We start from the raw sequence: 130,797 nt of genomic DNA on the forward strand, positions 1-130,797 counted from the left end.
GAGCAGAGCAGCAACCGAAACTGCATTCCATAAATGTTTTCAAGATAGTAACTAGGTGACCGAAGTTTCTGCTGCACGAAATTCTTAACTGCAGAGCGTGATTGATGACTCTTGGATTTGGATGTGTACCATTGGAGATTACGAATTATGATACACCCAGTGGGAGAGGGGGGGACCTGGTTCAAGGGTGACAATGTGTTTCAGAGTTGGTTAGCTGTAAGGATTCCGGCAGTTACCCCCATTTAAATCATGAGTCTCGAGCCAGACTTCCAAAACTTCAAAAGGATTTATTGGGAGTTAACATGTCCGGCACTGCCTGGGTGTAGCCAACTCTGAGATACATAATTCATTGTCACCCTTAATCCTGGTTTCCCCCCCACCCTCTGGGGTGTGTCGTAATTCATATTCTCCAATGGGACACATCCGTAGCCAAGAGTCATCAAACATGCTCTCCAGTTATAATTTTGCCCGGCAGAAACTTCAGTCACCTAGTTACTATCTTTGAAAACATTTATGGAATGCAGTTTCGGTTGCAAGCTATCGTACTGCTCCCCTATCCCTTTCTGTTGGCAACTCTAAAAGACCATAGAATTATTTTATGAGTTCACACTTATATCCTTACACTATATGGTAAATTAGATGAACAAGTCCTTTTTAAAAAAAAATCCGGATATTTCAAAAGAGCATGAGATGAGCCGTTCCTAATATGAAGGGAGGCTTTACTGTGTTATCCTATTCATCAATATCAGCACTATTCATCAATTTCCAATGCACCTGGAAGGATTTAAATTGCTTAAGAAACCCACAAAAAGGCAGGAAGATACATCAGTGTGTTTTTTGTCCTATTTTGTCCAACATTTGTACAATAAACTCTTGATTTAATGAACTTCCATGTAGTAGATGTTGGAGGCAGCAAAGAAAAACCCCTTCGCCATTTGATACGTCCCATTCACATTTAGGTCTAATGCAGTGTTTTTCCACTTTAAGATTAGGACCTCTACTTCCAGAATTCCCCCGGCAGCAGTGGTAGGATTCAATTTTTTTTAATACGGGTTCTGTGGGCGTGGCTTGACTTGGTGGGCGTGGCTTGGTAGGCATGGCAGGGGAAGGTTACTGTAAAATCTCCATTCCCTCCTCACCCCACTAACCTGCTTTCCAGCTCCGTTCTCCTGTGCAGGGCAACCAAAGAAGATCCAGCCAATCAGCTGGGACTCAGGAGGTGGAGAATAGAGGGGGGCGGGGCCAGTCAGAGGTGGGATTTGCCAGTTCTCCCAACTACTCAAAATGTCCGCTACCGGTTCTCCAGAACTGATCAGAACCTGCTGAATACCACCTCTGCCTGGCAGCCCTGCTGGGTGAGGAATTCTGGGAGTTGAAGTCCACACATCTTCAAAGGGGCACGTTTGAAGAACACTGATTGTCTCTATTTATCTTCCAAAAGATGCCTAAAATAAGCAGTTAAAACTCTACAAAGGCTTCCATACAAAGTTTCTTTATTGGATCACAAGGCATCCACAGTTATGTCGAGATTCATCTAATGTCCAAATCTTTGCATCGTTGACTTCATAGTGTGAAAAGATAGTTATCTTCATCCCATAACGATGGACCAAAAGGTGAGACACCAGCACGATGCTGGGGTCCAAGCAAGAATAATGGAAACTCCCCCAACCCAACCAAGGGTCAACTCAATGACCAATCAGGATTACAGATGTGACCACATGACATGAACTACATTTCCCATGATGCAATAACTACATTTCCCATGAGGCATTACCTTAAGGGGAACAGTTCCCAATTCCCAATTAACTATATACTGTCTGGACAGCACACTGATCTAATGGAATCTTCAAAACTTTAAGTTATTTGCAAATCAATTTGTTTGAATGAACCATAAAAACCCAAATGTATTCCGCATCTGAATTCACATCCCCTTTTCAAGCTCTTAGTCTCTAGATAGGAAGTGACCTTCAAGAGCTCCATTCCAGCTGAAAAAAACTTCCAATTTTTAACTTCCAAGAGGCCGAAGAGCTGAGGCTAGTGACTTGTTGCTGTGGGCATGAAATCATATTCTTCACCCAGAGGAAAACTTGCCAACACTTTTGTGTTATTTCTTGTGGTTAACAGATAATCAGAGTTGGAAGGGACCTTGTAGGTCATCTATTCCAACCCCCCTGCTCAAACAGGAGACCCTACACGTGTGTGTGTGTGTGTGTGTGTGTGTGTGTGTGTGTGTCTCCAACCTTGGCAACTTTAAGACTTGTGGACTTCAATTCCCAGAATTCCTCAGTCAGCTTTTTTCCCCCCTGTCACTAAATAAACTGTTGTAAATTGAGGACTACTGTAGTAGATTTCCACGAGTGGCATGCACCTCCCTCAAGTACTTAACCAGACCCAAACATGGCCCACAACCTGTGAAGGGATCTAAACCAGGGGTCTCCAACCTTGGCAACTTTAATGTGGACTTCAACTCCCAGAATTCCTCAGCCAGCTTTGAAGTTCACAGGTCTTAAAGTTGCCAAGGTTGGAGACCCCTGATCTCCCTCTCTCCCTCTCTCCCTCTCTCTCTCTCTCTCTCTCTCTCTCTCTCTCTCCCTATCTAATCTCATTGCCTGCCTGTCTCTGTTTCTATCTCTGTCTGTCTGCCCCTCTATCATCCATCCATCCACCTACCTACCTATCTTCTATCTATATCTATAAATCCCACATAAATTAACAGATCTTGCATTTCTACTGCATACCTCTTCTTTCCCTTCCCCAATAAGCATACAAAATAGAGAATTCCAAGCCCTATTTTAGAACACATTTTTATTTTTACAATCGTTCGACTTCTGCCCATTGTTTATATCGCGAAGTAATTTTTTTATGAATTCGGAAACGGGGGTGGGAAGGGACATTTGCACCCATTCCCAAATGGGTCGGACGTTTCCAGGTTCACCTACCGCTGAATCTCCCCGCTCAGCGTTGAAGGCGAAGCAATGCATTCGCCCGAAACTAAACTAAAGAGGGCAGTTCGCCAAAGCGAAGCGTCCGTCCCCCTCCCGGTTCACACGCAGCTCTACAATCAAAGCCTCAGGGAAGCATGTTAGCTCGTACCTGAACCCCTTCGTTAGGTTTCGCATCTCTCGGGAGGATTTCGGAGCCGGAAAGCGGACTGGATTCCAATGCAGCCGCCGGGAAATCTTGGGAGACCCCGGCAGAGCAGATCGTCTTCTAAATCCGATGTAATCGCGGATTTTCCTCTTGCGTTGGAGTCGAAGAAGCTGCTTCCCGAAGCCGCGATCCGATGCATGCCTAACGCGTGCACGATCACCAGCAAAGCCGCCTTAAATCCAGCAGGATCTTTCGCGACCAGCTTTGCGCTGCAGGGGGCTGCGATCCACCGGCGCCTTGACTCGCCAGTCAGCCCCGCCGGGCGCTTTGACAAGCGCATCCTTTCCAACGGCGGCGTTGCCGGGCCCGCCCTCTAGCGGCCGGCGAAGGTCGCTCGCGCGCGGGCTTCGCCTCCCCCTCTTCAGGTTTCTGCGCGGCGTTTGGCGCGCGTGCGCAGAAGCGGGCCTGCCGCTGTTTCCAGCTGCAAACAGCTGGTGTGGGACCGGCGCGCGCTGATGGGCGGCTGCAGCAGGAGGCAGCCTTGCACTTGCCGCTCTCGTGCTTGCGCGACGAAGCCGTGAGTGGCCGGAGAAAAGGATGCAGGCGCCCGAGCCTATGCCGAGCTACGAGCAGTTGGTGCGGCGTAGTTACCGGAGCTTAGTCGGGGCGCTGCGGAGCTGCACAGATTGTGGCTGGGAATTGTCCCGCCGGACGTGGGCCGAGAACGCCCGGCTGGCCTGGACGGAGGCGCTGCTTTTTCTCCTTTGCGCCGCCGGTTGGACTCTAGCGCGCCGCGCAGCTTCTCGCTACCTCTTTCGGGTCAGTGGAATCCAGATCGAGGAAATCAGGAGGGGATTTTCATGCGGGAGGTGGGTGGGAGATCTGGAAAGCTCGCTGCGTTATATTGCCTCGTTGTGGGGGTGGGGGGAGAGGACACTGCAAGGGAGCCAAGATGACCCATGCTTGGAATTGCCCGGGAATTATTTATTGAATTGCTTTGGGGAAAGAAAAGGGTGTTTCCCCATTTTGGGTGGGTGGGGGGATGAAATCCGGTACTGCACCGTGTTAAGGGAGCTCTTCTGGGAAGGTGGATTATCTACTGGGAGCCAAAAAGTGTGTGTGTGGGGGGGCGTATGTGGTGTGCACGCGTGTGTGTGTTGCATGCGTGCAAAGAGACCGTGTAGGAAGGGTATTACTGGTCCTTTGCGTTGTTTTGCTCGGAGTGGAGGAAATTGGCCTTGCCGGTCGTGCATGACTGTGAAGACGGGTCGAAATGAGGTAGGAAGGGGGGGGGGGAAATCAAAATCGGCCGTGTCATTGCGTTTCAAGATGGGAAGTGGGGGGGGGGGGGAGAGAGAAGCCGAAAACTGCGGAGTAGCGCAACGAAGCTACTGACTAGGCTTTGGCGAGGAAGAAATGGGCCATTAGATCACATTGGTTTGGGGTTTTTCCCCCCAGAATTGTGGGAAGGTGGGGAGGCCTTGGCCCGAAATCCAATTTTTGCGCGGCCTGAGAAGAAATAAATGAACATTAAGCGACCTATGTGCGTATAATAAGCGGGAAGAATGCCTTTGCGCATATGGAGTGGGCCCAGCTGGTCATCGCGTTGTGTTGGTTGTGTTGGGAAGTGGGAGAGGGCAGAGAAAGATTCAGAGGCCTTTTGTCTGTGTGTGTGTGTGTGTGTGTGTGTGTGTGTGTGCCATGGTCTTCTAGAAGAGGCTTGGATGCTAGTACGTTTGAAGTGCTGTATTCTTCATTCAAAAACCCTAAGGTTTGGCCCATTTAGCAATCAGGATTGAAATAAGCCATTTTTCTCTCAGCCCCAATAAGTTCAAATGAGTTGGGAGGGATCATTTATAGCCGTGTTTTCAACCTTGGCAACTTTTAAGATGTGCGGACTTCAACTCCCAAAATTCCCCATCCAGCATGAGGAAACAACTATTATAATCAAAATATTTTCCTTCATCAATTTTAATCCAGATTTCCCTCAGTATACCCTTTTTAAAAATTAAAAATAATAACGGTGAATTGGGAAATAGCAAAACTGATTTAAAATGCCCTTGGGAAACTCCTAGTTGTGCAGAACTGAAATCTGAAAATGGTGATCTACAGAAATCAGAGAGTTTTGCTCAGGCCTGTTACGATTTTTAACAAGGCCAGCAGTATTTTAAGGTACCAGGCTAGAAACCAGGAGACATTTTTTGGTAAGGTGATCTGATCCTTCTTTGCAGAAGACCTACCTCCTGGATGAGATGTGCTGCATCAGACGACCTGGATATTCAGGTAGTCCTCACCTAGTGACTAGGATGATGATAAAAAAGAAACTTTGCAACCGTCCTTGTGTTCACAACCTTCACAAGTCTGTAAAAGCAAAGAAAAGCTGAAGTAAGATTGTAAACAGTTGGGGCTTCACTTTCAGATTGCTTTGTTTAACGACCAAGTTGAGGGTCCGTTGTGGTCACCAAACAAGGACAGCCTCTATCCCAGTTCAGATTTACTTGATCATGAAGCCATGGTTTCATGCTTGATTCCCTAGGTGGACGTATAGTAAATAGATACAGATATATAAATTTATTTATTTCCTGCCTTTTATTATTTTTATAAATAAGGTGACAAACCTATCCAACATACCTTTCTCCTCCAATTTCCCAACAACAACCCTGTGAGGTGAGTTGGGCTGAGAGAGAGAGGGGGACTGGCTCAAGGACACCCATCATAGGTTGTCATAGCCAAGGCGGGACTTGAACTTATGGTCTCTTGCTTTCTAGCCTGGTGCCATAACCACTAGACCTTCAGCCTACAATCCCATTTCTAGTCCCCATAATTCTAAATGGACTAATTAAACTAGTAATGAAAAGCAGCTATCCCAGCAGTCAGAGGCACCTAATTGACTTTAGTTGAATTTAAAAGACTAATCTGGATTGGATTTGTTAGGACAGGAGATTATTAAGAAATCCCAAGAGCAGGGGTCCCCAAACTTGGCAACTTTAAGACTTGTGGACTTCAACTCCCAGAATTGTCCAGCTAAAGTTGCCAAGTTTGGAGACCTCTGCCCAAAAGTATACTGTACATTGGTGGTAATGGTGGTCCCATTGTTTCCAGTTCCCCTGTATATATATATATATATATGTCTACCCATACACATACATAACACATATATGCACATTCTTATTCATTCTCTCTCCCCCCCCCCCAAATTGTTGATTCACGATTTCTGATTCCCTTGAATAACAATTTCTCCATTGGAAAAGGTGGTACAAGGCCCTGGATTCTTTGCCTTCCCAAAACATAGCTAGAGTACGTGATGCGTTCCTGCTGAGCATAAAGGCTGCTATGATGAAAGGCAGAATTGTGGCGAATTGGAGGAGTAGTAGAGGGAAGCAACAGGTGCTGGAGAAAGAGAAAATGCAGAGGAAGCGTCGTCCTAGTCAAACTCCCCCATCCTTCTATGCCACCTAGCTGGGACTCAGGCAGAGAATAAAACTGGTTTCTTCAGGCAATTCAAGCAGTTCAGTTTACAGGATACTTAAAAGTTGTTGTTGTCTCGGCTCAGTCAGCCCCCTCACTTTTCCAGCTTCCTCCAGCACAAATCTTACCCGGCTGCAGGCTTCTTTGTGACGGCCATCACTGACCGCCGCTCCACCACCTTGGGAAAAAGGGGTTTTTCCAGCCGGGGAGGGGGTCTGCGACACCCCCAAACCCCTGTCCGGATCCCCTCTCTCTTCGGCTGCCTCTACAGGGCAGCCATATCCCCCAGACCCATTTGGATCGGGGGCACCTTGGCAGCAAGCGCAGCAGGAATCGCGAGCTGTCGCGAATTCCTGCTGCCGCCGAAGCCATGCAACCGGAAGGCAAAACTGGTTTCTTAAGAAGGAAAGGTGTGGGGAGCAGAGACTGTAGAAGTATAGAGTTTCTTACATGCCCACAACTAAGTCTGGAATGTTTACTGAGCGCTTTGGTGGAAAAACTAGCCTCTAATTCAGGGGTGGGCAAACTACGGCCCGCGGGCCACATCCGGCCCGTTGGTCTTTTTAATCCGACCCGCCCAAGATTGGTACAGAATTAAGGTTTGATGTGAATGATTGAATGATTGCATTCATTTGATTTTGACTTGTAATGACAGGCATTTCGACACCAGGTGGCGGCCCGTCAAAATTTTAAAAGTCAATGAGGCCCCCGAGCCAAAAAGTTTGCCCACCCCTGCTCTAATTGCTGCTGTCAGATGTTGACCATCTTGGGTAGATCCTCCAGTCTGAACCTGCAAGGAAGTTCTTGGGTTGGATTGGACAGCTGGGGCTCCTGGCCTCTGTTTTGGTTTCAGCCTCTGTCCTGAATGATTCAAGGGACTAGGGAGAATGAACTTCTCTGCAGCTTTAAAAAAAAAACCCCAGTATTTGCTTTCTGTTCCTCAAAAGTCACCTAGCCACCACTGCAAGAGAGGTCCGAGTACTTTCTGGCTTGGTTTGTTCAGGATCAAATTTGAAGAATGACCAGTCACCATGGGTAAAATCAGGAAGCTGGAATTTTAGGGTTCCTCCTGGTTTCTTTTTTGGGATTGTTTTAAACCCCTTTGACCATGTACTGATCCTTCCTCTGCTTTCGGTGTCCAGGACATTGAGTTCAATCCTCTTGAGTCCCACTTAAAATTGAAACATACTACAAGGAGTAGTAGTGTGTAGAATGATAAGAGATTCTCAACCACCCAGGTCCACGGTTGTCCCAAAGGTGCTTTTTCAAGAGGCCTCAGGACTTTCTGGTTTTTCTTTGAAAATGTTTCGCTTCTCATCCAAGAAGTTTCTTCAGCTTCTTCAGAAGAAGCTTCTTGGATGAGAAGCGAAACGTCTTCAAAGAAAAACCAGAAAGTCCTGTTGCCTCTTGGAAAAAGCACTTTTGGGACAAGAAATTCAAAGGTTATGCCTTTACAATTTTAGGGGTGGGTCCCTGCTAGCATATATTGTAACTTAATGTTGACCCAGGATGCTTTTTAATGTCTAATACAGTGATGGCTAACCTTTTCAGCTTGGTGTGTCGAAAATCGGGAAAAAGTGTAGCCTTCCTCGGGTCGTGTGTCACTTCAAGAAATATCAATAATTTGGTTTATGACGGACTGGGCTGGGGTGATCACACAGGGCTGTGAAACTCGTCTCCCTGGTCTCAGGGCTGCAGGTGCAGGATGTGGGGATCGGAAGGCCACCTTACAGGGCTGTGAACCTCATGGATCTCCTTTCCTCCTGTAGCGTTCCTGAGGTAATGAAACTGACAAACCTCAGTTTATGGCGGTTAAAACTGGTTCTCTGCTGCAAAGATCTTGCGGCAGCGGTGACACCACGCCTCCACGCAACAAGCAGGGAGCAGGGATTGGAGCAGAGCACAGGCAGCCTCTAAATGTGCAGGTTTTCCCCACACCAACAGGCGTGTCAGTCAAAGTGCCTCGGCGTGTCACGAGTGACATGCGTGTCATAGGTTAGCCATCACTGGTCTAATATGTTCCCAGGCCTGGATTTAATATGTCCTGTGAAGCCCCTGTTGTGTTTTTATTAAGATAGTCCAGCAACTGTTTTGTTTCTTGCTGTTAACTGGTTTGGATGTTGTAAGCTGCTTGGAGACTTTTAGGGCGGGTGGCTGTAATACATTTTAATTATAATAATAGTAATAGGTGCCCTGGGTCCTCTCCCAAAACAATCAGAGCATCACTTGAACACCATCAACATTGACCAAGTGGCTATATTTGGAACAGTTTCCATCCAATCTCATTGCACACATGCTGTACCTTGACAATAAAGGTAATAATAATCCTGCAATACTACTTTTCACATCATCAAACAATTACTGCCTATCCCAGGTCCTTGGGAAGGACTCGATAAGTAGATAAAAATTGCCAAATCCAGTCTAAACATCTGGCTTACTAAGTGTGATGAACCATAATAATAACATAAAACCAAATGTAGGGTCTCTTTGACTGATTATGACAGTAGGTTCTCAGATTGATAAAGACTTGGGAACTCCTTCAGGTAAACAGCCAGCAGGAAGGTCTCCTGTTATCAGTGAAGAGACTTAAAACTGGATCATGGGATTAGAAAGAAAATTAGAAAATCTCCACCCTAAAATACATGGCCTATATGGTTTTTAAAGGAGAAATAGTCTAGCAGCTTGAATTCTTCTAACTCTCTCTCTTTTCCCCCCCAATGCATCCTGTGCAAGAAAACAGGTTTGAGAAAGAATCACTTTCACTTTTAAATGTCTGTAAAGATCCTGACACTAATTATTAGTGAGAACACAGGTAGATTTTTCTTAACCTAGTTAAGGGAGAAAACTGGAAACATTAGCTTTTACTGTTTGACGCTGCAGACCCCAGAGTGGAGGAAATCTTACTCAGTGACTTATTATTCACTTATTATTCACTTCTAGCCAGCAAGGGGAATTCTGGGAATTGAAGTCCACATATCTGTACGTTCATAATGTTGACAAACTGGTCTAACATTACTGCATATTGCTGCCTTTCAGGTGTGTTGAGCTACCAATCCTGTCATTCTCAAGCACTATAGAGAATTGTGGGTTTTTCTGGATAACTTCAAATCAGAAATATTATTCTGGCTAGCCTGTTCCACTTACTATTAGGCTCAAAAATTTGGGTGACATTGGAAGCAGAACCCAAATTCAGTCCAGCCTAGCAGGGAAGCTTTTGCCATGAGCGATTGGTTAAAATGTCTGATGTAATGGAAGAATAGATTTTTGAAAGCTCCTTGCTTTTGGAAGGAATAAAGCAGATGAAAGTACTTCATTATATTGGTTTAAAAAAATAATATATACATTTTTTAAAAAAGGCATTTCACTAATCGTTTCCCAATGCTGGCTGGTGAATTCTGGAAACTGAAGTCCACATATCTTAAAATCCCCAAGTTTGAAAAACACCAATATATAAAATTGTACCTGTGAGGGGTCCTTCTTGTTCTCTGAGGTTGGTTGTTTTTTGCAGATATTTCCTTACTAAAATGGGTGACATCCCATCAGTAGTATGTTATCTAGTTTGAGTAATGAAAACATCTGCAAGAAAACCATCAAGTTCAAAGAGCATCAAGGACCCCACATTTCATCCCTGAACTACTAATATTCCTCATTAATTATACCTGTATATCTTGAGAAAATAATACGGGAGAACAACTGTTGGAATGGTTCAAAAGACTTTACTTGGTCAATTTGAATCCAGTTTCCCTAAATATACATTTAAACATTAAAAACGAAAAAGCAAATAGCAATGTTTATTCAAAATACTCTCACAAAACAGGTTAAGCCACCAGGCTAGGAAACAGGAGGCAATATGTTCTAGTCCTGCCTTAACTGCAAAGCCAGCTGAGTAATTTTTGAGCCAGCTGCTCTCATTCAACCCTAAAAAGAAGGCAATGGCAAAACACTTCCAAAAAAACCCCAAGAATATCACAGAGGCCTGTTCAGGCAGTCCCCCAGAGTCAAAAAAACTGATTTGAAGACACGCACACACAAATAGGGAGGTACTAATACCACTCTACAAAGCCTTGGTAAGACCACACCTAGAGTACTGCATCCAGTTTTGTTCACCAGATTACAAAAAAGATGTTGAGACTCTAGAAAAAGTACAGAGAAGAGCAACCAGGATGATGAGGGGACTGGAGACTAAAACATATGAAGAACGGTTACAGGAAATGGGCATGGCTAGTCTAGTGAAGAGAAGGACCAGGGGAGACATGATAGCAGTCTTCCAATATTGGAGGGGCTGCCACAGAGAGGAGGGGGTCAAGCTATTTTGTAAAGCATCTGAAGGCCAGACAAGGAGTAATGGATGGAAACTGAACAAGGAGAGATTTAACCTGGAAATAAGGAGAAACTTTCTGACAGTGAGAACAATCAACCCATGGAACAGAAGTTGCCTTCGGAAGTTGTGGGAGTGCCATCACTTGAGACTTTCAAGAAGAGATTGGACTTTCATCTGTCAGAAATGGTGTAGGTTCTTCTGCTTGGGCGGGGGGTTGGACTAGATGACCTACAAGGTCCCTTCCAACTCTGATTATCTGTTAAATACAAATCTAATGTCATATATTTTTGACAATTGCTGGAAAGCAAACCAAGACGCTGTCAGGAAGATGATCGGTGAATTATCTGGTCCTACCCTACAGAACCCAATTCAAAATCACAGAGTTGGAAGGGATCTTGGAAGTCTTGTAGTCCAACCTCCTGCTCAAGCAGGCAACCCATTTCAGACAAAAGTTTGAACAATCCCTTCTTTAAAAGCTCCAATATTAGAGCACTGACAACTCCTGGAGGCAAGTCGTTCCACTAGTTAATTGTTCTCACTGTCAGGAAATTCCCTAGTTGCAGGTTGCTTCTCTCCTTGAGTAGTTTCCATCCATTGCTTCATGTCCTGCTTTCAGGTGCTTTGGAAAATAGGTTCACCCTCTCTTCTTTGTGGCAGCCCCTGAGATATTGGAACACTGCTGTCATACCATAAATTCAGAATACAGATTAACAGAGTTGGAAGGGACCTTGTAGGTCATCTAGTCCAACACCCTGCCCAAGCAGGAGACTCTATACCAGGCTTGTCCAACCCGCAGCCCACGGGCCGCATGCGGCCCAGGTCGCCTCGTAATGCGGCCCAACGCCCACCCCAACCTTCATAAAAGATCCAGCGAGGAGGAGGAGGAGAGGCAGGCGCGAGGCGGGCGAGGTGAGCAACAGAAAAGGCGGGCAGCCGCAGCCCAAAAGTCCCACCCCGCTACCTCCTGCTGTTGCCGCCGCCACCGCTGCTACTTCTGCCCCGCCGCTGCTGCTTCTGCCCCCCCGCCGCCGCTGCTTCTGCCCCCGCCGCCACCGCTGCTGCATTTGCAGGAGGAGAGGTAGGCGCGAGGCGGGCGAGGCGAGCAACAGAAAAGGCGGGCAGCCGCAGCCCAAAAGTCCCGCCCCGCCACCTCCTGCTGTTGCCGCCGCCACCGCTGCTGCTTCTGCCCCCACTGCCGCCGCTGCTGCTTCTGCCACCGCCACCGCCACTGCTGCTTCTGCCCCCCGCCGCCGCCGCTGCTGCTTCTGCCGCTGCCGCCGCCACTGCTGCTTCAGCCCCCCGCCGCCGCCGCCGCTGCTGCTTTTGCTGCCGCCGCTGCTGCTTTTGCCGCCGCCGCTGCTGCTTCTGCCCCGCCGCCGCTGCCACCGCTGCTACTTCTGCCCCCGCCACCGCCACCGCTGCTGCATTTGCAGGAGAAGATGTAGGCGCGAGGCGGGCGAGCTTTCTTCCCCCCACCCTGCAAAATTTGGCCGGAAAATTATAAAATAAAAATAAATAATTTTAATAAATAATAAATAATAAATAATAAATAATAATTTTATTTTATTTTGTTATTTTTTTAATTTAATTTAATTAATTTAATTTAATTAATTTAATTTAATTTAATTTAATTTAATTTAATTTAATTTAATTTAATTTAATTTAATTTAATTTAATTATTTAATTTAATTAATTATTTTATTTAATTATGTGCGGCCCAAACCAAATTTTCATCTTCTAGTGTGGCCCAGGGAAGGTGAAAGGTTGGACAACCCTGCTCTACACCATTTCTGACAGTTGTCAGTCAAATTCAGATGTATTTGATCACCAAGCCAGAGTTTCACAAATTTATTTGCAAATGAAAAATCCAGATTTTTTTTTACTTTGCAAACAAATATTGCTCCTGTTAAAGACTATTCATTATTATCAGGCACAAGAATGTGGGCTGCATTATTGGAACGGGAACCAAAATTCCATCCAGACTAGTTTACAAGATTTGAAGCCTTTAAAGAAATTATTTATGTGGTTAAAAAAATGAGAACTTTGACAATATTGGCTAATAGACAAAGGAAGAATGAAATATCATATTCAAAGAAACCACCCAAGTAGATTGAAACGGAAAGCTTTCCATGGAGAATTTGGACCTGCAAAATTTCCAGGGTCACAACTCTGCTATATGGCCTTGAGAGAAAGCTGAAATCCTCAGAGGTCTCTTTCAGTATAATAAGATTACTGATGCTTGAAATAAAGGCTTTGGTATAGTATAGAGAGGAGCTGGCACTGTAGCTTTTCCTTCTGAATTATTGCTTAAGCTCCTCTGATGTTATAGAAGATGTTTCGTCAGCCTCTTCAAAACTTCTGCCTCCTTCCTTCCTCGACTTATGACCGCAATAGAGCCCCAAATTTCTGTTGCTAACTGAGGCATTTGTTACGTGAATTTTGCCCCATTTTACGACCTTCCTTGCCACCGTCATTAAACGAATCACTCCAGTTGATACGTTAGCAACCTGTTTGTTAAGTGAATCTGGTTTCCCCATTAACTTTGCTTGTTAGAAGATCACAAAAGGGATCACATGATCCTGGGACGCAGCAATGGTCATAAATATGAAACGATTGCCAAGCATCTGAATTTTGATCACGTGATTATGGGGATGCTAGAAAGATCGTAACTGAAAAACGGTCGTAAGTTACTTTTTCTAGTTCCATTGTAACTTTGAGTGGTCATTAAATGAACTATTGTAAATCTAGGACTAGACCGATATTGGTGGGAAAGTGCAGGTAGTCCTCAACTTACATCCACAACTGGGACCAGAATTTCAGTTGCTAAGCGAGGTAGTTGTCAAATCAGCAATGCCTGATTTTACCACCTTTTTGCCCTCCTTGTTAAGTGAATTACTGCAGTTGTTAAGTGAATCTTGTGGTCATTAAGCAAATGACCTATTGAATTTGCTTGTCAGAAGCTCACTAAGAATGTCACAAATGATTATCACATGACCCAGTGGTGGGATTCAAAATTTTTTACTACCGGTTCTGTGGCATGGCTTGATGGACATGGTGTTGCTTGGTGGGCGTGGCAGGGGAAGGATACTGTAAAATTCCCATTCCCTGCCCACCCCACTAACCTGCTTTCCAGCTCCGTTCTCCTGTGCAGGGCAACCAAAGAAGACCCAGCCAATCAGCTGGGACTCAATGGGCGGCAGAGAATAGATGGGGGCGGGGCCAGTCAGAGTTGGTATTTGCCAGTTCTCCGAACTACTCAAAATGTCCGCCACCGGTTCTCCAGAACTGGTCAGAACCTGCTGAATACCACCTCTGACATGACCCCAGGACACAGCAACATATGCTGGTTTGCCAAGCATGCCAGTTTTAATCATGTAATTGTGAGGATGCTGTGATGGTTGTGAGTCATTTTTTCCCCAGTGCAGTGTAACTTCAAAAAGTGTCTAAATGAATGGTTGCATTTCAAGGATTACCTGTGTTAGTCAGAGATGGAGGGAGAAAGGGTAAATGGGCATAAAATCAAATTCATGTGAAAGACACCAATATTTTCATGATTTTTTTTTAAATAAAGGGACAGCTACTGGACGAAATAATTTGAATTGCAATTGCACAACTGTAATAGAAACCTATGTGGTAGGACAGTTAGAGAAAATTGGTTTACATTACCAACCAAATATCTTTATTTTGTAAAAACAAGATGGAACAGTATCTTTCTATACAATCTAGATTTAATACTATTTTAAGGGATTGAGGGAGCTCAGTGCTAATGCTGTGAATTTTTTTAAAGCTTAAATTCTAAAACTCAAGCTTTAAAAACTTGAACTATAATTGCTTGGTATAATTTCTCTCACAAGGGGGGGGGTGGTGTTTTTTTTTATTTTAAAGAGTTAAAGTGGAAGGAAAGATACCGTCTAGGTTGAAGAAATAAAAGTTTGGACTTGCTTATTCCAACTGAGGAATTTTGGTCCATTAAATAAGAACAGAATTCTTAAACTAGATAGACACTTGTTAAATAGTCATTCAGATTTGTAATATATATTATATAGGCTAATTCTGAATTTTGATTCATATTGAATATTGATCTTAATAATGGGTTTGAAATTGGAAATTGCTTCCACACTTTTATCCAATTTTATATAATTTATAATTCACTTTAATGTTTTTTTCTGCACTTCCTCTTGATAGTGTTTTTAAACATCTAAAATGCTTTTTTTTTAAATCTAGGCCTGCCTTCTCAAATGGAGTTCCTTTTGTTTGATGTATTTATACTTTCTTCATTACAAACCTCTGCGCAGTCCAAAGGTGGTTTTATACCACATCCTTTCCAGTTTTCTTACAGGTGAAATGAGAGTTTACAGGACTTATTTTCTATGTGCAATGTTTTCATATAATGCCTTTTTTTTTTCATTTTAAAAACCAAATCAGGTTTATCACAACCATGATGGAGCTGGATTTGAAAGCTGACTAAGGCCTTAAAAATGATGATTTTAAATAGATGTTTGGAAGAGGAATTTTAAGAGAAGTAATTCTGTATTTCACCCCAATAAGTAAGAAGATACCAGGCTGTATCTTCTCACTTATTTTAATCTATATATGTAAAAGTGAAATACCACTCACGCATCATCACTAAATCTCCAGAACCATAAAGCCTACAAACTTGAAATTTGGCAGGTATGTTCCTCTTGGCTTCTAGGTGTTCACTAAGAAAGGATTTTTCAAAATGACCATCAGAGCATTAGTATTAAATATATTACTATTAACATGCTCTGATGCTAAGGAGTTCTACTCACCCTCCTCACCTGAAAAGAAATCAGTTCCAAATGCAAAACATAAGCAGAGGAGAGGAGTTTCAGTTTTAGTTTCACAGCAGCAAGCAGCTTTAGTACAGAACAGTTGAGCTAAGCCGTGCCCAGCCTCCTTGCTGTCTCCTTGCTCATATAGCAAATACTGTTTCAGTTTCCAAACATCCCTCAACTCTGTCACACACTGACAGGAAGCTAGCCAGATGAATACCGATGGATGCTGGTAGGCACAGGCAGAATTTTTCCCCCTTATTTTCCTCCTAAAAAAACTAAGACCGACCACATAGTTTCGTAGTGAAGCACAGGTATCGAGCTAGTTTATAAATATGGCAAGCAACACATTTTTTATTTTAAAAAATCTATACTGGTGTTAAAAGATACTACACTTCTGACCTCATGTTTTACGTGCAGCTGTGCCTAAGGACTAGAAACTTATCCTATTGTAAAAACAAAAGTGTAATATATTTTTTTCTTATTCCAAAAAAATCCCTTTTTGGAGAAGTGCAGATTTCTGACTTTATTATTATTTTTTGTCTCTGTGGCTGGTTTTGTGAAGGTCACCTTCCCAGTTTCTGTGCAAAGTGATAAAAGGATGCTGAGGCAGTAAGGTGAGGGGTTGGGTGGCTTACACTTCGCTTCCTTGCACTTTGTTTCCCTCCATCTTCTTAGTGGTGAAAAAACAAGCGTGCAGGTGTGGTAGGAGGAGAGCTGGGTTAGGCTATGGGAGCAAAACGCCAGGAGTCTAGGAACACCTTTTCCAAGGAGCAAATACCCAGCAGGACCGTGCTCAGTAATTTGCTAATTGCTGTTTTTGTTTCTAGTAACTAATAGATCTTAGGCACTGAGTAAGCTAGACATGATTTTTTTCTCTCTAACTCAGAGGAAGGAGCTGATATCTCTCACTTTAACAAGGGGGTGTTTGCAACAACAGTGCGAGCCCCACGGTTAACCCTTTTCCTGTGGCCATTTCAATTTGCTTTCTGCCTGCATAGCTTGCAAGAAATGGTGTCAGTAAGGAAAGCCAAACTGCATTTCAGAAATGACTTCTTTGTAAAAAACTAAGCAAGGCTAAAGCTTTGAGAAGCTTATGAGTCAGTAGGAAGAGAAATCACTTGACCTACCATTGGCCTGACCGGCTGGCCCTTGAATAATGACTGATGCAGAGAGTGGAGGCTTTAAAAGGCCCAGATCACTCATTGCTCCTTAAAGGAGGGGTTGCATGCAAACATTTATATTATCTGTGCAAAGGATCCCACCCCCCAAAAAAATCTTGAATGAATGTTCCATTCATTGGTGCAGAAGGCGTTCAGAAGAAAATAAAATCTGCCCTCTGAAGAAAATACATTCCATAAAAATTGGGCAATTCCAGTAAGGGGAAGAGGAGGCACACGTGCAAGTTTGCATGCCAGCGTGTGTATTTTAAAGATGTTGTTGTAGGGAAGAGCTCTTCCTCTCCAAGAGTATCGGATGTTGATGCCCTAAATCTCCAGGGTTGAGAGTGTTGGGTATCAGCCATAACTGTGAAAGTCTAGGTTAAACAAGTTGTGGTGTATCTTAATGGGGCTATCAAAGAGGGGAAAGTAGTCCACATTCGGAGATTATCAGGTTCTCTTTTTTTTGAGGAACGGCCTGTCTCCCATAACATTTGTCCATCTTGATTCAGTTCTGCTGGGTTGGTTGGTATTCTGCATTCCTTCAATTAAACAATATCTTTTTTTTTCAAGTACATTTTTTATTATTTTTAATTGTTACAGACAACTCATAGTGTGAACATTGTGGTCCCAGAGTGTTTTACATTTTTTAAAAAATATGGCAATAATATGACATTAATATTGTTGACTTTCTTATATAATTTTGTATTAATACATTTTATCAATCTTAATTTTAATTCTTCAATATTCCCATATACTCTTTTGTGTCAATCTCTACATTCTTAACATCCTTTCTTTTATTGTAAATTCTGTATTACTCATCATATCTGCAATATTTAATGATTTGTATAATTCATAGTCATTCATTAATCCATGTTTAATTTATATTTTCTATTATTTATCCCTTTATAATTCTTAATTTTTGTCACCATTGTTCTTTAAGCAAAACCCCTTCCCAGTCCCATTTATACTAAAGCAAACCATATTCAAACATTTAACCTATTAATTAAACAATGTCATCTTATTGGGACTCTGGAAGCAAATTTTCTTTTTTCTTTTTAATACATTTTAAAGTTTTCAAATTTTAAAAACATAAAATAAAACTTTATACATTATTGTCAACATCAAGACATCTTTTGCATCTCCTCACATTTTTCAGTATATGTATTTACTTATTCCTTTACCATTGCATCTTACTCTTGCTATAAATCAATCTTTTATCATTACATATCAATCTTCTCCATGGTATATTTACTTATTTACATATTCCCTCATTCTTTTCCTAATTGCCATTTTATTGTCTTTTTATTTATTTTCTTTCTTTTTTCTTTTTTGTAAATTTTATTTGAGTTTTCACAAAAAGAAAATAAACACAATTAAAACATCTTTTTTGAAAGCAGCATAATCCTGGGTACATTTCTTCGTGCAGACACAATTTCAGGTTCATGCTCATTTTTATATTCTATTTCATATCTTATTACAATTTTACATTTTCTACATAGCTTCTCCCCTCTTTTAATTTCCTCAATTTCATTGTATTTATTTCATCTCAATTCAAATCATTATATTTATATTTTCGTCTGTCCTGTTTCAATTATCTATTATCTTTTCTCATTAAACAAAATTTCTCCTGTAGTTACTGATTGGAGTATGACGCCTTTATATTCTTCGCCTAAAGTTATAACACTCAATATAATACATAGCTTCCATTCAGATTCTGTTTGGTACATTCTTAAACTACACACAGTATTCTTAAAAATTTTTTTTTATAAATGTATATAGTTAAAACAACATTCCATTCCAATTCAATTCTATCATTAATATTAATATTCATTAAAGTCTTAAGATTTTTCACGTTACTTTTCAATTAAATATCATACTTCTATGGGAACAATTATAAACTTTCCATAATCAATTCCCCCCTCTTCACTTATATTTTATAAAACATTAACTAATTAAAGTGTTCCCATTCCTTCCTAATTCAATTTTCTCATTTATTTTATTTCATTTACTTTATTCACAAACATTTCACTAAGTTACACTAACCATTCTATCCCTCATTCTAATCATATGTTGTTTCCAATTTTCTAAAGTTATTTCTATTTCAAATATAACAACACAATCTCATGTACCTTTACAGAATCCCCCTTTCAATTAAATTTTCACCCATTGTCTCTAAATAGGACCTGTTTCTTTATATCTTGCTCCGGACCTTTGTAACTTCTTTTCCTTTCCTTCTTCCCTCTCTTCTTCTCCCTCCCCTTTTTACCCCTTTGTCTCTCTATCTCTGCTTCCCTCTTCTGTATTCCCCTTTTCTGTTGCTTTCCAGTATTATACTTATTTTTCGAATTATTTTTCTTTTCTTTGGTTGTTTTTTTAAGTCTTAGATTCTCCATCCTCTTTCCCCCCTTTCCTTTTTCTTCCCCACATAGGGTTACTTGTTCATTAAAGATGGCTTCTTCTTTGTCCCAGTCTTCTTGTTTTGCAGTCTTTTCTTGTTGTTTCTCATAGTTCCAAATCTCCATTTCTAAGAATTGAAAAACGAAGCCAAAGGAACCCTTCCCTTCTTGCGCATCTTCTTTGTACTTTTTAAGTTCCATTTTCAATTCATCCAAAAGTAATGCCATTGTAGAAATTTTTAAACAACCACCCAATTGATTTTAGTCATTCAAATATAATAGCCAAAAATCCAAAAGTCACCAAGTAATCCAAATACACACAAACTGTTTCTTTTTGCTCTTCCTTTTTTTCCCCACTTTCTCTTCCTGGGGTTATTATTTAGTTGCAAAGTTTCAGTTAAAATGTATCTTTTAGAAGTCTTATTGAAATTTTACTTTAGATTCTTTTAAAGTCCAGGCAGTCTCCTCCCTCTTCCAGATCCTGCCCTTATTCTTTTTCTCTCCCTTCCTGCTTATAGAAAAAAAAGTTTTTAATGTCCAGAAATCTTTATTGTCCCTTTGGCATTTAGTTATATTTTCAGCTTAATTGCCTATTGGTGCCAAAGCGGATTTTTCCAATTTCTTATTCTTAATTGTCAATATAAGGAAGGAGAGAGAAGAAGAAAAAAGTCAAACCTTTCCCTTTTCACTTTCTTTCGCTGCTTCCGATTCTTCTTTGGGAGCGATGTTATTTCTTGTAGAATTTAAAAATTCCAGGGTACCTTAGTTATTGCTTTTTCAACTTAGCCCGGTCAGCCAAAACTTTCACTTCTTATCTTCCTCCTGCACATTCTTTTCCGGTTGAGTACTTCTTTGAGGTGGCCATTTCTGACCACCGCTCCTACCGCCTTCAGGAAAGGTAGTTTGACCAGCTGAGGAGAGATGCGGCTCTCCTCGACCCTGCTGGCAGTCTCCCCCTTCTTCACCACCTCTACGGGGTGGCTTAGCCCCGAAACCAGCTGGCTCGGGGCGCTCCAGCGGCGAGCCCAGGCAGAAACCGCGCACAATCGCGGATTCCTGTCTGTCTATTGTCTTTTTATTTCTAAACCACTCATACCAGGCATCCAGGCCCTATAATAAATTGAATCTTCTCTGTCTTTTATTTTCATCGTTAGCCTGTCCATCTCTATACAATCTATTACTTTTTTTTATAACCATGCCTTCCGGTGGAACCCTTTTTTTCCTTCCAGAGTTGGAAGCACATTTTCTCCCTGGCAGTGTTTGCCTTCTGGAATGAGGTTTTTCCCTCTCCCAGGCAAGATCTGGATGTGGTTCAGAAAGACCACAAAGGCCTGGCTTTTCACCCAGGCCTTTGCCCCTGGGAGAGTGGGACCCCTTGCTTCGTTCTACCTGGTCTGTCACCCTTGCCATCTTTCATTTGTTTTATTGCAGTTTCTTCATTTGTAGTTGCTGGGAGTCAAGCAGTCAAGATTATTAAATTATCATCATCATCATCTTTTCTTTCTGATCAAATTCTTGCCTACATCTCCTGTTTTTTTATGGACTTGGAGCCAAGAACCATCATCGTGTGCTTTTTTTTTCTCTTTCGGGGTACCATTTCCATCCTGCGACACTATAATTGCTTTTTGATCTTCCTTATTTTTAAAATACAGAATTATTGACCTTTGTCAGCAGCACTTAAGAAGGCTAGGCTACCCAGGATAGACAGAATCAGAGGTAGCCAAGCCCAAACCCTTATCAAAAAGAGAGTGATCAGCAGAAGCCACCGCCAATAATATAAAAAAATTGACAAGCCCAGAACTTCTGTACAGTTTTTTATTTGTTTTGTTTTTGTTTTGTTATAATATATTAAATTACATCATCATTGTTGTTGTTGTTGTTGTTGTTGTTGTTGTAGATTTGTATAGCTCTCCCATCTCACATATAGCACAGCAATAGCATTTAGACTTACATACCACTCCATAGTGCTTTACAGCACTCTCTGGGCAATTTACAATATCAGCCTATTGCCCCCAACAATCTGGGTCCTCATTTTACGGACCTCGGAAGAATGGAAGTCTGAGTCAACCTTGAACCAGTCAGGGTCAAACTCCTGGCTGTAGACAGAGTTTGCCTGCAATATTGCTTTCTAACCACTGCGCCACCACAGCTCCTATGTGACTCTGAATGGCTTAAACAGTTAAAAAGATAAAATAATGCAACACAATTACCCCCCAAATTAACCACAAGAATCACTAGGAAAACATTAAAACAATTTAAAAATATATTAAAACCATTTAAAAAAGAACATACTCCGCAATCTCACTAAAAGTACAGCTATGCCTTGAATTGGTTTCTTGTTAATTTATGTGTTTTGCTATATCATTTTTATTAAAAGGAAAAAAAGCTACCAATATGGATTTGATAAACAAAACCATACAAAATATAACATTATGAGCAATTAAAAAGTGATAAATAAGTAACTAGACTAAAAACACTAAAATGAGAATTTTTCAAATTAACGAATATGTAGGGTAGTTTAAAACAAAACAAAACAGAGGAATTGAGCACAACTTGGAAACGAGGGTTTTTCATTTTTGTCAAAAAATGTTTTGCAAAGGAAGTCCCTATTTACCAGCTGCTTGTAGCTTGTTAAAGAATCCATGATTACTTGGAACACAGTTTCATGTGTGAGGGGTCCTTGGTGCTCCCTGCGCTTGGTTGTTTTCTGACAGATGTTTCATTATCCAAACTAGATAAAACGAAATATCCTCAAGAAAACAAGCAAGCTCAGAGAGCACCAATGATCCCTCATTTCAGCCCTGAGCCATAAATATTCTCTTTGTTGGTTTCATGTACCATTCATTCATTCATTCATTCATTCATTCTCTTGGGCACATTTTGTTATCCAAACTTTTCTTCCCTCTGGTTCCACCCCACCAGTGTGGCCCAAGAACCTGGTCCCACTTCCTATATTGGGTACTTAAAATACTCCAGCAAGCAGTATTGGAAGGCTGTAGCTTTTTCCAGCTGTGGATCTCCAGACAGGCGCAGAGCAGGTAGACTTCATCTGAATATGGGGGTTCCTTTTAGCTGTTGTCACTAACAGCCCTGGGTAGAGCTTCTCCTCCATAATTTTGAATGAAAGCCATCTAAAGTAGTGATGATCCTGATGCACAGAGCTTTCTCTTTGCAAAGTTGTGTGGTCCTTTGTTGTTCCCAAATTGACAGAAGGGGTGAAAAGTTTTCTATCTGCACAATAAAAAATAAAAAATCTTAGAATTTCTGCTTCAAGGGTAGAGAACCTACTCAACTTCGTGGATGTAGCTAATGGACAGTGAAAAGCCTTTTTTTTTCCTTTTCAGATATGTCCTTAAAGCTCATATTTTGCCCAAGATAATCTAAAAGTTGCAGTCTTCTTGTACTAGAGCAGGGGTGTCAAACTCAAGGCCTGGGGGTCAGATCTGGCCTGCGGGGTACATAGATCTGGACCGTGGAGACGCCCTGGAAACAGCGAAGGACCAGCCACGATGCTTCTGCCAGCGAAAACAGGCTCCCGAGCTCCAATTTTGGCTGCCACGGCCTCCTACAATCCTCTGCCCGTGAAAACGGAGCTCGGGAGCTCCGTTTTCATTGGCAGAGGGTTGCATGAGGCCTTGGCAGCTGAAAACGGAGCTTGGGAGCCTGTTTTCACAGGCAGAGCTCTTGGGCCACCACAGGCACACCTGACACAAGTGATGTCGAGCTGGCCACGCTACCCTGGCCTTGCCCACCTCAGCCCCCCGAGGTCAAACACAACCCTGATGCAGCCCTCAATGAAATCGGGTTTGACACCCCTGTACTAGAGGTTGGTTCTTAAGTGACTGCAGGAATGGGGCCCTGTAGTTTGCTCAGGTAATCCTTGACTTAAAACCATTCATTTAGCAATTGTTCGACGTTTACAATAGCACTGAAAAAAACGACTTGCAACTGCTCACACTTACAACCATTGTAGCAACCCCATGGTCATGAGATCAAAATTGGGGTGCTTGACCACTGGTAAGTATTTATGATGATTGCAGTGTCCCAGGGCCACGAAATCGCCACCTGCCATCTTCCCAGCTGGTTTCTGACAAAGTCAATGGGAGAAGCCAGATTCACTTTAACAACCATGTGATTCACTTACCAACTAGAGTGATTTGCTTAACAACCTTGGCACAAAAGGTCATAAAATCAGCCATGACTCACTTAGCAACTGCCTTGATTTAGCGACGGAAATTCTGGTCCTAATTGGGATCATAAGTTGAGAACTACCTGTATAGAAAAGGTTTGCCAGTGGCACCTGGGACATTTTCCCCAAATCCCAGATTAACCACCGACCCTGGGATCTCCTGGTAGTCTTTCATCCAAATATTAACCAAATCTAACTCTACTTTAATCAACCTGGGGCTGCCACCCGATATAACATTGGACTCCAAGAATGTCAATGTCAGTTTGTCTTCCCCTTCCTTCTTGAAGTGACAATTTACAACATCTTGGACAAGTTTTGTACCTCCTCTTTTCCATTGCAGTGTCTCTAACTGAGGCAGAAAATGGCTTGCTGGATATTTTGGGAAGTTCAAATGGGCAAGACTCTGAAAACGGGAAAGGAAGTTGAGAGGCGTAGATTGTTTTACATGTCAAATTAGTAATGAATGTGCAGAGGTTTCTAGTCCACAAGATTGCTAAGCTAAAAAGTGAATCTCCATTTTGAGATTGATTATGGGGGATTTGTTGAGCAAAACCTCTTTGTTTCCTCTGCAATTATACAGACATGTTTCACTTTGGCCATCCCCCAGGATATTTCCTAGCTTAGCCCAGAACTCTAGATCTCTTGGTGGTGTCCCATCCAAATGTTGACCAAGGTTGGTACTCCATCTGCTGGTAAAGTGGGGTATTCTCCATTCTCTGACCAGTCATACAACTATGTTTCTGAGAGTGAGAAAAGAGTGAGCAAAGACAAAAGACTTGAGTGCAATTAGGTGTAACATCCAACACTTCCTTGATTTGCCTCTGAAATGCAGAAAACAAGACCTCAGCATGGGTGGGGAAGCCATCTTGCTGCAATGGATGTCATTATTTCTCTCTCTACACATACACACATACGCCTACATGGTGCAACTTCCTCAGAAATCTCACTCCCTTTAAATATAGGGTAGAGTTTCTTAAACTGGAATGACAGCAGTGGGTCTCCTTGAATGCTAGCCCATACCCGTTGCCATAGCAGCAGCATAGGAAGACCTCTGTTGCTGTGGCAACCCAGACTACAGTGGGAGAGGCAAGTTTTGATGGCTTCTTTTTTGCAAGCAAGTGCAGAAATTTAAGGGTTGATAACATTCTTCTGAACTGGAAACACCCTTTCTCTGCCATTTTAAGAATGCTAACTACAAATTTAAGCCGCCTATGTTCGGAATCTGTCAGTTATGTTGAAGGGAATGATAAGAAATACAAAAAATAAAATTTCAATAGCATTAAACATGAATTTAAAATAAAAATTCAACAAAGTCCCTTCCTTCCTTCCTTCCTTCCTTCCTTCCTTCCTTCCTTCCTTCCTTCCTTCCTTCCTCCTTCCTTCCTTCCTTCCTTCCTTCTTCAGAAAGCTGAAGAGACCTCTTGCCAAAATAAGCAAGATAGTTTGGTACCAAAAATGCAGTGAACAATTAGTTTGTCTGTTAAATTTATAGCCCTTCTTTTTTCAGCAGCTCAGGATGTCAGTTTACTTGCTCAAAATTGCCCAACTCATGGTAGATGAATTTCCTTATCCGAGTAGAAAATTTTCTCTCAAGTTGGATAAATGGATGGAGACATTTTGAAAAAAAAAAAGTGCAAATATTGGTAGAAAAGTAATGGGCTCTCGAGCAAAGTTACTGTTGTGTTAAAAGAGCAAATGTCACAAGAGTGCATTTCTGCTTGTGTCATTATATAGATGTGAGAATTGGGTGTTAGGAGTTTAGTACATGTAGTCCTGACTTATGAGCCTGGAATTAAAGTTGTATGTTTTGGTGATTGTTAAACATGTCACCCTGTGATGGTGCCTGATTTTACGACCTTTGCGTTAAGAGAATGCCAGGGTCATTAAGCAAATGCATTGTCCACAATGGGCAGGTATTTTTAAAAAACAAAAAAATCAACCGTGGCATGACAGTGGGATGCTGCAAACAGCCGTAAATGCGAGCTGGTTGCTAAGCACTGAAAATATAATCACATGACCACAGGTGATGGGGATATTGGCAGCCATCAGAACTTCAAAATCGGGTCCGTAAGTCCAGTGATGACATTCAAAAATTTTTACAACCGATTCTGTGGGTGTGGCAGGGGAAGGATATTGCAAAATCCCCATTCCCTCCCCACCCCACTCACATGCTTTCCAGCTCCATTCTCCTGTGCAGGGCAACCAAAGAAGACCCAGCCGATCAGCTGGGACTCAATGGGAGGCGGAGAACAGGTGGCGGTGGGCCCAGTCAGAGGTGGGATTTGCCAGTTCTCCGAACTACTCAAAATTTCTGCTACCGGTTCTCCAGAACTGGTCAGAACCTGCTGAATACCACCTCTGATTAAGTCCCTTTTGGGGGGGTCCATTGCAACTGCCAAGGGCCACTAAGCGACTGGTCATTAAGCGAGAAATGCCCATGAGGTAAAACTCCGTGGAAAGCTCGTGGTTAAACAGGAAGCGAGAGGATGAAGAAAGAATGGACTTTGAATGAATGTGGATGGTGCAAGAGGGAATGGAGAGGTGGTTTACCTCATAAAGAGAGACTGAATAAGAATAGATGGACAAAGGGCATACATGTACAGTAGCCCTTGTCCTATGACTACAATCAAGCCCAAATTTTCTGTTGCTGAGCAAGGCAGTTGCTAAGTGAGTTGTGCCTCCTCTTATGACTTTTTAACCGCAGTTGTTAAGCAGTTCACTGCAGTTGTTAAGTGAATATGGTGCTGTCCTTAAGTGAATATGGCTTCCCACATTGACTGTGCTTTTCAGAAGCCGGCCAGGAAGGTTACAGATGGTGACCACAGAATCCTGGGACATTGCAACTGTCATCAATACATGCCAGTTGCCAAGCCTCCTAATTTTGATCACATGACCATGGGCATGCGGTAATGGTTGTAAGGGGAAAATAGTCATCAGTCACTTTTTTTCAGTGCCATTGTTATTCCAGCGGTCACTGAACGAATGTTTGTAAGTTGAAGACTACCTTTATTAAAAAAGGACTGGGAAGGTGGGATTGAGATGAGTTGGAAAAAAATACCTCAGGAAAAGAGAGGTGGGAAATTTAAAAACAATACACAGAATATAAAGTGGGGATGGCGCATTGTGTATAGAGAGGTCCACCAACTTTTCAACTCAGTGATTTCACCTTCAGATGAACTTCAGGTTATTCATCGACCCACGAACATTTATGTATAAGAAAATAATGTAATGAACACTACTTTAGTGACAAGTACTACAAATAATAATAAATAATAATGGCTGTAAAAATAAGGAAGATTTAAAATATGAAAAATGTAAATTTAACACTTTCTTAATTGAATGTGGATATCATTAATGAAAGGATACATAAAAATAGTATCAAGGCACTGATAGGTGGTTGAAGATTAGTACATTTTAGTTGTAAGTCTCCATGCTTTTCCAGGCTCATTCTGCTCCTATCGATTAGCAGCCATTTATCAATTTATTGGTGTTTCTCACCCCTTGGCAACTTTCCGTTTGGTGGACTTCATCTCCCATAATTCTTCAGCCAGCATGGCTAATTGGAGAAGTTGAAGTCCACCCTTCTTAAAAGTTAAGAAATATGGCTTTGGATAGGCCCATCAACCTTTGGAGGTCAATATTGACCCCCTTGGAGAACCCTGGTCTGAATTTACATGATGGAAACAAGGATAATTTGGCAGAAGAGAAAGATGTTGAGAGGTTTAATTAATATTTTTGGTATAGACTAGTTTCACTGCATTTCTTCCTCTTTTTTTCTTGCCTGTCAAGTCCTTCAACTTATTGTTTGCCTTCTTTTCTACTATTTACATAATGTTACTTACCCTAAAGGCGAACATAGTAGGTGTGTGTGTGTGTATATATAAAAATATATCTTAATAGAGGGTTTGGGACACACTGTTGCTTAGGAAAAACTTTCTGATAAGCTCTCAATTACATGTAATTTCCTAATTAAAATCAGGTGGTATATTTTGTGTGTCATTGAAGGGGACACATGAGGCAGAACCAGACATCGGGGCAATGCGCAAATATATTTCTTTATTGTAAATGCCACCCATTGAGATTGTAAGTGAATCCTGTTCGTCTCCCTGTCCTAATTTCTGCCCTCTAATGGGGTGGGAATTTTGAAGGATCCCATTTTAAATTTTATATTGGTCTAGCCTCTTTATGTAACTGATGAATTGAGCTCCAGCTCATGAAGGCCGATGCCTTTATTTTAATACATTTTACTGAATTTTTTACAGAAAATATAAAAACTAACAACACAAACTAATAGCAATAGCACCTAGAGTTATGTACCAACCCATAGTGCTTTAGAGCACTCTCTAAGCCAGGGTTGGCTAACATTTTTGGAGCGCCCAAAGTGTGTGCGCACACATCCCCAAAATGCAATACATGCATATGCACCCCACCCCCGCTGCTCCCCGCACATGCATATTCATCCCCATGCATGTGTGCATGTGGCAGCATATGCGTGTGTGTCCTCTCTGCATGCGCCCTGCCCCCCTTGCATGCACCCCCCACATGTCCCCACCCCCACATGTGTGACAGAGACCCGAAGACCAGCTGGCTGGTGGGACATGTACACATGTGCATGCAGAGCTGAGCTGGACCAACAGCTCACGTGCCCACAGAGAGGGCTCTGCGTGCCACCTCTGGCACACACATGCTATAGGTTCGCCATCACGGCTTTAAGCAGTTTTACAGAGTCAGCCTATTGCCCCCCTCCAACAATCTGGGTCCTCATTTTACCAACTTTGGAAGGGATGGAAGGCTGAGTTTACCTCAAGTCAGTCAGGATTGAATTCCTGACAGCGGGCAGAGTTCACCTGCAGTACTGCATTCTAACCACTGTGCTACCACAGCTCTTCAAATATATATGGTAATATAATAAAGAGCGAAAGAAGCACAGTGTGATGAAACACAAAAAACAGGTAAAGCCCCTTTTATTCCTTCATTATTTGCTTCCAAGCTCCAAATATCCTTGACTGGAGACAAAAAACTCCCACACGAGCAGTTACAAGGAGGAGAAAATGCAGTTTAAACTAAAAATGCCTATAAATTATACAGAGTAAAAAACAACACAAACCAGGCAAGATAAGGGCTTGAAGATGTCCACAGATATCAGAACACACACACTGGAAAGGACGCCAAACTCAGAGAGGAACAATAAACTAGAGATATTTCTACGCTTTGGTTCCAGCACTCGCCCTTACACATGTCCGTCCTCTTATCCAGTTGTCACAGCTGCAGCCCATGAAGAGGATCAAGGCCCTCTCCTCTCCAGTAGACCACGTCTCTCCCTTATCCTCTCCTCCCTGTGTGCCCTAGGATGGAGAGGGGATGGGCCTGGGTCCTCCTCTGACTGCCCAGCCAGCCTCTGCCCTTCCCCAGCCTCCTCCACAACCTCTGCAGCCACACTTCCACTCCCTGTCGGCTGTTCCTCCTCTCTCTCAGAGTCAGTGTCCATCAGGGGCATGACACACAGAAAAGGAAGAAAAGATAAATAGTGCAGAAAGAGAGAATGGAAAAAAACCAGAAAAAATAAGCTTCCGATTTCTGCAGCAAATATAAGTACTTTTAAAGTATTAATTCTTATTTCATGGTTAAAGGTAGTTCTCGACTTATGGCCACAGTTGAGCCCAAAATCTCCGTTGCTAAGCAAGGCAGTTGTTAAATGAGCTTTGCCCCATTTTACAACCTTTTTGACATAGTTAAGGGAATCACTTCTTAAATCAGGGGTGTCAAACCGGTGGATTGTGGGCTGGGATGCATCACGCGCAGGCCACACCCACCCCAGCTCCGCGAATGGGAAAAACATTGCGAAACATCATGTGACACAGCAAGTTTGACACCTGTGGGTTAAATGAATCATGCGGTCGTTAAATGATTCTGGCTTCCCCCATTGATTTTGCTACTGGGAAGGCGGCAGGGAAAATTACAAATGGTAATCACATGACCCTGGGACAGTGCAACTGTAATAAGTTCATGCCAGTTGCTAAGTGCCCAAATTGTGATCACTTGACCCCAGGGATGCTACAATAGTTACGTGTGAAAAACAACCAAGTCACTTCTTTCTGTGCCATTGTAACTTCAAATGGTTTTAAGTAGCTATAATTGCAGAGCTATAATTGTACTATCAGTGATCTGTTGGACAGTATTACTTGGTCTATTGTGTGGATGCTTGTGTGTTTTCGGGGGTGGGGAACCTTGTGTGTGTGCGTGTTGGGTCTGGTCTCTGGTTGTTATGTGAATTTCGTTGTATGTGTATACAGAGTATATTTGTGCAATGACGATAAATTTATTATACACAAAAACGACAACAGCAAACGAGATGATTATGCTGGGTTTCGTATCACTAGTCGAACACTTCCCAAGCATTTAGGACTGCGTGATGTATCGGCAGATTACACGAGTAGATCCCGGTAAGGTGGCCTTCTGCAGCTGACCAATGGTGATTTTGTCAGTGCCAGTTGTTTTTTAAGTGCTTGCCTAGGTTTTTAGGCACAGCACCCAGCACCCACCGAGTACCACTGGAACTACCTGCACTGGTTTATGCCAGAGTCTCTGCAGTTCGATTCTCAAGTCCTGATATCTGGTGATTTTTTCAAGTGGTTTCTCGTTGATTCTGCGGTCACCAGGGTATGGCAATGTTGACGATCCACACTTTTTTCTTCTCCATAATTGTGATATCCGGGGTATTGTGTTCCAAAACATTGTCAGTCTGTATTCAGAAATCCCACAGTAGCTTTGCATGCATAACAACACAATAATAATAACAATAACAACAACAATAATACTAATAACTACTACTACTACTACTATTTAGAGGACTACCTTTACAAAAAAGAGAGATCCAGCATCTTCCAATTTTTTCCCTTAATCATCAAAATCATGAGTGCATTTTTCCCCATTTCATGCAAAAAGTCTATAAGGGTTTCTAGTCAACCGTAAACATAGATATCATTTTTTCTCTCATCAGAGAAGCTTGGAAAAGGGGAAGATGGAAAAGTGTAGGGAAAAGTAGAAATGAAAAAGAGAAGCGTTGGCTTACAACTGCTTTTGGTGCAGTAGAATGAGCTAGTAATATAAAGCCTCAACTTTCTACTTTTTATACAATAATATATACTAGCCATTTCTGTTAACAATCTTATCAGCAAAATCAAAGTTTCATTTTTTTTTTCCACCTCAAGTATAAAGTCCAAAAGCGGTTTCCAGGTAGCAGCAACATTAATGGTGTTCTTTTCTTTAATCAAAGCACTCGATTCAGCACTGTTTAGCTACATTCTAAATGTAGCAGGGGAGCAATTCTGGTTCAGATCCATGGCAGCCTGTAGACGTACCAGCAAAACCTGAATGAACTGAGCTAAGAATTGCCATGAACTCAGCCGTGTCCAGGTTGTGGTCATCCCTGTGATTAGCAGCTGGGATCTTAATATAGCCTTGCAAAGAGGGAGCCAGGCTGGGAAGTCACTGAGCTGCTTTTTTAAAATTTCCTGCTCCTCAGGTTTCACTCTCAGCTATCAGTCCCGTAAACAATTTTGTTTCAGGAGATGAGTTTACAAGAAGGGAGGACCAGCTTTATTTATTTTATTTATTTTGATTTGTCAATCGCTTACAAGATAATAGATATAAGTATATACATAGTTATGAATACATGAAATGAGTACATATAAGAAAAATGAAAGAAACAATAGGACAGGGACGGTAGGCACGTTGATGTGCTTATGCACGCCCCCTACAGACCTCTTAGGAAAGGGGTGAGGTCAATAGTAGACAGTCTAAGGTTAAAGTTTTTGGGGTTTGGGGAAGAAACCACAGAGTCAGGTAGAGTATTCCAGACATTGACCACTCTGTTGCTGAAGTCGTATTTCCTGCAATCAAGTTTGGTGCGGTTAACCTTGAGTTTGTATCTATTGTTTGCTCTTGTGTTGTTATAGCTGAAGTAGTTATTGACAGGTAGGACATTGCAATGTATGATTTTATATACCATACTTAGATCAGACCGAAGACGGCATAATTCAAGATTTTCTAGGTCTAGAATTTCAAGTCTGGTGGCATAGGGTATTCTACAACGAGTACAGGAGTAGAGGACTCTTGTGAAATATTTCTGGACTTTCTCAACTGTGTTAATATGTGTTAATGTGTTACGTAATGTGGGTTCCAGACTGATGAGCTGTATTCGAGTATTGGTCTAGCAAATGTTTTGTATGCTCTAGTTCAGGGTCCTCAACCACCGGGCGCGGACCGGTACCGGTCCGTGGAGCACTCTGTACCGGGCCGCAAAGAAAAATAAAATAAAAAAATGGCGGCTTTCTTCGCCTTCGGTGAATCCTGCTGGGATCAGGGATCAAGGACACAAATGAAAGAAGGGAGGGAGGAAGCAACCGAAGCCTGTCCTGCTCTCTGGCTCAGCAGCTTCGGTTTCCTCCCGCCTCGTTCCTCTCTCAGTCACTCTCTGCTGATCCACCAGCCCAGGAAGAAACTGCTTCAAAGAAGCCGGGGGTGGTGGTGGCTTTTCCTGTTGCCGCAGCTCCTCCGAGCGCCCGTTTACCCCCACCCGCCCGCCCGCGCGCAGCGTTCAATTCAGTGCCCGTTCTGCCTGCCTGCCTGCCTGCCTTCTTCGTTTCGGAGCAGCTTCGGCTGAGAATAATAACTATTCGCCTCTTTTTATCAGCCGAAGCTGCTCCGAAACGAAGAAGGCAGGCAGGCAGGCAGGCAGGCAGAACGCAGCACTGTGGATTGAGCGCGGGCGGGGGGGGTGGGCACTCGGAGGAGCTGCGGCGCAGAAAAAGCCACCCCGGCTTCTTTGAAGCAGTTTCTTCCTGGGCTGGTGGAGCAGCGAGAGAGCGACTGAGAGAGAGGAACGAGGCAGACACCTGAGGGAGGGAGGAGACACCTGAGGGATGGGGCTGAGGAGGCAGGGCCGGCGCTCCCTGAACTTGGTGGTTTGCTGGCAGACGTTTTATTACCCGACTAGGTAACAACATTAGATGTTACCTAGTCAGGTAATGAAACGTCTGCAAGCAAACCACCAAACTCGATTGTCTCCCCCCTTGAAAAAGTGTTTCTGCGTGAAACTGGTCCCTGGTACAAAAAGGTTGGGGACCACTGCTCTAGTTAGTAGTGTGGTATTACCAGAGAAAAAGCTATGTAGGATTAGGTTATTAGGTATAGGATATTGGAATGAACTGGAAGGAGGGCAAAGTGGAGATCGAAATAAACCCCCAAATGTTTATCATCCTTAGGCTGGCAAAAATAATGTGATCGTTCATCTAGTAGACTGGGATAATGTGCATTGGAAAAAGCAGTGACATACGATACAAAAAAAGAGTCCAGTAGTTCCTATTAAGCCCTGGATTCTGTAAACAGGATTGGAACTACAGGTAGTCCTCGACTTACAACAGTTCACTTAGTGACCATTTGAAGTTACAAAATTACAAGCACCAAAAAAAGTAATTTAGGACCCTTTTTCACACTAATGACCCTTGCAGCATCTCCAGGGTCACGTGATCAAAATTTGGATGCTTGACCACTGATTCAGATTTATGACGGCTGCAGGGTCTTGGGGTCATGTGATCATCTTTTGTGACCTGAAGCAAAGTCAATGGGGAAACCAGTTACTAATTTAACAATTGCACTGATTCACTTAACACATGCAGCAAGAAAAGTCGTAAAATGGGACAAGCTCATTTAAGAAATGTTTCACTAAGCAACAGAAACTTTGAATTTTGGCCGTAATTTGAGGACTGCCTGTATATGATTAATCAACTCAACATTGCTCCTGGATCTTAAATCTATCCTATTTATTATTTGTATTGAAAGGGACAACAAAGTGAAGAAAAAGGAGAAATTGGGGTGGAAGTGTCCACAAGACAAGCAAATCCCACCCTAACCTTAAACACACCAGTTGTATTATAACCAGCCTAACACAATTCATTTAAAGCTTTTCTCATGTCAAACTCAACTCCTAGAGTAAGAGGTTTCTTTAAAGCTATGGGTATCCTTTCTAATTTTGATGAGAGCGAATGTGTTTTATTATTAAGGTTGGCAGTTTTTACTTCCTGGGGCAAACAAAGTTGACCCAAATCTTTTGAGATTGCCAGATTTTGTGTGATTTCAGCAGTTTGTCATGGCCTCTCTTCTACAATAGTCCATAATGCAGGTAGTCCTCAATTTACGACCACAACTGAGCCCAGTATATCTATTGGTATGTGAGACAGTTGCTAAGTGAGTTTTGCCCTATTTTGCGACCTATCTTGCCACAGTTGTTAGGTGAATCACTGCAGTTGTTAAGTTAGTAACATGGTTGTTAAGTGAATCTGGCTTCCCCATTGATTTCGTTTGTCAGAAGGTCGCAAACGGTGATAGGTTAAGAGAGATAAGATAACCTTTATTGTCATTTTTTACTGTGGGCATACTGGCACACATTAAAAATGAAATTCTGTTGCCTGCTGTCAAAAGAAAGTATATATCTACCCATGCACATACATAACACACATATACACACATATACACATTCTCTCTCTTGCCCCCTCCCTCCTCCTTCCCCCTGCCTCTCTCTTTCCCTCTCCCTCCGTCTCTCTCTCTCTCTCTCTCTGCCTGTGTTGGACACACACTCACACACACACAAACACACAAAAACACTGTCCATTTTGAATACGTAGCAGAAAGAGGAAGCTTGAAATTTCACAAGGTTGATACTATATGGAACAAAAACCATGACTGAATCTAGATATTCCGCTTCGGGTACCACGAAGCCTCCTCCCAGAAGGTAACAAGGAAAACAGGTCACGAAGAGGATGTGTAGGATCCCAGACAATACTGCGGACCCTGCTCAAGCATCGCTTATATCCTACGTCCTGGATAGAAGGGAGTGAACTGCCAGTAATCTTTTCTGCCGTCCTCACCACTCTCTGCACCGCCTTCCTGTCCGAGGCAGTAATGCTTCCAAATGTAATGCGATATGCAGTAATGCTCTTCCGGACTGTAATGCAATATGACAGGATGCTCTCGATCATCCCTCTATAGAAAGTGGTAAGGACTGGGGGAGGAAGATGTACTTTTCTCATGTGACAAAAAATGCAGGCGCTGCTGTGTCCACTTCACCAGGGTCTTGCTGTTGAGCGATCAAGCCAGCCTACTTGTTCGCTGCACAGCCAGAAACTTGATGTTATTAACCACCTGCACAGGTGAATCATTAATACACAGAGATGTGTGGCTGTGCCTTCCTTTTCTAGAATTGACCACAATCTCTTTCATTTTTTTTCAACCTTTCAAAACAAGACTGTTTTTATTACACTGGTTCACCAAACCCTCTATCTCCTTGCAGTAAGAACCCTCATTGTCATCCTGAATAAGGCCCACTATTGTTCTCCCATGAGCTGTTCAGAGCATCCAGTAGTGGGAGGTGCTTCAGTCTCTGCATGTGTAGGCTGGGCTTAAATTGTGGAACGCTCCTCCTCCTCCTCCACGGGACTCCTCCTCAGCGTTCCCCAGTTTTTGCTCAGCCTCGTGAGAGATAGGCAGTGCTTGTGATTCTTCCTTGACCGAAACAGGAAAAATTCTTTCGTGGCCAGCAGGTTTGACAGTTAATCAGTTTGTCTCTAGCCTTCTATCCCAAATTGATCTCGCAGCCAGACAGGTCTGATTCGGGGAAGCGCCGATTCGTGCCCCCAAAAACGGCGGGAGGCTTCGGCGCTGCTCCGCGCCACCTCTCCACAGCCGATTTCTCTACCCCTGCCAGTTTGATTGCCACAGCGTTTCTCTTGTTTATTCTGTCAGTGGCGTGAGCTCTGCGCTCCAAACCGAGTCGTAGCGCCTTTCCCCCTCTCCGAACGCCGTTTGAAGTGGAGAACTTAAGCTTGTGATAACCCACTTTTCCCCACAGCTTAGTTTAACAGAAAGAACCACCGGCGGCTATTCGTTTACAGGGCGGGAAGTTGCCGCTTGAGGAGCGCACCAAAAGTTTAACGGCCAGAGGCTATTTTGTGCTGTCAAAACCTCGTGGCTGCACGCCGGTTTTTTCATTCTCGAGCTGTGTGAGGTAGTTCTGCTTGGAGCAGCAGGTTCCCTTCAAGATTCTGGGAACTATTATACCCTCGTCTTGGCTTGTTTGCATTCGAGGCTATTTATTAGGTTTTAAATCGTTGGCTTAACCCTCACAGCCCAATTATCTCAGCGGCACAACAGCGAGCACCCAGGCCTGTGTCCGCCTGTGCAGAGAAGCTGTTGAAGGCCCCTACACTTATCATCCTGGGCCTTAGGCGTTCGCAATTTGGCTGTTTTGGATCTACATTATATTGTGTTACTTAATTAACATTCCTATACTTATTACTACATACATACATACATACATACATACATACATACATACATACATACATACATATATATACCGTGTTTCTCATATAATAAGGCCGGTCTTTTTTTTTTTGAGCCCGAAAAATGGCTAGGCCGTCTTTTCGGGGTGACTTAATTCCCCCTTGCATCTTCGGGTGGGTGGGCGGGATAGCTTGGATGTTGACCTCGGCGTTGGTGGGGCACTTCGTATCGGGGTCAACGCAGGCAGCACCATATCCGGTGTGCAACAAAAGTACTTCCTAACAGCAAGCCCCCACCATTCCCCCATTTTGCATGTTTTAATATAGGCCTTAATTTGGGGGAGGGGCTTAATTTCATTTCATGCCTATAAAACATGCTGGGACTTCCTATTGGGGAGGCCGTATTGTTGGAGAAACAGGGTATATATATATATATATATATATATATATATATATATATATATATATATATATATATATATATATATATATATTCTAAGTTTTCGGTACTTACATGTATGGCATTCAGCTTAGTTCGGGTATTTTCCCACGTCATTGTAGTTGTGCTTTTAAAGTTGTAGCAACGTTTCGGCAGAATCTCATCTGCCATCATCAGGCTTCTGTGTAGTGTTCATCTGTGAGTCAGACTTTTACAGTGGTTTCAGATTTAAATTTGGGGCAGCCTATTGCTGTGCCAGAATGGTTTTTCTTCATCCTGATTGGTTGGGAGTCTTGGTCTGTGTTTATTGGTCTTGGAGTTTGCTGTGTTCTGCTTGATTGGTGTTTCTAATATCTTCTGTCTGTTTTTTGGCTCTTTTTGTATCTTGATTGGCTGGCAACATTGTGTTACTTTATTGGAGGCCTTTAGTGCAGCTTGGCTCCGGGTAAATGGACGGCTATCATTAGTTAGGAAGCTAGGTTTCATCTGGGTGCCTGGTTGGGGTGTGTTTGAGCTGGAGGTATCAGGGGGGATCTGTTTGTGCCCAGGTGTTTGCCTGGCTTGTGGTGTGGAGATTTTTTTGTTTGTGAGTACAGGCTTCCAAATGATTGACAGTCTGGTGGAATCATCTCTTCTATTCATGCTTTCTGGTCTTTTTTCAATCTCTATGGCTTCTCTGATGATTCTGTGGCTGGGGTTTTCTATAGTGGCTAGGGTTTTGGTGCCATTGAAGTTGATGCTATGACCTGTGGCTTCCATGTGTTGGACTAGTGAGGAAGTGTGTTCCAGCTTTTTGACTGCATTTCTGTGTTCATCCAGGCGGGTACTTATTCTTCTATTGGTCTGTCCAATGTATGTGGCCGGGCATGATGCACAGGGGACTTCGTATATGCCTTGGTTTTCCAGGTCAATTTTGTCTTTGGGGTTTCTAAGGATGGCTGCTATTTTTCTGTCTGTTTTGAAGGCAGTCTTGATGTGATGTTTGTGTAGTATCTTACTAATTTTGTCTGTAGTACCTCTTACGTAGGGCAGGACAGCTGTTCCATAGGTCTGTTCATCTTCTGGGTCTCTATTATGTCTCAGTGTGTTTTTGTGGATCAAGCCGGTGATTTTGCTTTTGTGGAAGCCGTTGGCTGTCAGTACTTTAGTCAGGGTGCATAGTTCAGTCTTAATGTGTGTCTTGTCTGCCAGGCGTTTGGTTCTAGTAATTAGTGTTTTAGCCACGGAGTTTATCTGTGCTGGGTGGTGGTGGGATTGGGCGTTGAGGTAGCGGTTGGTGTGTGTTTTCTTCTGGTATATGGTGTGTCCTAGTGTGCCATCTGTTTTTTTTGTAGATTAGTACATCTAGGAATGGTAGTTGTTTGTTTGTTTCCGTTTCCATGGTGAACTTGATTTTGGGGTGTATGCTGTTTAGGTGTGTTAGGAAATTGTTTAGGTTTTCTTTTCCATGGGGCCAAATCACAAATGTGTCATCAATGTATCTTAACCATAGTTTGGGTTTGTGGATGGCATTGGCCAGGGCTCTGGATTCGAATTCTTCCATGAACAGGTTTGCAATGACGGGTGACAGTGGTGATCCCATAGGGGCTCCTTCAATTTGTTTGTATCTTTGTCCTTTGTATATGAAATATGTGTTGGTTAAGCAGTGTTCTGTTAGTTCCATGAGGTGTTTAGCTTTTATATATATATAGATAACAAGATATATGTAATAATAAGAGGGAGGTTTAGAAGTTGAATGGCGGTAGTATCAGATACGTTTAAAACAATATGAACAATGAAAATGAAATATAATAACTATGAGTAATATTATGTTTATTTGTACTAAAATGTATGATACCCTGGTATCACACACTGTTCACGCATTGATATATATATAAGCAATATAAAATAAAAAACTTGATTAAAAAAAATTCTGATGCTTGACAGCCGGCATGTATTTTTGATAGTTGCAAGTGTTGGAAGAAATATCCTTCTGGGTTCAGTTCCAAGTGGGGAAAAAGACAGTGGATTCATGGGAGTTGCGTGGAAAGAAGGTTTAATGGTGGACAGGATCACATGCCTTGGAGCTCCTGAGGGAAAAGGACAAAGATGCTAAGAGTCCCTTGGTTTTATACTCTCTTTTTGGCCCCGCCTTAGTGTTTCCTTTTCCTGTGTATGAAATGTATCCCATTGGCTGTCAGACTCCCAGGGGCGGGGTCTTACCTAACTTTGTAGGCTTTGTCTGGATTGCATGGCTTCACCTGAGTGCTGGCTGATGCAATCTTCCCAGGCCAGGTGGTGAGATGGGTAGAGGCCTTTGTTATGTGGAATACTCTGGCCCAGGCCTTAATGGCCTGCCCATTAACAAAGGTGTGGGGGGGTGAGCTTCTGCTTCTGAGGTGAGTTTCTGCTTCTGAGTTTCTACTTCTCTTTTTAGGGGAAATATTCTGCCTTTTTTAGTATATCCTAAAATATTTCATTTTCCTAGGAGAGGGGTGGGTGCTAACTTTCTACACAAGTGTCCTGAGGTCATGTGATCACCTTTTGTGACCTTCTGACAAGCAAAACCAATGGGAAGAGCCAGATTCACTTAACAACCATGTTACTAATTTAACAACTGCAGGGATTCATTTAACAATTGTGGCAAGAAAAGTAAAAGGCGGGGGGACTCACTTAACAACTGTCTCATGTAGCAATAGATATTTTGGGCTCAATTGTGGTTGTAAATTGAGGACTACCTGCACTATGGACTATTGTAGAAGAGAGGCCATGACAAACTGCTGAAATCACACAAAACCTGGCAATCTCAAAAGATTTGGGTCCATTTTGTTTTCCCCCAGGGTGTAAAAAAAAAACTTCCCAACCTTAATAATAAAACACATAGCAACTGCCTTGTTTAGCAATATAAATTTTTCAGCTCAGTTGTGGTTCTGAGTCGAGGATTACCTGTATCCACAGGTGAGAGCCCGTGGAAACCCCCCCAGCTGTAAATGAAGAGTGGAAAATCAGAGATCAACTGGTCCCACTGATCTTTTTCTCTCTTTTAGCCTGTCGCTGAGTGGTGTCAATTACCTCCCAAGGATGCTGCTAAGATGCCTGAAAGTGCTTGGAAACTGTCTTTCTACATCATCTCCTGGTTGTACGGCACTTACTTGCTCTTCTTTGCTGGATACCCCTTTTTCCATGATCCACCTTCTGTCTTTTATGGTATGCTAAGCATTGTGGCCATATTGAGTGGGTGGGGGTAGGTGGGAAAGCGTTGAGAGTAGCCATGTCCAACCTTGGCAACTTTAAAATCTTGTGGACTTCAACTCCCAGAATTCCCCAGCCAGCTTGGCTGGCTGGGGAATTCTGGGAGTTGAAGTCCACAGTTCCAAGATTGGACACCCCTGATTTGGGGAATGTTTGATCAGTAGTGGGATTCAAAAACTTTTACTACTGATTCTGTGGGCGTGGCTTGGTGGGCATAGCAGGGGAAGGATACTGTAAAATCCCCATTCCCTCCCCACCCCACTAACCTGCTTTCCAGCTCCGTTCTCCTGTGCAAGGCAGAGAATAGATGGGGGCTAGTCAGAGGTGGGATTTGCCGGTTCTCCAAACTACTCAAAATTTCCGCTACCGGTTCTCCAGAACTGGTCAGAACCTGCTGGATACCACCTCTGTGTTTGATGTTGGGTCATTTACATTTGGTAAGAGAGTCTAATGCTGCCTCTGCAGTTTGAAAGGAGTCCTCATGTCATGTAACCCAGGAATCTGGAAGGAGACCTGCCATGTCGCCTCAAAACCTTGTTTGTTTTCATGCTTCCGGCCTTAGTTGTGGGAAAGAAGAGCATCCTTAGAAACAAGTTTCTCCCATTGAGGAGAGCCCTTTCATTTGGAGGCTCGGCAGCAAGTTTTTGTGGCAGAAACAAAATTATTAAGAGGATTGCAATTTATTCTTTGGGGTTAAACATTTATAAAGCGAAGTTTTGCCTAGACAGGGTGCCTGATTTCTTAAAAAAAAAAAAAGTCTTTTATTAACTGTAAACTACTAAAGGTTTTCAGAGATAAAAATTAGATAAAATGCATGGATCTCTTTTACAAAAGCATTTTTTTCAGGTTGGCAGTGCTGTTCTTTTACTTAAGAGTAGATAAGGAGAGTTAATAGCAGTCAGGGTTTTTATGTGAGTCACCTTCCAGAAGTGTTAGATTTCCAGTGAAATGAGGTTGCTTAGTTGAGGAGGATGGGCATTGTAGTGCAGGTTGGTAGTGGCTTGTTAGTCTGAAAGGAATGAAACCAACAGTCCTTTGTTCAGGAAAACACTTTATTTAGTGTAGAGACATTTGATAAGCAAATTAATAAAACAGACATTTCTGAGGATATCTCAATACTTATGCTGTATGTTTCATGCTGTAATAAATTTGTGGACATCAGTTTTAAAAGCTGATACCTCCCTAAGCTTATTATCACAAGCTTCTTTGCGTAATGAATTAAAATAACTATTTATTATAACAGTAAAGAAAGCTTTGCCTAAAGTTATAAAAAAAAGTAATCTAATTTAACACATTTCCTGTGTGAATAAGAGATCTGTTGTTGTCTGAAATATTTTTTTAATCATTAAAAAAAAGCAAGCTGTTCGTGCTGCGGGTTTATGTTTTTAGAAATTGACTTCATCGGGTGATTTATTTTTTTCTCCCCAGAATTCAAAATATGACCCAATTCCTGTAATTTGCATCTTTCCTGACACTTCATCTCAATTGCAGACCTCTTGACCACAATGCTGCATTCAACTTTTGTGCATTAGCTGTTCTAACAGTTCAAAAGCTTCCACCCGTAGTCCTCGACTTACGACCGTAATGGAGCCTGATCATCATAGTCGTGACAGTTGTGAAACGGGTCAGTCAGTGGACCGTGACTGACTTGGTTGTGCTACCCTTTTTGTGGTGGTCATTAAATAGATGCGGTCCTTAAGTGAATCAGTAGTTCGCTATTTACACGGTTTTGCCGAAAATCAAAAGCAAGTGCTGGCTTTTAGCAAAACCGTCATAAAACACAGTCACATGACTGTGGGATATTGCATATGGATGTAAATGCAGCCCTGTTGCTCAGCACCCAAAGTGTGTGGCCATGTGACTCCAGAAAGGGACAACAATTAGAACTTGAAATCCAGCTCATAAGTAGCCCCAAGGTAGGTCCATCCTCAATTACAGTTTTTTTAATTACTGTAGCTAAATAATATAAAATACAAAAGCAAGTAGTAGGAGATAAAATGGAGGGAAACCGTCCCTGTCCTATTGTTTCTTTTATTTTTCTTATATGTATCCATGTATTCATAACTATGTTTTTACTTATACCTATTATCTTGTAAGCAATTGACAAACCAAATAAAATAAATAAAACAAATAGGAGGGGAAGGTGTTGACTTCTGACTCCCTGTGTTGCAGTAGAATAAAAAGCAATTATCATCGAGCCTCAATTTTTTTACTTTTCCATAATAGTATAATAGCAATAGAACTTAGACTTATATACCGCTTTACAGTGCTTTACAGCCATCTCTAAGTGGTTTAGAGAGTCATCATATTGCCCCCAACAATCTGGGTCCACATTTGACCGACCTCAGAAGGATGGAAGGTTGAGTCAACCTTGAGATTCAAACTGCCAAATTGCAGTCAGCCGGCAGTCAGAAAGTAGCCTGCTGTACTGCACTCTAACCACTCATAAATCAGCCATTTCTATAACAACAAATCAGTCTAATCAGTAAAACCCCAAATCAAAGTTTCATTTTTTTTCCACCTCAAGCACAAACTTCAGAAGCTGTTTCCAAGTAGAAACAACAGTACATATCTATCTATATCCATCTATCTATCATCTATCTCATCTATCCTATCCTATCCTATCCTATCTATCGTCTGTCTATCTATCTATCTATCTATCTATCTATCTATCTATCTATCTATCTATCTATCTATCTATCTATCTATCTATCTATCTATCTATCTATCTCATGGTGGGAATCATGTCCTTCCATTTTTGTGCATTTAGTCTTGCTGCCAACAACATATATAACATTAAAGTTCAAATTATTTTCCCCAAGTCTTTTTTTTTTCATTAAGCCCAAAAGGAAAAAAATCTGGTTTTATCCTTCTTTTCCCTTTAAGAATTTGCTGCATTAGAACAGGAACCCTACTCCAATATTTCTTTGCTTTATCACATAAAAGATAAACAGTCCCTTCTTTACATTTGCATTTCCAACATTCATTTGAAATACCTTTATGCATTCTGGATAACTGGTCTGGGTTTAAATACCAGCGATACACCGTCTTACAGAAATTTTCTTTTAAAATTACAGTTTAATGCGAATTTTAACTAACTTCATCCTATCTTCGAATGGTCACTAAGCAATCGGTCATAAATCGAGGAGTACCTATACCTACTTTTGCAAACTAGTGCTTGGTCCTGATCAAAGCAATTGTCTGAACAGGGGACTTTGCTGCGTAACAGTAGCCTATCGCAGGGGTCTCCAACCTTGGCAACTTTAAGCCTGGCAGACTTCAACTCCCAGAATTCCCCAGCCAGCTTTGTTGAATTCTGGGAGTTGAAGTCCACCAAGCTTAAAGTTGCCAAGGTTGGAGACCCCTGCCCTTATAGGGCCTAGTCATGGCCAACAAGCCAAGCCAGCTCAGTTCCTTGGTCTGTTGTCATGTCATTCTAAGCATTTTGGATGCTGCATATCCACACTGTCCCAACTATTTATAAAGTCCACATTACTATTACTATTAATCTTCTCATCACTCCTTATCACCCATCCCCTCCCACTTGTGACTGTACGGCTGTAACTTTGTCGCTTGTATCCGTACGATCTATATTGACTGTTTCCTAGTATGATTGGATTGCTTATTGTACTCTATGACTATCATTAAGTATTATACCTTATGAGTCTTGACGAATGTTATCTTTTATATACACTGAGACCATTTGCACCAAGACAAATTCCTTGTGTGTCCAATCACACTTGGCCAATAAAAGATTTCTATTAACTATTCTATATCCAAGTATGTTGTGTTGAGCTCACCGTCTCTTCTTTTTCTGCCTGGCTTTCCAGATTGGGAAAGGGGAATGGAGGTGCCACTGGATATCGTCCTCGCCTACCTACTACAGGGCAGTTTTTATGCCCATTCTATCTATGCCACCCTCTACATGGATGCCTGGCGCAAGGATTCGGTCGTCATGCTCATTCATCACGTGGTCACCCTCACTCTCATCGTCTTCTCCTATGTTTTCAGGTAATTCTCAAGGCTTCGTCCGGTCGCACCATTGGCTGCTCTGCTCCACCGGACTGTCCTGATTGGCTGAGCTTCTGTGACCTCGCAGTGATGTTCACAGTATAGGTAGTCCTCCATTTACGACCATAATTGAGCCCCCAATGTTTCCAAAATATGAGCCATTTGCCAAGTGTCCAGATTTTAATCACGTGACCATGGGGATGCTGCAACGTTCCTAATTGTGAGAAATGGTCATAAGTCACTTTTTCCAGTGCAGGAAGTCCTCGACTTATAACAGTTCAGTGACCGTTTCAAAGTTACAACGGCACTAAAAAAATGTGACATGACTTTTTTTCACACTTACGACCATTGCAGCATCCCCGTGGTTACAAATTCAAATGTTTGGCAACTGACTCCTTTATATGATGGTTGCAATGTCCTGGGAACATGTGATCCCCTTTTGTGACCGTCTGACAAGCAAAGTCAACGGGGAAGCCAGATTCACTTAACAAGCAGGTTACTAACTTACCAACTGCAGTGATTCACTTAACAACCATGGCAAGAAAAGTCATAAAACGGGGCAAAACCCACTTAACATATGTCTCACTTAATAAAGCTTGGGCTCAATTTGTGGGCATAAGTCAAGGACTACCTATAGCAGTGGTGGCTAACCTTTTTCGGCTCCTGTGTTGATAATTGCACACATGCTTGCGTGTGCTCGCATGCCAGCACCCAGAAGGCAATGCGTGCTGGGTCCCCCCCACACCCCCTGCACATGCGCATGACCCCCCCCACCGCACGTCTGCATGCGTGTGTGATTCCCCCCTTGTGCGCCATGCATCTGCGCATGTGTCCACAATTCCCCCTCGCACACCGCACATCTGCACGTGATTTCCCCCTCATGCTTTTTTGCGCATACACGCAAGACTCCTCCTCGCACGCCATTCATCTGTGCGTATGTGCGTATCTCCGCACACACCCCTCCACCTCCTGAGCATGCACGCCAAGTACCCAACAATCAGCTGTTGGATGGCGGCACGCGCACACATGCACAGTGGGGCTCTTCCAGGCGACCTCTCACGTGCTGGGCAAAATGTCTCTGCGTGCCACTTCCAGCATGTGTGGCATAGGTTTGCCAACATGGACCTCTATAGTGTTGTAATTTTGAATTATCACTAAACAAATGGTTGTATGTCGAGGACTGTGTGTATAGGGCAGATATTCACGTAAGTTTGCAGTTCTGAGGAGATCAGAATTGCCCGTGTGTGACAGCAGCATCATTTCTATATAGGGCATTCTCTCATTTTGTAAAAAGAATAGGTAATCCTCAATTCACGACATTAATTGAGCCTGCAATTACAGTTGTAAGTTGTCCTCGTCTTTAAGCAGGTTACCACGTGACACCCAATTTTGCAACCTTTTGTTTCGTCGGTCATTAAGTGAAGACCATGGTCATTAAACGAAGACCATGGTCGTTAAACAAACCCATTGCACTCAGTGGACTTTTTTTTTTGCAGGAAACCAAAAAGTATACACGGCCAGTTGTAAATCGAGGACTACCTGTATTCTTATGCAAATCTACTCACCGATGCCAATTCTAGCGTGCAGCAAGACTCTGTATTGTTCTGTTGAAAACCTGCTGTCAATTAAGATGCAGTGACATGATTTTTACCTGGATCGTTGGAGTGAGGAAAATACTGTGGAATAGAATAACAGAGTTGGAAAGGGACCTTGTGGATGGCAGTCCCATCTCTTCTTGAAAGCCTCGAGTGATGAAGCTCCCACAACTTCCGAGGGCAACTTCTGTTCCATGGGTTGATTGTTCTCACTGTCAGAAAATTTCTCCTTATTTCTAGGTTGAATCTCTCCTTGATCAGGCCTCTCATATCTGCGGCCTGCTGAATTGAAAAGCTGGGAGCATAATAACGGCGCTCTTCTTTTCCTCGCAGATACCACAACATAGGGATTCTTGTGCTCTTCCTTCATGACTTCAGTGACATCCAGTTGGAGTTTACCAAACTCAATGTTTACTTCAAGTACCGGGGTGGCATTTACCACCGTTTAAACGACACCATTTCTAATGCCGGCTGCGTCTCCTTCAGCATTAGTTGGTGAGTGTGGTTCCCTCAGACCTCATTTGAGGGTGGTCCTCAGATCTAATGGGACCCCAGCCTACAAAAGGAACTGGAGAAGAATATTATGAATTATTGTAGGTAGTCCTTGATTTACGACCACAATTGAGCCCAATATTGCTATTGCTAGGCAAGGGGATTCCTAAGTGACTTTTGTCCCATTTTTACCTCCTTTCTTGCCACCGTTGTTAAGTGAATCACTGCAGTTGTTAAGTTAGTAATGTAGTTGTTAAATTAATCTGGCTTCCCCATTGACTTTGCCTGTCAAAAGGTTGCAAAAGCTGATCACATGACCCTGCAACCATCATTAATATATGCTACTTGCCAAGCATCCGAAAATTTGGTGGTGGTGTAACTATGAACAGTCACTAAGTGAATGGTTGTAAGTTAAGGACTACCTGTATTTGGCTCTTGCTCCACTTGAATCTTCTGTGGAACATCGTGGCCCCGTCTTCTGCCTTTTTCAGATAGACTGCTCTTAAGCAGAAAGCTTTCTGGTAATTTTAATTAGCAACCAACCCTCTCAGCCATGTGTGCTGAGGTTTCTCCCCACCCTGGTCTAAATTTGCTTCTGCAGCTTTACTGTCCTTTTCCAGGTTCTGGTTCCGTTTGTACTGGTTCCCCTTGAAGGTGCTTTACACGACCTGCCACACCAGCCTCCAGTCTGTCCCCAATATCCCATTTTATTTCTTCTTCAACGTGCTGCTGTTTATCCTCACGCTGATGAACATCTATTGGTTCCTGGTAAGTAAAGGGCTCCTGTCAGAGGCTAGTCCGGCTTTTACCAACTCTGCACCAACCAGTGTGAAGTACAGATAACAGATAACCAAAGTTGGAAGGGACCTTGTAGGTCATCTAGTCGAACCCCCCGCCCAAGAGGAGACTCTATACCCAGTGGTGGCTAACCTTTTTGAACTCCTATGCCAAAAATTGTGCGCACGCTCATGCGTGCATGCTCGCATGCCAGTACCCTGAAGGCAATGTGCACCCCCTGTGCATATGCGCGCAATCCCCCCGCACCCCGCCGCTGCCTCCCTCTTAACTGCACTGGGCCTCACAGTTGATTTTCAGCTGGTTTAAGGCCTTTTTTGGCCTCCCAGAGGCTTGAAAAAACCCTCTGCAGGCCAAATAGGCCCGTTTCGTCACTTCCGGTATTAATAGGAAGTGATGAAATGGGCCTATTCGTCCTGCAGAGGCTTTTTTCAAGCCTCTGGGAGGCCGAAAAAGGCCTCAAACCAGCCGAAAATCAGCTGTGAGGCACGCACATGCGCAGTGAAGTAAGCTTGCCTGCGGCTCACGTGCCAGTACAAATGGTTCTGCGTGCCACATGTGGCATGCGTGCCATAGGTTTGCCATCACGGTCCTACATAATTTCTGACAGATGGGACTTCAATCTCTTCTTGAAAGTCTCAAGTGATGGCGCTCCCACAACTTCCGAAGGCAACTTCTGTTCCATGGGTTGATTGTTCTGTCAGAAAGTTTCTCCTTATTTCCAGGTTGAATCTCTTCTTATTCAGTTTCCATCCATTGTTCCTTGTCTGGCCTTCAGGTGTCTTGGAAAACAGCTTGACACCCCCCCTCCTCTCTATGGCAGCCCCTCAAATATTGGAAGACTGCTATCATGTCTCCCCTGGTTCTCCTCTTCACTAAAATAGCCAGGCCCAGTTCCTGTAACCGTTCTTCATATGCTTTAGTCTCCAGTCCCCTAATCATCCTGGTTGCTCTTCTGTGCACTTTTTCTAGAGTCTCAACATCTTTTTTATCGTGTGAACAAAACTGGATGCAGTACTCTAGGTGTGGTCTTACTAAGGCTTTATAGAGTAGTATTAGTACTTCCCTTGATCTTGACTCTGTTAATACAATTTAGGATTGCATTAGCTTTTTTGGCGGCTGCTGCACACTGCTGGCTCATATTTAGCTGGTTGTCCATAAGACTCCAAGATCCCTCTCACAGTTACTTCTATTGACCCTGGTTTCACCCAGGTAGTCCTTGACTTATCACCATTCATTCAATGACCATTCAAAGTCAAAATGGTATTTTAAAAAAAGTGACTTTAAAGCCATTTCTCATACTTATGACTGTTGCAGCAGCATCCCCACAATTATGTGATCAGACTTTGGCACCCGGGATGCTGAGTTTGTCATTTGTAACCTTCCTAGGTAGCTTCTGACAAGCAAAGTCAATGCTGGAATGATTCACTTAACAACTACGGCGATTCACTTAACAACCATGGCTCAATTGTGGTCATAAATCGAGGACTATCTGTAGTGGTGAAGGTGCCGGATTAGGATTGGGGAGACTCAGGTTTGAGCTCCTGAGGGAATTGTGGCCTGTCCTCCCCTCAGCCCAGCCTACTTCAAAGGGGTTGTTGTAGGAAAAAATAAAAGGGAACGCTATATAAACTACTTTGATCCCCCAAATAAAGGAGGGGATATGTGTGGTTTTATATATCACCCCTTTCTAAAGATTCTGAGTTATTTACAAACAAAAACAATAAAGTACAATAACATTCACAAACATAGATTGCAAAGCCTTCTGCATTGATAAATACAGCTCAGCAAAGTAGAATCCCAAAGAAAATGTCACTGCTAAACAGGCACAAATTCCGCCCAACAAAACCACTTCATTCATTGTGTGGAAGGTTAATAGCAAAGGAATCAGGTGCATCTTTAGGAACCAACTGTTGATCCAGGACTTTGGGGCCACTATTGAGAATACCTGCTATAAAGTCTATATTCCTTACACCCTCTTGGGGCTGCGATCCTACACATCTTCTGAACTCCAACAATAATACAAAACGTATTTATTACCCAACTCTCCATGATTCAGGGTGGTTCACAGGAACGAACAAAGAAATTACAAGATAAAATTAACAAGAAATAGATACATGTTGGCAAACACAACCATTTCCCTCCCTCCCTCCTCTACAGCCTGGGTGAAGGACCAATGGTTTCTTGGCTTTTCTGAATGACAGCAGTGCGAGCCACTAGATTTTGGTGGGAATCTCTTTCCAGAGGGTAGGCCACAGAGACGCCATGCTTCCAGGGTCCTGAGAGAGAGCCTGTGGTTGTGCATATGTGGGTGTAGTTATAGACCTAGTAAATATAATTGTGCTCTTCATGGCCCTTTTACAGGTAGTCCTTCACCTACGACCACAATCGAGCCCAACATTTCGGTTGTTAAGTGAGACAGTTAACTGAGTTCTGCCCCATTGTGCGACCTTCCTTGCCACCGTTGTTAAGTGAATCACTGCAGTTGTTAAGTTAATAACCCGGTGGTTAAGTGCATCTGGCTTCCCCTTTGACTTTCCTCCTCAGGAGGTGGCAAAAGGTGATCACACCTTTTACTGCAGTGATCATAAATATGAACCCGTTGCGGAGCATCTGAAGTTTGTTCGTGCGACGATGGGGATGTTGCCAGGGTCATCGGTGTGAAAAACGGGCACAAGCCCCTTTTTTCAGTGCTGTTGTAAATTTAACGGTCGCTAAATGAATGGCAGTGAGTTGAGCACTAGCTGTAGCCAGTTGTTAACTGAATTGTTTTACACTCACATGGTTTTGCATAGAACTAAAGGGTGGCTCAGTGGCTAAGACGCTGAGCTTGTCGATCAGAAAGATTGGCAGTTCGGCAGTTCGAATCCCTAGCGCCGCGTAACGGAGTGAGCTCCCGTTACTTGTCCCAGCTTCTGCCAACCTAGCAGTTCCAAAGCATGTTAGAAAATGCAAGTAGAAAAATAGGGACCACTTTGGTGGGAAGGCAACAGTGTTCTGTGCGCCTTTGGCGTTTAGTCATGCCAGCCACATGACGACGGAGACGTCTTTGGACAGCGCTGGCTCTTCGACTTTGTAATGGAGATGAGCCGCGTCCCCTAGAGCTGGAAACTACTAGCACGTATGTGCGAGGGGAACCTTTACCTTTACTTTACTGTTCCCACAGGAAGTAACCCGAGATGTGTGTCTTTGATCGAATTTTCTCCCGCAGCAGACTGATTCTAACTGCCCAGATCACACATCAGCCTCGTGAAGTAGGCTAGGCTAAGAGAGACTCTTAAATCATCCCATACCATTGAATGTAAACCTGAATCTGAGAATGGATATATCCCCATGTGCTAAATGGCAGGTTGATGAAGGAGGTAAGAGGCCAAAAAAGCACGATGGGAAAATCTGTGATCCAGCAAAGCTGATTGGGTTTCCCCCCTCTTCTCCTCTCGGCAGTACATCGTTGTTTTTGTGGCCAAGATTTTGCTGGGACACGTGCAGGAAGTGAAGGATGTACGGGAATATGATATTGATGCTGCTTCTAAGAAGACAGACAAGGAGCTTCATCTCCACAACTCTTGGAAGGAAGGGTAAGTAAGTCCAGAAGCGACGGATGTTGTGGCCTGTCAGCTGCAGGCCCCTCTGGCAGCCAAATCAGATGAGGAGGCAGAGCGAGAGTCGGGGCCAGCATCAAGGCAGTCTGAGAGCTCTGAGGGGGAAGTGGGAATCGAGCTGTCAGAGATAGAGATGAAGGCGGATGCCTGGGCTGTCCGTCAGCCCCCAGATGGAGAATCAACACTCTCCAGGTCCAGATGTGGCTGATGAGGAATAGGAGGAACAGCTGTGTCCATGCCTGACACACAAATGCGCAGAAGGGAGAGGAGAGGAGAGCAGCAGAACTCTATGGGCTGGTCCTCAGGATGGAAGAGCTACCGCTGCTAGCTAAGACCCGCCTTAGCTCTGGGGGGGGGGGGAAAAGGCAGGGGGCAGAGACGAATAGGTGTAGCAGACAGCTATTCGTTTCCCTGTTGGTCAGCCACTGATAGTCCAAACTTCTGAATCCTTTCTGGAACTATATTGGAATTCTTTCTTGGAATCTGTGGCGCTGAGTTGGGTGCGCCTTTGGGGTGTGTGTGTGTGTGTGTGTATCTCCGCTACTGGAAAAAGAGCAGGTGCACCTTCCAGGACTTTCATTACGAGTGTGGTTAGTAAGAGAGACTCCTGTTGTGTTGCGACCATTTCAAATTATGGTGGCACTGAAAAAAGTGACTTACGACCAGTCCTTGCACTTATGACCATCGGTATTCCAGCGGTCACATGATCAAAATCCAGGCACTTGGCATATATTTATGACATTTATAGCATCCCAGAGTCATGTGATCACTATTTACAACTTTCCCAGGAGGCTTCCAACCAACAGCTAGTGGGGGAAGTCAAATTGGTTTAATGACCATGGCAAAAAAAGGTTGTAAAATCAGGCAAGGCTCACCTAACAACCGCATTGCTTAGTGACTGACGTTTTGGTTCCAACGGTGGCCGTAAGTCAAGGACTACTCATATTAGAGGCGATTCCAGGGCCACGCCCACAGATGACTCGGGGCATGGCACAAAGGCAACACAGTCAAATAAGCAAGAAGAGTCCCTTTAATATCTCCAACTTTGCCCCCAATGTCCATGTTGCCTTCGGCTGGAGAAAAAATTCTCCCAAGAACAGTCTTTAAGTGGAGGAAATTCAGTCCGAAAACAAAGTACATACAAACTGTAAATAAAAATCCATACAAACCACACTGTAGTAATTAACTTGACAGGGCAGGATAAGGAATTGAAAGGCCAGCAAAACACACACAATTGGGAAGATGCCAGGAACCCAGATAAGCCTCCACAATACCAGAAAACTCACAATTTGCTTCCAACATCTTTGCTTCCCTTTTTAAACACTGTATTCCCAGCTGCAGCTAATGAAGGGAATCAGGGCCCTTTCCTCCCCCGTAAGCCACGCAACTCATGTTGCTCCCTTCTCCGTTCCTCCCTGCGTGCCCTAGGATGAAGAGGGGGTGGGCCTGGATCTTCCTCCGAATTTCCTCTGCATTGCTTTACCTCTCCCCTGCTCGGCCCAGTCGGACTTTGCCCTTCCCCAGTTTCTTCCACAGCCAACAGAGCCACACTCCCAGTCAGCTGTTCAACCTCCCTCTCCGAATCAGATTCTGACAGGGGCATGACACCTACTCATCTGCATGGCCATGCCCGAGGCAATGGTCAGAAGGCACAACCGAATAGCAAAAGCTGATTTTTTCCCCCCACTAGTTGTCGTTTGTTTCTCCTCCGTAGAAATCACCTGAAGAATGGCATCGTGAAGGACAAACGGTTATAGAGGCGCTCGCAGGACCACGCTTGCACAGAGCCAAATTCTGGAGAAACCCGCAAGGAACCCTTCATTCAAACTCCAGCCTGTTCAGGGGTGAACTGAAGAAAATAAGAACTGCCACCCTATCCCGCCCAGGGTTGAGAACTAAGTTCTAATCGGGGAGCGATTTATAAATTTTCTTTTTCTTAAAAAAAACAACAACAACCCTGGAGTTGGATTTCAAGCTGGATTTCCATTAGCAGCGATGGAAACTAGAAGTAGGAAGGAGGCCCATGACGCTTCGTTTAGCCCAGTCAGGTTGGAGCAGGGCATTCACACACACACACAAACATACACACACACACACACACAAAAGCTGCTTCCATCCTCTGGTGCATCAGTGGCGCCTAGTAGGAAAAGTTTCCCACCAGGGCGGAGAGATGAGGAACTTGTCAAGTTTTCTGTGGCTTCTGCGCAGCAGGGCCTTCTCAGTGATGGCCCCAAGAAGGCGAAACTTTTCCCCTTGGTTCAGGACTCCTGATTGGTTGAAGAGAAAATAAGAAGGTGGGGGGGAGCGGAAATCCCTTCAGGATCTCCAGCTGGCAAAACCAATGGTAGAAGAAGCACATGTGCGAATCGATGAATTTTCAGCCTTGCAAGTTGGGGTTGGAAAGGAGTATCCCACAATGCCTTGCGGCACTTTTTACCCCCTTCCCTTCCCTTTTCTAAATCATGTTTGTTTTTCCCCCCCCTGCCCTTTGTTCCGGTTGGGAGAGGAAAAAAAGGGCGGCGGTAGTGTTTTGTCTTAACTGCGTGTATTGGAGAAGTTGTATATAAAATAAGGCTTGGATTCACAAGATGGTGGTGTTTTCTGAATGGTCTTTGAAAACAGGTTTTCGTTTATATAGAAATATTTACACGATGGGATGCACCGATCCATATTCGGGTTTCATTTCACAACTCCCAGACTCCTTATCGATCCCTGTCGTTATTTTCCAGGCAGTGGTACCTCCCTGTCAGAGGCAGTCTACCTCTCTCAAAATTGAGGCATAATTTTGGATTAGGAGAGAACAAGAAACCGCAAGCAAGCCGACCTGGTACCTGACTGCTGGGTGATTTTTTTTTTTTCCTTGATGCCATTTAAAGGGTTTTGATTGGGTTGTATTTTTACCATGCTGGCTGAGGGATTCTGGGAGTTGAAGTCCACTCATTTTAAACTTGCCAAGATGAAGAAACGGGAATAGGCATGATGGTGATAGTGTCACAAAACTCGGGGTGGCTACAATCATATGTTTGAACTTCTATTCCCCCACCCTCTTTTTTTTTTTGTACCCAAACCATAATATGACAGGGTTTCAGTTGCATGATTGTGGATATTTTCTCGTAATTTTTGGCACTTTTCTCCCCGGACATCCCAGTCTTAAATAGAATCTTCTTTTTTAAGAATGAGCTACCATATCTGGAAAGTTCAGAGCGGTGTTTCTCAACCTTGGCAACTTTAAGATGTGTGGACTTCAACTCCCAGAATTCCATGCTGGCTGTTGGATTCTGTTCTGATCCAAGCCTCGTTCAAATCAAATCAAATCAAATGCAAAACAGATAAAAGCAAAACCTCTTTAATGCATCTCTGTAAATTCTGTTAATTCACAGCAAAGCGCTATTAAAACTAATTGTCCCAGATAACAGCAAGCCCTGTCAAGGTTCTGCAAGGCTGCCAAGAACACAAGATTAAGTGCAAGAAATATTCAAAGCCAAAAGTCTCTGAAAACAAACTGATAAGACTGAACTTCCACGAGGACTTGAAGTGTAAGAACTTTGCTTCCTGCAAAGAATCCCATCTCTGAGGGCTGGTTTTTATCCCTTCTGGGAGGGACCATCACCTTCCAGCCTTACTCCTGAGTCGCCTGTGCTGCTGCAGCTGCTCTTTCCTACGAGCAGCCCTGTGCGCATATGTGCTGGGCACAGGCTCCTCGGGGGCCTCTTCATCACTGCTGCCAGACTCCACAAGCTCCAAAGGCAGCACCCCACTCCCTGATGGTCCTGGCCCCATCCCTGCATCACATGCAAGCCCCTCATTCAAGTCCTCACTCTCCGAGACCTCAGCCGTCCGTACCTGCTGCCAGCGAACCACAATAAATTCTGGGAGTTGAAGCCTACACATCTTAAAGTTGTCAAGTGTGAGAAGTATTGTTTACAGCAGGGGTCCCCAACCACCGGTCCGCGGACCGGTACCGGTCCGTGGAACAAGTCCTACCGGGCCGCTGGTTTGCTGGGCGCCGCCATCTTGTTTTGATGAAAAAGTGCTTCCGGTGAGCTTGGCTTTCTACCCGGAAAAGCTCACCGGAAGCGCTGGGTGCCGCCATCTTGTTTTGATGAAAAAGTGCTTCCGGTTAGCTCATCGGAAGCACTTTTTCATCAAAACAAGATGGCGGCGCCCAGCTGATGCCGGTACCGGGCCGCGCCATAAAAAAGGTTGGAGGTACCGGGCCGCGGCATAAGAAAGGTTGGGGATCACTGGTTTACAGGATAGGTGTCAAAATTGCCATGTCACGTTGCCATCATGTGATGTGTTTTTCCCCATTTGCGGAGCTGGATTGGGCGTGGCCTGTGCATAACGCATCCGACCTGTGGGCCGATAGTGTGTGACACACCCCTGGTTTAGAGCCTGCTGTGGCTGCTCTCACAAAATGGTGTTGCCGATGCATGAAAGAGCTACCAAGGTTTGCATTTTTCATCCCATTCATTTACTAGAAGGCAAACTGCATAGTGAGGCTGGCCTTTGCTACCATCTTGTGACTGGCCCCATGGCAGCATTTCCAGACAGGATTGCAACCACCTACCACGCTTTAAGTTTCAAGAAAGGTTCTTAGGAAATTTTTGGAAATAAAAGTGTATGCCAGGGACTGATCATTTGCATTCCTTTTTTTTAACTTTTTTTGTAAATTACATATACCATTTATATACAATAGGCATAAGTAATTTACATGCATACGTGCAGATTGTCCTTCATTTACAATCAGTTGGATAGCAACCATTGAAGTAACAATGGACCTCCCTGCACCCAAACATAGCTTGTAACAGAATAACAGTTGGAAGGGACCTTGTAGGTCATCTAGTCCAACCCCCTACTCAAGCAGGAGACCGTACACCATTACTGACAGATAGCAATCCAGTTGTCTTCAAAGCTTTCAGTGATGAAGCTTAAATGCTTATCACAAAGTTACAAGCACTACACTACTCAGTTGTTTCCTCTTAAAACTGCTACATACATTACGCCTCTCCCCCACCTAAAATACTGCCACACCAGTTTCCCACAGGCCTTGGGCCTGCTTCGCATCCTACTGGGCCCCACACCATCTTCCTTGCTTAACTTTCAAAAAAGCTCCAGAGCTGGGGTTAAGAAAGGAGAGAGTGCTCCATTGCTCAGCTTCATGACATGTTCCTGAAAGTGGCTGCCATTTTTGAGGTAGCCACATTGAACTGGGTGTGGGGCCCAGTCGAGTGAGAAGCAGGCCCAAGGCCTGCGGTGACCCAAAGGAAAAGGATCAAAGGAAGCAGAGCACAGGGCACTTTGGGGTGGAGGAAGGCCAGAGCAGGGCCTGCGCTAGGCCTCGAGGCACCCCATACTCCACTTAATGACCTACACATTCATATAACGACCCCATTAGGGAGAGGAGAGATGGAGGGGATCATAAATGAGGTGATTACATGGATGCTTTATTTAACAGTCATCACGACTTTCAACTGTAATGGGCAGGCTCCATTATGGTCCTAAATTGAGGACTACCAGGGACTATGATCCACATTTAATCTGAATGCAAAGCCAGGTAGGAAGGGGACATGGAATCCAAAATGTGGACTGAGAAAAAGTCAGGGGCACGGCAAGGCCAACAATGAACTTTGCTTCCACTACATGCAATTAAAATGAATCAAGTATAGTTCAGTATGATTTTAAAGGGAAAGATTCTAAGATCATGCTCGTCCAAATACGCGTTAGTTTTTTGGCAGCACCACAGAAATGGTTTACTATTGCTTTTCTGGAGTTTTTTTCCTCATATAACTAAGTTTTAACCTGGATACTTTTTCCTTTTTTTTTTTTTTTTTGCAACCAATGAAATTGCTGCCATCTGCTGTGATTTAATCCATACGTATTTAGAATTTCCCTTTTCACACCAGAATGCTACTGTGAGCATTAAGGCGTTGAGTTGTGCTTAAAAATTTGTTTACTCGCAGCCATGGAATTCCTCTCAGGAGCCAGTCTTTAGCCTAGTTTCTCCCCATTACGGCTGCTAAAAGGTTAAAATCATTATGCTAGCATTAAGCTGGGAAAAAAATTCAATAAAATTTTGGAATGTTTCCAAAGGTTTTAAAACAACTGCAATACGGTGCAGGTCAAAACTGTGCATCTCATTGTAGGCAGTATTTGCAAGTGATACTCATTCAATTCACATGCTATCCCAAACATGTTTTTTTTCCAAAAGGCAACTAGACATGGTTTTTTTTTTGCTTCTCATCCAAGGCGTTTCTTCAGTTCTGAAGTTCTTAATTGAAGAAGTGAAACATTGTCAAAGAAAAAAATGTCCAGTTGTTTTTTTTTTTGTTTGTTTTTTTGAAAAAGCACATTTGGGACAACCATGACCTGGATGATTGAGAATCTCCATGAAGAGATTTTAAAGAGCTCAAGGAAGATTACATATTGGAGGGGAGGGGGCTCCCTTTTATCCCAAGAGTTTTGTAGGCTGTGCTGAATGTGTGATTTTAACCTTCTGCACTTGAAGGGGGATTTCAACCTGCATCTCCTCATTTCTAGTCAAGCATCTTCCCCACTAGATCCCATTTATTGGTTGGATGCATCATACTGCTCATGCACAAAATTCTTTCCTGCTCTGCTTTATCTTCACATCAGCCCTGTGAAGAGTTTCATGCCCGAACACAGATTTTTAAAAGCATTCTCTTTCACCAACAGATCACATAGCATTGTGGCTTAGTAGGAACATCTGTAACCCCACAGAATGGTATCCCTCCACAGCCCCTCTATCCAACCAAAAATATTTATTTATCTGATTTGTCAGTCGCTTACAAGATAATAGGTATTAAGAATAAACATGAGTATGAATACAGGAAATAGGTATGAATAAATGGGGACAACAGGACAGGGATGGTAGGCACAATTGCGCACTTATGCACGCTAAGGCATATATACTGGTGCAGCTGGCTGCAACTATCCTTTGGGGGCAGAACTGCACCAGGGACCCAAGGCCAGAGGTTGACAAGGAAGATGGGGGGTTTTTTTTGGTGAGACTTCCACACGATGGAAAAAATCCTGACTTTGATGTCTGCAAAGTTTAGGTGGATTAGATGAAAAGGGGTTGGAGTAGCAGCAAATTTGCAATCTGCAAGATTACGGCCACAAAGTGCTTTGAAGTGCGTAAGTAGGGCATTTTTTTTGTTTTTTGCATGGGAATGGGGTGCATCAGGGAGATGTGAAGATTCATTGCACCAAAAAAAGGGGGGGGAGGCCTCAAAATGGCATTTCCGGAGACATCAAGGTGGGCAAGAATTCCTTCCAGAGGCTGTGAGGTAGATCAGAAAGGATGCTGGAGTAGGAAATGGGAGGTGCATGTTGCAATCTATCCTCAACCATAGAGATGGTTGAGATACCTGGAATTTCAGGATCCTGCCTCCCTCCAACCTACCCCAGAAGATAACTGTGAGAGGGGAAAATGGGAGATACAATATTCCCTTGCTTGACATCTTGAACTACAGATCTAATCAACCAAGTTTCTGAAAACCACTGGCCAGTTTTGGAAAGCATATATGGGCAGAGGGATGTTTACAGATAGTACTTGACTTACAACGGTTTGTTTAGTGACCAAACTTGCAACGGCACAGAAAAAAAAGTGACATGACCGTTTTTCACACAAACATTGCAGCACCCCCATGATCATGTGATCAAAATTCAGATGCTTGGCAACTGACTCATTGATGTGTCCTGAGGTCATTCTGATGAGCAGTCAATGGGGAAGCCAGGCTCATTTAACAACCGGGTTATTAACTGAAGAACTGCAGTGATCCACTTAACAACTGTGGCAAGAAAGGGTGTAAAATGGGGCAAAACTCACTTGACAAATGTCTCACTTAACAACAGAAATTTTGGGCTCGGTTGTGGCCGTACGTTGAGGACTATTTGTAATTTCTTTTGGAAAGATGTGAGGGGATGAATGATGAGCATGGCCAGATGAGACTGGAGACTTGATTTCTCTCTGGGCTTGGGGTGATCTATTTTTAGAGGTTAGTTTTCATTTTTCACGATCTTAAGCCTTTGAAGAAAAATATAGCTGGAATACTGCAAGAAAGCTATGATGCAATCTCAGGATACCTCTTCCTACCATAGGACTAGCCATTATGTATTTAATTAATTTATCTACTGCCTATTTCAAGGTTTGGGGCAACTCCAGACAGCTTACAATACAATTTTAAAAAGAGAAATATAAAAATTAGGAGTGCTATGGGTTAAATCCTCTCTTTTTGTTAATGCCTCTGGCCTTCAGCAAAAACTAAATCAAAGAAGGCAGAGAGGCCTTTGTAATGCAAATAGACATACTTTCCCTTCAGGCAAGTTCAGGGTTTTAAAGAAACTACTACAGTGGTTGCAGGAAAAAGAGGAAGAAAGACCTCTAGAAAAAGTAGTAATCTGTCTAATCAATGTTCATGGCATCACGTTTTTTCCACAAGAGTTTAGTTCCCAAAATCCTTCCAAAATGGCTGGATTTGAACAAGTCTGCAGTTTGCTCAATATCCCTGCAGCTTCATCTTTTTTCACCCTCTTTTCTTAACACTGGTCTCCTTTCCTTCAGCCACAAGTGTACATGTGTAATTATTCCTTTATCAGGATGATGTTTTGCATATCTAAATGGACTGTGATTTGCAAATGCTTATCCAATCAGCATTATTAGGGTGTGAAGTTTCCACAAATCCTACCCCTCCAGGGTCCTCAATGTGACCTTCTATTTAATCTCTTTTTAAGATTATCTTGAATGAAAGATAAAGTGGGAAGTCAGCAAAAGCTGCAAATTAAAACAGCCTCAAGCACATTCTGCATTTCTAAAGTGCTTTCAAGTTCTTCAAAAGTTCCACCAGGTTTTTAAGGCCTTTATTTCCACATAAGACACTGGATCCAGGCGTATTTTTCTCCTACCTTACTTTTATAGGTAACCCAAGGTGGCGAACATACCTAGTACTCCTTCCTCCCCCTATTTCCCCCATAACCCTGGGAGGTAGTTTGGGCTGAGAAAGTGACTGGTTTAAAGTCACCCAGCTGGCTTTTATGCCTAAGGTGAGGCTAACAGCTTCCCAGTTTCAGGTCTGGTGATTTGACCACTAGAACAAACTCTTCACAGAATGCACTGGCCACAAACTGGCCAAGCTATAAAAAAAAGTTAATACAACTTAAGCCCCAAAGGTGCATTGGGATTTTTTTTTGGTTAGGAAAGCATGCAAACAGGATGCAAGTCTTGGTGTATTATGTCAATGGCTATTCTCAATCATCTGGATGTTGTTGTTTTCTTTGAAAATGTTTTGCTTCCCCTCTGAACTTAAGAAGTTACTTGGATGAGAAGAGAAACGTTTTTAAAGGGGGAAAAATAACACACCAAGGAAGTCCAGTTTCCATTTGGAAAAAGCCCCTTTGGGACAACCATGTCCTGGGTGGTTAAGAATCCCCATAGACAGACACAATACACCAAGGTTAATTCCAGGCCTTGCATCCTGGTCACGTGCTTTCCTAACCTGCTTTCGTAACTGGATGGGAGACCAGTCCCAGCCAACATGGTTTTTGCCAAGGAAAGGACCCATGTGGTGTCAGCACATTGCCAAGGGCCAAGTTCTGTGGAAATCATATTTTTAAATAGGTACTATGATTGATGGGTTAATGGTGGATTAATCTAGGTTGTGTTTTTTTCTTTGATTAGTTTCCATTCATTGCTTCTTGTTCTGAAGGCAGAAGAAGACACCGTGGCCGGAACCTAATCAAGGAGAGAATCAACCTAAAACTGAGGAGAAATTTCTCCGATAGTGAGAACAATTCCACTAGAACTTATAGGTGCTCCAATACTGGAGGCTTTTAAGAAGAGCTTGGATAGAGCTTTGTTTGGAATGGTATAGGTTTCCTGTTTGAGCAGGGAGCTGGACTAGATGATCTCCAAGGTCCCTTCCCACTCTATTCTCAACCCCACCTTCATAGATTGAGGTGTGTGTGAGGTTTTTTTTTTTTAACATTGGGTATCTGTTGGTGGCTTGTAGCCTGAGGGCATCAGAGGAAGCCAGCCCCACTTTCCCCTCCCCCACCCCAAGTTTTACCTGAAAGCCATTTCTGCTGGGGAGGGAGGCCCGCCCATTATTGCCTCAGGGCCAATTCTGCTCCTTCCCAGAGACCCTTTGGTCCACCTCCAACGTTCAAAAGGATGGATCTCCCCCCCTCCTTTCTCAGGTCGGTCTCCTTCCACTCTCCAGCAAGGTCCTTCCCTGCCCAAGGCGGCCAAGCGCACCCGGGGCCTTTCCTCTCCAGCCGAGAAGGACGCATCGCCCTCGCTTCCCCATGGGAACGCTAAGCCTGGGAGTCCTCGTGGGGCTCGGGGTGCTGCTCTGGATCTTCCCGGGGGTAGGAGCGGCCTTGCACCCCCAGGAAACGGTGCTCCTGAGATCCCTGGGCCTGAAAGCCAGGCCCAGCCCCAGATCGCCTGCTCCGGTGCCGCCCTGGCTTTGGAAGATGTTCCAGAAAAGAAGCGAGGCCCCCAAGGAGTCCCGGAACCCGTGTTGGGTGGAGGAATTTCAAGTCCCTGGAAACGTCATTCGGATATTCCCCGACCAAGGTAAGCTAAGGAGGAACCGGGATGGGAGAGGATTGTAAAACGTGAGAGCGCGCGTTAAACCCTCACTCGCAGCCGGGCCCTTTTACTCCAAGGAGGAGCGCAAGCGGCTGAAGCGTTCGGGAGAGAGCGCGCGCGCGCAAAATGCGCGTCGTTCCTAACCCGGAACGTGTGAATCTGTTTCTTGATCTCCTTGAACCCCGAATCCGTGGGCGGATCACCCAGAAACCGGACCCAGGGTAACCCTGAGTATGAGTCCTGCGTCTTTGCAACAGCTTGGTCTTTCCTTTCTCAGGTTTTAGAAGGAGGCCAGTCCAGGCGCGTTTGCAAAAAAGATAGCTCCTTCTTTATTAAATTTACGTGACTCCCGCTTTTCTCTCTTGTAACCCTTGAGTATGAGCCCTGCGACTTGCAACTGCTTGATCTTTCCTTTCTCAGGTTTTATTTTAGAGGGAGCCCAGGCGGCGTTTGGGGGAAAAAATCGCTCCTTATTTATTAAATTTACGTGCCTGCCCGTTCCCTCTTTTTGGACTCAGGATAGTTAGTTCCTACTTTTCTTTTACGAGGAATGCACATCGTTATCTCACCCTTTCAGCTACCCCCCCAAAAAAAAAAAATAATTGCCTCGTGAAATCAATGTAAAGGGGAAATCCATGCCCAGCAAAATATTGACGGTCAGTTGCCCACATCTATGGCCATGGATATGCATGCCGGCTAATCCTTATTCCTCAGAAGTTGGGTTGGAGCAGTTATTTCCAATCAAGTATGCGGGTATGGAGAAAGGATGGGATTTGGGGAATGTGCGTACCTGATCGCAGCTTGTGTGTGGGAAGCTGAATGGAGCAGCCGTGGCCTTTAACAAAAAATGGGCGATTGTTTTAAAGAATAAAACACAGAGGAAAAAACAAGGCGTGGGTGGGAGGGAGAAGCGTACACAGAAAAACGCACAATGTTGGGCACGTGACAAAGCTATACCTTGTAATACAATTGGACGGCTAATATTTGAGCCGTTTTAGTTAACAAGGAGAAAATGGGAAGGGGGATGGAAAATTAAATTAATCCCCATTTCAAGAGTCTTCTAAATGAGGATTCCTACCAATGATATTTTTTTCAAAAATGTACAGAAAAATATTGCATACTTGGAAGATGCAATATTTCTATTCCAATGTTATCATTTTGAGATACCCGAGGGTAAAATGTCCCCACAGCCACCTCCCTGCGGTGCATCTTGCTCCCTTCCTTGCCATCTTTTTTTAAAAGTCAATTTTAACGTTAATATTCACAGTTTAAAATGTTTATTGTGTCTTTATTTGGTGGTAAGCCCCTAGTGTCACCTTTAGGCAAGATGGGCGGCATATAAATTTAATAAATATATAAATAAAAATGTAATGGAATAAAATCTATTTTTGAAGGGTAAAGTTGTAGCTTTGGAAAGTTCATTTCTCTTTGCTGCTAAGCACAGCTCCTGAAATCTGCATTAGGGCAATTAATTAATGGATTAAAAAAAATGCTTTGCCAGTTTTTTTTTTAAGTTGGTATTTTTTTTTCAAGTTGGCTAGATTTCCTTTATTTTTTCCCCCCTTGCATCTGGCCAACTAGATTCAAAGCCGAAGCAAAGAAGGCGGTCTTATTGCCTCATTTAATTCCAGCATTCCAGCACATCCAACTTTTTTCCAAGGAAATTTCAAACCCATGGAGGCTTGCTTGGCTGAATGACCTTGGTGGCCATATAGATTATGTCATAACAGTGGAACTAGGACCAACTTGAGCTGTAACAAAAGTAAAATCAACATACGGGTAGTCCTTGACTTACAATGGCTCACTTAGTGGCCATTCAAAGTTACAATGGCAGTTTCTGACCTTCCTGTTGCCTTTTTGTCACCATTGTAGCTGCAAATGGTCGCTAATCCATCAAGTTACGTTGAGGCAAGGGTCTTCAAACTTGACAGCTTCAAGACTTGTGGACTTCAACTCCCAGAATTCCTGAGCTAACATGACGGGAGGAGGAATTCTGGGAGTTGAAGTCCACAACTCTTAAAGCTGTCAAGTTTGAAGACCCCTGCGCTTTTGAGGTAAGATGGGTGGCCTACAAATTTTATAAGTAAAATAAACGAGGCAGTCACTAAACAGGGATTATCTATGTTACAATGGATCTTTTCCTCCTTTTTCAGGAATGACCTTGCCTTTCTGTGATAGGCTGGGATAGAAGACTGATTAAAAATGTTAAGGCGCTGAAGCTAAATCAATTTTTTTTTTTTTTTAGTCCTAAATGTTTAGCGAGTGGCATTGTTCCCTTCTCCCCCAGATGCTTTCTGTCGAGGTTGCATTCTGATAGCCCTAAAGTGCTTTTGATTTCTACACCCATTCTAGGACACTTGATCCACCGAGAAGAACCCCAGAGTTGGATATGTCTACAGAAACGGCTATATTTTAATTTCTCTGCACTGGAGGAAGGAGAAGAGTTGACGCTGGCCCAGCTGGAGATTCAGTTCAGCCACAACCAATACCAGGGTTCCAGCTCAGTTCATCCCTTTCAGTTAAGCCTGTACCGGGCTCCCCAGGTGACCTTGCGTGGCATGTCCGCCCATACTTACAGCCGCCAACTCCTGGTGGAACAATCCTTCGCCCACCTGCACAAGTCCTTTGCCTTCAACCTGACCAAGGTGGCGAAGGAATGGCAGACTCCATCTAAGAATTTGGGCTTGTTTCTTGAAATTAGCCTCCCGGCGTCACATGAGAGCAGCTTATGTTCCAAGCTTGATTCCATGCTCAGCACCTCCCTGTTGGTGGTTTCCCTCACTCCTGGGCAGTGCAAAAGCCCCAGGAGAAGGCGTAGCGCTTACTACATGCCAGTCTCTGCCAGCAACATTTGCAAACCCCGCCGGTTGTACATCAGCTTCACCGAAGTCGGTTGGGAGAATTGGATCATTGCTCCACAGGGTTACCTGGCCAATTACTGCCTCGGCGAATGCCCTTTTCCCCTGACCGAAGAACTCAACAGTACCAACCATGCCATCTTGCAAACCATTGTGCATTCTCTCGACCCTGCCGGGACCCCTCAGCCTTGCTGCGTCCCCGTCCGCCTTTCACCAATCTCCGTTCTGTACTATGACAACAATGATAATGTTGTGTTGAGACATTATGAGGATATGGTGGTGGATGAATGTGGCTGTCGGTGAGATGATTCACCAGATTCTACTTGGCCGGTTGCTGTTTCATGTCTCTTTTCTGCTGTATCTTTAGTTGAGCCACCAGATGCCCAGTTATGGTCATCTAGTTCATGATCTGATGAGTGGCTAGAGGAGCTGCGTAGTTACGGGGTCTTCAAGTGAGACGCAAAATGCTTTTGTCAAAATTTGCTGGAGTTTTGTACAATTTATGGGGAGGCTGTATCTTACACCACCATTTATCTGTTTTTAAATGTGAGCTAAGTAATTTGTTAATTATTTCTAGGACCAAAATCATCAGAATTGGTTTTTAAAAAGTAATATATTTTAAATTGCTGTACAATTGATTTTAAAATTCTTTTATCAATGATCTTGGTTATTAAATGAACAACTGACTGTGAAGCTTGTGTTATTGGTTCAGGATCATCCTTCAAACATAATTCCATCAAATTTGCATGCATGGGATTGCTTGATTTCTAAAATAAGACCAAACACTATGTTTATCAAAAAAGAACATGGGAAGAATCTGCTAGACCAGAGTCTTAATTTGTTTACAATATTCTGTGGTGCAGTCGTTGGAGTGGCCACTTCTGCTATCGGCTGCCTGCAATTTGAATCTCACCAGGCTCAAGGTTGACTCAGCCTTCCATCCTTCTGAGGTCGGTCAAATGAGGACCCAGATCGTTGGGGGCGATATACTGACCGTAAAACCGTTTAGAGGGCTGTAAAAGCACTATAAAGTGGTATATAGTCTAAGTGCTATTGCTATTGGCCAACCAGTTGCTCTTGTGCAGTTGATAAGACAAAGATTTTTCGATGTGGGGCACATCCTTAGTATTTTATATTTGCAAATATATTACTTCTGCAAACAATGCTGATGCTGCCATCCAGGGCTTGTTCTGCATGCATTCTTTAAAGCTAGCAGCCACCATAATCTGATAATATGAAAATTCTGAAATATCAATGATAGGTGTGGAGTGCCACTTAGGAATGCAGAGATACATGTTTTTTTTTGGATTCCAAATCTTCACCTTTTACTAAATACATCTTGGAGACAGGACTGGATTTTAAAATTGCGATATGAGACATGGCATATGCTGTAGTTGTCCCTAGTTGACAAAAAAAAAAAAAATCAGGTGTGGCCAATGACTCCAGTAAAAAACAATTATTCCTGTATATACATTTGATGCAGATTAAAGAAGTGCAAGTTTCCAGTACAATACTGTATAAAAATATTTTATAAGAGAAATTTAGACATTTGCTCCCAAGCACTGGTTGCAGGAATATAGCATGCTCTTGTTAAATCTTTCTTAAGAGGGTAATCGGCAAAAGCCAATACAATTTTAAAAATATAAGATGAATGTGTGTGTGTGTAATATTGAACAGTTCTGACTGAAAGGCTCCTTGTAGGTTTGTTGCTATACATCTTAACAACTAAACATCAGAATTTTGAGTCCCAGGCACAGAATGCAAGCGTTTTTTATTAATTTGATGAGAAACAGATTTTAAAACAAACAGACAGAAAAAAAATAATCAGCACCGCGCTAGCACTGATGGGGTTTTGCAGTGAAACTCAGCGTTTTATAACCGCTACAAAAGTGGGAGGGGGGGGATCAACACGAAGAGGCAAGCATTGCTACCTAAGTGAAATGTGAGGAAGGAAAGGGAAGGAGGTTAGGAAGACAGTGGGAGGAAGAGGGAGCTACATTTACTTCTTAGTGGATTGAATTGCACAAAGAAGTTTAGCATTTAGTCCAGCTCAAAAATCTACAGCCACACAGCGAAGGGGATGGTAGAAGAAAAAAAAATTAACAAGCAGTTCTCCAACAATCGGAATAAAGATTCCACATTTCAGGCAGGAAGGTGGCCTGTCTCCCTTTCCCATACACATGGTAGAAGTCTAAACTCTGGAGACGTTTTCAATTCATTAAGAACAATCACAGATTTTCAATTCATGTGTCCCCCTCTTCCAAAACCTGCAATATAAAGCAAGGCCCAGTAATGCTAAAACGGGCAACAGAAGCCAGACAGGCTTTCTTGTGAAGGGGTTTGTGGGTTTTTTGTGGGTTTTTTTTGAAGGGCAGGGCAGTAGGGCAAAAGTGGGAATGAACATTACTAATGTCCAAGTTTTTTTTTTTTAAAGTAGGAGGTTCTAAAGTTCATTCATGTAAAGCTAGGGGGGAATTCCTCAACATATACAAAAAGTTAAAATGGACGTTTAAAGCCCTTTGATTGGAAAAGAAAGCTAAATTATTATTTTTTAAAATAGCACAACTGGGCAGTTGGTCAAAATGTCTCGGATAAAGGAACTCCACCTTTGGTGGTAAGAAAAATCAAACTAATCATAGGCTAACAGGCCAGCGTTCTCAATATTTTTAATGCAGGTATGCATGCTTTCTGCTGTGAGCCAAGGTGACTTTTTCTTGGGTTTTTCTTTCTTTCTTTCATAAATTGTCCTTTTCCAGTTGGGATTTGAAAGGATAAATCAAAGGAGCTTGACTGAGGGCCGTGCACCTTCACATGGTCTCCAGCTTTGTTGAAACTTCTGATGCTCATTCCACAGCTGAACGTCAAGAAAAAAAAGGACCCTCCGTGCCAAAGATAAGATTTTTGCCCCAGAATGGCCACCCCTTAAAATATCTACCTGCTCTTCCTCCCCAGACAAACTATCTCAATGTATCATCAGAGAAGCTTTACTTCAAAACCAATATAATCCCCTGTTTCCACTAGTTTTCCCAATGTCGGCAGCAACTAATAAAAAAGCAGGTCAGTCCCAGCAGCGTTCTTCTTTCTCAGGGGCCAAAAAGGGCACAAGATACTCCCTCTCCCTTTTGTAAAGCAGATACCTTAAACCAACAGCCCAGAGAAGAGCCCAGGCAGGAACCAAATTAAAACTGACAACACCGTTTCTGATTTCTCCACTGCACTGGCAGGAGGCAATCGGCTTCCTTGAAAGATGCGCCTCTCCCCCAAGAAGAAGAGTTTGATTGACTGAAATCACACAGAAGAGATTGGTTAAACGTACAGTTATAGATATATATATATATGTATGTATCTTTTATGGTTGGTTTTTCTTTTCTTAAGCATCTCAAAACAAGGATTTTCCTTCCAGGTCCACTACTAAATTTCAGAGACAAACTTCTAAAAAAATATCCAGTGCTTCTTTGAAAGAATTCCTTTTTTTAAAATAAAACAAAGAACCACCCCATCTTGCCATTCGGACTGTGGGTGAAGCCGCACGAGGCTCAAAGCCAGATCTTGGACAGCAAAACCCACACATCTCAGAGTCGAGTACCAGTCACAGCTGGCTTCCCCACAAGCTTCCGGACGTTTTCTCTTGGATGGTGTGCTTGTTCCTAAAAAGTCCAACAAGGTCTTCCTTCCTCCCTTCCTTCCTTCTTTCCTTCTCTTGAAAACAAAAAAAAAAAAAAAATGGAGAGATTGGTACATGAACAACTCTGAGATGGGTGTTTTCCTCTCCCCACCTGTTCTAACTGTGAAACTCTGCTTGCAATATGAACGGAATGAAATGATTCTTCTAAGACCCTTCCTCTCTTTCTCAGTGGGTGTGTTGGTGGCAGGGGAGGGAACAGGGAACTTCGCTGACCACTCAGTTCTTCCAGGGCGAGTTAGTTCTCCCTCCCAGTGAGGTGCCAGTTGGTCCTCCGGTGCTTCTCTTCCCATCTCCGGTCAGTCTCCTTGCCTCAGTGAGCTAGCAGTGGGCTCTCTTCTTTCTCTTTCGCTCTCTCGCTCTTCTTTCTCCTCTCCGTTGGTTTCTCTCTCTTTATCCCTCTCTCTCCTGTTGCTCTCACAGAGTCGCTTCAGTTTTAGCAGTGGAAAACAGGTATCCATTTTATTTTATTTTTATTACCCTGAATAAATTGCTGTTGAACTAAGCTCCACATAAGCTTAGCTCTTCTCCTTCAACCTAAAGAAAAGAGAAGAATGTCATTAACATCACAAGGTCTGGATTAAATTTCTGAAAACTTTCCTCATCAAAAATAGTTCAATGAATGGGCCTAGCCAATCCATAACAATGTATTATCACTGCCATAACACTGCCCAGAGCCATAAGGGGCTGGGACAGCCTATAAATGTTATAAATGAAGGAGTAAAACTACCGTTAAATCTTTAAGAAGACAATGCCACCACTTCCAAAGTAGCACTTTCTCATATCCATAGTACTCAGATTTTCTTCAAGAGACCCAAATACGCCCAGAAGTGAATCATAAACTATGCTGTTAGTAGGATGTTTCTTTGTTTGCAAAGGTTGGGAAGAAATGGACACTTTACTTAACAGAAAAACAAACAAACCCAAAATCACAGAAACAATTGATATGTGGGTCTTGCTTATACTTGAACTCAATATGGAGAAACAAACTGCCCCTCTCCCTGACAATTCCCTTCAGGTAGCCTGATCAATAGCCATTCGTAATTGCCCATCTATTAAGGTTTTCAATGTTTCAAAGATGGTCTATTTATTGATTTATGTCAATTTATAAGCTCTCCAACTCCAATGGAATATATGTTGTGGTAGGAAGTTTCACCACCAAATGATGCCTCGTATGAAACGCTTCATTTGATTAGACATAAATTTACCCATTCAATTTCACAGGGGGTTCCCAAATGGAGGCTTAGGAAACAGAGAAAGACATTTTGTTTTGTTTTTTTCACATCTCAAAATTATTACAAAAGCAAGATGTGTTTTTCTCAGCAGAACCTAATCTCGAGGTTGCATTCCATCCGAAGAAAAAAAGGGAAGTGTAATTTTATGTGATTTTGGGACTTTTTCCTGAGTTGGGGACGAAAACTCAAAGCAAATTGGAAACTAATCAAGGAGAGAACCAGCCTAGAACTAAGGAGAAATTTCCTGACAGTTTGAACAATTACGTGTGGGTCCTCTATCACAGGAGATTTTTAAGCACTTGGACAACCATTTGTCTGAAATGGTCTAGGCTAGGGATTTCTGCCTGAACATGGGGGGTTGGATTAGAAGACCTCCAAGGTCCCTTCCACCTCTGTTATTCTCTTATAGCCCTCAGCCTCTTTTTGTCTTCTCTAGTTGAATATTATTAGCACATTCATAGCTACAAATTAAGTTAGCAATCTTAAATAAGAAGCAAAACAATCCAAGAACACCAATTTGAAGACTCCTCCCACGTATGGGAGGCTTGGCTTTTCAGAGCAGCTGAGAAGGCAAGAGATACTGATGAGAGACCATCAAGCTACTTTTTACCCCTTAAACCACCTTACACTCTAATACTGTGACAGCCCCGTCACTCCATGTTGATATGCGCGTTCCCCCTGGTAAGTTGAATCCTGCGACAGGGCCACGTCAATCTGAGATTTAAACTCATCACCAAGGTAACTATCCTGAAAACAAAAATAAATAAATAAATAAAAACCAAAATTTAAAATGAGCTTTTTTTTTCATCCACAAAGATCTACTGAGCCATGAGGTGAGAGATACTGATAAAATTAAGACATATTCAGTTTTCTTTTCCCAAGTCTGGTGCAAGCAACTGTTTTACAGAAACAATGAGGAAACAAGCAACTCAGAAGAGTAGCAGAACAATTCAAGATTAAAACTGTTGATAGATGATTCAAAACTGTTAGCAGATAACTGGAATGATATTTCATATTTCAGGCACCATCACAATGGCTTAGCCCACTTGTGCAGGATAGTAAGTAAATTTCTCAAATGAAAGACTGATCAGAGGAGGTTCTTAAACATGAGACACAAGACAATTTGAGGCAGTCTTCCCAATCCTGTACTCCAGTGATCCCCAACCTTTTTGACGCCGCGGCCCGGTACCGGCATCAGCTGGGCGCCGCCATCTTTTTTTGATGAAAACGTGCTTCCGGTGAGCTTTCTACCCGGAAAAGCTCACCGGAAGCACTTTTTCATGAAAAAAAGATGGCGGCGCCCAGCAAGCCAGCGGCCCGGTAGGAGTTGTTCCGGTGGTTGGGGACCCCTGCTGTACTCTTCAGATGTCAGGCTACAAATAGCATTAATGGGGTAAACAGTCTTAACACATCTTGCATACAACGGGTAGCAAAAGATGTTTGGCCTTTAGAGGAAACCTCTCTTGGATCTTAAAGCAAAAAGATTGGGCCACCACTTAATGTCTCTGTAGAACTTACTCCGAATCACTTCCCCAAGCAGCAACTGAGAAGCAAATGTTGTTACCTGTGACAATTCTGGCTGGGAGAGGCCAGGCTGGCTCATCTGTGAGGGTTGGCTCATGGAGATGTAACCCTGAGTCAAGGGGCCCTGAGAGAAAGGCTGGGAGACCACGTCTTGGCTGGCCTGGCTGTTGGGGAGGTTCGACTGGCTGGCTCCTGGAATCCCAAAACGATTCTTCTGTCGCCCACCACGCCCCGTTTTGCCTTTCAGGTTTCCACGTCCTGCAAGGGCAACCAAAATCTCAATACGGGTAGTCCTCGATTTACTATCACAGTTGAGCCCAACATTTCTGCTGCTAAGTGAGATATTTGCTAAGTGAGTTTTGCCCCATTTTGCGACCTTTCTTGCCATAGATGTTAAGTGAATCACGACAGTTGATAAGTTAGTGACATGGTTGTTCAGTGAATCTGCCTTCCCCTTTGACTTTGCTGGTTAGGTGGTTTGCAAAAAGTTGAATCCCATGACCCCCCCCCGGGACACTGCAACCGTCACAAATGTGAGTCAGTTGCCAAGCGCCTGAATTTTGATCAGGCAACCATGGGGATGCTGCAGTGGTCATTCGTGTGAAAAACAATCATAAGCCACTTTTTTCACTACCGTTGTAACTTCAAATGGTCACTAAACAAAGTGTCGTAAGTCAAGGACTATCTGTACACAAAAAGACAAAACTTTTCTTTGGCAAGACTGGACATCCAAATAGGTAGGTAGTATCTGAGATAGATCACGTTCTATGTGCATGAAATTATTAAACATAATCTGAAGGAAATCTTAATCATGCTACAACAGACCTGGGCACATCTGGCCCTTTGACTGTCCCTGTCCATCCCGCATGGGTTGCTTTTATTTTGAAGGCAACTATTTTTTTAAAAAATTTACACATGTGCGTGTGTGCATGCCCATTGGCTCAGCCCTCTGCAACAGTCCCAGTGTGGGAAAATTAATTGCCCTCCCTGTGCTAGAAATGCCCAACTAAAGATCTATCTTTCCAGCTGAAGAGTTATATACAAAGTGTCAGCCTTCAAGATCTTTCCTACTGCTTTGCATCTTTTGGCTGCCATAAGTAACGGTGGGAGGGGTAATGTCTGGGAAGAGAGCTGGAGGTGTTACATTCTTGTCCTGTATAAATTAGGAGGGGGGGGGAATATAAATTCCTGCTCTTAAGTTTCTATTCCTTGCTTAGCCTTCTTTTCTCTGCGCAACTGCAAATCTTTATCAAAATATGTCAAGGTCAACGGACAGAGGCCTCATCACCACCTGAAGATGCCCACATGACCATATCCAGAACTTTTGATTGGAACAATCTTTTGAATTTTGGGGGGTGGGAACAATTCCATCCCTTTGTATATGTGATCTGCGTGCCTAATTTCTTAGATTCAGAATTTTACCTGAAGCTACCACTTCAAATTTCAGTAAAAGATTTCTTTCCTCTAATCTATGGAGTCTAAGTATTTCTTTCTTGGATTTTGAATGGAGCACAGACTTACACAAAGCTCTTATGCAGAATATGTTGCTGAATGTTAACTTCCCTCCCACACACAGGAGGAGTTGCTTTCCGGTTCTGAAGTAAGCAAGATCAGAACACGTCAGATGCACAGAAATTTAAGAGCCGGCTTAAACAAGGGCTGGCTGATTTGAGCATGATGCAATCTTGGGAGTAAACCTCCTTCACTGACAATTTCATATATATCACACTGTTCTACTACTTCCAGAGGGCATTGGAGTTGTGATGCCCTTCAATGATTTATGGCAGGGGTGTCCAATGTTGGCAACTTTTAAGGCTGGTGGACTTCAAACTCCCAGAATTCTGGGAGTTGAAGTCCACCAGTCTTAAAGCTGACAAGGCTGGACCCCAAACTTTATATGGTCTTTACTTGTCATTCCTTATATTTTTGTTTTGTACTTTTTGTGTATTTGTATACTGCTGAGAATTCAGATTGTGGGGGAATTTTAAAAAATGCAGCCAACTGATCAATACATACATGTGTACTGAAGAAGATGAATGCACACCGATCTAGAGACATGCTATTTAATGACATCTGCCAGAGGCTGCAAATTGCAATCCTTTCTTTCTCCCTCTGCCACAAACACCCCCCACCACACACACATTCACTTGATGGTCACAAAACAAAATAATTTGCACCTGCAAACATCCCACCTGCAGCTGGTCCGTTGGCCTGTCCAAAGTACCCTGGTGGAGGCATAGGAGGCATCACCAAGTTGAATGGGATAGGAATGTTCATGGTGGTGACATGACTGGGCCCAGCACTGATCATCCCAATCTGATCATGGGTTTGGAAATACATGTTGGATGGCCGGCCTGAGAACATGCGGGAAAAGATGTTGAGTAGTTATAAGATAAGATAGCTACTGTAATATATTACCCGAGTGTTTTTCTCCTAGTACAAAATGGGTTAAGGAATTATTTGCCTCCTAACTTTCGGTTTGGAATGGCACATGGAAAATCCATAGCATGTATCCCGCTGAATCTACTGGGCAAAGGTGAGTTGCTCTTGGCAAGCAACCCCACTAAACAAACTAATAAATCAGAACAATTCATAACTACAGAATGCAAGGCAGGCTATGGCTACCGTGTTTCCCCAAAAATAAAACTGCCTGGTCTTTTTTGGGGGGGTGGGGGGGTGGGAAGGGGAAATGTTCACTGACTCACCTCATTTGCGCACATCGCCCCCGGCCTCCTTTTCGCTGTCAAGAGGCCTTCAGAAAAGCCTGGCCAGCTGCAGAAGAAATGGGCCAGCAAGGCAGGTGTCAGGGTGTGTGAGGTCTGACCGCAACTGTCCAAAGGTAAGCAGTAGGGCAGCTCCGCCCCATCCCCACCCTGGCTTAATTTTTACCCGTGCACCCTGGAGTGGGCAGGGTCTTAATTAGGGCTTATTTTTGGGGGTGGGGCTTATATTGGGCACATGTGTAAAAATCAAGCTAGGACTTACTTTTGGGGTAGGTCATATTTCTGGGGAAACACGGTAGTTTAGGAATTTAGCTATTTTGTGCCTAGGAGCCAATATATCACTTATCTGGATTAAAGAAAATCCTAACATCTCTTACCTTGGCTGCTGCGATCATAAACGGATCCAGGGATAATAGCTTCACGGGCATCATACATAGCAGTTGTCATAAACCGGGCTCCCTAAAACAGAAAAATTCAAATATATGAAGAGGACATAAAAACTATTTTTGTTCTGTCACAAACATCTGGAATAGCTACAGAGAGAAGACTAACTTCTTGCCTCTAGACAAGATGGGCGGCATTTAAGTCTAATGAATAAACTTTCTTTACAGGACTCTTGAATTATATAGCTTTCCTCCCAGCTCTGCAAAGGGGTAGAGTTTTGCTAGAAAAGATATCTGGGAGATGCTCCCAAAGCCGCCGCTGCTGCTTTATGCAAGTTGACTCATAATCTGAATCAGCTTAAAGCAGACATTTACTTATTAACCAATTTACTGATTATATGGGTGGAGTGACTAACTTATATAACAGAAATTAAAGGCATTCTCCAAGCCACTGAGTCCAAATTCATCTGTGTGAATATGTGGAGTCTTTGATGCTCTCTGAGCTTGGTTGTTTGCAGATGTTTCATTGCCCAACTGGAAAACAAAACCAGTGGTAATAAGTGGAGGTGTGGGTTTGCTCCCCGTTTATATACAGTAGCTTGTCCTGCCAATGTTGGTGGGGGTGGGGTTTTCTCCTTGGTAGTTCCTTCATTAAGGTACAGTTTTTGCTTGATTGCTTTCCTGGGTATTCGCTGGACAGGATGTACTCAGGTGTTTTTGTTCTGTTCTTAGTGTTCTTATTGTCTCTTTTGAATGACATTTAGATGTGACTTATCTCTATGTGTCTATTGATTTGTCTGAATGCCAACTTTCCTGAATTCCCTAGCATTTTCGCATTTAGATTGGTCTAGGATACTTATAGTTTCCCAGTTGAAATTATGGTTGAATCTGTCCATGTGGAATTTTCATCCTATCTACTGACTGTGCTCTGCTGGTCTTCTGCCTGTCTGTCCTTCTTACACTGTATGTTGAAGATGATCTTCTTGGACTATTGGATCTTTTCATTTACTGAAGATGTTTTTAATGGCTTTTGTTGGTTTGCATGCTATGGTGATGTCATCTGTCTGTAATAGTCTGTTGTTTATTTCTGAGATAATTTTTTTGATATATTGTTGTGTTATCCTTTTCATACTTTGTGTTAGTTATGCTCTACTGGGCTGAGTGATCAAGAAGAAAATAGTACTCTAATCAAGGAACTACTAAAGGAGAAAATTACATCTCCTCAACACTCAAAAATTTAATCTTGAGCTACATATATATTGTTTCTTGTAAAATGTTTTTTGGATAAAATACTATAATTTTAACTCTCTGTTTAAATAATTATGAAAGTTTTCTTTCAAAATTAATGTTTCCCTATGGCGATGATGGCTTTAATTTCCCTGATTTTAAAGTATTCTACTGGGCTAGAATGCCCTAGAACAGTGTTTCTCAATCTTGGTGTCTTTTAAAGATGTCTAGACTTCAACTTCCAGAATTCCTCAGCCAGAATTCTGGGAGTTGAAGTTCATATATCTTAAAGTAGCTAAGGTTGACAAACACTGCCTTAGAATGCAATTCATCCAAGCCTGGAGATTTAAAGTTATTTGAAGAAAATAACTTTTTTTCCCCATCCAATGCTCATTCCTAGTCCTTGATCTCACTTTTCATAATTGCTTGTGGTGGTTGAGGACAGTTAGCAGCCTACCATCTCTCTTGAGCAGTTGGTATATTGTTTTCCTCTTTCCTTTTTTTCAAAAATCTCTTTAGGTTGTCCTTGGCATCTTTTGCCAATCTCAGCAAATTCTGAATTTTAGCTTACTTGAAACAACTTTTGACTTTTCCAGGTAACTTAACAAGCACTCTTGCTGGTAACTTGTCCTTTTATTCTTTGTGCCTTTTTTCTTGTGAGATCTTCACAAAGCTTTTTGCACAGCCACATTTGCACTTTCAGTTGTCCTTCCTTTTTAAAACCTCATTGGAATTATCATTGTCATTGTATAATTATATTCCTTTATAACAGGGTCTCCATCCCAACCTGAGTCTTTTCCTACTTGCTTCATCTGTCATGAAATACTGCGACTATGGGCAGCTTTAATAATCCTTAAAATATATTAAATGGTTACTTTTTCCCACTCTTCCTATTATTTTCATTTCAGCCAAGTCTTCTAATTAAATTAGAATCAATTCCAGATTAGCTTACCCACTTGATCTCTCCTCACTGCTATTCATGTTTGTTTGAAAAATCTGTACTTCACTTTGAAATTGGAGAATACTACCTAGATCTTTTTCTTAGTTTGATGTGTGCAAATCAATATTAACAGACTGGCTTATATTTGCTTCTTGTTGTAGCCCAAATATTCCCTATATTCCTATTTATTGGATTTCTGAGCAAGATTGGTTATTTTAACATACATTTCAATTCTGTCTTTCTACATCAGTAAACTGCATTCTTAACTGCCATATTCCACTTGGCGAATTCAATCTTCCAACTCTCTAATAAGCAATTTCTATTTTTCACTGAGCATTCTTGGTAAGCCTCATTAAAATAATGCTTCTTTCTAACATTCACAAGTTTTATCAGAGTTCCTTATTTCAAGACTTTCATCTTCAAGCCACACCAGTTAGTTTAAAATCTTCTCAGTCAAGTTCACTGTGCTTCAGGCTCATCAGTTTTGATTTGTATGATGTAACCCAACTTCTACCACATGGATTAACAAGGAAGGGATAGCGGTCAGCAGACTTGATAAGCTTTGGAGGTTGCTGTGTCATATGTCTGGATTCTGCTTTTGGCACACAGAAGGTTATGAAACATGCCTATACTTATTTCTAGCACTGGTGAGGTGGTGTAAAAGTAAATACCATCAGTACAGTATTATTGGTGAGCCTTAGGTTGCCTCTTTTGTATGCCCTTGTACAGGTGGTCCTTATTTTACAACAGTTCATTTAGTGACATCACTGAAAAAAGTGACTTATGACCATTTTTCACTTACGACCATTGCAGCATCCCCAGTCACATGATTTACGTTTGGATGTTTGGCAACAGGTTCGTATTTGTCTGATCTTCTGAGAAATCAAGTCAATGGGAGAAGCCAGATTCACTTAACAATCATGTTACTAATTTAGTAACTGCAGTGATTCACTTAACAAATGTGGCAAGAAAAGTCGTAAAATGAGGCAAAACTCATATTTCTCACTTAGCAATATTAATTCTGGAGTCAATTGTGGTCATAAGTCAAGGACTACCTATTATCTTGTAGAACCAGAGCTTCAGGATACATTTTAAAATTTGCATGTTGCTTTGGAGGGATTTTTGCTGAATTTTATGTCTGACTGCTCTCCTGTCACCTGACACTATGGAATAAGTGTGAGTTTTGTTCATTAACTGCGTGGCCTAAAGACACTACTACAAGATAGGTATCATCCTTCACATTTGATCCGGGGCTCAGCGACTTGCAATCCATGGTACTGTTAGCAAAGATAAAGATTGCGTCGTGTTGAGCCTAAACTCTGGTGACTGCATACATTCAGGCTTCTTGAAATGTCCCTTCCTTCTCTTGTGTTTTTTCAGGGTTTGATTGTATTTATTGATTTAGAAAATTTGTATGGCTTCCCACTCACTCAGTGACTGGGCAGTTTGCGAAAAGCAAAACCCAATATGGAACAATAAAAACAATAGCTGTCACCCCTGTTTTTACAACTATATGCTATTATTGGAATGAGGACTGCTTATTCTAATTTTTGGAAGGGGTCAGTGAAATATTGTCACTCTTAATAATCTTATTTAATTTTATTACCACCTTTCCCTTTATTGCCTCTATTTCCCCAGCATACTATCCAACTTTTATAAACAGGTAGCCCTCACTTTCTGACCATTCATTCAGTGACTGTTCAAAATCACAACAGCACTGTAAAAAGATGTATGACCAGTCCTCTAAATTGCGGCTATCACAACTTTCTGTGGTTACAAGATTGTGATTCAGTAGCTTGGCAACTAGAACGTATTTACAACAGCTGCAGCATCCCACAGTCACATGACTGCCATTGGCAACCTTCATAGCTTGCCTCCAACAACCAAAGTCAAAGGTGAAGCCAGTAGGAAGTCACAATTCATGGTCATGTGACATTGTACTTAATGATCACAGGCGATTCTCTAATGACCCACAGTCAGAACTGATGTCATAAGTCATATGACTTTTCATTTTATGGCAAGTTGCTTAGTGACAGAGTTGCCAGTCCCAATAAGTGAGGACTACCTATATTCTTAAGCCTAAAAAAACCTGTCACTTTTACTTGTTTGCTCTCATTTTTACAATCAGAAAAACTACAGGTTGAAATTATTTTTGTGTTAACATTTAACATTATTCCAGATGTTCACCTTCCAGTTTTCTTTCATAATGAGCTTATGTGTTCCTCACTTTCAGTGAAATGGTATCATCCATACCACAGCGGTGTATGGACGCCTACTCTGATTCCAGCTATCATCTTTTTCAACCCTATCTTTCTTATAATAAATGCACTACAAAGGAAAAATACAAAAATAGTATTGTCTTAATCATTTTCTCCAAAGTCGGTTCTTAAAAGCAGTTTATTCTTTATTGGAAGGGGCCTCTAGAATGAAACAGGTAGTCCTCGACTTACGAACACAACTGACCCCAAAATCTCTGTTGCTAAATGAGACTCTTTTTTTGCAGTAATCTCACAAAGAAGATTGCGCTGTGTGGAACTTACTGGATTGATAGTGTTGACCAGTTTTCGAGGCTTGCTGAACTGCATGAGGCTCTCGCGGAGATTGTTCAATGGTCCCTCCACCAGGACCTTTTGCTCCTTGTAGTAGTTCAGAAGGTGATTCCAGAGAGGCTGCTTGGAGAGTGCCTTTGGATTCCCAACAATAATGACCCCATATCTAAAAAGACAACAGGAAAACACTGTGAAGGGTTACTTGCTTACCAACTCATTCATACTTCAAGTTATTTGTTATTAATCTTGTTGCAAGGATGACCCACTCTTGAATATTGCCCGTTGTATTTCCTTTAAGTCAGGTAGGTAATGACTGCAGAGAAACAAATCCCTTTGATATGGAAATATCATATATGGAAAATGCCTTCCTAGTCAATCTCCTTTCAGGGCCTTCTTTGCCTGGGTCTTCCAGAAATATCACCTAAGCTGATTTTAATCTAATGGTGGGATTGTTTCTCCTAGTTTTAGTATTTATTTTGATTTTGTTATTTTTATAGGCCTATCATACTATTTTCTTTTGTATTCAATTTAGATTTATTCAGCACTGTAGCTTTAACACTACAGCTTGTACCTGACTTGCAACCATTCGTTTCATGACCATTCAAAGTTACAATGGAATTTTAAAAAGTGACAAACTTCCAGCATCCCCAATAGTCACATGAATAAAATCTGGACGCTTGACCACGGGCTCCCATTTATGAAGCTGCAGTGTCCCAGGGTTATGCAATCACCTTTTGCAATCTTCCGACAAGCCAAGTCAATGGGGAAACCAAATTCACTTAATAACCATGTGACTAACTTAACAAATGTTTTACAATAACTGTGGCAAGAAAGATCATAAAATGGAGCAAAACTCATTTAACAACTATTTTGTTTAGCAACATAAGTTTGGGGTTCGTTGCTGTTGTACTTTTAAGCAGTTTTTATATTTGTACTTTTAAGCAGTTTTTATATTTGTAATTGTGAAATGTTTGTGTTTTTTTATCTTGTTGTAAGTCACTCAGAGTTGCCTTGAACTGTGAGATGAGTGGCAACTAAATTTGATAAGTAAAAATCACAAGCATGTCTTATAAATTTACCCATAAGCACATGAGAAAACTAAAGAAATACCACACACATCCTTGTCCTCTTATCTTTGATTTTGCATTTGCAATTAACTCTCAGGATTTCTTAACTAAATAATGCATTTCAAATGAATATGAAATGAAGAATACATTTGAAGTTTTAAAAAATTTGGTTGAGCTTTTTAACAGCCATACAAATACAGTTAATAGCTGCCTGAGCCAATGAAAAATATCTTTTCAGATTGGAAAGTTTTTTTTTCTCAATCTGGCTCCATCCAAAATGGGTAATTAAGGGATTCTGAAAGCAGGGATTCTATCTTGGATGATTCTGGAAAGTCCAAACCTTGCTCTTGTGAGAGCCACATTGAGACGCCGGGGGTCATTCAGGAAGCCAATGCCTTGATGTTCGTTGGCTCTAACACAGGAGAGGATAATGAAGTCCTTCTCTCGCCCTTGGAAAGCATCAACACTAGCGATTTCGACTTCCTGTAAAAGGGGGCGGGGGGAGAGAGAAGCGAGAAAGACTTCTCAAAGCAAATTTCTCATTTCCCCACATTTCAGTAATGCTATGTAATACAGGTATTATATATTGCATGAATAAGGAATACCTCTTAAGGATTCTAACTTTGAGATTCAGTATTTCAAAACAGGATGGAATCCCAGAAATAATCTTGTTTCATCCTTGAGGGAGGGGGAAATGAGGGCACCCACTTATTACAAAATGTTTTATTTTAATAAGTAAACCTGAAATGGAGGGGAGGGGCAAGTTTTCTCTCCTGGGATGAAATACAAGCCATCGTCACAACCCTTTCTCCAAAGCAAATAAGAATTACACACTTAAATAGTTATCTTTTCTAGGTGGAAGTTAAACTACATAAAGTTTTTTTTTTGAAGTTCCTAACTATGCCACTTCGATTAAAATATTTGTAAATATAGTACACATGCTTTGAAACAAATGCAAAAACTATCTGGATTTCTGTAAACCCGGGAATACAAAGAATTAAGAAAGAAAAGCATAACTGACTACCTGATAAAGTTTGGTATGCAAAGATCCACTAAACTGCATGTATTGCACCAAGTATGAACGCTGGCCCTCATAGGGTGTGATGATACCAATCTGATCTGGCTTTGCACCAGCCTTCAGTAGCTTTGTGGTTATTTTCTCCACATTGGCTGCCTCTGTTCTGTAAGATAAGGGAGGAGAGGAAAGAAGAGTGAACTCAATTTCTTATCTAAGCTCATATAAAGTTTGTATGTTTATTCAAATAGGCAAAACATTTTCCCAAATATTAAAATGAGGAAGGGACAAGATTTTATTTATTACATTTTCCCTCACTTCAATTACTTTATAAGTAATTCAAGGCAGTGGACATATCTAACATGCTTTCCTATTTTCTCCAGAACAACCATGTGAGGTAAGGTGGCTTTCATGCCTAAAATAGGATTAAAACACACATTCTCCTGATGATTGGCCCAAGGTGCAGAAAAGAGCAAACAAGATGATTAGGAGACTGGAGGCTAAAATGTATGAAGAACGGTTACAGGAATTGGGCATGGCTAGTCTAGTGAAGAGAAGGACCAGGGGAGACAGGATAGCAGAGTTCCAATATTTGAGGGGCTGCCACAAAGAGGAGGGGTCCAGCTATTTTCCAAAGCACCTGTAGGCCAGACAAGGAATAATGGTTGGAAACTGAACAAGGAGAGATTTAACCTGGAAATAAGGAGAAACTTTCTGACAGTGAGAGCAATCAACCAATGGAACAGCTTGCTTTCAGAAGTTGTGGGAGCTTCATCACTGGAAGCTTTCAAGAAGAGATTGGACTGCCATCTTTCAGAAATGGTGTAGGATCTCCTGCTTAGGCAGCGGGTTGGACTAGATGACCTACAAGGTGCTTTCCAACTCTGTCAATCTGCAAAAGGTCACCCAGCCAGCATTCATGGTTAAGGCAGAACTCAAGAGTCTCCTGACCTTTAGTCCAGTACTTAACCTGGTCTAGCACCTTAATCATGAGACCAAACTGGCTCTCACCGTTAATAATGTTAATCTTTATCTGACTTAATCACATTCTCCTATTTTTGAATAAACGGACTCTATTAACTAACAGGAGAGATGCCTTGCCTGGCCTACCAAGTAATCAACTGAACCTCTCCCTTCTTTCTCAGATATAGGTTGCCATTGATCTTTTTTACCTGTTCAAATAAGAAGTGCCAGAACTTGCAATTTCTTCTTGCCCCTGGGTCACGTAGAAAAACATGGGCTTGTCTGGCTGAGGCCATTGGAAGTCAAACCCCTTCTTCACACGGTCTGCTGCAGGAAAGATGGGACTCATTCATCAGTATAAAGGTCTTCAGTGAATCCTATTTCATTTGATTAAAATGGAGGTTTTCAATCTCAAAGAAGCACCTCAGCAGCATCAACCCCCTCCCCCTAATCAACTGTATCCCAAAGTCAATACCAGTATTTCTCAACCGTGGGGATTTTAAGAAGGATGAACTGCAACTCCCAGCATTCCCCAGCCAGCATAGCTGGCTAGGAAATCCTGGGAGCTGAAGCCCATCCCTCTTAAAAGTTCCCACGGTTGAGAAATGCAGGTTAATACAATTGACAGAGATGCTTCTTGGATACTAAAACCTGCCAATACTCATAAATTCCCTGTAATCTAAACCCCCTCTGCACACAAATTTAAAAAAAACAACACCTGTTTACCTGCAGTGACACCATTCTGGAGTGATCCTTCATAAAAGATGTTGGAAGGAAAAGCACTCAGGGCTGGGTGCATGCGGTACTGAACTTGCAGGCGAATGGGCCGAATGCCCAGCACCACCAGTCGCTCAAAGAGGGATTGCGACAGACCTGCTTTAGCTGCCTTCTTGCACATTACGACAGGGCCGAGCTGGCAATGATCGCCCACAAGGATCAACTGAGAAAACAAGAGATCTGATCAATGCACGCACACCCCTGCCATCTGCAGAAAACCTAGGTACTGCATATCAGGTGCCAATCGAGAGGCAAGGACTGAAAGCCACTTTGAATGGTCCGTGTTTCCAAGCAGTAGCTAGGAAAGGGAGGAGAGTTTCTTGTCATCTGCCTTCGATTTGCAAGTGGTCCTCGACTCACGTCCACAACTGAGACCAGAAGTTCCACTGCTAAGCAAGGTGGCTGTCACAGCCGATTTTATGGCATTTCTGTTACAGTATTAAGCAAATCACTGCAGGTGTTAAGTGAACCATTCAGCTATTTCAGCAAAATCTGGCTTCTCCCCCATCAACTTGGTTTGTTGGAAGGCAGCTGGGAAGGCCGCAAATGAGGTCACATGACAATGGGAAACTGGAATTCTCATTTGCCAAATTTCAATCATATGATCCCAGGGATGACTGCAACACTTGTAAGTGCAAGGACCGGAAATGTCACTTTTTTTCCCATGCTGTTGTAATTTTGGACAGTCACTAAATGAATTAAGTCGAGGACAATCTGTAATTCTGCCTCAGCCATTGAATGGGTGGCATTCACTTATGCCTGTTTAACCTCTTGATATAAAGGTCGAGTCACATTATTGCAGAGATAACATATAAATTTAATAAATACAATTTAAAAAATAAAGCTATTTATTGTTCTTCTCCACAATCATCTGAGTTCTACCATAGCCTTATTTCTTATTTGTTTTTTTTTCCTCCCCTCTCCAACCAGCTTCATACTTTTTTCCAGACTTCATCAATTACCTCATCCTGGATTCCCCTTTCAAGCCTTCTAAGAACACCAAATTTTAATTTAGACAGAAATTTTAAAACACAACAATTTAGTATTTGCATGTGGGCAATTGTGCAATGTGCCTTCTTATCTAAAATCTCCATTTCAAACAATCTGAATTCTCTTCCTGAAGCTTCAATGTAGGTCATTTAAAAAAAAAAAACACCACACACATAACCAACCTGCTCATACAAACTATCTTCAAAAAGAAAAAGAAAAAACTAAAAATAAAAAATGGAATAGCTAAATGTTTATTTACTTTTTATTCTTATATCAAAGTTCTTAACTGCCCATCTCCCTCATAGACGGGCTCTGGGTGGTATACAATTTAATCAATATAATAAAACTTTAAAAACTGAATAATTTAAGCAGCCCCAGCTTACCTGTTTTGCCCCAAGAACAACAGGCACCATGCACTCTGGCTCAGTGGCCTGTGTGCTTTCATCAATCAAAATGGAACGAAACTGCATTTTAGCAAGCCTTGGGTCGCCGGCTCCGACACATGTGCAGCAAATGACATCTGCATTCTAAGGGGGATAAAACAGCAGAGTTTCAGGATTGTTGATCACATGGCATACTGCTCCTGCTCCCCTGACTCTCTATACTAAGCTATGATGTGGCTTCCTTGCATTGCATGCTGTACCCACCAGGAATTTCATTACCGGAAGAGAGTTTGGAGATACCGTGTTTCTCACAAAATAAGGCTGGGCCTTATTTTTTTTTTGAGCCCCGAAAAAACGGCTAGGCCGTCTTTTCGGGGGTGACTTAATTTCCCCCCCTTGCATCCTCATCTAGAGCGCCCTGCGGGCAGCCTCGCCACCAGCCGCTCCTAACGGGTGATCATGGCGAAGCGCAGAGAGCTCCCTACTCCCACCAAACACCTTTGCTGCAGACCCAAGACCTTTGGCACCCGCCGCTGTTGCTTTCCCTTCTGCCCATTCCGCCGCCACATTTGGAGCTGCCGCTTCCATGTTTGGAGTGCCGCCGCCATTTGGAGCACCGCCATTTGGAGCACCACCGCCATGTTTGGAGCTGCTGCTTCCGTGTTTCGAGCTGCCGCCGTGTTTGGAGTGGCGGTGGCACTCCAAATGGCGGTGGTGCTCCAAATGGCGGCGGCACTCCAAACATGGAAGCGGCAGCTCCAAACACGGAAGCGGCAGCTCCAAATGCGGACATGGCAACTCCAAACAGCGGCAGTGCTCCAAACAGCGGTGGGGTTCCAAACGCGGAAGCGGCAGCTCCAAATGCGGAAGCAGCAGCTCCAAACAGCAGCAGTGCTCCAAACAGCGGCAGCGCTCCAAATATGGAAGCGGCAGCTCCAAATGCGGAAGCGGCAGCTCCAAACAGCAGCAGTGCTCCAAACAGTGGCAGCTCCAAACGTGGCGGCGGCATGGGCAGAAGGGAAATCAACAGTGGCGGGCACTGAAGGTCTTGGGTCTGCCACAAAGGTGCTTGGCAGGAGTAGGGAGCTCTCCGCGCTCTGCCATGATCGCCCATTAGGAGCAGCTGGTGGCGAGGAATTGCTGCCCGCGGGGCGCTCCTAACGGCAAGTCCCCCCGCCCTTCCCCCTTATTTTGCATATTTTAAAATAGGCCTAAATTTGGGGGGAGGGGCTTAATTTGATTTTATGCCAATAAAGCATGCTGGGCCTTCCTATTGGTGGAAGCCGAATTGTTGGAGAAACACAGTAGGATCACTCTTCTGTTTTTGCTGCATTGAAGATGAACAAGGACACAGCTCACCTACCTGCACCAGAGCAATCTTGAGCACAGAGTATCAGCCCTGTGAGAGACCAGGACAGCAGCTAAGTACAAGGAAATAATTACCATTAGCAATTCCCGCTCAGCTGTTCGTTTAAGTGCTCGGTAGCGTTTCTCATCAGCGGATGACAGTTCCCCAGTCTCATCTTTCAGTTGCTGCAGTTTCTGGAGCTCTGGCATGCTGAGAAACAAAATATGCACTACTTAGAATGTTATAAGTGCAGGAAATGTTACAACTATCCTTGTTTCATCACGTTGCATCCTGCTTTTAAGGTATCACAATTCAAAGGCAACAAGAACAAACACTGAGGGCATTAGCGACAACAGGAAACAAGGCAGTATTGCACAAAAAATAAAGTTAAACTTCTGTCTCAAAGTTAATCTGCAGACACAAAGAAATTCATTCCTTTTAATAAACTCAACCCTAGAGCAAAGAACTCTTAGCATAATGCCTAAAGCTTAAGGGTTGTGGAAAATATGAAATTATGATCCATCAGAATGAATGCAAGAATAAAAAATATCGGCAAGACCATTTCCAGTCACGTCTTACCTATCCATATTCCTGATCTGGTTATGCAGTGCTAAGAAAGAGACAGGTGAATCAATGGCCTCGCGGCTCTTTGCACACAGGCGCACCACCTTCAGCCCCGTCTGATGTATTTTTTCTGTCAGCTGGTCCACAGCAATGTTACTTGGGGCACAAACCAGCACAGGCCTTTGAAAATAGCATGAAACTCTGATTAGATGAAAAACTGAGACCAAACAATTCCATCCAACCAAAACCTCCTCCCTTTTTTATTTGGGATAGCTCTTGCCAAACTATAAATTTAATGCAAACAAAGGGCTAACAGAGATTACAAAAACAGATCTGCCAATATCAGATTTTAATCCTGCCTTTATTACTTTATAAATAATTCAAGGCAGCAAAAGTACATAATATTTCTTCCTCCTTCTATTTTCCCCACAACAACTACCCTATTAGGTGGGCTGAGAGGGGGGGGGGAGAGAGTTGGCCCAGTCACCCAGCCTCATGCCTAAAATGGGACCAGAAGTCACAATTTCCTGATTTGTAGGCCAGCCCCTTAACCACTACAGCAAACTGGCTCTTATTAAGGATAGCACAAGCGTCCACAATGAAGATTAACAGGTTTATGGTTGAGCAAAAAAAGGCCCATCTCTGACCTCTTAACAGTTGCTAGAATCTGGACAGAAGCATTTAGATTTTTGAAAATTTTGATGGAGTGTCAGAGACGGCAGCTGCATGGTCAAAGGTCCCATCTCCTTTTACGAGTGTCACATCCACATTCCAAAGCACAGACCTTTAATCATAGATTACAGTAAATCTATTTTGCCCTCTGGGTTCTGAGCTAGTGTGTCCTTTCTCTCTTACCCATTTCCTTGCCTTGCCAGGTGATACACAATTGTGGCTGATGTCACAGTCTTGCCTGTGCCAGGGGGCCCCTGGATAAGACTCAAGGGACGCTGCAAAACAGTCTTCACTGCATACACCTGACAGTAGAAGTAAAGAAGACTGTGAAGTCAAGCAGGTTATAAACCCAACACCTAAAACTCTCATTCCAATTCTTGGGTTTTCTGTGGAACAGGACAAACCTGAGAATGGTTGAGGTCCGGAAGTCCTTGTGCTGTGAAGCGCTTTGGCAACTGACATTTAATTATAACATCTTCCACCTCATGACCCAGAAGTTTGTGATAGATGTAACCAGAAACTGATGTTTCATCCACAGCAAATGTTTTTAGGGCACTCTGCATTCTGAAAAAGAGAGGCACAAGTGTGCACTTTGGCACTTTCTCACCCTCCCCCCAAAAGCAAAATCAAGAGCTGCCCCCTAAATAAAACTGCACCAACCTATCAAAGGATGTTGATTTCCATACAAAATCTACTTGGAAATTGTGAGTCACTTCCACAGGAGCACCAACACTACTTCTCAACTCAATTGCAATTTCATCACCGTAATCTACAAAAGCTTGTTAAGCAGTAATTTCAGAAAAATCTAAGGCACTACGTGCCTTCCTATTGCTACACATACCGTTTCTCCAACAATATGGCCTCCCTCAATAGGAAGTCCCAGCATGTTTTATAGGCATGAAGTGAAATTAAGCCCCTCCCCCAAATTAAGGCCTATATTAAAACATGCGAAATGGGGGGAATGGTGGGGGGGCTTGCCGTTAGGAAGTACTTTTGTTGCACACCCGGATATGGCGCTGCCTGCGTTGACCCTGATACGAAGTGCCCCACCAACGCCGAGGTCAACATCCAAGCCATCACCGCCTGCCCGAAGATGCAAGGGGGGAATTAAGTCACCCCTGAAAAGACGGCCTAGCCATTTTTTCGGGGCTCAAAAAAAAATAAGACCCGGCCTTATTATATGAGAAACACGGTAGACTGATGCATAACTTTACAGAACCATATTTTATTTATTTACCTGAAGGCTCATAGTGTACTACTAGAATTCACTATCACTATTAATGGCCTGGAAAGATAACCAGGCAGAGAATTATAAGTAAGTTGAATGTTAACAGAGGCAAAACCAAAGTTACTTTAGCATTGTTTAATTTTCTGCATGACCACCAAGAATTTTAAGGCAGTTCAGGAAAAAAGATACTTGTCATTCATAATTCTAGTACAAAAATCTGGCAGCAAATCCATTTGCCAGGTAGTACATTCTCATTCTGCATCTTCCTCTATTTGTGAAATTAAAAAGGATACTGTCAGGAACTTTAATGACATGGCCAATTCCTTTCCACAGTGGTGCCAAATCCCCTTTGTATCTGAGGCAGATCTCATCCCCTTGCATCAAACGCATATCTGAGGAGATAGTAAATAACTTTGAATATTTTTTGAAGATAGCACTGTATATGGTATCATTTGCCCACTGACTTTTATTAACCAAATCCACTTTTTAAAACTTGTTGATATTGCTAATTCCAGTCTGACCTGAATCAGTCTTTGGCAGGGTGAAGTAGGCAATCCTTTTCTTGTTCAAACCAAGATCCCATCTCACAGTAATGTTGTCTTGAGTCTAAAATAAAGACAATTCTTTATTTTTTGATTCTTTAACTAGAATCAAAGCTGATCTGGACTTTTATCTCCTATTTTATTCCAGTGGATGAATCACTTATATAAACTTCTTTGATTACTTTTTTAGAAATGTGCTCGATTCAATGCTTGCTAGAAGATTTCAAATGCATCAGTAATAACAATATTAAGGGGACCAATTAATCTGATTAATTCAGTGGAGCTGCTTCTCATTCATAGACAACTGAAGTTCTTTTCCTATTCACCATCTAGTTGTCTTCTCACTTGATTATTTGCAAACGTACAGAATCCACATGCAGCTTTAGAACTATCAGACTGCCCACTTCTAATCTATTAATAACCCACCTTTTTTGTCAGATTATATTTGCTGCAATGCCTGTTGCTTTCTACTGAAGAACAATACATGTTTATAGCAGATCACTCTGTCTGTATCCACAGACTTCAAGATAGAACAGAATACAAATTAAATAATTCGGAAAAATTTCTTTAAGGAATACAAAAAAACTCTGTCAACAAAGCACTTATTGAAAGCAGCTCAACCATAACAAATACAATCTGTAGAAAATATAACACTGAAGCTATCAATAGAGGCCCATATATTCATAATACTGAAATGAACATGTAACCATTTACACTGCCTAGTGCAAGCAGATAAGATTGCATCACAGAAGTTGATGTTTCCATCTATAAAGATAGAAGCTTAATCTACTTGTCTTATAGTCAAAGCTATGGTTTTCTCAGCAGTAATGTATGGCTGTGAGAGTTGGATCATAAGGAAGGCTGAGCACCAAAGAATTGAGACTTTCAAATTGTGGTCCTGGAGAAGACTCTTGAGAGACCCTTGGACTGCAAGATCAGATCAGTCAATCTTAAAGGAAATCAACCCTGAGTGTCCTTTGGAAGAACAGATCCTGAAGCTGAAATACTTTGGCCACTTCTCTTCCTGGAGGCTCTTCACTGGAAAAGGCTCTGATGTTGGGAAAGATTGAAGGCAAAAGGAGAAAGGGACGGCAGAGGACGAGATGGTTAGTGCCATTCATGTAATGAACATAAATTTGGGCAAACTGGAAGAGAGGACAAGGGAAACTGGCATTCTATAATCTATGGGTCATGAAGAGTTGGACGTAACTTAGCAACTGAACAAGTCTTCTGCTTAAAAATTATATCAGAGAAACACAGTAAGTACCAACCATCAACTCCAGGACTCAATGAATTATGGAACTAGTTCAAAGTAGGAAGTATGTGCAGCTTCCACCATTCCTTAGTAGAGAAAATGCTTCTAAGTATTTATATCAACTATATTTCAAATGCCTTCCAAACGTATGAATTATACAATCTTTCAAACGTTTACTCTCACTTAACCCCCTCTCCCCAAGCATACTGTTTAGTGTCACCAAACTATTTCAAGGGGCTGCTTCCTTTTATCCATTTTACCTGAGATTCCTTCAATTTCTTATCATAGTCTGCCTCAAGCTTGACCAGAGGACCAAAGATGTTCTGGTACTGATAAGCGTCTTCATATCTAAGGAGGACATGCTGTGGCTCTTCATCAACCCCAGGCTTTTCCAGGTCCTCCAAAGTGGCAGATGGGTTCTCCTGCAATCACAGACAAAAGGAGGACACTAAACCCAACTTCTTCAGCTGGTTTATGGGAATCCTTCCAAAATGAGGCAACTAAATACTAGGAATATCATATCACATACTTTAAGTCACAAACCAATGAAATGCAAAGCATGTCCATTTAAATTACTAAATGTAAGGATATTGCAAATAATAACAGGCCATATCTGCCTTTGACCGAAATCACCCAGAAATCCTAATTATATACATGGCAAAGAATATTGTTGTACAGATTGTGCAAATTCCACTCAATTTGCAGAATTCATCTTTTGCTGATTAGGATGAAGGCATGAATCTAGACAAAGCTTCAAACCCCCAACAACTGGTTTTCTTATTTAACCACCTTGCTGGTTTTAATATTCAAAACTTTAACAGCATCTTCACAGTCCAGAAATTCAATTTAGAAAGAAACCAAGGATACTCTGGAAGCTGAACTCTGAACCCAATGTTATTTATGTCTGTCTGTACCCAAATATATTTGCTTATGTCTGAGATAACATCTTCTAGCTCCCCTTTTCTCTCCATGGACAACCTGAATCTTTCAAACACACCTTCCAGAGTTCTTCTAGTTTGTTAATTTGCTGAGCTGTGATCTGCCGGGCCCTCAGTTGTTCTTGTTCTGAAGGAATTTTGACTAGCCAGGAAAGGAAGCAGCGATCCTGAATCAAAGGCTGCCACTGTGAGCTGTCCCAATTGATGTCCTTTAAGCTGCTCTGGCTGGCACAAGGCTGCCTGCACAATCAGGATATGAGAGAAATATATTAGACTAATACAAAAAGTATTACTCAATAAAAAACTACATTAAAATATACACTTAATAGATTCTTGTGATCATCTTTCAAATAATTTATTTCTAAAAAACAAAAATTCTCTTACCTGCATAACAAAACCACCACGGAGTCAGCTTTGGCTGGGATGAAACCAAGAAGAAACACATTACGACAGCCACAATTATAGCATTCCAAGACGGTCTCGCCCAGAGGACCATCTTTATGAAGAGTCACTTCTTTGCACTTGGCTCTCACAAGATGGTTCACAATGTGACTGGTAAAAGAAACATTGCAAAACAATGATTGCAAAACAAACATTTTCTTTGAAATGTAGACAGAAAACTCCTTATTTATATTGGAAAAACAAAATGAAGTTCAATTCAGAATAAAATAATTGGAAGGGACCTTGGAGGTGGTCCAGACCTACCACCTGCTAAAGCAGGAGACTCTATGCCAGGGGTCTCCAAACTTGGCAACTTTAAGACCTGTGGACTTCAACTCCCAGAATTCTAGGAACTGAAGTCCACAAATCTTACAGTTGCCAAGTTTGGGGACCCCTGCTCTATGCCATTTCAGACAAATGGCTGTCCAATTTCTTAACAGCTTTCAGTGATGGAGCACCCTCAACTTTTGAAGGCAAGCCGTTCCACGGATTCATTGTGCTGTTAGTACAATTTCTCCTTACTTCTAGGTTGCTTGTTTCCTTGATTAGTATCCATTGTTTCCTGTCTTGTCTTCTGATACTTTGGGAAATAGGTTGACCCCCCCCCCCCTTGTGGCAGCCTCTCAAATATTGGAAGATTGCTATCATGGCACCCCTAGTCCTTCTTTTCATTAGAATTCAAGTAAAGAGGATATTTATTTTATATCCCGTCTTTATTATTTTTACAAATTTAACTCAAGGCAGCAAATAAGTAGTGGAGTTAGATAAAGCATCCATTCTGGATAACACAAGGAAAAGATTGAAGGTCTTACTGGACTTCCTGGGAGGCAGTCATGACTAGTAAGATATATCAGCCAACTGATACTCCATGTTCTAGTCCTGTTTTTACCTACGAAAGCCAGCTGACTGATTTTGGGCCAGTAACTCTCTCAGACCAACCCACTTCACAGGGTTGCTATTGTGGGGAAATAGGAGGAGGAAGGAGTATAGTGGATGTTCAATACCTTGAGTTATTTATAAAAACAATGAGGGGATATAAACAAATAAAATGTTCCAGAGATACACTTTTCCTCAGGTGCTTATGCACTAGCATCATTCAAATTAAGATTATTTAACAGAATTTACTTCCAAAAGCCTTTGGAAAAGTGAGCTACCATAATGCATAATGCAATTAACTCAGCTGTTCATGGAAAACTAGCTGCTAAACCGTGTGACATTAATACAGTATCAATTGCATTGGTTGTTGATGTATCTTCAGACCCAATTCAAAGTGCAGTTTTTGATCTTTAGCTGCCTGAATCCAGCTTACTCAGGCCATCTACATCTCTATCAGGAGTCTTGCTCTTAAGAACCTTCACAAAGGCCCTACTAATGAAGAGTGCTAGTGCCAGCAATTTGAAAAAGGGGGCTTCTCAGTACAATTCCCATGTTCTAGTACAAACTGGTATGTCCCCATCTCTGCAATCTTTCAACAGCAGCAAAAACCTATTTGCTTTATGTTGCTTCTTGACTACTACATGATAGATATAGTCTTAAGTTGCTACTTTTAACTTGTTTCACGACACAGGTAGCCTTGATCACAATTGGATCTGGAATTTCCATTACTAAATGAGGTAATTGTTAAGTGAGTCATGCCCAATTTTACTACCATTTTGCTATGGTCATTGAGTGAATCACTGTTATTAAGTCAATCCAACTTCCCCATAAACATTGCTTGTCAGAAGCCAGCTGGTAGGTGACAAATGGAAACCTGACCCGACATGCTGCAACTGTCATAAATACATGCCAGTTGCCAAGGGCTCAAATTTTGATTAAGTGACCATGGGGACACCACAACAGTTATAAGGTCATGGAGCAGTCATGTCATTTTTTTTCAATGCCACTGTAACTTCAAACATTTGCTAAATGAATGCTCATAAATCAAGGACTACCTGTATTTAAGTCAAATAGTATTCATTAATGATTCCTACTGCTATTGTTATTTCCCTATATTGTATTCATAACACATTAAGGGATTGTATTTTATGAAATACTAAGAAACTTTTGTTTACATAATAGAAAATACCTTATGGGGACTTAGCTCTAACAAGTCTGCCCTACTAAAATGTTGGTAAGGTTTAAGCCATTGTAGAAAGCACTTTCAAGCGAGACTGAATTTTTGCAGACATTGGGAAGTCCCATAATTCAACACTAGAGTACAAGTACTTATACTCAACAGGGACCTAAGCTAAATTGGCTCAAGTTCTCCCTCAAGATTTTGGATAGTTGCTTACAGTGAAAGTTGACCAATTATTTGAATTAGCACCTGAAAGCTTTCTGTGTTCATACATTTAACAGAAGTGAATTATGTTCTCTTTGTGAATGTGAATATTTACCTGCCAGAGGTATTCCCACGTCCATTGCAGAACCACTTCTTGCTGGTGTTACAATAGACCACACAAGCTGGGTCATGGATGCCACAATAGCTAAGGAAAACATTGAGGAACCATCACTGTAAATCAATTCTACTTCAAGGAGAGGAAATCAATGACACTCACCCCTACAAACTGATTAAGGAATTACAAAGACTACTATGTTATTGCTTCTGAAAGCTGGCAGAAGCATTACTAACCTTCTGGACTTTATATTATCACAAGAGGCAATTGCCTCTGTGGCAATATAGCCTCTTGTGATCAATGTTAAACATCATCACACTGAACATAAGCACTGCAGCTTAAACGTATGCTCAGTCATTCAAAATGCATAGTTAGAGAATATATCTTATTCAGCTAGGCACTGCAGAATATGGCATAACCAAACCAATTTAATCTTCCAAGCTTCAGAAAAAAAGAATAACAGAGCGGGAAGGGACTTTGAAAGTTTTTTAGTCCAACCTCCTGCTCAAGCAGGAAACTATAGCATTTTAGACAAATGGTTATTTAATCTGTTCTTTAAAATCTCCAGTGTTAGAGCACCCACAACTTCTGGAGGCAGTAAAGCATAAATGCAATATTCTTAGAGAGCCAGAAGCAAGGTGTTAGAAAATGAGCTGATGCACTAAGGCACCTTAAAGCAGTGGTTGCCAACCAGTGGGCCGGGGGCCACTGGTGGTTCGCAAGAAAATTATGGTTGTCTGCAGAGAAATGTCACCCCCAAAGCAATTAATCCAGGCTGCGCGGGAACACAAGGCTGCACCACCCACATGGCCCGCAGGAACACAAGGCTTGTGTCGCTTAATATTCCAAACAACACAAGGTAGTGAGGGGAGGGGGGAAAGGGCAGGGGGGGAAACTTGCCCCATGTGCCTCGCCTGGCCACCGGGCTGCTTCTTTCCACTTCTTTCTTCTTCTGCTTTTGGCTGCATGCAAGGAAAGCAGCAAAAGTCTTTCTTTCTCTCCCCCAAACTCTGCCAGAAATGAGTCTTTGGGACCCTGCAAGGCTTCCTGCTCCAAGAGGCTGCGTCAGCGTGACAAGTCTCACAAAGGTTCATTTCTGGCGGAGTTTGAGGGAGAGAAAGAAAGACTTCTGCTTCTGCTGCTTTCCTTGCATGAAGCCAAAAGTCAGTCAGTCTCTCCCTCTCTCTCTCCTCTCTCTCTCTCTCCTCCTCCTGAGAACAGAGCTGGAGATGGTATCCTGCGATCCCAAATAAAGAATGATCGATCGGTAGGAAGACAGGGTGGAGAATTTTCCTGCAGACTTTTTGGGGGATTTTTCCCAGGGTCTCTGGTCCGCAGGATTTAAAAGTATGAGTTTGGTGGTCCTTGAGGTCCAAAAGGTTGGCGACCCCTGCCTTAAAGAGTCAGATATAAAACTACTTAAACATGGAATAACAGCATTTAGGTCCAAGAAAAGGCAAGAGCAATCCCATCTGATAAGAGGACTAAACTTCATACAAGATCATTGATTTTAATATAAGCTAACAAGAACGTATTGTAAATCCTTTAACTGACTGATAAAAACCATTTTCTCATTCCTCACATACTTGCCCAGGTTCTATGTGAGAGCATATACCCCGGAAGCCTAAGGAGAGAGTCACTAGATACTGGTTCTATGGTAATGATGGTAAAATGGCATGGGAAATGAAAAAGTAAATCACTCACTAGCCACAGGGAGAAAGCTTCCCCAGTGTATTAAATTGATGCCCTGTTCTCATAACACCAGGCACTACTATCTCACCTGCAGGCATGTATAGGAAGGTCCTTGGTGTAGTAAGTGTCTTCCTCATCTTCTTCAAAATTGAGCTCTGCAAGAAGTTGGCTGGTTTTAGGCACATTATCATCCACAGCCCCATTCTGGAGGATGCCATCTGGTCCATTTACCTGGAGTTAAAACAAAACAAAACAAAAGTCACATATGCAAGTAATTTATTTTTTAAAAAAGCAAGTCATACAACTTAAGGCATTTTTAAAAAAAGGATACACCACACATCAATGCCAATTTACAAGCACATGTACAGAATCTTGAATTATTATGTTCAATAAACATTGTGATGGCCTTTTAAGAAATGCTATTTTTAAACATAAATTTAAAAACAGTTTTCTGTACAGTAGTAACATTTGGTTATGATTACTGCCCCTTTGTTTTACTTCCTCTTCTATCAGCAGTCTCAAATCATACCTTTTCTTAAAGTATCCACAATATACTTTAGTCTTAAGAAAACTAAAGAAAAACTAAAAGAAAAACAGTCTCTTCAAACATCTATCCTCCTCTAAAATCACAGACTTCACTAGGTTCTTCCTTAATTCTTTTGCTTTGATCTATCCCAGTCACAAGTCTATATAGAAAGCCTCATTTCACAGGTTTCCTAAGTAATGATATAGCATCACAAAAGTTTGAAATCCACCCATAAATTTATAGACTGTAACATTTTTTGCCTGCTAAACAAGATGGGAATATCTACAATTGTTTAAACATGTTTGATACAAAAAAAATCGTCTGGTCAGAATTAACAGAACTGAAGCAATGGCTAAAGGGCTAACAATATTGACATTCTTCCAAATTCTTTCATCCCCATCACCCCAAGGCCCTGATTTAGGAACCCTAATCTTGCCTGTGCATAATAATGGTTTCCTTCAGTAGCTCTCAAAGTAAGAATAGATGAAACATTGCTACCAATGTTTCATCTATTCTTCAATGAGAGATTTGATTTCCACTTTCATCTCTTATACGGTAAGTCATTCTAATTCAATAATGGGTGATCTTGGAAGTCAAATAAATACTAGCTATCACTAATTACAAAAGGAGGAATCTCATCATTATATATTTTTAATTGTTATATCTTCAATAAGAGATTGGGTCAGATCTTTTAAAGGATTATAGCCTTAGAGAATACTATATTTCAAGAGGCTAATAAAGAATTATCAAAACAATCAACAACTAGAATTATAGGAGGGGGAGAGAATGTGAGGCCAACATGTGCCATCCTTAATGCCAAAAGCCCTCCATATTTATTTATCTATAATTTAAGAAATTAAACAAGTATTAATATCTTTGTGTGTTAAATATCCCTAGATACCACACAGGCTATATAATGATTATTAATTTTAAAAAGTGATGGTTATCAATCTTGTTTGGAAATACCAATTAGATGAAGTCACACTAAGGTGTCCAGAATCAAATCTACATATATTCCTTAATGGTCTTGCAAACCATTTAAATATGTTCTTCAAAAAAAGAAGCCAGAAAAACATCAGCACTGCAAGTACCATTTTAAGAATCAAGGCCGCGGTAGCAGTACCAAATTACATGAACTTAAAAATATCATTTATTACATATACAATTCCAGTCCTCCCATTAAACTTTCTAATACCTTCCCCAAGAAACATCATGATTACTGAAGTTTTTAAAACCAGCATGTCTACTGTTCTGGACAAGGTGGCATGTGTAAAACCTTGTGGCAAGGAAAATTGTGCAATAATGTTTTTTTAAAAAAGCTTTCCCAGTTCAAGAAAAAATCAATAATAAATCAATAATAAATGGCTGTCAAATACAAATATATTATGCTGATCTGGCAGTTTCAAAGTTTAATCAATGTTTTTCAGACTACTTCAACTAAGGAGAAAAACATGTCATTATGAATAAATTACAATAGAGTTAGAGAATAATTCCTAAAAGTTAATGCTGCAACTTAACACATATTTACTTAGGGGGGGAAATTGACCTAAACAAATATATTCCTCAAACACCTACAGCATATGAAGTTTCCAAGAAGCAAGACAGAACTGTTTATAGAACAACCTATTGTTGCTCCTTGGGCAGGCAAATCTAAGAAGAGGCAGCTCCACAAAACTCAGGCAGTCATAAGATATAAATACATATAATCAGATATATGGAGACAATGGATGATCCAGGAGAGATTCAGAATGGCATCTCTCAATTTCTAGCACCTGCAATAGCTGCAGGCACAAAGCAAAATTAAAATATTGCAGAATATATCTTTAACAAGTGATATCTTACTAGTTTACTAGGTAATTCATAAGTTCAAAATTATGTCTCAAGCCCAGTAATCTGACAAATCCATTTTGAGGAATACAAATGTAAGCATATATAACTATACTTTCCATACACAATTTACATAAGTAAACTATAATTACATGCATGGGCAAGAAGAAACCTGCTCAAACATGGGGCTCACTCTTTCTCTTCCATACAAATAAGAAAAATAAACTGCAATCTAGTTTTTTGGTGAGCAGGTTCCCAATGTGTTGCTGTATTTAGCTGTTGAACACTTTTTGGTGATCATAGACTGCAGTTAACATTTTTGAATAGTATATTAAGAAACATGGTGGACAGGGTGTTCTGAAATTTTTCTTTCACTTTTTGGATCTATCTATATAATTAAACCTATTTTAAGATTCATATTACAGGTTTTTGTCTAAATTCCTTGTGAAAATAGTAGAGAAGCCCATGTTGGATTGGGCTCTTCAGATCACAAAAATGGATTTAGTATCACAGATTGCCTATTTCCTTCATGATGAACAGTAGGCTATAAAAACTGCCTGCTTTCCCCCCCATCTGTTTAAGAAAGCCATAATTATCTTTAAAACAGATTTTCTAATCTTATGTAAAGCTAAAATAATCTTCAAACTTGAAAACCAAATTATTTTTCCCTCTCTGTTATGTTAAATAAGGAGCGAGGAGAGCAATATTAGAGTTCTGAGGATATCGTCTTGTTCATATACATAATATTGCAGTTTTGTGTTATTCAGGGTAATATTTTCAGTTTAAAATAAGACATAGAATATTTTGTAAAAATATTGCCCTCATCTGATTTTTAAAGGATTATATCTCAATGTCTTAGTACACAGCTAATTGATCAAAACCATCCCTTAAAGCAGGATGTCAAACTCATCATGTGCTGGCCCAGTCCCCACCCTGTTTAGCAAAGGGGGGGGGGGGACTCCTGATATGTCACATGACTCCACTGTGACAACACAAGTTTGATACCCCTGCCTTAAAGCCTCAGCATCTCAAGTGACCCAAACCAACTTACCCATAATTATGAATATTAACCTATTAGTATAAGAAAGCCACTGAAGTATTTGATTTTCCAGTAGTGAAAAATTCTGGAGATCAAAAGAGAATAGACATAACTTCTTGAATAGAAAGCTGTGCATCTAAGTATTTTACTTGCTGGGTTTACCATTCACATTTTTTATGAGCAGCAAATATAACAATATGTTTAATTCTTTCCATGTTAAGGCAGAGGACATGCAGAAGTACTATCTGTTAGTTATACAGATGTAGTACAGAAAATAGAAGTTTTAACTGTCTGAATCTTGCAGCTGTTGCTAGGTAAATCAAACACCAGTATGTTTATCACCCTAAAGTAACCAGGTTCTATTTTTTTTAATTATTTCAAGATTATTCATAACTCAACCATTCCTTAGACTGGAGTACTCATATTAAAAATACTGAGACTGAAGGCTTTCAAAAGCAGAAATCTAATTCTCATTCTTCACAGAAGACTTTTTTTTCCAAAAGGAAAAATTACTTTCCCAGAATGAATGACATAAAAATTACTTAAATGTGAACAAATTCCACATTCCAAATGTTCTGACAGCCCGGGCAGGGGAATCTCATTTCCATATTCAGCTATTCTGTAAAGTAGATGGAGATTTTAAGACTGGGATGGGAAACTTGTTCAGATCAACATCAGAAGCCATAAATATTGTGACTATATGTACCTTCATCCAATTCACAGAGCTAACATTGTTTTGGTAGGAGGCAACACAGAAACTAAGCAGCGTCAGGCTTGGTTAGCATCTCTCAGTCCTCTAGGGCAAGACTCGGAAGTAAAACAAACATCCTGGAAGAAAGCAATGACAAGCCACTTCTGTATGGCTGCCAAGAAAACTATTTAATGAAGACAAAGGTGAGTTTCCTTTTAACAGGAACAGTACACCACCACGTCTTATGTTGCTAACACTTTAAAAATACATCTTTCATCATTAGCCAACCTGAAGACCCTTTTTATTAATATACCAACATACTTTACGCTAACTGCATATAACTGCTTTAAGTTTACGATGGGTTAAATTTCAATAGTGAAACTGAGTTAGAGACAAAGAAAAGAATCAAGAGTAAGGAAAAGGAATATGCTACACATACTCTCTTCTTGACTCTGAAGAAGAGTCACATTTGAAAGAAAACCCTCTCCTGAGGAATTAAGCAACCATACTATGTTTTGAATGTCATTCCTACTTTCTATATGAGAATAAAAATATGAAGAAAATGAGGCAATGTCCTTCATTACAGCAGTGAAACTACAGAACAGAAAACTCTTAGAAAGGCACCACAAACCTATGGCATATTCTGAAAACTGACATGGAATTCTATCCTTACAGACATATTCGCAAAACTTCAAATGACTTGTCCAGAACAAGATGATTAAACCACCTAAAGGACTCACATTAGAGGAAACCTGACCTAAGATGCAAAACTGATACTACACTCTACTGTTAAGCAGAAAAAACAAAAATGCAGACTAGGAATAATCTCTTTAACAGGGTGGCATTTCCTTGGAAAAGGTAATTATACATGTACACACCTTGCCCCCCAGTTGGGGCCTCACCCAATTACTCAGAAGTTAAAGTACTATCTTATGCTGTCCTAGCCACAATACCTGCTATGATACCTTATCCTTAATTGAGAGATAACTCTTCCCTTAATCTAGGAAGAGCTTCTGTGGGTACATATTCTACTGTCGCTTGTCTAAAATTAAGATTCTTTCTCCTGCCTTTTAAAAAAAATGGTCAACCCAAGGGCAGCAAGCACACTTTATACTATTTTCCTTACAATGATAAAATACTTTTATCATAACACACATACATTTTTTTTCCATTTTCCAAACATACACACAATCCCCAGTTGTGTTTCTAGTGCTTTAAGCACTAAAAATTTCAAGAGTTTAAACCCAGAACTCACATTCTGCCGCAAAGATGATTCAACAAGTCATCTTTACAAGAACTCTTAGAAAGACCATGCAAGAAAGTCACGGAAACTAGAGAATTTTCCAATCACTTTCTTGGAAACCAATTGTGCAAATTCAACACCTCACTGACTTCAATGCAGTTTTCTGTCAAGCAGGTGCACACAATGCTACTTTAAAGTGTACCAAGAAGGTACGAGTTAATAACAGTTTGAAGACAAATGACTTACACACCAGCCTCAAATCAAACTTAGCTGCTACGAAGACTAATCGAAAAGCCATTATGATTCTAGCATCTAACCAAACAATTCCGTATAGCCCGAACACAGCCAATTTTCTCTCGCTAAACTTTGCTTCTTAATCGGGGGAATGAGTTTGTGTTTTTTTTTAACTTTGCAACTTCCGCAGTCTGAAACAGTTTGAAAGTCACTTGTAGCGAACAGGTTCAAGGTATCATCGGGCCCTTTTCTTTTGACAAAGTCATAGTTACCCAACTGCACGATTCTGTAATATGCACACTGCCTGCAGATAAACGAGTAGATAAATGCTTCATCTATGTCCCCCCATCTGTCTCTTTCCTAGAAAAGGCCACTTTGACCAACAAAACATGTATATAGGAGGAATCTCTCGCGCGTGTATTCTTTTCAATAAGCATAAAGCTAAAGTTACAGGCTTTCCTACTAGGCTCTGTACGGCTTCCTGGGGCCAATTTTTAAACAAGCCTAGAATCCAAGCTTATAAAAGCCCTCGGCCTCTCCCACTCGGGACCTGCAAGCTGCCCTTTTATCCCGCGCCAAGTGCCACACATACAAGACGTGGACTTAAAAAGTTCGCCTCCCACTCTCGTCCCCTCTTCCCCGCCTTTGAACCCCCCTCCCCGCCTGGCGAGTCTAACTCTCTCAGCCTTCGCGGGCCTCACCTGGGCGTCCAGCTGCCCCGGAACGACGACGGAAGGCGGCCCCCCCGCGCCCACTCCGACGCCAACCCCCTGGAGTCCCGGGGTCCCCGGCGCGACGCCGCCTCCTCCGCTCCCGGAGCCTCCCCCGGGCGGCGTTTGAGTCTGGCTGGGCAAGGTGAAGTCGGTGAACTCGAACTCGGAGCCTTGCGTGTCAGCGCCCAGCAGCTCGGCCTCCTCGGTGTCGAGGAAAGTCAACGTCTGCGAACTGGGCCCGTACGCTTCCACGCTCATGATGGCGGCAGCGGAGGCGGCCGTTCAAGGTCTTCCCCGGCCTTCTTGTTCTCTTTTTCCCCTCACGGAGGAGGAGCGGAGACGGCGGCGTTGGCAACGGCGAACTGGTGGGTTTCCTTCTTTTTCTTCAGGCCCGTCAGAACGAGCGCGAGGCTTCTTATTACCTTAGCCGCGTTCTGCGCCTGCGCAGAACTTTAGGCCTCAACCGTCGACCGAGCCAGACGCTCTAACAACGGAACAGCCAATGAGCAGGCGACTGACCGTGAGCCCGAAAGCCGCGAGCCGAGATGAGAGAAGGGAAAAAGAATAGCTCCCACCCTAGTGCGCAAGCGTCTTGCGCTCCGCGCTTGCGCCAACTCAACTGCTTGAGAAGGCTGTCGAGCACAGCAGGAAAAGGAGGCTTTGAGAGGTGGCAGCCGCGCAGGTAGAAGCAGCGGGACGGGGGGGGGGGGAGGGAGGGAGGGACACGCTCTTTTACAGCTCCGCCCCGGCACATTGACGCACACGTCGGCTCTCCAATCAACCTCTCACTCGGGAAAAAGGCGGTGTCTCAGAAGGCCAATCAGAACAGAATTCGAGAGTCAAGAAAAGCGGGTGAAGGTAGAAAATCGATCCACGCGGAAAAGGGAGAAAGGCGGGAGAATAAGCACCCGACTAGCCAATTAGGGCGCGCGAACCCAAGAAGCGCGCGTATGAGACAATATGGAGAGACATCCTCCCAACACGCCAATCAACTTTGCCCCGCCTATTTTTGTCCCCCCTTTCCTTAGGTTAAAAAAACCACGTCTATAATATGAAGTGGTTTTGGCCGCAAAAGGCCAAAGAGCTTGAAATCTCGTCAGACGAATCTCTTGCTTCGAATAAACTTTACTACTTGTGGCTTTTTAGCCACGTTAAACTCTGGCCGAGAAGTTGACCGATAAATTGACAGAGGAAAAGTTAAAAAAAAAAACTCCACGACTTCTAAACGTAAAGACGTACGGGTCGCGCGGGTTTGTACACGCGCCAGCAAAATGGAAGGCCCACAATGCGCATGCGCCAGATCATGGGCCGGCGCGAAGCTAAACTTTCGTCAGAAAAGGCTTCGTGGAAGCCACGCCCCTTCTCAGAAGAACCGAGCGAGGAGATTTGAGGGGGGAGGAACCACGACACGAGCTGAAATGTGATTGGCTAATTAACGCTATAGCAGTGTTTCCCGATTTGTAGCCACCAGAAGATAAGTGGACTTCAACTCCCAGAATTCCACAGCCAGCATATTAAAGTTGATAAGGTTGAGAAAACGCTTAGCAACGTTTAACGTAATTTAATGGCTGCCCTGTTGTGGAAGGAAAAAATTAATAAGGCTGTCTCTGACTTATGACCACAATTAGCACCAGAATTTAAGTTGCTAAGTGACATGGTCATTAAGTGCATCATCACATGAACCAGATCCAATGTTACTATTTTTACTGCAGGCATTAAGCAAATTTATACAGGTATTGAGCAAATGTGGCTTCCCTTATTGACTTTGCTTTGGGAGGTGGCTGGGAAGGCAGCAAATCTTGATCACAACACTGCAGTCATTAATGTGCAGGCACATTGCCAAGTGCCCAAAGTGATCACTTGACTGTGCGGGTGGAGCAATGGTCATAACTTCGAGGACAGGTCATAAGTCATTTTTTTTCAGCACTAGATAATAATCAGAGCTGGAAGGGACCTTGTAGGTCATCTAGTCCAACCCCCCGCCCAAGCGGGAGACCCTACACCATTTCTGACAAATGGCAGTCCAATCTCTTCTTGAAAGTCTCAAGGGATGGCGCTCCCACAACTTCCAAGGGCAACTTCTGTCTCGTTGGTTGATTGTTCTCACTGTCAGAAAGTTTCTCCTTATTTCCAGTGTTGTAACTCCAGTGTTGTAGCTACTGTTGTAACTCTGAACCCTTAAACAAAAGGTTGTAAGTCAAGGCCTACCTGTAACTAATTCTAAGAAAATAAGACAAATAAGACTCTCCTACCATTGGGCAGGAGATATAGAAGCATAGCCAGCCAAACGAATAGGCTGAAAAATAGCTTTTATCTGAGGGCTGTCAGACTTCTGGACGCAACATAACACCACAATTAGGTTTAATATGATAGACTTGCAGGGCCAGTGCAACGTGCAGCATGTTCATACTAGTGTAATATAATACAATGTTACATATATATAGGTATATGGGAATGTGTGTTAGTTATTACTTATTTGGGTTTAGGGATTCTATTTCTTTCATTTATTGAGTTATTGAGATGTATTTTGTGTTTGGGAGGGGGCTGCACCAAGGGAGGCTCATTTCAATTTCATTGTACACATGTTGTGCATTGACAATAAATGTTTGATTTGATTTGACATTCTGTACAGTAGATGGATGGATGGATATTAACTCCCAAATTGGGCATGATCCTTGAAAGGAAAAGTGCAACCCTATTCCAGAGCCATGTTGGAATATCTCCAGATGTGTGGGATTCTTAGTGCTTTCTGAGTTGGTGGGTTTCTTGCAGACGTTTCATTTCCAAACAAGGTAATATCATCAGTGTAATTGGTAGGACTGAGTCAAAGATGGTCCCTCCCCATCAAAACCGGTCAAGCCTCAGGGCACTGAGATAGGATACTAGGATAGGATACCTGTTCGCTGACTGGGGAATTCTGGGAGTTGAAGTCCACACATCATAAAGTTGCCCAGTTTGAAAAACACGCTCTATGTAGATGTGCTGCATAAGTAATATCATAACATTTGTTTTATTTTTCATTCAGCAAGGATGGCTGTGGATGGTACATCTTTTTCACCCACCCAAACCAAAATTTTGTCTTGGACATTGTGCTAATGACTCATTTTTTGTACAGGATATTTCCCCCCTTCCCCCAGGCCTTTTGTATCCAGCAAGGCAAGGTTGCTGTCTAAGGTGCTGAAGCTGTGTGATGCCAAAACCCACTTTTTCCCCCAGCCAGGCTGTCCATTTCCAAACGGGCACCGTAGTTCAGCTATGGGGAAATGGTTTCAATCAGAACAATAAATAAAATGTTCCAGGGAAATGTTTCAGTTCCACTCATTGTTTTAACTAAAGGTCTTGACTTATTTCATCTGTGTTTATATCTTTTTGTATTACTTCAGTTTTTACGATTCTGTATCCAGCAAAAAGGATCGCCTCACTTTTCTTAATAATTGGTTCCAGAACAGAACAGAATAACAAGAGTTGGAAGGGACCTTGGAGATCTTCTAGCCCAACCTCCTGATCAAGCAGGAGACCCTATACCATTCCAGACAAGTGGCAGTCCAGTCTCTTCTTAAAAGCTCCAGTGTTGAGGCACCTACAACTTCTGAAGGCAAACTGTTCCAGTGGTTAATTGTTCTCACTGTCAGGAAATTTCTTCTTAGTTCTAAGTTAGATCACTCTTTGATTAGTTTCCATCCATTGCTTCTTCTGCCTTCAGGTGCTTTGGAGACAAGGTTGACTTGTGCCACAGCCCCTTAAAAATTGGAATACTGCTATCATGTCACTCCTAGTCCTTCTTTTCATTAAGATTAGACATACCCAATTCCTGCAACTGTTCTTCATTTGTTTTAGTCTCCAGTCCCCTAATCATCTTCATTGCTCTTTGCTACACTCTTTCCAGAGTCTCAACATTAAGATTTAGGAAATATTCCTAACATTTATCTGGAAACATCCTTCCTGAAATTTCAGCCCATTATTTAATTTCTGACAGTGATAAAAAAGCTGGAACAGACTCAGTTTGAGGAGCTGTATCAGACCTGATTTTTCAGTCAAGCTGCTTCCCAGATGTTTTTTGCTGTAGCCTGATCGAAAGGCTTCCATCTGGCCACAGCGGGGAGTTGGTCGTTGACAAGACTAATAGAAGTCTTCCTTGCCCAACGGGAGCGGGATCAGTTGTATGTCCTGTGAGAAATGGAATCCAACAATCAGCAGCATCCACAGCATGGGGCAGTAAAGTCAAGATGTTGCCTGTGAACACACAATAGAAGGCTGCATCTTAACTCCACCCCTCCAACCCCACCATCCCGAATGCTTCCACCAACATTATATCTGGAGTACGCCATCATAGGGAAGGCTGACTTAGACCTTTTGTTAGGGATAACATTGTTTACCCTAACTGGTTTGGGTAAAAATAATAAATATGGTATCATGGTTTGTTAGTTAAAGTGTGTGTAACTTTAACAGCAAGAATGTAATTAAGGGTGTGGTTGTAAAAGCACTATATAAGAAGCGAGGCAATTTCAGCTCGCTCTCTCTGGCTAGAAGATCCCTAATTACTGGATGATTGATGACTGCGTTCTTGCTGAAACGGGGAGTGAAGAAGTGTGTTGATATTTCTCAACGGAGAGAAGAAGATAAAGAGAAGATTGGACTGATTTATTGTAAGTGTACTGACATTGGCTATTCAACACGGACTTTGCAAATAGAGTATCCCCGACAAGAATTGACTGAAATTGATATATGACTACTGGACTGTTTACATGACTATGCTATAATTCTTAAATGGAATAAACTATATTTTTGATAGCACAAGCGTATCTGTATTTTTACTGCGTGTTAACTAGAAAACTTATCTCACACATTTACCTGTCTTCCTATCTGACTTCGCTGCACATTCTGTTTTAGTTTGTTTTCCTTAACACCCGTTGGGGAATCCAGGCTTAACACCTTTCATATATTTTATGAAATTTTAACACTAGGTTTAAACCTTACTTTTTTGCCCTCAGCTCCCTCAACTGTAAGGTGCTTAGGAAAAACATTATTCCTGTGGGATAGAGGTTTCTTATTCTATTTGAAACAGCAAAAGATATATTTTATAAATTGAGAATAGCAGTGGTTGAAAAGTCTCCAGGAATGAAAGAAAAACCTTATGTAGAGCCTTCACTTCATGCTCGGAATGAGGGAGGACCTAAGGGTGACCACGGAATGCAAAGGATGCCTCAAATAAAATGGTTGGAGCTGGGCAGACCTTACAGGACAAGCGAGGTGGGTGTTTTGTTGGCTGTCTTCTTCTCTGACCAGGCTGCCTCGACCCAGGTGGGCAAATGGCAGGAGATCCTTCCATCAGGCTGGTAAAAGTAAGTGCCAGATCTGTACAGGAGAAGACCTGTTGCACATGAACAAGAATCAGCATGGGCAAGAATGACTCTGTGCATTCCTGATTGGGGGAAAGTGGCTTGTGAATCTGTCTTGCTGGGGTTCAAATGCTATGCCAGCCTGGATCCCATAGCATGTGTAATGGACTGTGAGAATAACCTTGGGAGACGGAAGGAAGAGCTGGCTGTGGAATTCTGGGAGTTGAAGTTCACACATCTTAAAGTTGTCAAGGTTGAGAAAGAGTAGTCTGGAACAATATGGTGGTGATCAAGGATCCTTTTATGGAAGTAAGAACTGTGAGTGCCTAATTGTGACCCTGGGCTGATGAACAATTGGGCCTGGACAAGGAGCTTCTGCTCATACACATAGCAAGGACCTTTTCCTTCTGGATCTCCAGGTGATAAATGGGCTGGAATTGGGATTCCTCCAACATTTATTGTTGAAGGACTCCAAACTGCCTCAGAAGAACGTTCTGGGAATGTTCAAGAGTTCATGGCCAGGATGGAAACCAGGGTTTATCCCAGGTAATCTCAAACGTGAGTCAGTTCAGCAGCTGCACTTTGGATCTGGTTTTCAAAGGAGATGTTGCAGAGCACCAACAAGCAATGCTGAGTTCTGTGCTAGACAGATGAGATGGAGATCAGAAAGGCTTTCTGGGATCAGTGAGAGAAAGAAGGACCTTCAGATGGAGTACAACCCATGCTCATCTCATATATGTTTTATTTATTTATTTATCAAATTTGGAGACTGCCTATCTCACTCACAGAGAAGTTCTGAGGATTCCCAATAGACCAGGGATCTCAAAGCTTAGCAACTTTAAGACTTGTGGATTTCAATTTCCAAAATCTCCCAGCCCCAGCTATTCTGAGGCTGAGGAATTCTGGGAGTTAAAGTCAACAAGTCTTAAAGTTGCCAGGTTTGGACACCTGCTATAGATGATGCTCCAAGCTCTAGTTCCATCAGCTGGAGATGTTGGTAGATTACCTGCTGAACAAACATGGAAAATAAACAAAGGTTTGAATCCAAAATTCCATGCTATGAATGAATCACATTTGTGACTGAGCCAGATGGAATAAAATTATAGTTCTGTTGAAGTGGGATTTGTCAGCAAACCTCCATATTCCGGTTCAGCAACAGGAACAGGAACACGGCCAATTTGCTTTTCTGTATTGGAGTAGGTAAAGAATGTTGGCTCACACAACCCACTAAAACATGAACCTGGGTTAACAAAGCACAAATGTTGGGTTCACATAACTTCAGTGCTCAAACCAACCCGATTATAACATTATGCGATGGCTTGGTTCCTCCAATGTACTAAAACCATAAATTAGATTACATGCCATTGTATTGTCAACTCTTAGCAATCACACAGGTAGATTTCCCCCATAGGGCCTGTCCCAACCTGGTCCTTTAGATCTCCCATGGGTGCCCCCATCACCACTGTAACAGAGACCACTCCCTTGTTCCTGGTCCTTCTCTTTTTCTTTCTACCTTTCACACATTATTCTGTGGTGGGCAGTAGTTAGAAGCCTGTACTGCAAGATAATTTTGCTGACTGACAGTTGTAATGACGAGGCAGTCAAGTTGTTTGATCATGAACAACTGAATCATGATGATCTTTATTGGAGTCTAGTCTTGCATTTATACACATTTTTAGTTATCCTCCATCATTGGTTAACTTTGGTTTCTGCTTAACTTTCGTTACTGTTTAGCACAGTAATTAATACAATTAATTATCTCTAGTTAAAGTCTAACATATGTTTACTTCCTCTCTCTAATCCTCCTTTAGATTAGTGACTTTGTTTGCCTGAGTTGTATTTGCTTGGAAACATTCTTTATCTGAGGTTTGCCATCCGAGATTGGAACATTCCTGCAATTACAACTCTACAACTGCCAACTGCCAGCAGTTTGGGAGTTCGAGTTTCACTGGCTCAAGGTTTGCTCAGCCTTCCATCCTTCTGAGGTCAGTAAAATGAGGACCCAGACTGTCAGGGACAAGAGGCTGATTCTGTAAACCGCTTAGAGAGAGGGCTGTTGTTAGTGTTTGGGGATTAACCCTAGCAGAGTATTGCAGCAGTAGTCAAGCCAGGCAGCCAAATAAAAGCGTTATGTTCTGGCCTGTATGGAGCAGACTTCTTATGCTCTATTCCAGCTATCTTAAGTCTGTTCTGGAATTTGTTATTAATAAATTCCGCACCGTTATCTGTCACCAGGGTTATCAGTTGTCGTTTAGACTTTCTTTCAGCAAACCTAAGCCAATTGAAAAAATGTTGATATGTTTCAGTTTTGCTTTTCATTAAATAGCAAAACCCATATCTAGAATAATGGTCCATAATGCTCAGTATATATCTAGCACCCCCCATACTGGGTTTCTTTGGACCTATGATGTCTGCAAATACCACTTCTAAAGGTTCTTTTTGTTTTGAAACCATTTAGCCTATTTGCAGGCAATACTTTGCTCTTATCTTCACAGCAAACATTACAACGCAAATATTTATCACAAGGTTTTAACCTTATTCCTTCAGATAACTCAACTGTACGCTTTTAGCATTTTAAAATTTACATGCCCCAACGCCTATGCAATAAATGGATACATTCATTATGAGGCTTTCTTACTATTATCTAAGACATATAATGTTCCATTTAAAGCTGCAGTTACCCTTTGTTATCTTTTTCAATTATGCAATTATTATCTTTAAAAGTAATTACATAACCTAATTTATCTCTTCCTGAGGTTCTCCCAGCAGTTTGCAGCATTTTCTTCTCCACGAATATGGACAAGCTGCTGATCACAGAGAGTCAGTCCTATGATGCATAAAGCCTGCTCATTCTTCAGTTTAAAGTCTTGTAACTTTTCATTATCATCATCATCAGCAGGATCCCAGCTACTCACATCTGGTGGGTTTGCTATAATGTCCCACAAACCTTCTTTACGTAGAAGTAAACTACATTTCATTGACCATGAAACATAGTTTGTTCCGTCCAGCCTGGATATCATGGACAGTTGTGACAAATTTACTTGTGCCATTACTCTTCAGATATTGTGACTATTTTAAACTAATTAAAACAGTTTGTTTTTACAGTAATGTGCAACTCACACCAACTCTCTCTGCTATATCCTGGTTAGTTAGACTATGCTGCTGGGCCCATAACCAATGTTAGTGTTTGGGGATTAACCCCTAGCAGAGTATTGCAGCAGTAGTCAAGCCAGGCAGTCAAACGAGAAAGCACTGTGAAGCGGTATATAAGTCTAAGTGCTACTGCTGTTGCTAAGTGCTATTCTACCATTCCTTCTACTCTTTCCACATTAAACTCTCTTCTCCAGGGAGCTTGGTCTTCACAGTATGTGTCCCAAGTGGGATAATTTGAGCCTACTCATTTGCACCTCGCATGAGAATTCTTGGTAGATTTATTCAATGATCTACGAGTTTGTTTTCTTGGCTGACCACAGGATTCTCAGAAGCCTTCTTTGACACCCGTATTCAAAAGCAATTCTCTTCCTTAGCAAAGCTCATTTTAGCCTAGTTAAATTGTGACCATATCACAATCCCTAGTTAGCCTAGTTAGTGTCAACTCATAAAATATTTCTCTGGTCTTTTTAGAGTTGCCAACAGAAAGGGAGGGGGGAGCAGTGTAGCAGCTTGCAAACCGAAACTGCATTCCATAAATGTTTCCAAAGATAGTAACTAGGTGACCGAAGTTTCTGCAGGGCAAAATTCTAACTGGAGAGCATGATTGATGACTCTTGGCTATGGATGTGTCCCATTGGAGAATATGAATTATGATACACCCAGGGGATGGGGGAAAACTAGAGTCAAGGGTGACAATGAATTATGTGTCTCAGAATCAGCTACACCCAGGCAACACCAGCTGTTAACTCCCAATAAATCCTTTTTAAATTTTGGAAGTTTGGCTCGAGACTCGTGATTTAAATGGGGGTAACTGCCGGAATCCTGACAGATTGTGACTGTATTACAGTCCCAAAAAGAGGGGCCCTTTACACACAGCCTTTGACTTCCAACCACAAATCAGGACAAAATTTCTGTTGCTTAGCAGGACAATGGTTGCCCCATTTTATGACCTTTCTTGCCACCATTGTTAAATGAATCACCGCATTTGGCTTGTCAGGAGGTGGTAAAAGTTGACCCTGGGACACTGCAACCATCATAAACGTGTGCCAGTTGTCAAGCGTCCAAATTTTGATCACACGACCACAGGGATGCTGCATCGGTCGTAAGTGTGAAAAAATAACCATAAGACATTTTTCAGTGCCCTTTTTCATTTTTCAAAAGGTCACTAAACGAATGCTGCTCACTTAACAGCAGTGGCAAGAAAGATTGTAAAAGGGGGCCAAATGCACTTAACCACTGTCTTGCTTAGCAACAGAAATGTTGAGCTCCATTTTGGTCCTAAGTCGAGGACTACCTTGTATATCATGCACCTGTGAACATTTTCAGGGATGGTGAAGCAGCAACCTTCATCTTTCCTCCACTAGAGGGCGCACTGAAACAATATTGTAAGCTGAATTTTGGGTGCCAGGATCATGAAACAGGCCTTAATTTAATTCCCTTCTCCGTCTCCTTTCCTTCTTTCCCTCACTGCATTCAGAATCAACAAGGACCCCGCCAAAAAAATATTCAACAAGAGAAGTTTTTGACTGTCCTCGGACCTTTTCTATCACCACCTTTCCCTTTGGTAGGAAGCAGCAAAGCAATTTTCCTTTGCAGGAAACTTTAAACCCCGTGACAGAAGGGCTGACACAGCAGAGCAGTGCCTGTCTCAGGTGTTAACCTGTTTATCCAACACATCCAGAGGTGGCATTCAGCAGGTTCTGACCAGTTCTGGAGAACCGGTAGCAGAAATTTTGAGTAGTTTGGAGAACCGGCAAATCCCACCTCTGACTGGCCCCGCCCCCATCTCTTCTCCGCCTCCCGAGTCCCAGCTGATTGGCTGGGTCTCCTTTGGTTGCCCTGCACAGGAGAACGGAGCTGGAAAGCAGGTTAGTGGGGTGGGGAGGGAATGGAGATTTTGCGGTAACCTTCCCTCAGAAGTGGGCAGGGAATGGAGATTTTACAGTATCCTTCCCCTGCCATGCCCACCAAGCCACGCCACGCCCACCAAGTCACACCCACAGAATCGGTAGTTAAAAAAAACTTGAATCCCACCACGGAACACATCCATGAAGGAGCCGTGTTAATTAGATCTATACTAAGACACGTTCCGTCATTGCCCGGGGAGGAGGTGTCAGCAACCTGTACTTTGCAGAATAGGAAGAGGGGATTATTTTTAGAACTTTTTTAAAATCCCACCTTCATTACAGGTAATCCTCAACTTACAACAGTTCATCTAGTGACCATTCAAAGTCACTGTGCTAAAAAAATATGCAATAATGGCATTCAGTTATAGCAGTGAAATTGTTTTAGTTTACTTTATTGTCATTGCACCTCGTACAACGAAATCAAACACCATCTTCAGTGCACATCATGACCATGGCAATGAAAAAAATATGCAATAATGGCATTCAGTTATAGCAGTGAAATTGTTTCATTTACTTTATTGTCATTGCACCTCGTACAACGAAATCAAACACCATCTTCAGTGCACATCATGACCATGGCAATGAAAATAAACACAAACACACACATCCTTCATCCTTCACACATTGAACCAAAAAACCCCGACGCCACACCAACACTGCACTATACAGTAGAATTCAAAAGAGCTACTGCCCTGGGATAGAAGTTGTTTTTCAGCCTATTTGTCCTTGTTTTTATTATCCTGTACTGTCTGCCAGATGGTAATAGTTCAAAAAAAAAAAGGGTTCCCAGGATGAGATGGATCTTTGAGAATGGTTTTAACTTTCTTAAGGCAATGGGAGCTATAAAGCTCTTCCAAAGAGGGGAGAGGGCAACCAATGATCCTCTGGGCAATGACGTTAACCCTCTGGAGTGCTTTCCTATCTGCCACTGTGCAATTGGCAAACCATACAGAGGTGCAGCAAGTTAAGATACTCTCTGTGGTGCAGCAGTAGAAGGTCACCAGCAGTTTTTCATTCAGTTGTTGTTTTCTGAGAAGTCTCAGGCGGTATAATCTCTGCTGGGCCCTTTTGCAATGTGAGCACCCCAGGTCAGGTCCTCTTTTATAGTAACACCCAGAAACTTAAAACTGGCCACTTGCTCCACTCGGTCTCCACTGATAAGCAAAAAGGTGACTTACGATTGTTTTGCACAGTTACGACCTTTCCAACATCCCCATGATTGTGTGATCAGAATTCAGATGTTTGGCAACTGGTTCATATTTATGACCATTGCTATGTCCCATGGTCATGTGATCATCTTTTGCGACCTCCTCAAAAGCAAAGGTAATGAGGAAGCCGGATTCACTTAACAACCAGGTTACTAATTTATCAACTGCAGTGATTCACTTACAACTGGGGCAAGAAAGGTCGTAAAATGAGGCAAAACTCACTTAACAAATGTCTCACAGAAATTTTTGGCTCAATTGTGGTCGTGAGTTGAGGACTAACTACGAATAGCTCACGGTGGCAAACATATACAACACCCCTTCCTCCTCCTATTTGCATTTATGGGACAAGAACTTTGCTGTCCTATCAGGAGATGGACAGGCTTGTTACAGAAATTGACCCTCACTTACTGTATATTCTCAAAAAGGAGGTTCGTTTTGAGATGAGGATGAGACACCAGATCTATGCCAATCGGTCAGGGGTGGGATTCTACCGGTTCGGACCAGTTCGGGTGAACCAGATGTTAAATTTGCATCTGGTTCACCGAACCAGTATTTGAACCGACTGGCTGGCCCCGTCCACCCCTCCCCTCCCCTCCCCGGAGTCTCCACACGGCCCATTTTCGATGCAGGTAAGTGCAGGGTCCATGTGGAGGTCTGGGAGGGGAAAACGGGCCTTCCGGAAGTCCAAAAACAGGCCTGTTTCCGGCTTCCAGGGTGCTTCCAGAGCCCGGAGGAGGCCTTTCGTCCTCCCAGGGGCCTGAGGGAAGGCTCCGGACCCTTGGGAAGGCAAAAAAGCGCCCCTACTGGAAGCAAAATGGGCCTGTTTCCAGCTTCCAGAGGGTCCCCAGAGCCCGGAGGAGGCCACTGTCAGCGGTTCGTCCGATATTGAGGGGGTGAACGATAAGATACCAACTCACTCGTGTAGCTTCAGTGAAGTTTTTATTCGTCTCCCACACCACAACAACAGGTAACAGCGATCAAATTATGTTTAAAGTATTTATACATGTTATACCTTGGATAATAACATAATTACTATAACCACCTTCCGGCTGCCTTCGCTGCCTAACATCTGACATCCTTCAATTAAAGAAACATGGTAACTGCACCTTTCCCCTGCTCGATGATTCCATGCCCCCCAGTGACAATTCACCCCATCCTCCCATTTGCCCCGCACTATTATTACACCACCACCCTCTTGACATCCAGCCATGAATCATCATTATTGCGCCACTCCTTGTCAGGAAGTTGATGTCAGTCATTTGAGGAATTTTCATTGTAACGCCAACGTGGTAACACAGTCAACGTAAGGTAAGTGAAGGACTATGGTCGTATCGCATTTCGGCCATCTCGGCTCCAGTCCGTTCTTCGTTGGAGTCGTGACAGCCATTTTCGTCCTCCCAGAGGCCTGAGGGAAGCCTCCGGACTCTGGCGAAGGCGAAAAAGCGGCCCTCCTGGAAGTTCCGATAGGCCACGCCCACCATGGCCATGCCCACCCACCAACTGGGCAGCGAACCTGTCGCTGACATTTTTGAATCCCACCCCTGCAATCGGTGATTGGTCACCCAATCAGCTTCCATGCCTAAGACAGGACTAGAACTCATGGTCTCCTGCTTTTTAGTCTAGTGCCTAAACCCCTGGACCAGGCATCCCCAAACCCCAGTCCGTGGACTGGCACCGAGCCACAGCATGACGGGGTATAGGCAGCATGCAAAACCACGCCCCCCCTCCCATTCTCAGAGAAACCACTCTTGCCACAGAACTGGTCCCTGGTGCCCAGAAGGTTGCGGGCCGCTGCACTACACCAACTTAGCATTTGGTTTTGTTGGTGAGTGACAGCCTTCCTTGGACAGGGCACTGCTCCCACCATTATAAAGGAGCCTCTGTGGCACAGTGGTTAGAGGGCAGTACTGCAAGCTACTTCTGCCGCCAGCTGCCTACAATTTGGCAGTTCAAATCCCACCAAGGCTCAAGGTTGACTCAGCCTTCCGTCCTTCTGATTGTTGGGGGGCAATAGGCTGACTCTGTAAGCCGCTTAGAGAGGGCTATAAGGCACTATAAAGCGGTATATAAGTCTAAGTGCTATTGCTATTATGAGCCTCAGTGGCGCAATGGTTAGAGTGCCGTACTGCAAGCTACTCCTACTGCAATTTGGCAGATTGAATCCCACCAGGCTCAAGGTTGACTCAGCCTTCCGTCCTTCTGAGGTGGGTAAAATGAGGACCCAGATTGTTGGGGGCAAGAGGCTGACTCTAAAACCGCTTAGAGAGGGCTGTAAAACACTATAAAGCAGTATATAAGTCTAAGTGCTATTGCTATTAATATGAGGGGGGCAATACATGGAAGGGGTGACTTGCTGAACTTATCTGCTGAAGGAGGTGTTTTCTTGGGGGGGGGTGTTTACAAGTTCAGGAAAAGTTTAAATGTGTGCTGAACTCGTCAGAACACACCAGGAATATAATATTTACTTATTTATTTGTATCCTGCCTTTGTTATTATTTTTACAAATAATTCCAGGCAGCAAACATGTCCAACCCACCTTCCTGCTACTACTTTCCCCACAACAACACTGTGAGATCGGTTGGGCTGAGAGGAAGGGGCTAGCTTTCATGCCTCAGGCAGGACTAGAATTCACCATCTCCTGGTGATTGGCCCAAAGTCACCCAGCTGGCTTTCATGCCTAAGGCGGGACTAGAACTCAGAGTCTCCAGGTGATTAGCCCAAGTCAAGGGCCTCTGCAAAAAATGTTGTAAAATAGGATTGGTTCTGTGACTGTTACGATTTATGACCATAACAGGCAAACTCCATTACAGTCATAACTTGAAGGCTATTTGCAATGGCTCAGCTGTACAGGTAATCCTCGACTTACAACCATTTCTTTAGCAACTGCTCAAGTTAGAATGGTACTGGAAAAAAAAACTTACAACCAATCCTCACAATCATTGCAGCATCCCCAGGGTCACATGATTAAAATTCAGGAACTTGGCAGCTGGTGTTTTAGTTGTGTTGTGTTGTGTTGTTTTGTTTGTATTGTTTTGTTATTTTACTTTATTTTAATATTTTATTAATTAAATTTCTATGCTGCCCATCTAAGGTGACTCTGGGCTGTCTCTTTATGACAGTTACAATATTATGTGATCTCCATAGCAGCTTCCAACAAACGAAGTAAATGGGGGAAGCCAGATTCATTTAATAACCACATGATTCATTTAACAAGTAATTTGTTTAACAACATGGCAAAAAAGGTTGTAAAATCAGGCATGACTCATGTAACAACTGCCTTGGCTTAGCAATGAAAATGCTGGCACAATTGTGGTCGTAACCTGTGGACTACCTGTATGTTTAACAGCTTGGGGTCCCAGGAGAATAACAGAAGTGGTTTCTGGGCCTTTATAATGGCAAGAAAGCAATTAAGCAAGGTTGGAAATGCCTTCCATGGAATTTAGAATGGCCCTTTTTCATATTCAGAATAGCATTTTATTATGAAGAGCCCCAGTTGGCAGGTTATCTCAAAATCTGGACTCCATATGTTCATTTATATGTTTAATTTCCCAGTTTGCCTCCTGTTACATAAACTGACTTAACTATTAATAATGTAATTGTTAATGAGTAGGAATAGATATCTAAAATTTAGAATAGAATAGAATAGAATAGAATAGAATAGAATAGAATAGAATAGAATAGAATTAAAATTAGAATTAGAATAGAACATGGAATGGAATGGAATAGGACAGGATAAGATAAAATTAGAATTAGAATAGAAAAAGAATAGAATAGAATAGAATAGAATAGAATAGAATAGAATAGAATAGAATAGAATAGAATAGAATAGAAAGAATAGAATAGAATAGAATAGAATAGAATAGAATAGAATAGAATAGAATAGAATAGAACATGGAATGGAAAGGAATGGACCAGAACAGAATGGAATAGAATAGAATAGAATATGAAATAGAACAGAATATGGAACAGAACAGAACAGAAAATGAAATGGAATAGAATATGGAATAGAATAAATAGATATTGGAATTCCTGTAGTCCAACCCTCTGCTTGAGCAGGAAACCCTATACCATTTCCAATGGCTGTCCAATTTCTTCTTTAAAAACTCCACTGTATGGAAGTTGCATCCACAACTGCAACTACAACTTCTGGAGGCAAGTTGTTCCACTGATTATATATTAGTCTCCCTAGCTGCAACCAATGAGCGGGATCATGGCCACTTCCTCTCTCGTAAGCCAAGTTGTTGCCTTCTACGTTCCTCCCTACGTGTCCTAGGATGAAGAGAAGATGGGCCTGGTTCTTCCTCTGCCCTTCCCCAGCCTCCTCTACAACCTCCGGAGCCATACCTTCACACCCTGTCCGACTCTAACAAGGGCATGACACCCCAGGACATTGCAACCATGCTGGTTGCCAAGCACCCGAATTCTGATCACATGACTGTGGAGATGCTATGATGGTTATAAGTGCAAGGACCACTTGTAAGTCACTTTTTTTCAGTGCTGCTGTAAGTTTGAACAGTCACTAAACAAAATGATTGTAAGTCGAGGACTACCTGCAACATGCATGGGAAGCTAAAGCTTCTTCGTGTGTCACAACCTAAAAGTAGATATCTTGTTCCCCAATTTTGCAATCTAATCTTTGTGGCTGTGTATCCGTGTCCCTGTTCTGAGAAAGACAAAAATGTCCCCTTATCCAATTTCTCCAAATGGTGCGCATGTCAAATGTAATTTTGAAGTGCTTCTATAACTCATGACCCCCCAAAAAAAAAAATCCATTAACCTTTCTAGCATTGATTATGTTACCTAGCTGAGTAATCTCAAAGGTTCTTTTTCAAAAGGCAGATGGACTTTGCTTTCGTTTGAACATGTTTCATTTCTTATCTAGGAAGCTTCCTCAGTTCAGTTGAGTTCGCATCTTGGATGACAAGCAAAATGTCTTCAAGAAAAAACAAAGAAAGTCCAGTTGCCTTTTGAAAAAGCACCTTTGGGACAGCCATGACCTGGATGACTGAGAATCTCCATAGACATCTAGTTGAGTAATGACATGTCTGCAGGCAAACAACTCAGCTCACGGAACACTAAGGACCGTGCCGTTCAACCCTGAGCTACAAATAAGTCTCTTCTGTTAAATCCATTAATATTTAAAACTTTCCTCCTACAGAAGTTGCTCCATCTTCTTGGTCATCTAGATTAGCCTGGGGGGGTGGGGGGGCAGGAGGCATCTCCCCCCAATTAATTTCCTGGAATTTACCCAGATGATCAATAGAGCTTTGACACACTTCGATGGCTTACACTGCAAAATTGCCTCTAACCAGATCCCGACAGGAATAGAAAGGTATGGGAAGATCACAGCAACAGCTGGAATGCAATGGTTTGGCACTGACCCGGTCCGGATTTTCCTCCATAGTAACAGAGCAAACTGGGGCAAATTCTGGAAAGGAAAAAAAATCCCAGCCAGGAGGTTGAGGAGGGATGGAAAATCAAGTTGGGCACCATCCTGTTCCCGCAGACAGTTATACAAGACCTGCCTTGTATAAGATGACTCTCCGGATACGAGATGATCCGCAGAAGAGCTGGCAAAATTCAGAGAGACCCCAACCTTAGCATTTGTCTATACTGTAGAATGATTGTTGTGCTGCAGAATTAAACCTGGATTATGCAGTGCTGAATTCATCTGTAGAAAGTATTGGGGGGAAAAAAACTGTAGAAAAGTCCTGGGCAAACACAGGAGGGTTGCTGAGACCCTGTTGCTAAATGCAACCTGTGTAGAGTCCAGAGGAAGCCTCAGAAATGCTCAGAAATCCCAGAATCCTTTCTGCAGTGTTTCATATCAGAAACATTAAGATGTGTGTGGATTTCTAGCTGTCTGGGGAATTCTGGGAATTGAAGCCCATACACCTTAAAGCTCTTGAGACTAAGAAATGTTGCCTTATTGGTAATACTTTGGTTTCAAGATCAAACATCGCCTTATTGGGAATAACAATATCTTGTTTTCTAAGACCACCAAAATAAGGGAGAAGAGCTTTCCAAGTTTCTCAGAATTCTTCAACAAACAAAATACTAAAAGAAGAAGGAAAGAGAAAAATCAGAAGAGGGGATGGGCGGAAGAAGAAGAAGAGGAGGAGGAGGAGGAGGAGAAAGGAGGAGGAGGAGGAGGAGGAAGGAAGAAAGAAGAAGAAGAATATGCACTTCTCCTTGATTTTTTTCCCCTTTTTTAAAGTGTCCCAACTTTTTCATAACCAAACGTGCCCAGAGTCATTGGGAATCGGGCATTCTTTCAACCCATTGAAATAAATCAAAATAAAACACGCTACCCTTGTGTTCTTTTTTAATTAGCATGAAGATCATGAGAAATGATAATATCACTTTATATTGTACTAATGAGGCCACCCTTGGAGTATCGCATCCAGTTCCGGTCATCACAGTACACAAAAGATGCTGAGGCCCTAGGAAGAGTGCAGAGAGGATCAACAAAGATGATAAGGGATCTGGAAGCTAATCCATAGAATGAACAGGGAAGAGGACAAGATATGTTTAACTGAATGAAGAAGAGGAGACTTAGGAGAAATCTGATAGCCCTCTTCTAAAACTTGAAGCGCTGTCATAGGGAAGATGGTTTTGATTTGTTCTCCAAAACACCAGAGGACAGGACAAGAAGTCATGGATAGAAGCTTGTCAGAGGGAGATCCAACCTGAAAATAAGGAGAAATTTTCTGACAGTGAGAACAATTAATCAATGGAATAGCTTCCCTCCTGGAGCTGTGGGTGCTCCATCACTGGAAATTTTCAAGAAAAGACCTCGACAATAATTTGTCTGGGATAATACAGTATAAGGACTCCTACTTGGGGGGCGGGGGGTTGGACTAGAAGACCTCCAAGGTCCCTTACAGCCCTATGACTAAATGGAGATGCTATAGATGCAACCTTGGATTTCTGGTAAAGTGACCAGGCCCCTGTTGTGGTTGCTAATCTCCAAGGACCAAAATGTGCCGTGTTGTCAAAAACAGGAATGTGGGTAACATTTGGGAAGACTTTCAGAGCTGATTGGGACACTTCCTGGCGGCTCAGCTGGATTGTTTTGGCGGGTGGTTTTTTGCCTTCCTTCCAAGCCCACTTTCCTAATGGCTCCTTGTAATGAAATTTGCAGCCGGCGGAGCACAGATCTGCCAGGGCCTGCCTTTCTTACCACCACCAAGGCATGACTGTCCACCCCGAGGACTTGGTGGAAAGGCCTGGCAGGAAACTTCAGACATTTTTTCCTTTGCAACTCACTTCATTTGCAACAAAAAGACAATGGCTTTTTTCTTATAAAAGCTCTGGCTTCAATCCCGGTGACACTCAAGGGCTGTTTAAAAGAAAAATTGGTAGAAACAGAAAGGCCGAGCGGGAACAGGTGGGGAGGAATTTGGACCGGATGAAATGATCCAAACACCATCACCCACTTCTGTTGCGGTCGATGCCTCATCCAACCTTCCTTCCCAACACCCCCCGCCCCCCGGACTGCTGGACGTCTGACCGGCTTGCAAAACAGACTTCAGCCCTTTGGGACCCCCTGTCTCTTCCCAGAAGCCAAGTTTTTCCCCCCCCAACAGTGGCAGAGCTCTCATTCTTGCCCACATTCCAGCAGATACAGCCTGTTCTTTCTTTCCTGCCATCTGATCCCGACTTTAAATGTGGGTTAAATGTGGGTTAAATTTGGGTTTCTCGTTGTTGTTTTTTTTTTTTTTGTCTGTTGGGTTTATGAGATTTATAGGGCTGTCTATCTCATGGCCTTGAGCCTGGGCAGCAGAGAAAATTAAAAACAATCCTTTCTGGACGTGCCTTTCAAACTTGGCAACTTTAAGAGGGGTGGACGTCAACTCCCAGAATTCCCCAGCCACCCACTCTTTTCGCTCTGCATGTTTTGCTCCGGGTTTTTGGAGGTTTTTTTGGATTGGGACAAAGTCCCTACTGGCTCAGGAATACTCTGCTTGTTCTAGCTTCTGTATGGATAGGCTCGGTTTTCAAATAGCAACACAGGAGAAGGATCAGCAAGTTCCCTGACCCAATAGGAGAATGATGCATCCCTTTTTCCAAGGAAAATAAAGGAAGTGAGTGATCTCACCCTATAGGGACATTGTGTGCTCGGCAAAAAACATGGCCAGAGGCTAAACACTAGCTACTGGGCCTGGCATGCTCGCTGCCGATCCCCATACCACAAACTCAGGAGCAGAAACTAACTTCCAGATTCATTCTTAGAGGAAGGAGGAAAGCATGTCTTGGAACTTCACTCGTCCTGTTTCCTGATTATTTGATCTGTTTTGTGAGGGTCTGAAGCTAAGAGGAATTTAAATTTCTGTCTCTCAGCCTTCATTGGGGGGTCTGCTGAGTGGGTCTGGCAAATTTAAGAAGGCAGAGCAGGACATCTCAAGGTAGTCCACAAAAGTCTTTAAACAAGAAGATGGGATAAACTTTTCTGCTCGTGATACAGAAGCTCACCAAAAACAAGCATCAAAACTGAGTCCGTTTTCGATGTTTAGTCTAAACTCTAAAGCAATGTTTTTTCAAACTTGACAACCTTAAGATGTGTGGACTTCGATTCCCAGAATTCCCCAGCCAGCCTTGTCAGCCTTAGTAACTTTCAGATGTATGGATTTCAATTCCCAGAATTCTCCAGCCAGCCAGGAATTCTGGAATTTGAAATCCATACATCTTAAAGTTTACAAAACCCTGGTCTAAAATATTGGATGTAAAATTCTGTTTTGTCATCTCTGGTTGGGTTTAGAGACATGAGATGTAACCCAGTGGTGGGATTCAAATTTTTTTTACTACTGGTTCTGTGGGCGTGGCTTGGTGGGTGTAGCAGAGGAAGGCCACTGCAAAATCCCCATTGCCTCCCTACTCCACTAACTTGTTCCCCAGCTCCGTTCTCCTGTGCAGGATAACCAAAGAAGACCCAGCCGATCAACTGGGTCTCCTTTAGTTGCCCTGCACAGGAGAACGGAGCTGGAAAGCAGGTTAGTGGGGTGAGGAAGCAATGGGGATTTTGCAATAACCTTCCCCCAGGAGTGGAGAGGGAATGGGGATTTTATAGTATCCTGTCCCTGCCATGCCCACCAAGCCATACCGCGCCACCACGGTAGTAAATTTTTTTGAATCCCACCAGTGTCACACCCTCTCAGCCCAACCCACCTCACAGGGTTGTTGTTGTAGGGAAAATGGGAAGGCGAAGGAGTGCTAGGTATATTCACCACCTTAAGTTCTTTATAAAATGAATAAGGTGACCAACCATCCTCCTTTAGGGAGGACAGTCCTCCTTTTGTAAGTTCTGTCCTCCCACGAAAAGTGTCCTCCTACATGTCGTTGATATTTGGAGATTAATCTGTAAATCTCCCTATCTGATCGATGCCAAGCTGACCCGTTGTGTGTGATGTGACGTATTTGTATTTGACATGATGATTCGTCAAGGCTCGGTGCGGTGTGGCGAGACGCGATTACGAGACACATGCGCTCCACACAGGAGAATTGTTTTGAGAGAGTGCGCCGCGCGCAAGTGGCTTTGGTTTCTTTCTTCAATTTATTTGTGTCCTCCTTTTCATTGTAAAAAAGTTGGTCACCTTAAAAATGAATAAAGATAAGATAGAAATAAATAAATAAAATAAAAATGTCATTTAGATCGTAACATTCGGGGGGGGGAACGTGACATGTAATTTGCATGGTATAAAATTGCGTGGGCCATTTTATGTATGATATCAGGTCCAGATTTTATTCCCTAGATATGAGGTTGATGTCTGTCTCTGTGTGTGTTTTTAATTACCTCAAACCATCTTTGGACATTACAACTCTGTATTTCCTGCCTCAGAGTGACAGGAAACTTTGTCACCAATTTTCAGCAACTTGATACAAGGAAATTCTCAGAAAATTGTGGGAATTAAATCATCAAAGTAATGTTCTAAGGCAAAGAACTTGGAACATCTTAGAGAATGAGGTTTAACTGTTTCCACAATCCTTGTTTTTGAAGGCTTTATCCTCTGCTTGGTTCACAGACATTCAGCAGATTAAATTTAGAGCCCATGCAAAGAACACTTTAATCTGGAGTGGTCTTTTTCCTCAAAAATGTGTCTCAAAGCACAGGAACAGAGATGGAGCAAACATTGGGCAATTCCAGCAGCAATATTGCATTTTCCTGTCTCTTTTCCTGTCCAAGGACTATAATAGAACGTGGCCGCAACATTTCCTCCCTTTTACAAAAAGTCCGACCTTCAAGATTTAAGGAGAGAAGACTTTCCAGCAATTCTTTAATACTTGGAAAAAAGAAAAAAAAAACATCATTCCACTTTTTCCACCAGGCCTCATTTTTGTTTATTTTTTGGCGTTGCACTGAATGTTTCCAATTGTTAAGTTTCTTCATGATGCCCTGTATGAATGAGTGGCTAATGCTTCAGAGGTTGAGTCCAAGAGCCTCCAGAAGTTGTATAAGTGCTCCAACATGGCTGGCTTTTAAGAAGAAACTAGACAATCATTTGTCTGAAATGATATCGGTTTCTTGTTCGAGCCAAGGTCCCTTCCAACTCTGCTATTCTGTTACAGGTAGTCCTCAACTTACGACTACAATTGAGCCCAAAAGTTATGTTGCTAAGTGTCAACTGAAGATTACCCCATTTTACGACTTTTCTTGCCACATTTGTTAAGTGAATCCCTGCAGTTGTCAAATTAGTGACATGTTTGTGAAGTGAATCTGGCTTCCCCGATTGACTTCGCTTGTCAGGAGGTTACAAAGGATGATCATGTGATCCCAGGACCCTGCAACTGTCATAAATGCGAGTCAGTTGTCAAGCATCCGAATTTAAATCACATGGCCATGGGGATGCTGCGATAGTGCCAAGTCACTATTTTCAGGGCTGTTGTAACTTTGAACGGTCATTAAGTGAACTGTTGTAAGCCAAGGACTGCTGGTATTCCGGTGTAACTTTTTAGCATTTTCTCCAACCTTTTAGCATTTTCTCCAAGCAGGTGCCCTCCAGCCCAGTGGGATTCTGGGAGTTGCAGTCCCAGGACAACTAGCTTGGATAGGTGAACCTTTAAAAAACAGCCTCTCTTGCACTCCTACTATTCTTGTCACCTTGATCGTTAATGGCTTCCCTTCACCCAAAACCGACAGACAAGCATCTCTTTAAGAGCCATACAAAGGTTCTTTGAAGAATTGGGCCTGCTGGCAGCTGCACCATTTTGCAGCACCGGGAAGACCTTTTTCAAACTGACATGCTGATGCTACAAAAGACAAGGCGACCATACAACCTCCCTGTTTTCCTTCCTTCTCTGCAGAACAACCTGTGTCTTCAGCCTTTCCCTCTATTTCCCATTCTCCATCTATTTTTACATGCAACCTTAGCCGTTTCAGAAGTCTGGAGGTTGCCCTGCTGAGCTGTGCCAAATGCCCACTTGAACCAAAGTCCTGTTTTCAACGGCAGCCAAGTCGGATTCCCTCAAAGGAGACCACACACACACACAGAGGGCACATGGGGGAACCTCAGTGACCTGAACTTGGTGTGGGGGGGTGTCGTTCTTTCATCAGGAGCTGGTCAGAAGCTTCTGGAAAACATGAACAGGGTCAGCTCTGCTACTTTGGCCTCCAGATTCTGGTATGGAGAAGCAAATTTGCAATTTCTTTCTACCTTTTCTACCTCAGACCAGATGTCCCCGTGGGCGACAGATTAAGCATGGAGCCAGTAAGGTGCTCCAGGTGCCAAAACAGCCAGTGCAATTCCATGCTGCACTAATACCATAGCACTGAGTCATGGGAAGGGATGGTTCTGCTCTCTGCTGCACTGGGATGCTGTCTCTGGGATACTGGGTCCGGTTTGGGGCGCCCCCAATACAGGAAGGATGCTGAGGGATTCAAAAGGGTGATGAGAACAGCAATGAACATAGCGAGGGGCTTAGAAGTTACAATTTACCAGGTATGGTTTAAGAAACTTTTTTTTTTTAATTTAGAATTTTTAAATCCAGTTTTGATTATTTTTATAAATAACTCAAGGCACTGAACATACTTAATTCCTTCCTCCTCCTATTTTCCTCACAACAACAATCCTATGAGGTGAGGTGAGGTGAGCTGAAAGAGAGATAGTAGACAGCCTTCACCAGGCTACCTCACAGCAGGTGATTTGACTAGAAGTCACCCAGTCTCGTCAGGATGGACTAGAAGTCACTCTCTGGATGAAAGTCCCCATCCAACATTCATGCCTGAGGCAAGACTCAATGTCTCCTGGTTTCTAAAACACGGTCTCTTTAGCCTAAAGAAGACAAGGTGAAGGCAAAATATGATCACACTCTTCTAACCCTCAAAGGGTTATCCCACAGATGTGGATTTAACCTCAAAATAAGGAGGAATTTTCTGACCATGAATCAGTGGTGGGATTCAAAAAAATGTACTACCTGTTCTGTGGGCATGGCTTGGTGAGCGTGGCATGGTGGGCATGGCTTGGTGGGTATGGCAGGGGAAGGATACTGCCAAATCCCCATTCTCTCCCCACCCCACTAACCTGCTTTCCAGCTCCGTTCTCCTGTGCAGGGCAACAAAAGGACATCCAGCCGATCATCTGGGACTTGGGAGGCGGAGAAGAGATGGGGGTGGGGCCAATCAAAGGTAGTATTTGCTGGTTCTCCGAACTACTCAAAATTTCCGCTACCGGTTCTCCAGAACTGGTCAGAACCAGCTGAACACCACCTCTGCCATGAATGCTATGAAGAAGTGCAGTTTGCCTCATGGGGAGTCCATGACTGAAGATTTTAAACAAACCCATTTATCTGGGAGGACCTGAAAGTTCCTACTTGGGGTTGGGGGTGGGCTAAAAGATCTCTATGGTTCTTCCACTTCGATGATTCAATGTTTTCGTTAAGATGCCCTTTCAGGCAGCAGTTGTGAATTAATTAAGCACACCCAACATTCAGTAACATACCCTATTATCTCTGAGTCGTTGCAATTTATTGCATATTATTCATTTCCTGACTTCCAGGACAATAAACGTCTCAAGCCTTTATAAAAAATATACAAAGACTTGTTTTTAAAAAAGCCTAATTAAAAAAAACACACAATATGGAGGAATAAACTTCTGGAATTGTTACCACAGGACATTACCACAGTGGATGGAGAGGGGGGGCACCATTTTTTTTTTATCCCTTGTCTGCCCTCTCTGTTACAGGAGTAATACCTTAACTTATTATAGTATGGATCCCTGAAATCTCAGAAGTGGTGCTCTCATAATGTTGCCACATTTCCTTATCCGAAACAACATCCCTGTAAGGTAGGTTGGGCTACTTGAATGTGATTGGCCTGAAGTCATCTCATGAACTCCATGATCAAGGGAAGACTTAAACCTAAGCCTCCCTAGGCCAAACCCCAAAGTTTAACCAGACCATTACATATAGTCAAGCTATTTTCTAAAACACCCGAAGGCCAGACAAGGAATAATGGATGGAAACTGAACAAGGAGAGATTTAACCTGGAAATAAGGAGAAACTTTTTGACAGTGAGAAGTACAATCAACCAATGGAACAGAAGTTGCCCTCGGAAGTTGTGAGACCGTCATCAAGAAGAGATTGGACTGCCATCTGTCAGAAATGGTGTAAGTTCTCCCGCTTGGGCAGGGGGTTGGACTAGATGACCTACAAGGTCCCTTCCAACTCTGATTATCTGTTATCTGTTATTTGTTACTTACAACGTTTTTGTTTAACGACCATTCAAAGTTACAATGGCATTGGGAAAAAAGTGATTTGTGACCGTTTTTCACACTTACAGCTGTCACACTTACAACAGTCACATGAATTGGAAATTGACTCATATTTATGATGGCTGCAGTGTCCCGGGGGGATGTGATCACCTTTTGTGACCTTCTGGCAACCAAACCCAATGCCAAAGCCAGATTCACTTTGCAACCATGTGACTGAACAACAGCAGTGATTCACTTAACAACTGTGGTGAAGAAGGTCATAAAATGGGGCAAAACTCACTTAGCAATGGAAATTCTGGGCTCAATTGTGGTTGTAATTTGAGGACTACCTGTATATCAGCTCTCCTGCGCTGCCATTAAATGGAACTTCCGTGAGCCACAGTGATACAGTGGTTAGAGGGCAGGCTATACTGACTGACTGCAATTTGGCAGTTCGAATCTCACCAGTTCAAGGTTGACTCAGCCTTCCACCCTTCTGAGGTGGGTAAAATGAGGAGGACCCAAAATTCTTGAGAGCAATAGGTTGACTCTGTAAACAGTTTAGAGCAGGGGTCTTCAAACTTGACAGCTTTAAGACTTGTGGACTTCAACTCCCAGAATTCTTCCTCCAGTCATGTTAGCTCAGGAATTCTGGGAGTTGAAGTCCACAAGTCTTAAACTTGCCAAGTTTGAAGACCCTTAGAGAAAGCTGTAAAGCAGGGGTCCCCAACCACCAGGCCGCGGACGGCGGGCCGTGGAACATTCTTACCGGGCCACCGGTTTGCTGGGCACCGCCATCTTGTTTGACGAGAAAGCTTCCGGGTGAGCTTTTCCAGTTGGAAGCGGCATTTGGGTCCTGAAGGATCCTCGCGCCTTAGTTTCATCGAAGGGCTTGAATGAAACTAAGGCACTGTGAAGTGGGATATAAGTCTAACCACAATTGCTATCCTTGGACAGATTCGAAGGGCTTCGAATGAAACTAGGCACGAGGATTCTTTCAGCACCCAAGGCAAGGCGAGCGGCGACCGTCCAAGCCGTCCCGGCGAAGCCCATCGACAAAGGTACAAAGGAGGAGTTGAAGGTGGCGGGAGAAGCGGGGGCGGCTGGCTGGCCGGCCGCCGGCTCGCCTTGCCTTGTCATGCGTGCTGATGCGGTACCGGCGCGGATCATTTTGTGATGCGGTACCGGGCGCGGCACAAAAAGGTTGGGGCCACTGCTGTAAAGCACTGTGAAGCGTTATAGAAGTCTAAGTGCTGTTGCTATTTATGATTGTGTTTTGGTGCATTTTCTGGTCCTAAAATGTTATTGTTAAGGAGAGGCACCAGCAAATTCCAGGCATTTCAGCTAAAAGGCATCTGTAGTTGATTTCTTTTACATCCCTGGGTAAAAGAAATAGACCACTCTGTTCAGCCTCCTTTGTATCTCATGAGGTCATGGAAGCTGAAGGACAGTAAAATCATTGATAAAACGATCAGGGTTAAGCCTTGCCAAAGAGAAACAGTTCAGAATGGTCATTTGCTAATTCTGGAGAAAGACTGGGAGCCAGCTGGAATTTGTGGCAGAAACCCCATTTGCAGTCATGCGTCAGGATTTCAAGACTGTTCTAAGAAGGAATTTCAGAATTTGCTTGATGAGGAATTGAGGGTAATGAATGTTCATTCTGGACAGGAAAGAGAGAGGAAACGATATAATATGAAGGTTCAGGGAGATAATCCAATAAGGAGCGTTTGTCACGAACCTTGAAAAATACGACAGTATTTTTTATTTATTCGATTTTTCAGATTTATACTTCTGCTCTTCTCACACAGTTAATTGACTCTGTAATCACTTGTAACCAAGTATTTAAGGAAAAACTTCCTCATGGTGGGAACTATATCCAACTAAGTGTGATGACCCAGGGCATGGCACAAAGGCAACACAGTCAGATAATCAGTAGGAGTCCCTTTATTAGCTCCAACTTTGCCCCCAATGTCCTGGTTACCTTCTGGCTGGAGAAAAACTATCCCAGGAACAGCCTTTGGCTGCAGAGAATCAAGTCAACAAAAACTGTAACTATAAGTCCAATCAAGGCAAGATGAGGTAATTAGTCCGGCAGGGCAAGAGTAGGAATGGCAGTAATTCAATCCAATTGGGAAGACACCAGGAACGTAGATAACCAAAGTCAACACAAGATAAGCTCATGTTTGTTCCCAGCAGCTGCCACTCTCAGCTTGCATCTCTTTTAAACTCTCTTCCCAGGTGTGCCTAATGAAGGGAATCAGGGCCCTTTCCTCCCCCGTAAGCCACCCAACTCACGTTGCTCTCTTCTCTGTTCCTCCCTGCGTGCCCTAGGATGAAGAGGAGGTGGGTCTGGGTCTTTCTCTGAACTCCCTCTCCCTTGTTCTACCTCTCTCCTGCTCTGCCCAGCCGGACTGTGCCCTTCCCCAGTTTCCTCCACAGCCAACGGAGGCACACTCCCACTCCCTGTCAGCTGTATGCAGCCCTCCAAACTCTGTTTTCACTGGCGGAAGTACCACAGGCTGGTTCTTTGCTGGTTCTTTGCTGTTTCCAGGGCAGTCCCATGCGCCAGATCTAAGCACCCCATGGGATGGATCTGCCCCCCAGGCCTTGAGTTTGGCACCCCTCTCCTAGGCCCTTAAGGAGAGTAGGTTCTCCATTTCTGGAAATCTTTAAGAGACTGGATAGCCACCTCTTAGGTGGTTGAGTTCATTTTCCTGCACTTCACAAAGGGTTGGACTCAGGGGTGGGATTCAATTTTTTTAACAACCGGTTCTGTGGGCGTGGCTTAGGTGGTGGGCATGGCTTGGTGGTCATGTTATTGGCTGGGCGTGGCCAACTTAATATCACTCACATCGAGGCACGCATCTCCTCGCCTGGCCTCTCATGACTGTGGAGATGCTGCAACAGTCGTAAGTGTGAAAAATGGTCATGTCACTTTTTCCTGTGCTATTGTAACTTTGAATGGTCGCTCCACACAAGCAAAGTACCAGCAAAGGAGGGGAAAAAACTCCAGAGACGTTCCTGAGACAGGAAGTCTAGTCCTGCCAAGAATGTAATAAGGGTCAACAGAGACGCAGTTTCTGTAAGCAACACCAGAATGTTTCCTTCCTGCCTTCCTTACAGGATTAGGCCAGTAATTTCTTCTAACAACCAGTTCTCCGAACTGCTTAGAATGTTAACAACCAGTTCTAGCGAATAGGTGCGAACCTGTAAAATCCCACCCCTGGTTGGACTAGATGATCTTTCGTGTTCCTTTGTACTCCACCATTCTATGATTCTTGACACTGAACTGGAAGAAACATTGGTCCATCCCTCTTGAAATGACCAGCTTTTTCTTGTTTAATATAACCAAGATAGATTATTTAAACATATAACAGGAAGAGAAATGGGCACACCAGTGTGACTGCCATTTTGACTTTTTTGACCATATCCTGCCCTCTGCTGTGACCACCCAAAAAGATCACCTCCATCCCATTATCAGGATCAGTCCTTTTCCTCATCACAAACCACTTACCAAGGAATAAAAAATGTGTGACTTGTCCATGAGATGGGCAGCCATATAAATTTAATGATTAAACAAGGAAGCCCGTTGGCCTCGCTGAATTTTCCTGGTTGCTCAGTTGCTTTTCAGTCCAAAGATGCAGCCTGAGGAAAATGATGATTTTATGATCCACAGAGTTACCCAAATCAAAGATCCCTTCTACGCAGGATCTGTTAAGAAGATATTCCATAAATTACCATTCTTTATTCTAGACCAGTGTTTGTCAACCTTACCAATTTAGTTCTGATTGAAAACAAAAAAGAGATGTTTATATTCTTTAGACCAGGGGTCTTCAAACTTGACAGCTTTAAGACTTGTGGACTTCAACTCCCAGAATTCCCCCTCCAGTCATGTTAGCTCAGGAACTCTGGGAGTTGAAGTCCACAAGTCTTAAACTTGCCAAGTTTGAAGACCCTTGTTTTAGACTAGAGCAATGTTTCTCAATCTTGACAGATTTAAGCTGAATTCTGGGAGTTGAAGTCCAAGTTGAGAAGCATTGCTGCAGACAGTTTAACGGGAGAGATCAGTGGTGGGATTCAAACTTTTTTACTACCAGTTCTGTGGGCGTGGCAGGGGAAAGATACTGTAAAATCTCCAGTCAGAGGTGGTATTTGCCAGTTCTCCGAAGTACTCAAAATTTCCGCTACCGGTTCTCCAGAACTGGTCAGAAAACCACCTCTGGGAGAGATGAGATCAGATGACACCAAGCTGGCAGGAATGGCCAACACCCCAGAAGACAGGCTTAAGATAAAGAAGGATCTTGACAGACTTGAACATTGGGTGCTATTTCACAAAATGAAATTCAATGGTGAAAAAAGTAAGGTTCTACATTTAGGCAAGAAAAACCAAATGCACAGGTATAGTATAGATGGTACCTGGCTCAATAGTAGTAACTGTGAGAGGGATCTTGGAGTCCTAGTGGACAATCACTTAAATATGAGCCAGCAGTGGGCTGCAGCTGCCAAAAAAGCCAATGGAGTCGTAGGCTGTATTAACAGAGGGATAGAATCAAGATACGCGAAGAGTTAATACTGCTTTATAATGCCTTAGTAAGACCACACTTTGAATACTGCATCCAGTTTTGGTCACCACAATGGAAAAAATATGTTGAGACTCTAGAAAGAGTGCAGAGAAGAGCAACAGAGATGAATAGGGGACTGGAGGCTAAAATATATTAAGAATGGTTTCTGGAACTGGGCATGGCTAGTCTGATGAAAAGAAGGACTAGGGGAGACATGACAGCAGTCTTCTAATATCTTAGGGGTTGCCACAAAGAAGAGGGAGTCAAGCTATCCTTCAAAGCACCTGAAGGCAGGACAAGAAGCAATGAGTGGAAACTAATCAAGGAGAGAAGCAACCTAGAACTAGGGAGAAATTTCCTGACAGAACAATTAATCTGTGGAACAACTTGCCTCCAGAAGTTGTGGATACTGTTAACACTGGAGGTTTTCAAGAAGAGATTGGACAACTATTTCTCTGAAATGCTATAGGTTTTTCTGCCTGAGCAGAGGGTTGGACTAGAAGACCTCCAAGGTCCCTTCCAATTCTCTTATTCTGTTCAGCCCATCCCGAAACAGCTTACGAAGAGCAGAGAGTGAATGAAGTTATTCAAGGAGAAAAATGCTAAAGATTGTCCTGAAGGTTGCTATGGAGGAAAAACTTCATTATATATATATATATAAAAGAAATCTGCTGTAATTCAGAAAGAGTTTTCCTTGATGTCTGTCTGGAATTGAATTGCACTGTCATACATCATTCTTCCTCTTCCCCCTTCCCTGT

At 42.6% G+C, this 130,797-nt stretch overlaps 3 protein-coding genes across 6 annotated transcripts; 2 read left to right on the forward strand and 1 right to left on the reverse strand.

Moving 5' to 3' along the window:
- Positions 1-3,513: 3,513 nt before the first annotated feature.
- Positions 3,514-52,513, forward strand: CERS1 (ceramide synthase 1). The gene is made up of 7 exons (XM_026687624.2): positions 3,514-3,909; positions 39,227-39,386; positions 43,262-43,442; positions 45,371-45,532; positions 46,150-46,297; positions 49,769-49,902; positions 51,641-52,513. Exons 1-7 carry the CDS (start codon positions 3,688-3,690, stop codon positions 51,681-51,683), a joined length of 1,050 nt encoding a protein of 349 aa, XP_026543409.1. The 5' UTR covers positions 3,514-3,687; the 3' UTR covers positions 51,684-52,513.
- A 7,540-nt stretch (positions 52,514-60,053) lies between these two features.
- GDF1 (growth differentiation factor 1) lies at positions 60,054-64,088 on the forward strand. Its single transcript, XM_026687623.2, has 2 exons — positions 60,054-60,526; positions 62,894-64,088. Exons 1-2 carry the CDS (start codon positions 60,253-60,255, stop codon positions 63,700-63,702), a joined length of 1,083 nt encoding a protein of 360 aa, XP_026543408.1. The 5' UTR covers positions 60,054-60,252; the 3' UTR covers positions 63,703-64,088.
- A 1,065-nt stretch (positions 64,089-65,153) lies between these two features.
- On the reverse strand, positions 65,154-100,623 carry UPF1 (UPF1 RNA helicase and ATPase). 4 transcript variants are annotated; one of them, XM_026687626.2, is made up of 24 exons: positions 100,174-100,623; positions 94,001-94,143; positions 92,221-92,310; positions 89,789-89,956; positions 89,464-89,644; positions 88,727-88,888; positions 87,191-87,275; positions 86,963-87,061; positions 86,102-86,210; positions 85,846-86,005; positions 85,625-85,743; positions 84,785-84,949; positions 84,301-84,415; positions 82,858-83,001; positions 81,434-81,647; positions 80,917-81,034; positions 79,754-79,910; positions 79,070-79,212; positions 77,654-77,828; positions 72,941-73,022; positions 72,033-72,194; positions 69,881-70,098; positions 68,944-69,063; positions 65,154-67,618 (listed from the first exon to the last, which is right to left on the reverse strand). In XM_026687626.2, the coding sequence occupies exons 1-23, from the start codon at positions 100,441-100,443 to the stop codon at positions 68,947-68,949; spliced, it is 3,396 nt and encodes a 1,131-aa protein (XP_026543411.1). In that variant the 5' UTR covers positions 100,444-100,623; the 3' UTR covers positions 65,154-67,618; positions 68,944-68,946. The 4 variants fall into 4 exon arrangements, with proteins under 4 accessions (XP_026543411.1, XP_026543410.1, XP_087807679.1 ...); XM_026687625.2 differs by having other exon boundaries at positions 72,018-72,194; XM_087951553.1 differs by having other exon boundaries at positions 86,102-86,219.
- Between the last annotated feature and the right edge of the window lie 30,174 nt (positions 100,624-130,797).

Source organism: Notechis scutatus, chromosome 1 (assembly GCF_049901735.1).
Source record: "Notechis scutatus isolate UNSWTSFEM ecotype Mainland chromosome 1, rNotScu1.2, whole genome shotgun sequence".
Classification (NCBI taxonomy): domain Eukaryota; kingdom Metazoa; phylum Chordata; class Lepidosauria; order Squamata; family Elapidae; genus Notechis; species Notechis scutatus.

Coding starts and splice junctions, on each gene's coding strand:
- CERS1 (XM_026687624.2), top strand. CDS start 3,688: ATGCAGGCGCCCGAGCCTATGCCGAGCTACGAGCAGTTGGTGCGGCGT. Junction 45,533..46,149: donor GTCTCCTTCAGCATTAGTTG/GTGAGTGTGGTT, acceptor GTCCTTTTCCAG/GTTCTGGTTCCGTTTGTACT. Junction 46,298..49,768: donor TGAACATCTATTGGTTCCTG/GTAAGTAAAGGG, acceptor TCCTCTCGGCAG/TACATCGTTGTTTTTGTGGC.
- GDF1 (XM_026687623.2), top strand. CDS start 60,253: ATGGGAACGCTAAGCCTGGGAGTCCTCGTGGGGCTCGGGGTGCTGCTC. Junction 60,527..62,893: donor TCGGATATTCCCCGACCAAG/GTAAGCTAAGGA, acceptor CACCCATTCTAG/GACACTTGATCCACCGAGAA.
- UPF1 (XM_087951537.1), bottom strand. CDS start 100,443: ATGAGCGTGGAAGCGTACGGGCCCAGTTCGCAGACGTTGACTTTCCTC. Junction 94,144..100,173: donor CGGGGCAGCTGGACGCCCAG/GTGAGGCCCGCG, acceptor TTTTAACTCCAG/GTAAATGGACCAGATGGCAT. Junction 69,064..69,880: donor CCCAGCCAGAATTGTCACAG/GTAACAACATTT, acceptor TTTTGTTTTCAG/GATAGTTACCTTGGTGATGA.